The 144,179-nt window shown below is 42.6% G+C and overlaps 2 protein-coding genes and 1 pseudogene across 5 annotated transcripts in view; 1 reads left to right on the forward strand and 2 right to left on the reverse strand.

Annotated features, from left to right (window-relative positions):
- Positions 1 to 8,361: 8,361 nt before the first annotated feature.
- Positions 8,362 to 66,605, reverse strand: LOC122557131 (UAP56-interacting factor-like). Its single transcript, XM_043704474.2, has 9 exons — positions 66,445 to 66,605; positions 52,614 to 52,760; positions 51,193 to 51,359; positions 50,984 to 51,102; positions 46,207 to 46,297; positions 42,866 to 42,915; positions 40,249 to 40,311; positions 36,640 to 36,760; positions 8,362 to 10,045 (listed from the first exon to the last, which is right to left on the reverse strand). Exons 1-9 carry the CDS (start codon positions 66,515 to 66,517, stop codon positions 9,950 to 9,952), a joined length of 927 nt encoding a protein of 308 aa, XP_043560409.1. The 5' UTR covers positions 66,518 to 66,605; the 3' UTR covers positions 8,362 to 9,949.
- Positions 66,606 to 95,783: 29,178 nt separating this feature from the next.
- The window catches only part of lrch2 (leucine-rich repeats and calponin homology (CH) domain containing 2), a 163,324-nt gene continuing 114,928 nt past the window's right edge, over positions 95,784 to 144,179 (forward strand). For 3 of the 4 annotated variants that reach the window (XM_043704469.2, XM_043704471.2, XM_043704470.2), the window contains exon 1: positions 95,784 to 95,996. In XM_043704469.2, coding sequence (XP_043560404.2) covers positions 95,795 to 95,996 — 202 coding nt within the window. In that variant the 5' untranslated portion in view covers positions 95,784 to 95,794. Of the gene's footprint in view, positions 95,997 to 97,498; positions 97,975 to 144,179 lie in introns of those variants that run through there. The other variant, XM_087992162.1, reaches the window with a different exon arrangement.
- On the reverse strand, positions 141,538 to 141,597 carry LOC122557581 (U6atac minor spliceosomal RNA; annotated as a pseudogene).

The following is a 144,179-nucleotide window of genomic DNA, read 5'->3' on the forward strand; positions in this document are numbered from 1 at the left end:
CTGTTTGTGTCCCGAATGCTCTCGGTCAGATCCACCGACGTCAAGCCGGTGTTCTTCTCTGACCGCTACCTCCTGCTGGCCAACTGTCACCTACAGGACGAGCAGCGGGCTGGTAAGGGAACGTGGAAGCTGAACACAAAGCTGTTGACCCTGGGAAACATTGAGGAGTTCAAGAGGGACTACGCAGGTTGGAGAACCATGAAGCCCCTGTTTGAGTCCCCAGCGGACTGGTGGGAAACAGTAAAAGGGAACATCAAGAGGTTCTTCATCCTCAAAGGTGTTCAGGAGACAAGAGAGGTGGGTAAAACTGTCCCAGCTCCAGGAAAGTATGCAGAACCTGCTCCTGCTGCAGACGATGGGGGTCGATGTCACGGAGGAACTCAAGGAGGTGAAGGGCCAGCAAGCCTCAATCTTTGCCTCGGAGGCCTCCAAGATAATCTTCCGGTCCAGGGTCCGCTCGGTGGATCAGAACGAGACGTGCTCACGTTTCTTCTTCCAGAAGGTGCACAAAGAGAGCTCTGTGCTCAGCAGCCTGAAGGAAGAAGATGGCTCGCTAACGTCATCTCAGGCTGACGTCATGAGGATCAGTAAATCCTTCTATGCCAGTCTGTATGATGCGAAGCCGACCGACAGCGCAGCCTCCCAGTCGTTCCTGTCCTCTATCACGGAGGTCTTAGATGACTAACACGGGAGAGGCTGGACCAGCCACTATCTCTGGATGAGCTGACAAAGGCCCTCGAGTCCTTTGAAAAGAATAAAACTCCCGGAAGCGACGGCTTACCGGTCGAGGTCTATTCCGCTCTGTGGGACTTGATTGGCCAGGACCTGCTGGAGGTGTATGTCAGTATGCTTCGGGCAGGTACCATGAGTGAATCCATGAGGAAAGGCATCATTACCCTCGTCTACAAGCGAAAGGGGGAGAGGGAGGAATTCAAAACTTGGAGACCAATCTCACTGTTGAATGTGGATTACAAAATTCTGTCAAAGGTAATCGCCAACTGGGTCAGGTCTGCTCTGGGGTCGGTGATTCACCCTGACCAAACCTGTGCTGTACCGGGCAGGAAGATCGCTGAGAGTCTCGCACTCCTCAGGGATACGATCGCCTACGTGCAGGACAGAGGGTTGAACACCTGCCTGATCAGCCTGGTCCAGGAGAAAGCCTTTGACAGGATATCACACACGTATATGAGAGATGTTCTCTCCAAAATGGGCCTTGGGGAGGGAATCTGCAATTGGATCAGACTGCTCTACATCAACATTGTCAGTGCTGTCTCAATCAATGGGTGGGAATCAGATAGCTTCCCAGTCAGATCTGGAGTAAGGCAGGGCTGCCCTCTCTCTCCTGCCTTGTTTGTGAGCTGCATAGAGCCATTTGCCGAGTCCATCAGGAAGGATGTGAGCCTGAGAGGGGTGACTATTCCTGCCAGTGGGGGCCTGCAGGTTAAGGCCTCCCTGTATATGGATGACGTTGCCGTTTTCTGCTCGGATCTGCTGTCCGTGCGCAGACTCATGTGCATATGTGACCAGTTCGAACGGGCCTCAGGGGCCAAGGTAAACCGAGGCAAGAGCGAGGCCATGCTCTTCGGGAACTGGGCCGACCAGTCCTCGATCCCCTTCACCATCAGGACTGACCACCTGAAGGTGCTGGGTTCGGGGGGCTGGGGCGTGCGCCAAGTCTTGGGAGGAGCGTATCAGCAAAGTGAGGCAGAAACTGGGCAGATGGACGCTACGGTCGCTCTCCATCGCGGGAAAAAACCTGGTCATCAGGTGTGAGGCACTGTCATTGCTGTTATACGTGGCACAGGTCTGGCCTATTCCCAGAACCTGTGCCGCTGCAGTCACCCGGGCCATCTTTCAATTTATATGGAGGTCAAAGATGGACCGGGTCCGAAGGGACTCGCTGTACAAAGATCTGGGCAACGGGGGAAAAAATACACCCAATGCCACCCTCACCCTGTTGGCCACCTTTGTGTGTGGCTGCATCAAGCTGTGCGTGGATCCCCGGTACGCAAACACCAAGTGTCACTACATACTGAGGTTCTACCTGTCCCCGGTGTTGCGAAGGATGGGCCTGGCCTCGCTGCCGCGGAACGCTCCGAGTAGTTGGACCGTTCCGTATCACCTGTCCTTCGTGGAGAAGTTTATGAAGAAAAACACCTTTGACCACAAGTCCATCAGGAAGTCGTCAGCACGTAGTGTCCTTGAGACCCTTTGGGACCGCTCGATAGGGTGGATCCTATCGAGCGGTTCCCTGAGCAGACTATCAAAGTCATTTGGCAGAATACCTCATCACCAGAACTTTCCAACAAGCACCAAAACATGGCTTGGCTGGTGGTGAGAAGGACTCTGCCTGTGAGATCCTTTATGCATGCCCGGACTCTCAGCCGCACCGCACGCTGCCCTCGAAGCAGCTGCGGGGAAACGAGACTGTCACACACCTCCTTCTGGAATGTGCCTATACAGAAGAAGTCTGGAGAGGAATGCAGTGGTGTTTGTCGAGGTTCGTCCCGAGCAGCGCCGTGATGCGGGACTCCATGCTCTACGGTCTGTTTCCCGGGACGCACACCGAGACGAACATCAACTGTGCCTGGAGGATCATCAACTCGGTGAAGGACGCTCTCTGGGCGGTCCGAAACCTGTTGATCTTCCAGCTGTAGGAGTTGACCCTGACTGAGTGTTTCAGACTGGCACATTCTAAGGTCCAGGACTACGTGTTGAGGGACGCGCTGAAGCTTGGGGCAGCTGCCACCAAGGCGCAGTGTAACATCTGCCTCCCTAAGAAGAACAGGGGGCCCACACAGTCATTTGGGCTCTGCTGACGCCTCAGCTAAATATGTAATCGTATCGACCTGTATAGATGAATGATTACTCTGTTTCTGTCCAAGAAATGGAATGTTTACGGATGTATGGCATGACCAATTGTACAGATCATCAAAATATTTTATGAATAAAGTATATTTTTGAAATAAAAAAAAAGTTTGTTGGCACTCTGGGCACTGCCCCACTGATGTAGCGATGTTTGCATCCAATTCTGGCCACCAGACAAACTTCTTGTCAACATCTCCATTTTGGAAACTGCTGAATTACCCTGGTGGAGTTCAGCCAGTACCTGGTAGTGACCTTTGCCTGGGCCAATCACTCTCTCTCTCCATAACAATAATCCTCTACTGTGATCCAATCTCTCCACGTTCAAAAAAGTTTCAGTTTTGGTTGTGATGGCTTTTTGGTTTCTCCCATCACCAAAACTGTTGCAGTTTTGCTGGGACCAGGTCTTTCTGCATCCAAGTCTGATATTGTCAGCTGTGACTGGAAGTGTGTCCAGAAAATTTAAAACCGCTACAGACTCCTCCAATAGCGGTGCCAGTGGTGATGTATCTGACAATGTGAGGCCGCTCAATACATCTGCATTTATTACTTGGCCTTGTAGACAGTGTTCCAACTTATTATTATACACACTTAGTATTACAGCCCACCACTGAATTCAGCCTGACGTTATGAGCAACACTGCCTTGTCCTCTTCAAGTAGACCTAACAGGGGTTTGTGGCATGTTAGTATTAAACATTTACACCTGTAAAGATATTGGTGGAACTTCCTGACTCCAAGTATGAGTGCCAAACCTTCTTTCTCTATTTGCTCTGCATTAGCTAAATTCCTGGATGCAGTTACTATGAGGCATTCCTCCCCGTTTGGCCACTTATGAACCAATGCTACCTGATGCTGTAAGGGGAGGCATCATATGTCAACACCAGATCTCACTTGGGATCATAGTTTGCCAACACTTCTACCCAGTAGAAAAATCCAAAAGTTGCCATCTGAATTATAGCATTGAACAAAGCTGGCCACTGAAAATTTCATCAATCATTACAAGGGCAAGTCCAATTATAGCAATGTGACAAGTATTAATCACCTTCTCTAACATGGAAAATTAACTTTTCAAAGTGGTTCATCTCATTGTTTTGAGTGTTAGTTTTTGTTTGAAATTTCAAAAGTGTCTTTTCTGTTTTGTTTAACCTTTTCTTTCTCTTTCATAATCAAATCTTTCTTTCTGTTTATTCTTTTTGCTGTACCTGAGACTGAATTCATTTCCTTTCATTAAGCTTCCTTCACAATCCTTTCAATGTTTATACCTCATGTCTCAAGCTGATTCGGTTAAAGAGGTATACTTCCAGTTGTTTTATTTATTTGGGTTCCAGATGCTCTGTTTCACTCAGCTCGCACTTAGTATTCAAAGCATTTTGAGCTGAAGGTTGCAGTGGCAAGTCTTAACTAATAGCTGACATTCTTAGCTGCCTAGCTGTAGGAAAATCTGGCCCATTATTAGTTACTGGTAGAGCTGACTGGTGCAGCTCCTGTCAGTGATATTGAGTCAAGGTGGTTTTAAGGTCACTAGTTGTCATGTGATTCTGCTGCTACAATAAGTGTATTTCATCCAGGGCAAGTTGAGAATCACAATTACATTGCTCAATTGATCTTTGGTTTTGCTGTAGAGTCCATTTTGAAAAGGGATCGTGGGTACTATTGAATTGATTTTATGGTATGCTTCTGGGAGTTCACTGCACATAAAAGGTGCATGCAGAGAGTAAAGTAGCGTCCTTTACATCTATCTGAACAGTAGCTGAAACTTTGTTTTAAAATCTCATCCAAAGAACAGTGAATCCAAAAAAGCAATTCACCCTCACTACAGTAGCTCAGAAGTCACACAACACCTGGTTATAGTCCAACAGGTTTATTTGAAATCGCAAATTTTTGGAGTGCTGCTCCTTTGTCAGGTGAAGTGACTTCACTAGATGAAGGAGCAATGCCCTGAAAGCTTGTAATCTCAAGTTAACCTGTTGGACTATAACCTGGTGTTGTTTGACTTCTGATCTTGTCTACCCCTGTCCAACACTGGCATCTCCACATCATCACTGCAATAGTACAGAGGTAATCTGGATCACATGCTCAACCATCTGACTCCGAGGAAAGAGTACAATCAAGTGACCAGACAGACAACCAGACATGAATTAAACAAAATCCATAAAATGCTTGGTTAAAATGGAATGAAAAAGTAGAATTAATTTTACTGCTGATTTACTGTCACCGGGTTACCCTTTGAACATACTGCACTGACCTCTAGTGGTCATCATTGCGAGGTTAACTTTTGTGAGGGGTGAGATGTGAAAAATCAAATTCAACTTTGATATTGTATTCACATGAATCTGATTTTGGTCGTTCGTAACAATAGATGCAAAGCAGTGTTGCCATTATATGTTGCACTAAAGGGTCTAACTATATTTGTGATACTTATGAAATGGTGAAATAATCTTTGTTCTATAGCATTATAAGGTCACTCATTGCGCATGAAACCCTTCAAAGATCGAAGGAGTATTTCTATTTAACCTAATAACACAGCAACCTATGACTTGTTAAGTGGGCTGCTTATTTAAAGACATGTTAATGGTACTGGCTTTCTTGAAAACGTGCTCTCATCTGAATACTGGAGGAAAATCTTTTTTAAAACTAAATATAAAATTCTTAAGGAGTCAGATAAATCCCAAATTAAGATGAACCATGAATCTGTTCCATAATCGGTTAGGAGAAAGAAAAGGTAGATAAATCCAGAAAACCAGAAAGTTACAAAATTTGAAATTGAACATGAGAATAAGAAACCATCAAAGAAATATATGGGACATATTTTCAAGTTGAGATTTACTTGACGTGCAAAAGTGTCCTTTGCTCATGACACATTGAAAGACTCCAGGAAATTTTCAATTAATGTTTTTATGCCTTTTCTTATGACAGTGATTCTCAACTTTAAAGTATGCTAACTTGAATTCAAACATTAATTTTCTTCACATTTATCGTTCAAAGAAATTGGATTTGAAATGTTTTTAGATTGTTTTCTGATTGTCCACAGCTTTTGAAAAATCAGTGGGTTCTTTACTTCCTTCTATGACTGACTCATTGAAGCTGAAATGTCCCAGCCTTTGAGTGATGTGGGCAATGGTGAGGCTGTTTGGAAAAAATGGCAAGAGAACAAAATTAAGATTTTTGGCATTAAGGAAGAAGGGTTTGATTTTCCTCTTAAGGTTTCAAAGGCGGATTGACAAATTTACTTGAGTGGTGAGGGGATTAGTTGTATGCACCAACATTTCATAATCATCACATCTCACCTCAGGTTGCCATTCTCTCTGGTACCAGTGAGAAATTAAATGGCATTCCTGATGAAGGGCTTATGCTCCTGCTCCTCAGATGCTGCCTGACTGGCTGTGCTTTTCCAGCAGCACACTTTTTGACTCTGACCTCCAGCATCTGCAGTCTCCATTTTCTCCTAGAAACTAGATGGCACCAATTTCCAATTTGAAAGAGCAATAGCCAGGCAGCTTACAGCTCATTGATACCTTCCCTGAGTCTCCATCTAGAAATGCATTCCCCAACATCTCAGGGCATACAACATTGATTGTGACCACCTGCACCCTCCATCCACAGAGGCTGGCATTGGGAAAGCACCACCGGCCGCCTTGGATTAGTTTACAGCAGTTTATAGCACTTTGGAACTCATTGACACCTTACATTGCCAGGTTGTTAGTGTGCAGGACAGACATCCATCTTATGTGTTGGAACGTGGTGCATCTGAGGGCTCTTAGCTTGCTTTCTTAACTTTCACTCTCTTTGCACTTACATAGACACTCACAGCAACTGTGCCATTCCTTTTCTTTCATTGCAAACTGAAAGCCTGGAAGCGTGTCATGTTTACTAGCAATGGATCATCAAAAGGATGCACATAGAGTCATAGAGATGTACAGCACAGAAACAGACTCTTTTGCCCAAATCATCCATGCCGCCCAGATATTTTGCATTAATCTAGTCACATTTGCAAGTATTTTGCCTATATCCCTCTAAACTCTTTCTCTTCATGAGCCCATCTAGATGCCTTTTAAATGTTGTAATTGCGCCAGACTCCACCACTTTTTCTGCAAGTCATTCCATACACATATTACCCTCTACATGGAAAATTGCCCCTCAGATCCCTTTTAAATGTTTCCTCTTTTCCTTAAACCTATGCCCTCTAGTTTTTGGATTCCCTTACCCTGGGGAAAAGACCTTGTCTGTTTACACTATCCATGCACTTCATAATTTTATAAACCTCTATAAGGTCACCCCTTATCCTCCGGCACTCCAGAGGAAATAATCCCAGCCTATTCAGCCTCTCCCTTTGACTCAAACCTTCCAACCCTGGCAACATCTTTTCTCCACCCTTTTCAAGTTTCACAATATCTTTCCTGTAGCGGGGAGACCAGAACTGAACGTAGTGTTCTAAAAGTGGCCTAACCACAGTCACACATGACCTCCCAACTTATTGCTATATGACATTGTGCTACATCAATCTTATGCCTCCATCAGGTGGCAGCAGTTTACATAGAAAACATACGGAATTTGCTTCAACCAACGTCTTTTCCCTTACACTGCTCAAGGGGGACTATGGTCTGCAAGAAGGCAGGTCTATCCTCAGTCAGGAAAGGTGGTGAGTTGGCCTGGCTGAATAAGTAGGAAGCACGGAGAGGATTAGTATTTGGAGGGGGATGGGGGAATGGGATGGATGAGAGGGATTGAGGGAAAGTGATGCATACAATATCGAGAGTGGTAAATAGTGAGCCTCAGTGGATGTGAGGTAGCAGGGACAAGTTAGTGGCACTTACACTTGTGTCATGCAAAAACGCATGAACCTTCTAGCAGCACTGTTGCACATTCCTCTGAACAGTGGACACCGCACTAGCCCAACCTGAGACTTCAGACCAGTCCGGCAGTGTGTGAAGTGGCACAGAGCTGGCGTTTAACTATGGTGTCCACAAGTAAATGATATTTCTGTTGCTGCTGAGTACAGGATTGTTCAAGAGTAGTGCCGTAGAGGTGAGGTGTGTACCAATGAGGTGAGGATAGGAAAAGCTGCTGGGTCTCACAGACAGAAGAATGAAGATTGGGTAAGATGCGGCAAAAAGGATTACCACATCCCGCAATGAAAAGCTCTCCAAAAATCACAATATTACATTTTTGGCTGAGGCCAAGTTGCAATCAGCCCAGTGTTTTTTTGTTATTGACAATATTAGAAGTTTTGGCTGTGGAATGTTCGGGGAAATTTTATTTCAGCTTCTGGGTATTTTAGTTCTCTTGTGAAAGATGCCTGGAGGCTGCACTCCAAAAGAAATGAGGATTTATTTTCCGCTTCTAGTTTCTATTATGTAAATATTCTCCAATCACGGTTATTTCCTGGAACAATCACCTTGTCTTTTATCAAAGAAACAAAAACAACTACATTACCACAGATATTTAGACAACTGTTAGGTGGTGCCATGCATGAGAGAAAATATTTAGACTAGAAATGGCTTGTATCAATGAAAGTCTTTTTATTTTTGTTAACTTAAGTTTACATGATCATATCAGACAATAGTACTTTTTAAGTTTTAAAACTGTCTTTGTTTTCCTGTTCCTCTTTCTTCAGGAGGGTACAGCCTGCATATTGTTCAATTCTCTTCAAAACTGCAGTACACCACAAATACTTTATGCTTATTTGGCTCTACAAAGCAGACAGAAAAACTGTTGGATTAAAACACGTTTTTTTTTGTGCGAGTTGGTTCACTGGATGCACAGTGAAACCACCAGCATGGGTTCAACATCCTGCACCAGCTGAGGTTACCATGAAGAACTCTCCTTCTCAATCTCTCCCCTTGCCTGAGGTGTGATGACCCTTGGGTTAAACCATCTCTTTGTAATGAGAGAGTAGCCCTCTGCTCTGGTGAGACGAAGGCAACTTCACCTTACCTGAAACAAAACAGCCATTCCTATTTAACCTGACCAACAGTTACTTTAAAAATAAATCCATGAAAAGTGATTCTTTCATGTCCTGATACAGATCCAGGAAGTTTATTTTGCACAAATTGATGGCCATTTCATTTTAATACATCAATGACTGGCATCACAGAAGTTCCAGTCATACTTTTAATCTTTCGGAATAAAATCAGAAGCAGCAGTATTTACTCTTATGTTATAGTCTGAATATGCTAAACCTGTTCAGGCAATAAGCTGCATTTTAATCTGGTAGGACAAAATAATTGTGTCAGAACAGGTGTTAGCTCTAACTCCTACCTGATTAAATAATTTTAACATTAATAGAAAGCTTATCATGAACCTGAAGCAGCATCTAATGACACAAAATTTTGTGTGCCTGCAGGATTAAGTGAACATTGGACCTGCATCGGTAATAACAGCACCTATTGATTAAAGAAAATGTCAATTTTAATGCATTTTTCCCATTTCCCAATTGAAGCATTTATGACATGCCTGGGATCAGAGCCATTACTGCCTTTTTCATTAAATCAAAATTCTGTCAATTAAACCCCTTCACACTTCCACAAGCAGCTCTGATAACATGGCATGCTTTAAAATAACAGTCTTTGATACTCCACGGTCTGTGATGTAGCACTGACTGAAGCTCAGCCATTAATAAATGCTTGAAGTAACCTTCTCTTTATACTTGACCCCTTCCAATACAGCAAAACCTTATTTCTTTGACTGTCAAATGCACTGTTATAGTTGGACCTTCACTCCCTATTAACACAGAGTTCACCTCCTGGCTCTGAGAGCCATATTTACATAACAATTACAGGACTCCACACTCTGCCTTTCAATTCAATTTTAAAGCAAAAAATAACCTTTCTTATGCTGGTTTATTTCAATTGCTTAATTCAAACAGTTGGATAATTTGTGCAAAAACAACTGAGTTAAGAGGAGTAGCCTGCACATTAGCGAAAAAAAGTGAGAGCAATGTGCACTGACAACATTTGAGATGTTCTGTGTGCATTTAAACTACTTAAAGTGCAAAGTGTTTATTTTAAAGCATTCTTAATAATAAATATACTTTGTCCATTTTTAAACCTATTTTCACCAAAAGCAAAGCAGCTAAAGCAAACATTAGCCCAGAGTGACAGTTCTGCCTCCTCTTCTTGATACTGCAGAACGCCGACAAATCTTCATGGATGAGAAACGATCATTCAGGGTCATATTCGTCTGCAACAGAACAGATTGTTGGAAATAAATAAACTGCTGGGAGAAGTACAAACTACTCGAAGATACTTGGCATGGATTTGTAAAGCAAAGGTCAGATATGAATAATCCAGTTGAATTTTTGAGGGCTCTGGTGGTTAGGAAAATATCTACATTTATAGCTATGTAGGTTTTCAAAAGATCTTTGAGCAGTGTAACACTGATGAAAAAGCTGTGGACATTGAATGTCAAATGAAGCTAAATATGTGATCATTGTAGAGACAGAACACAAGGAGGGTGGGATATGTATGTTTTGGAATAAGAAATGGTCCTTTAATATTTTTTTTGTTGATTTAACATCTGTCAATTAAACACTGATATTAATTTTCCAGCCATTACTTCTGTGTAATAAAAGTTTAATATTTGGGACCTGATTAGAACAGGCATGTAATAATGCTGCCACACTTTTCTGCCATCTCAAGTCTCGTTCTATTGGTATAAATATTTTGTCCAGCTGTAGAGTGTATGAAACAAAGCAAAACTTTGTTTAAAAGACATTTAGATAAGTACATGAATAAGGAATGTTTGGAGGGATATGGGCCAAGTGCAGGCAGGTAGGACTAGGTAAGTTTGAGATTATGCTCAGCATGGACTGTTGGGACTGAAGGGTTTGTTTCCATGCTGCATGACTCTGACACCATAACTATGCATTTATGGCTTAGCTCCCTATTCATGAAGACAAATTCAATGATGCACCTGGAAAAAGATAGGCCAAATTTACAAAGTCATTGTGGTGAATTTAAATTGTCATTTTGCCAGAATATCTGCACATTCTGCGGGGATCTAATAGCTATGAAAGTTAATATGCAAGCGGAGGGGTGCTGATTTTTTTTTGAAAGGTGGATTTGCACCTCAAGAGGTACAAACACTGAAGACACCAGCACCCTGAGCCCTGGCATTTATAATGAAGGTTAGCAGAGATATACAAATAAGTAAATGTACAAAATAGGAATAGGAGGAGGCCATTCAGCCCTTCAAGTTCACTTTGCCACTCAATAAGACCATGGTTGATTCATTTGTATTCTACATTCCCATCTATCCCAGATAACCTTGATCCCCTTGCCTAACAAAAACATTTACCTACCTTTGCCTGAAATATATTTCAATGGTTCTGCCTCCACCACATTCTAAGGCTGAAAGTTGCACAATTTCCAAGAGAAAAAAAACTGTCCTAAAAGGGGAACCGTAATTTTACAAGTGTCCCCTAGTCTTAGATCCATTCACTACAGAGCAGAAAATGTGTTGCTGGAAAAGCGCAGCAGGTCAGGCAGCATCCAGGGAACAGGAGAATCGACGTTTCGGGCATAAGCCCTTCTTCAGGAATGAGGAAAGTTTGTCCAGCAGGCTAAGATAAAAGGTAGGGAGGAGGGACTTGGGGGAGGGGTGTCGGAAATGTGATAGGTGGAAAGAGGTCAAGGTGAGGGTGATAGGTCAGACTGGGGTGGGGGCGGAGAGGTCGGCAAGAAGATTGCAGGTTAGGAAGACGGTGCTGAATTCTATGGATTAGACTGAGACAAGGTGGGGGGAGGGGAAATGAGGAAACTGGTGAAATCCGAGTTCATCCCTTGAGTTTGAAGGGTTCCTAGGCGGAAGATGAGGCGCTCTTCCTCCAACCGTCGTTTTGTTGTGGTCTGGCGATGGAGGAGTCCAAAGACCTGCATATCCTTGGTGGAGTGGGAGGGGGAATTGAAATGTTGAGCCACAGGGTGGTTGGGGTGTCCCAGAGGTGTTCTTTGAAACGCTCCGCAAGTAGCCGGCCTGTCTCCCCAATATAGAGGAGGCCACATCGGGTGCAGAGGATGCAATAGATGATGTGTGTGGAGGTGCAGGTGAATCTGTGGCGGATATGGAAGTTTCCTTTGGGGTCTTGGAGGGAGGTGAGGGGGGGAGGTGTGGGTGCAAGTCTTGCACCTCCTGCGGTTGCAGGGGAAGGTGCTGGGAGTGGAGGTTGGGTTGGTGGGGGGTGTGGACCTGAGGAGGGAGTCACGGAGGGAGTGGTCTTTACGGAATGCTGATAGGGGAGGGGAGGGAAATATATCCTTGGTGGTGGGGTCCGTTTGGAGGTGGCGGAAATGACGGCGGATGATGCGCTGAACATGGAGATTGGTGGGGTGGTAGGTGAGGACCAGTGGGGTTCTGTCCTGGTGGCGGTTGGAGGGGCGGGGCTCAAGGGCGGAGGAGCGGGAAGTGGAAGAGATGCGGTGGAGGGCATCGTCGACCACGTTGGGGGGGAAATTGCGGTCCTTGAAGAAGGAGGCCATCTGGGTTGTGCGTTTTTGGAACTGGTCCTCCTGGGAGCAGATGCGGTGGAGTCGAAGGAATTGGGAGAATGGGATGGCGTTTTTACAGGGAGCAGGATGGGAGGAGGTGTAGTCCAGGTAGCTGTGGGAGTCGGTCGGTTTGTAGTAGATGTCCGTGTTGATTCGGTCGCCTGAGATAGAAATAGAAAGGTCGAGGAAGGGGGGGGGAGGAATCTGAGACTGTCCAGGTGAATTTGAGGTCGGGGTGGAAGGTGTTGGTGAAGTGGATGAACTGTTCAACCTCCTCGTGGGAGCATGAGGCGGCGCCGATACAGTCATCGATGTAGCGGAGGAAAAGGTGGGGGGTGGGGCCAGTGTAGTTGCGGAAGATGGATTGTTCCACATATCCTACGAAGAGGCAGGCATAGCTGGGGCCCATGCGGGTGCCCATGGCTACTCCTTTCGTTTGGAGGAAGTGGGAGGATTGGAAAGAGAAGTTGTTCAGGGTGAGGACCAGTTCAGTCAGTCGAAGGAGGGTGTCAGTGGAAGGGTACTGGTCAGTACGGCGGGAAAGGAAGAAGCGGAGGGCTTTGAGGCCTTCGTGATGGGGGATGGAGGTGTATAGGGACTGGATGTCCATGGTGAAAATAAGGCGCTGGGGACCGGGGAAGCGAAAATCATGGAGCAGGTGGAGGGCGTGGGTGGTGTCCCGAACGTAGGTGGGGAGTTGTTGGACTAAGGGGGACAGGACGGTGTCAAGGTATGCGGAGATGAGTTCGGTGGGGCAGGAGCAGGCGGAGACAATGGGTTGGCCGGGGCAGTCAGGTTTGTGGCAGTCAGGAGGTAGAAGCGGGCGGTGCGGGGTTGTGGGACTATGAGGTTGGAGGCGGTGGATGGGAGATCCCCCGAGGTGATGAGGTTATGGACGGTCTGGGAGATGATGGTTTGGTGGTGGGGGGTGGGGTCATGGTCAAGGGGGCAGTAGGAGGAGGTATCTGCGAGCTGGCGTTTGGCCTCAGCGGTGTAGAGGTCGGTGTGCCAAACTACTACCGCGCCTCCCTTGTCTGCTGGTTTGATAGTGAGGTTGGGGTTGGAACGGAGGGAGTGGAGGGCTGCACGTTCCGAGGGTGAGAGGTTGGAGTGGGTGAGAGGGGTGGGGGAGTTCAGGTGGCGGTTAATATCGCGGCGGCAGTTGGCTATGAAGAGGTCGAGGGCAGGTAGGATGCCAGCACGGGGTGTCCAGGTGGATGGGGTGTGTTGGAGGCGGGAGAAGGGGTCGTCAGAGGGTGGGCGAGAGTCTTGGTTAAAGAAGTAGGCACGGAGGCGAAGGCGGCGGAAGAATTGTTCAATGTCACGCCACGTGTTGAACTCATTAATCCGAGAGCGTAGGGGAATGAAGGTGAGGCCTCTGCTGAGGACTGATCTTTCATCCTCAGAGAGGGGTAGGTCTGGAGGGATAGTGAAAACACGGCAGGGCTGGGAGCTAGGACCTGGTGTGGGGCTGGAGCTGGGTGTGGGTGCGGGGTTAGGTCTAGGGGCGGGGACGGGGATCGGCGTGGGGGCGGGGTTAGGCATGCAGTCGGAGATCGGTGAAGGGGCGGGGTTAGGCGTGGTGACGGAACTCGCCGGGGGGGCGGGGTTAGGCGTGGGGGCGGAGACACGTGCGGCATTGTGGGCATGTAGGTTAGTGACGTCACTGGGGGCGGAAGTGGCTGCGGCGACCACAGAGACAGAGGTATTCCCCATAGCCGCGGAGGTCGCGAATCTGTCGGCGATTGTCTTCATGGCGATCGTGGAGGCGGTTGTCTGTGCCCCATCACGAAGGACTCAAAGCCCTCCGCTTCTTCCTTTCCCGCCGTACCGACCAGTACCCTTCCACTGACACACTCCTTCGACTGACTGAACTGGTCCTCACCCTGAACAACTTCTCTTTTCTATCCTCCCACTTCCTCCAAACAAAAGGAGTAGCCATGGGCACCCGCATGGGACCCAGCTATGCCTGCCTCTTCGTAGGATATGTGGAACAATCCATCTTCCGCAACTACACTGACCCCACCCCCCACCTTTTCCTCCGCTACATCGATGACTGTATCGGCGCTACCTCGTGCTCCCACGAGGAGGTTGAACAGTTCATCCACTTCACCAACACCTTCCACCCCGACCTCAAATTCACCTGGACAGTCTCAGATTCCTCCCTCCCCTTCCTCGACCTTTCTATTTCTATCTCAGGCGACCGAATCAACACGGACATCTACTACAAACCGACCGACTCCCACAGCTACCTGGACTACACCTCCTCCCATCCTGCCCCCTGTAAAACGCCATCCCATTCTCCCAATTCCTTCGACTCCGCCGCATCTGCTCCCAGGAGGACCAGTTCCAAAAACGCACAACCCAGATGGCCTCCTTCTTCAAGGACCGCAATTTCCCCCCCAACGATGCCCTCCACCGCATCTCTTCCACTTCCCGCTCCTCCGCCCTTGAGCCCCGCCCCTCCAACCGCCACCAGGACAGAACCCCACTGGTCCTCACCTACCACCCCACCAATCTCCATGTTCAGCGCATCATCCGCCGTCATTTCCGCCACCTCCAAACGGACCCCACCACCAAGGATATATTTCCCTCCCCTCCCTTATCAGCATTCCGTAAAGACCACTCCCTCCGTGACTCCCTCCTCAGGTCCACACCCCCCACCAACCCAACCTCCACTCCCAGCACCTTCCCCTGCAACCGCAGGAGGTGCAAGACTTGCGCCCACACCTCCCCCCTCACCTCCCTCCAAGGCCCCAAAGGAAACTTCCATATCCGCCACAGATTCACCTGCACCTCCACACACATCATCTATTGCATCCTCTGCACCCGATGTGGCCTCCTCTATATTGGGGAGACAGGCCGGCTACTTGCGGAGCGTTTCAAAGAACACCTCTGGGACACCCCAACCACCCTGTGGCTCAACATTTCAATTCCCCCTCCCACTCCACCAAGGATATGCAGGTCTTTGGACTCCTCCATCGCCAGACCACAACAAAACGACGGTTGGAGGAAGAGCGCCTCATCTTCCGCCTAGGAACCCTCCAACCTCAAGGGATGAACTCTGATTTCACCAGTTTCCTCATTTCCCCTCCCCCCACCTTGTCTCAGTCTAATCCATCGAATTCAGCACCGCCTTTCTAACCTGCAATCTTCTTGCCGACCTCTCCGCCCCCACCCCAGTCTGACCTATCACCCTCACCTTGACCTCTTTCCACCTATCACATTTCCGACACCCCTCCCCCAAGTCCCTCCTCCCTACCTTTTATCTTAGCCTGCTGGACAAACTTTCCTCATTCCTGAAGAAGGGCTTATGCCCGAAACGTCGATTCTCCTGTTCCCTGGATGCTGCCCGACCTGCTGCGCTTTTCCAGCAACACATTTTCAGCTCTGATCTCCAGCATCTGCAGACCCCACTTTCTCCTCATCCATTCACTACAGTAAATTTCCTTTCTGTGTCCACCTTGCGAAGGTCACTCGGGAGCTTACAAACACCAGTAAAGCATCCTTTGCTCCAATGTAAAGAAGCCCAGCCAGCCTGCTCAATCTTTCCTCAAAAGACATTCATAAGACATTCTGCTCATTCTAGGTATCAATTTAACAAATCTCTGAATTGTCTCCAATGCATTTATATCCTTCCTGAACTAAGAAAACCAAAACTGTACACAGAATTCAAGATAAAGTCTCACAATGTTTTGATTAGCTTAAGCATAACATCCCTACTCTTATGTCCCAATTCTTTCCCAAGTAAAGGCGAGGAACTCATTCGTCTTTCTGATTACATGCTGTTCCTGCAAACTAACCTTTTGGGACTCATTTATGTATTGTACAGGGGATTCCTAAGAATTACATCTCCATCCTGAAACAGGCAATCAGAAGCTAAATTTGCTGTTGGTCTTGTACAGATGGGAGCTTATGTTGTGCTGGCATCATTTTAAGTGTTCATTAGGTGCTCTCTAGATTCCAGCATTGGAGGGAATTAGTATGCATGATTCTGGAATAAGTGCCAAGAAATAACATTCGCTCAAGTGAGGGAACATAAAACGGTTTTCAAACAGAGGCAATTCTGTTTGAATTCCTGGTTGAATTGAATGGGTCTGATCCTAACTGTTGTTCTGTAGATACACTTGAGAGTCATTTTAGTTTCTAACAATTTAAAATAATTCATAGTTGGCCTGGTCTGATCAAACGTATTCTCAGTCACTTGTTCAAATCATTTAAAATATGCACGGATATCTATTTCAGAAACAAAGATAACGGATGGGAGGTCCCATAATTTCACACCAGGATTTGCAATCACATTGCACCAGAATGGTAGATTACTAAATATAAAATATTCGGGCTACAAAATTGGAAGGAGCACAAAAATGATCTTGATCATCACAATATGGTTACCCCATACTTTTTTGCTTCCAATGCAGATATCAAACACATTTTTACCTGTTAAATTAGATGACTGGATTCTACCGTCAGTATTAAGCACACTTTTGAGAAGCAGTTTACCGGAGCAGGAAACAATAAATTGTAAGGCTAGTGCGAGTTAAAGCTTGCCTGAAACTCTTAAAGGAAATTGCATTTTGATTAGAACATGCACTGGAAGCCATTGTATAGCAGATACTGACTTGGAAATCACAGTAGAATAACACAACATGATAGAGAGCGCACAATATGACAGAGAGCAGTCTCCAGTAATTTCCAACACTACACTGGAGGCCTTACTTCAGGAGTTTGGGTGTGCACTATCCACAGTGGGATAGCAGGTAGTGAGATCAAGCCAATTTAATAGCAGGAATCCAGCTCTCAGGACCTGGTAGCAGTGCCACACAAGGTTCAATGACTTTATTCAAATGGTTAAGCTCAGTGAATACATCTTTCAATGCTTTACCCACCCTCTGCACCAGCCTCACAAACTGCTCAATGCACCCAGGCCACACCAACCTCAGCTTCTATTAAACATTCATAGCCTCACCTCACTCTCCACATTCACCATTTTTGCAAGCCTCACGTCCATGTCTTCCAGATCATATGGCACTAACTGTTTAATCATGCCAGCCACTTCACTCAAACACATTCACTTTAACATTTCCCTCTATCATCTAGGTTAAGAAAGTACACAATACAGGCAACAGGACCTAAACGCAGAGGGAAGGACAAGACTGCAGTTTTTCCCTGTCAGTCAAAAATGGTGCCATTATTGGGTACAACCATATCGGAGACAGTATCTTCATAACTTGTCTGTCTTCTCGCATCCTATTTCCCTTCATGTTTCAACCTCTTCTTTACAAATGGTGTTTTTACAAAGGCCCCTCTTGCTTTCTAACCTGCACCCAAACACCCTCTCCTCACCATGACCCTACCCTTGTGACATCTACCTTTTATGGACCCATGAGCTGCAATGTCACCAGGCAGTGGTGAAAAAGCAAGAGACCTATGAACAGAAAGACAGTGAGGAAGTAGAAATACCACCACACATAGTTACCATGACTATTCTTAAAGGCAACATTGTGCATCTGATAGCTGGAGGTGTTGACATTTATTCAACTTAAGTATGACCATTGGGATTTCAGGTTAATAATCTGAAATCTTGAACCGATGAATATGCATGAATACCCAGCCTTAGTGCGGAATATTTGATAAAGTAATCCCCAAAGGTGTAGGTGCGTTTTCAAATGATAATAATTTTTAAATTGGGACATGGCAGAGGATTTGAAATACCATGGATGGAATGTCTCTATCCTCCATTGGATTAAACCAGAGACCAGCAACTCAATGATAACAGCAGTGTAAGTGGCACTTACACTTCATAAGTTATCACAGTTTCAACCCCCAGCTAGAATTAGTTCACTTTACAAGTCATCAATATCAGAGTATTTTTTTCACAGAATTAAAGAAACTTGAAAGGAGACCATTCAATCCAATTTACTTGTTTTTTTTAATCTTTGAAAGAGTAATTGTGCTTAGTTTAACATCTCTAACTTTCCCAATTCAATTACCTGTTTCAAGTTCCTTCTTTCAGATTTTTGGGCAGATCTTTATAAATGCATGCCAAATTTCTCGGTGAAAATATGCCTCCTTATCTCCCCTCTATATCGCTTGCCAATGATTTTAGATTGCTTCTTTTGGCTTTTCTCACGTTTCCTGGGATCTCTGCAAGCTCCTTAGACAACACCTTCTAAAACCCAAGCCCACTACCATCTACAAGAACAAGGCAGCAGATACATGGGAACACCACCACCAAGTTCCCCTCCAAACCACACACTATCCCAACTTGGGGATGTATTACCTTAGCTTCAGCATAGCTGTGTCAAAATCATGGGACACTCTCCCCAGTTGCATTATGGGTCTACCTACAGCAAACGGACTGCAGTGGTTCAAGAAGGCACCACCTTCCCAAGAGCAACTAGTGATGAACAATAAATACCATCCCAGCAATGCCTATGTCACAGATAAATGTATTTAAAGTGCGGATTGGTCCCTTTCATGTCAACTATATCATTTTTTGGAATTAGTGGGTGGTTTTGCTAACAAATACCCTTTCTGTCACTCGCCCTTCTTATTTATCTGGACCATGGACTGCACTGATACACACCAGCTTGTCTGTACCAGTGACTGTGTTCTTTGGTTGCCAACTGGTCCTGGAGTGTGACTCAACCCAGGCAGCATTCTAACTCTTGATGGTTTTGAGTCTAAGACCTGTTTATTTTATTTGCTGAAAATGTGTTGCTGGAAAAGCGCAGCAGGTCAGGCAGCATCCTGGCAGCAGGAGAATCGACGTTTTGGGCATGACCCCTTCTTCAGGAATGAGGAAAGTGTGCCAAGCAGGCTAAGATAAAAGGTAGGGAGGAGGGACTTGGGGGAGGGGCGTTGGAAATGCGATAGGTGGAAGGAGGTTAAGGTGAGGGTGATAAAGTGATGGTGATAGGCCGGAGTTGGGGTGGGGGCGGAGAGGTCAGGAAGAAGATTGCAGGTTAGGAAGGTGGTGCTAAGTTCGAGAGTTGGGACTGAGACAAGGTGGGGGGGAGGGGAAATGAGGAAACTGGAGAAATCCCAGTTCATCCCTTGTGGTTGGAGGGTTCCTAGGCGGAAGATGAGGCGCTCTTCCTCCAGCCGTCGTGTTGCTATGGTCTGGCGGCAGAGGAGTCCAAGGACCTGCAGGTCCTTGGTGGAGTGGGAGGGGGAGTTGAAGTGTTGAGCCAATGGGTGGTTGGGTTGGTTGGTTAGTCCGGGTGTCCCAGAGGTGTTCTCTGAAACATTCCACAAGTAGGCGGTCTGTCTCCCCAATATAAAGGAGGCCACACCGGGTGCAGCAGATACAGTAAATGATGTGTGTGGAGGCGCAGGTGAATTTGTGACAGATATGGAAGGATCCCTTGGGGCCTTGGAGGGAAGTAAGGGGGTGGGGGGAGATGTGAGTGCAAGTTTTGCATTTCTTGCGGTTGCAGGGGAAGGTGCTGGGAGTGGAGGTTGGGTTGTTGGGGGACGTGGACCTGACGAGGGACTCACGGAGGGAGTGGTCTTTTCGGAACACTGATAGGGGAGGGGAGGGAAATATATCCCTGGTGGTGGGGTCCGTTTGGAGGTGGCGGAAATGACAACGGATGATACGATGTATATGGAGGTTGGTGGGGTGGTAGGTGAGGAGCAGTGGGGTTCTGTCCTGGTGGCGATTGGAGGGGCGGGGCTCAAGGACGGTGGAGCGGGAAGTGTTGGAGATGCTGTGGAGAGCATAGTCGACCACGTCTGGGGGGAAATTGCAGTCTTTGAAGGAAGACCGTCGTCATTTCCGCCACCTCCAAACGGATCCCACCACCATGGATATATTTCCCTCCCATCCCCTATCAGCGTTCCGAAACGAAACAACCCAGATGGCCTCTTTCTTCAAAGACCGCGATTTCCCCCCAGACGTGGTCGACGATGCTCTCCACCACATCTCCTCCACTTCCCACTCCTCCGCCCTTGAGCCCTGCCCCTCCAATCGCCACTAGGACAGAACCCCACTGGTCCTCACCCACCACCCCACCAACCTCCATATACATCGTATCATCCCTCGTCATTTCCGCCACCTACAAACGGACCCCACCACCAGGGATATATTTCCCTCCCCTATCAGCATTCCGAAAAGACCACTCCCTCCATGACTCCCTCGTCAGGTCCACACCCCCCACCAACCCAACCTCTACTCCTGGCACCTTACCCTGCAACCGCAAGAAATGCAAAACTTGCGCCCACACCTCCCCCTTTACTTCCCTCCAAGGCCCCAAGGGATCCTTCCATATCCGCCACAAATTCACCTGCAATTCCACACACATCATTTACTGCATCTGCTGCACCCAATGTAGCCTCCTCTATATTGGGGAGACAGGCTGCCTACTTGTGGAATGTTTCAGAGAACACCTCTGGGACACTCGGACCAACCAACCAACCCAACCACCCCTTCAACACTTCAACTCCTCCTCCCACTCCACCAAGGACATGCAGGTCCTTGGACTCCTCCATCACCAGACCATAGCAACATGCCGGCTGGAGGAAGAGCACCTCATCTTCCGCCTAGGAACCCTCCAACCACAAGGGATGAACTCTGATTTCTCCAGTTTCCTCATTTCCCCTTCCCCCACCTTGTCTCAGTCCCAACCCTCGAACTCAGCACCACCTTCCTAACCTGCAATCTTCTTCCTGACTTCTCCGCCCCCACCCCACTCCGGCCTATCACCCTGACTTTATCACCCTCACCTTAACCTCCTTCCACCTATCGCATTTCCAATGCCCCCCCCCCCCCCCCCACCCAAGTCCCTCCTCCCTACCTTTTATCTTAGCCTGCTGGGCTCACTTTCCTCATTCCTGAAGAAGGGCTCATGCCAGAAACGTCGATTCTCCTGTTCCCTGGATGCTGCCTGACCAGCTGCGCTTTTCCAGCAACACATTTTCAGCTCTGATCTCCAGCACCTGCAGTCCTCACTTTCTCCTGTCTATTTTATTGACCTATTCACCAGAAGGAATTGTTTCTTTTATTCATTTTATCAAAGTCTCTTGTCCTCTGGAAAATCTTTATTAGGCCCCTTCTAAATCTCCTTGCCCAGGATTACAGTACCAACTTTATCAACTATACCTCATAACTGAAAACCATTATCTCTGGTGACATCCTGCTAAACATATTCTGTACACTTACCAAGGCCTTTATATCTTTCCTGAAGTACGGTGCCCAGAATTGTCCACAAGACTCCAGTTGAGGCTAACCAGTGAGCTATCAAGTTCCACTATGATTTTATTTATAAATTCAAGGATCTCATTTTTAATGAAATATTAACTTTACTAATTTGCCCTGATTTTAATGATTTGTGTACATTGGCACGAAGGCCTCTCTGCTCATCTACACTTAGAAAAGTCCTGTCATTTCATATGCATCTTTCAAAATTACATCTCTTCACACTTGCCCACATTAAGCCTCCTCAATCATGTCTATGCCCATTTCTCTACCCTGTACATCTTACAGGTTTCAATGTAAGTATCCTCTTTGCATTGAGTCACACATCACCTGCAAACTTTATTGCGCTGTTTCCGTGTCTAAGACTAGGTTGTTTATACAAATATTGGAAAAAATATTGACCCCGATTATGAAAGTTATATATCCACCACCATCTTTTGTTTCCTGTCACTGAGCCAATTCGACATTTGTGCCACCACTTTCTCCTTAAATTATATGAGCTATGGGCTTCCCTCTTTTTAACAAGCCCTGTGTAGCACTTCATTAAATGCCTTCCAAAGATTCATATTTTTATCAACTTCAATATCTTAATCAAACTTCTTTGTTATCTCAAAGTATTCAACCAATTAGCTTTTAATAAATCAATACTAGTTCTTTTTGATTAAAGCATGCCTTTTGTACTTATATCTCTCAATGGTTTCAAATAACTTATGCACCACTGACATTAGGCTGACTGATTTGATTCGTGGTGTATTAGTAACACTTCCATCCTGCAGCACTATATCTATAGTCAATGAGGACAGACCAATGCAATTGCTATGTCTACTGCTACTTCCTTCAGCAACTTTGGACTCATTTCATCTGCATCAGGCTACTTAACTTTTGGAAGCATTAATCTTTACAATACATCTCCTCTGCCTTTTACAATCCTATCCATAACCTTCCCCCCCTCCTCTACTGTCATCACTCAGCTTAGCTTTTCTCAGCCCACATTAATCACGTTATCCATATTCTACTCTACTTTTGTGAGATGGCTGAACTTGCCAAAATATTTGTTTATTTACCTCCTCTTTGTCTGAAGCTTTATAAAAGAAAACCTCCAGCTCATCCTGCTATATAATTCTGGAGCAACATTTGACCCAAAAGCGCACAGCATGGCAAATTTGTAATTTAAAATGCTTAAGAAGTACTCATCAGAGTTGGCATTAATTGTAAAGGGATTAATTAGGATTTCCTTGGATAAAAATAAATGGCTACATGACCTGGCGACATTTGATCTGGAAGTAACAACTGGAAGAAAATTAAAATGCTGACACTGTGTAGTCAATGATAGCAGCAAGGGAAAAATCAGAGAAGGCATAGTTACAAGGAACTGTGTAAAGCAGGTTAAAAGGGGGCAGACAGCATAAGGCGGGTATGGCAGGAATTGTAAAGTAGAATTGTAAAGCACTGCTATGCTTTAGTTATACCAAAGCCAATCAGTTCATTTAACAAGGTTTACTAAAGGAGTTCAGTGAAGAATCTGTGCAATCAAGGCTATTGTGAAGGTTCTGAAAGGGAGCGACATTTATGTGACAACAAAAGAATGGAGCTATTATTGCAGGTGACTCAAAGACCAAATCCACTGAGTGAGAAAACTGACAGATCTAATACTGGAAGCCTGAAATTGCACACAGTGTGACAATTGTGTGGGGGAAGTGGTGTGAATACATATCTTCACACAAGATAGAAGATGCAAGAAAGACTATTCAATGTGCAAAAAGTACATACATTAGACAATTTTCCTGTTAATTAATGTTTAATTTACAGTGATTATGATTCATTATAAAGTAAATTGTGCAAAAAGTGAAAAATTAATAGATAATTTCTTCATTGGGGTGATTTGATAGATTTGGTTAATTTGCTTTACAGTTTCTCCAACAGGATTCTAACAATTTGCATCAAATAGATTCAGTTGTCAGCTACTTGCTATATCCATTCTGTTTAGAATTGTAACACCATCCTGAGACAAAATGGTTGTACGCTCGCCTCCCTTTTTCTCTTCAATTGGACTTAATGCAGCCCATCATGGCAGCAATCATAATGGTTAGGCTCACTTAATGAGAGGAAAGCTTTCCCATCAGTCTCCCAGTAACTGCAAAACTGCCCATAATTAAGTTCGAGAATAAGTTGATTCTGACTACTGCCAGTGAGATATTAATTAGGCTCATTAATGAAACTAATTGACATCCACTTTCTGATTTCAACGTAATCTTTGACGGTGGCTCAGGGATTAGATGGGGACACACAGCCCTTGGAAGGGTAACACATCAAGATTCCAGCAGTTCTAAGGGAGGTCCCTCATAATCAATGATGGACCCAACATCAGGAAGGAGTTTGAATGCTGTTGATTGTTTTTTCTCTCCTGCAGTTTCATCCTGTATCCTTATAGCAGGGAGGCAACTCACCATTTGAAAATGATTTTTGCGGTTATAGACATGTCCGTTGTTTCACAATTTTGCTCGATGTGCTTTCATCTTAGTTATCACAGGAGGAGATGGGAAGTGGTGCAAGATCATTGAAGGAAATAGAAAAATGGCAGTGGAAGTATGATCATTGGTTTATTTTCACAGTGCACTTACCTAAAGTCCAAAGGTATATAGAATAGACTTACATCAACCAGAAGCAACTTTATACCATGAAAAGAATGTCAACAGAAGTAACAAATTTTATGATTCAGGGAAGTCTATTCCTCACAGGCTTTTAGGTAGCATTCCAGCTGCAGTAGACCATGACATTGCTTTTATTTCTATTAGATTGCAAATCGTATAGTATGGCAGGGACAGTTTCTGCTACTGCTGTTAATACTTTTGGTATTTCAGCTTTTCCTTTAGTCTTTCCTAATTCTAGGTAACCAACCTACAACAGATTGTGGTTAATCCTTCCACAGCTCCCATCACAGCTTTGTCTGTAAAGGTTGCAACACCTTAGCTTAGGGGATTCTTTACTTCCTCTAATTAAATCATAGATTGATAAAAAACCTATTATTTTCCACCACCCACCCCACAATCACCAGAGATAGGCAACTCACTATTGCTAAAAACATACAGTGGAAAGCCTGTGATGATGCACTTCACCATAGAAGATCTGCAGGGTTCAGGGCAGAAAGATAAACAAGCACAAAGCTGGCTCAACCAGAATGGAAATCTAAATCCTCATTTCTAGATTCCAATAAGTAGTCTTCGACCTGAATTCACTCCCTCCATTTCTAATATTTATTTTTTAAATCCCATTTGAAATCCAGAGAAAAATAGTAAAAATATCAGAAACCTTGGTCCAAATTCAATTTAGATGACAGCAATGCTTATTTAGTTTTTCATGAATATAATCAACATATATCAACATGCTGTCATTACACTTGTGAGCACTACTCTTCTTTGTACGGTTGAGAAGAGTGTTACAGTCATGCAATTCAGTGTAACACTACGTAGTCTACCTTCTTGCCTGGGGCAGATAGTGTTTTATATGCTTCATATACAGGATGTGCAGCATTCTTCAGTCACAGGGATACACACAGTTAAACCCCTTATGTGGGCCCAAACATGCTGAAGTTGAACTATCGTGATATATCGCAGAGCTGAACTGGTTGATGTGACACCAGACAGCACTTTTGATATCACCTTCCAAACTTATGACTTCTCTAACCTAGGAGGACAAGAGGAGTAGATGCATAAGACCACCACCATTTGCACATTTCCCTCCAAGCTTTGATCCGGACTTGGAAGTACATCAATATTCCTTCACCGTCACTGCATCAAAATCCTGGAACTCACTCCATATAACCACTGTGGATGTATCGACAGACATAAACGATAAAGCTTAAAGGCAGAAGCTGCTCACCACCTTCAAGGGATGGGCAGTAAATACTGGCTCAGCAAGTGAAGCCCACATCCCATGAATGGATAAATAAAGGCATTAAACACCAAATTCAGGTAACACTGATTGTGGCAATATCCTACGTTTATCACACTTGAGTAAAGAAAGATGAAATAACAATGTTGGCACTGTAGTAATGGTATTGAGAAAGCCATGTAAAAACCTGATTGCAGGTGACAAACTTTATGCGACCTATTCTGTTGGAAAGTACTCTGGAGTATTTTTGGATGCTTTTTGCTCTGTTGGTGAATGAGTATTGTTGCATCCACATTGTGATGGAAGAGGATTATGAAATCCATCCTAACCCTGAAGGTTATAACCAGAATGGGGATCACAGTGACAGTACCTTTGTGGATTATTTCATGTCCTTTGCCAAGTTGCAGTCAGAAGTCTTTATGCACCTTCACAGCGGGAGACAACAGTCTGCCAGACTAGTCAATGTACTCAGCATCTCATTGTGCATAATCAATCAGCATTCTGCTATATGTCACTCCACAGAGGTCACTACCTGGACCACCTGAAGCAATAATCATTTACTATCTTGCACTTACATGAGCTGGCAACTGCATCTATATCTGTGGAGTGACTGCAGCCCATTTGTGTCCAATGACTTACCATGTGCTGACCATCAGTTGCTACAAGCTTCCAGTGTAAGTGCAGCATGTGAGTTGGTGGCTGTGAAGGTCAGACCAAGTGAGTAGGCCTCTTTTTTTACTCTCTCCCTCAGGCTACCATTGTTGTGCAGGGGGCAATCTTGAATTTTGAAATGCGGAAATATTGACATTGGAAATTTTGTGAGTAAACTGGGAGGTAAAGTGGGAAGCAAAAGGCCCTGGACCAAACGATCAACAACTTGTTCAGATTAGCTGTGCTTCCAGTACAGTTTGTCACCTTGTGCTGCAAGAAAGAGGGCTGAATGTAAGTGGTGGCATTGGGTGATGGTGCCTGTCAGAACTGAGTAGCTGATGTGTTTAAAACCATTTCCAGCATTATGGGAGAATGTAACATTATGGAGTTGATGAGAGTGGAGATGTGACAACATAAAATTCCACCAGTAATATGGGAGGACTTCCTGCAAAGTTTACAAGAAGTCACACAGGACAGTTCTGGGGTCATGAAAGAGCTGTTCAATGATTACAGTCAGCTCAAGAAAAACACATATAGATGTTGGAATACTGCTGTTAGCAGTACCACTGGAAGGCAGCTGAATTACATAGATGCAGGTGATGCTGTCAGGAGTCAAGGGCAGTTGGGTGCCTCTGTGTTATTAGTTCTCAGGAAGAAGTTCTTAGAATTTATAGGCAGCTTAGTGTTGAACACAGGAGTCAGAACAAGTCCTGCGGAGATCAGAAACTAGCAAGATCACTGGGCTTGGGTCGGTAGAAGTCACAAGGGGCTCAAAAGAAGCCTGTGAACATTAATACTTCAGTACAACAGAGTTAGCAGCTTGAAGTAATGGTTGCTTGATGTAACTGTCCAAGATTGGAACCCAGGAGAAAGTGAGGACTGCAAATGCTGGAGATCAGAGTCGAGAGTGTGGTGGTGGAAAAGCACAGGTCAGGCAGCATCTGAGGAGCAGGAGAATCAACATTTCGGGCAAAAGCCCTTCATCAGGAATGTGGTGTGGGGAAGGGGACTGAGAGATAAATAGGAGGGTGGGGGTGGAGGTGGAGGTGATGTAGCTGGGAAGGTGATAGGTAGATGCAAGTTGGGGGTGATGTTGATTATTGGAGGGGAGGATGGAGCAGATAAATAGGAAGGAAGATGGACAGGTTCTATTTGACCTGACCTGTCCTACCCATCCATCTTCCTTCCCACCTATCCACTCCACTCTCCACCTGCATCTACATATCGCCTTCCCAACTACCTCACCCCCACATTTATCTCTAAGCCCCATCGACTCTCCTGCTCCTTGGATGCTGCCTGACTGGTTGTGCTTTTCCAGCACCACACTTTTCAACCAAGATTGGAGCTCAGACAGACTTACTGGGTGGAGCTAGCTGGAGTTATTGAGTATGAGTAATGGTGAGTAATTTCAGAGTCCAGGCAAGCATAAACCCAGGAAAGAAGGGTGATTTCCAGAATGGGAACAATCACTGAGGCAGTCCATGACAAAATAGTTCTTGTCATGGCAAGAGACTTTCAAGACAAGTTGAACAAAAGTAGAGAACTGTGATGCCTTGTGAATTTTTTAAAGAGACTTCAAGTGTTTGGGGACATTGCTCAGAAATTTGAAAGATCTGTCGCTTGCATTTGTTATTTGATGTGTGCTGTGGGGTGTTTGAGCACACAGTCTGTTATTGATTTTAACCACACGTTCACACTATCAGAATATAAGTTGCACACTGTAAATTGTAACTGTATAAGCATTATAGAGGTAAACTTTACTGTTGTTTGTTCAAAGTTGCGTAATCGTGTAGCTTCAATGTTTTCATATGTCCCCTGGATCTCTCACTTCAACTACTTCAAATAAAAAGGGTCTTTCCCAAGATCACAATATAAAATCGGCAGTCTGGTTCATGATCATAAGGCTGGGTACATGTGAAAAGTGGGTGAGAGACTAGAAGTATTGGTGGTTGTGTAAGGGTGACGTGGAGCATCTGGAAGTTAGGGTGAGTCCTACATGACAGTGCCTTATGCATTAAGCAGCATAAATGACTGATGTTACAATGAGTAGGAAATGTCACATGAAAGTACATTCATTGACTGTAACCATGCACTTGAGGTCATTTGATGTCTTGCGGTTTTGCTGCCAAGTTATTGAGGTCAGATTCCATGAGTTGACTTTCCTAGTCATCAGCATTTTAAAAAATTTACTCATGGGATGTGGGGCATCACTGGTTCAGCCAGCACTTATTGTTCATCCTTGTTGCCCTTGAGAAGGTGGTGGTGAGTTGCCTTCTTGAATTTGTGCAGTCCACGTGCTACACGTAGACCCACAATGCTGTTCGAGAGTTCCAGGACTTGGATCCAATGACACTGAAGGATGGGTGATGTATTTCTAAGTCAGGATGGTGAGTGGCTTCGAGGGAATTTGCAGGTTGTGGTGCTCCCATCTAGCACGACCCTTGAGGGTTTTCTTTGTCTTTGTGGGACCAATAGCTCACCTACAGTATTTGTGTAAGGAGGACAATAAATTCTGATGGTGTAGACAATTTTGCCAAGAGGGTAGAGGTATTCAGTGCAAGTCAGCTAATAACTTATGGATTGTAAAGACTAGAGAGAAAGGTATTCTCTATCTGGGGACCCCCGTAAAGTTGTAGAATCAGATCATAGCAGTCACTTCAGAGAGCAAGAGATGTAAACACTCTGAAGTTATTGGGAAAAGAAAGGAAAAGGCATATAGATTAGGGTAGATTCCCTACAGTGTGGAAATAGGCCCTTCGGCCCAACAAGTCCACACTGACCCTCTGAAGAGTAACCCACCCAGACCCATTTCCCTCTGACTAATGCACCTAATACATTGGGCAACTTAGCATGGCAAATTCACCTGACCGGCACGTCTTTGGACACACACAACTCAGAATCTTCAGGTATAGTGGAAAGAATAAAATAGATTTTAAAATGATAGTCCTTCAGAAAGAGTTAAACAAAAAGAAAAAATTAGATGAAGCATCTCCTTTTGATTCCGAGGGAGTGAGGAACACAAATCAAATGGAATAAGATATTCACCTCACGAGTAGGTAACTGGACAATGTATGTGTACACCAATGCATGTACAGTTCTCAATTTTTTCAGAAAAATGAAGCTAAATTTGAGAGAAAACTTCCATAAAATCTTTCTAAGATAGCTGCATCTGCAAATGGCCAACAGTATTGGAAAGTCCCAAAGAAACAATTATAATCGGAATGGAGCATGTGAGCAGGTGATGGTGAAAACCTGTGCAACAGTTGGTACATTTGGAGCCTACAGCATCATGGACAAAGCTAGCCCCATGGTTTATGAAACTGAATTGGCCAAAAGTGTATGGTAGTTCCAAGATCATCAGACTTAATGTTCCAAAACAAGTTACCTACCCACAAGAAACCATTGTGTATCACATCATGCCAAAAATGTGGGATTATGTATCAGATTGTGAGAAAACACGACACATTCCACAATAGGAGGGGGAGGATGATGATGGGAACAAGCACAAATTTAGCCAGACCACAACAGATGAAGAGGTGAATGATGAATTAAGAAAGGGAGGATATGAAGGAGTCAAAACAACGACAATGGGAATGGCCATGACATAGAAGGTTTGAGCCATTCCCATGGGGCAAGTGCTTGAGTAAGCCCTTGGCCTGGAATTGGGCTGGTGGATTGAAAGCAGTTCTAGACATCTTCAGAGGATGGAATTAAACCAAGGGAGGAAAGAGATTTAATCAATGGTACAGCCATAGTATTTCATACAAGTACTGCAGGGGTGACCAATTTGGATTTTGCTTCTCTGCAGGATCAGATGCATTAAGATTCCCCTGAGGGGAAATGGAAGATTTTTTTGACAGGAGAAAATATCAGGAAGTATTTCAAGCTAATAGAGAACCAAACAATGACAGTCCACCTGAAGAGGGATTAATTGGAAAATCATGCCAGGGGTATCCGTAAATCCAGTGAGAGGATACAAATGCCTTGAATGAGGCTGCCTTGAATGATGCATGTAGAATGCATGACCCCTGGGTAATAGATCAAGCCTTTGGAAATATGAGATGAATTTTTGAAGCCTTTGTGGGTTCCTAATGACCACTTGGAAACATAGTAGTGATGTTTTTGTATTTAGTCTGTGTTTTAGCTCAGGGGTTTGGTATAGATACATCCTGTATAGATAGATTGTGAAAGGCAAAATTTTAAACTGGTGCTTTGTTTTCAAGTGATACCACATGGGATGACATTACCTCCAATATACAGGGTTGAAAATACTGAAGTTTTGGAAGAAACACTATGTGCAATATCATGGTATCCTACAGTATGAAGTGAAATTGCATGATCATGTAATGGGAATCCATCTACATGGTTGCAATCCTCAAAGGGGTGGTTTATCCTGACAGAATGGAGAGACATCAGTTAACTTGTTGTTTAACATGGAGACTTAAATGGAGATTGTGAAGGCAATCTACGTACTTGTCAGGCAGTTTTCATAGAGGAAGGAGAGTATTGTACTACTACAAGCAAGAAACTGGTCTCCTTCCTATCGGAAAGATGTTGTGAAACTTGAAAGGGCTCAGAAAAGATTTACAAGGATGTTGCCAGGGTTGGAGAATTTGAGCTAAGGGAGAAGCTGAACAGGCTGGGACTGTTTTCCCTGGAGCGTCGGAGGCTGAGGGGTGACCTTATAGAGATTTACAAAATTATGAGGGGCATGGATCAGGTAAATAGGCAAAAAGTCTTTTCCCTGGGGTCGGGGAGTCCAGAACTAGAGGGCATAGGTTTAGGGTGAGAGGGGAAGATATAAAAGAGACCTAAGGGGCAACTATTTCACGCAGAGGGTGGTACATGTATGGAATGAACCGCCAGAGGAAGTGGTGGAGGCTGGTACAATTGCAACATTTTAAAGGCAGTTGGATGGGTGTATGAATAGGAAGGGTTTGGAGAGATATGAGCCAGGTGCTGGCAGGTGGGACTAGATTGGGTTGGGACATCTGGTCGGCATGGACAGGTTGGACTGAAGGGTTTGTTTCCGTGCTGTACATCTCAATGACTGTAAGTATGGGACAAATTTCATTTGCCTAATAACCTCTCCCACTTTTTGCTTTACTCCTGAGAAACTAGCGTGCACTGGAGAAACAGAACTGGTAAACATTTCCAGTCCCACCAACTCTGAAATAAAGCCCCAGGGCATGAATAAGACAGACTTGCTGGAATATAAAGAAAGATTTGGTTATGTTACGACCAGTACATCTCATTCAGCTGTGGGAACAGATTGATTAATCCTTGAAAGTGTATTGTCAGGTGGAGTAGCTAAATGATGGAATCCTACAGGAAATCCAGATCATTAAACAAAGACCTTGATAGGACATGTTATGAGACTGGAGAAGTAATATCAAAGTCCTCCTTTACTTAGAGACATTCTCATGAATCAGTTAGATTAGATTAGATTCCCTACAGTGTGGAAACAGGCCCTTTGGCCCAACAAGTCCACACCAGCCCTCCAAAGAGTAACCCATCCAGACTCATTCCCCTCTGACCAATGCACCCAACACCATGAGCAACGCAGCATGGCCAATCCATCTGACCTGCACATCCTTGGACTGTGGGAGGAAACCAGAGCACCCGGAGAAAACCCACACAGACTCAGGGAGAATGTGCAAACTCCACATAGGCAGTCGCCCGAGGCTGGAATCAAACCCGGGTCCCTGGCGCTGTGAGGCTGCAGTGCTAACCACTGAGCCACTGTGCCACCCCAATTGTTATACAGTTGATCATATATCTATTGTATAAGTCATGTTACCACTATGGGCATAGAAAACTGAAACACTGGGCTAAAAACAGAGCAAAAAAGCTAATGGAGTGTAGTAATGTTCTAAGAAATAAAAAATATGCACTTAAATGGATAGATATTAAGCCAATGCATTATTTACTCATTTATTAATTCTTTTGAATCATTAAAATTGCCCTTTCCACTCATATTACTGTATGCAAACTGGTTGTGACAGGCTCCTGTGTGCTGAGTTTCTCTCATGGTGATAGCATGGTACAAAGGAGAAATTTTTACCCTGAGGATGTGGGCCTTGCTGACCAGGCAGTACTTATTGGCATTGGCTATCCATAAGTGCGATGGTGGTGGTGACGACGACGACGATGACCTGCCTTCTCAAACTGCTACAGTGCTTGGGGTGGATGGACAATTCTGCTGCTGATGGCCCACAGGATCTCATTAGAACATAGAACATAGAAAAGTGCAGCACAGAACAGGCCCTTTGGCCCACGCTGTTGTGCTAAGGATTATTCCTAATCTAAAATAAAATAACAACCTACAAGCCTCTCAATTCACTGCTGTTCACATGCATGTGCAGCAGTTGCTTAAATGTCCCTAATGATTCTGCTTCCATCACCACCACTGACAATGCATTCCATGCATTCACAACTCTGTGTAAAGAACCTACCTCTGATGTCTCCTCTATACCTTCCTCCTAATATCTTAAAACTATGACCCCTCATGCCAGTCATTTCTGCCCTGGGGAAAAGTCTCTGGCTATTAACTCTATCCATGCTTCTCATTACCCTGTATACCTCGATCAGGTCACCTATCTTACTCCTTCTCTCCAGACAGAAAAGTCCAAGCTTAGACAACCTTTCTTTACAAGACAAGCCCTCCAGTCCAGGCAGTATCCTGGTAAACCTTCTTTGTACCCTCTCCAAAGCCTCTATCTTTCCTATATTAGGGCAACCAGAACTGAACAGAATATTTCAAGTGTGGTCTCACCAGGGTCTTGCAGAGCTGCAGCAAAACCTCGCAGCTCTTAAACTCGATCCCCCTGTTAATGAAAGCCAAAACACCACATGCTTTCTCAACAACCCTACCCACCTGGGTGGCAACTTTGAGGGATGTACTTGCACACCCAGATCCCTTTGTTCCTCCACACTGCCGAGAATCCTGTCTTCAACCTTCCAAAATGCATCACTTCGCATTTATCCAGGTTGAACTCCATCTGCCATTTCTCACAACAGCTCTGCATCCTGTCTATGTTGCGCTGCAGCCTGCAATAGCCCTCGATACTAATCAACGGCATCTCAAACCTTTGTGTCATCTGCAAATTTACTAACCCACCCCTCAACCTCCTCATTCAAGTCATTTATAAAACCTACAAAGAGCAGAGGCCCAAGAGCAGAGCCTGAGTTGAAACTTTATTGCTGGAACAGCACAGCAGGTCAGGCAGCATCCAGGGAACAGGAGATTCGACGTTTCGGGCACAGGCCCTTCTTCAGGAATGAGCAGAGAGGGCCTGTGCCCGAAACGTCGAATCTCCTGTTCCCTGGATGCTGCCTGACCTGCTGTGCTGTTCCAGCAATAAAGTTTCAACTTTGATCTCCAGCATCTGCAGACCTCACTTTCTCCTCCAAGAGCAGAGCCTGACAGGACACCACTCACCACTGACCACTGACCTTCAGGCAGAATACTTTACATGTACAATCACTCTCTGCCTTCTGTCAACCAACCAAATCTAAATTCAAATAGCCAAATTTCCCTAAATCCCATACTTCCTGACTTTATGAATGAGCCTGCCATGGGGAACCTTATCGTGCCTTGCTGAAGTCCATATACGCCACATCCATTGCTTAACCTGTCTCATCACACCTCCTCAAAGAACTCAATAAGATGTGTGAGGCATGACCTGCCCCCTCACAAAGCTGTGCTGACTGCCTTTAATCACATTATGCTTTTCCAAATAGTCATAAATCCTATCCATCAGAATTTTTTCCAAAACCTTGCTGACCACAGACGTAATACTGACTGGTCTGTCATTGCCAGGGGTTTCCCTATTTCCCTTCTTGAAAAGAGGGACAACATTTGCCTCCCTCTAATCCTCCAGTATGATTCCCATGGAGAGTGAGGAAGCAAAGATTTTCACCAGTGGTTTAGCAACCCCCTTTCTCACTTCCTGGAGCAACCTATGATAAATCTGGTCTGGCCCTGGGGACATCAATTTTAATGTTTGTCAAAATTTCCAGCACATCAACCTCATCAATCTTGATCTGTTCAAGCCTGTTTCCCAGCTCCTCAAAGTTCTCATTCACAACAAGCTTCCTTTCCTTAGTGAAAACTGAAGCAGAAAACTCATTTAGGGCTTCCCCTATCTGCTCAGACTCCACGCACAAGTTCCCTACACTATCCCTGACCGGCCCTACCTTCTCTCTGATCATTCTGTTAATCCTCATGTTTGGGTTCTCCCTAATCCTTCCTGCCAAGCCTTTCTCGTGCCCCCTCCTGGCTCTCCTCATTCCATTTCAGAGCTCCTTTCCAGTAAGCCTGTAATCCTCTAATCCTTTAAAATTTCACCATCTGCCATGGTGGGATTCAAACCTATGACCCCAGAATATTAGCCTGGAGATCTACATTACTGATCCAGTAACATTTTCACGACATCATGTCTCCTGATGAATTGCATTTTGGAAATGAAAGTGTGAAGCAGGATGGGAAGTTTGGTTCAAGTCAGAATTGCTGACATCTGCACATGGATTTTAAGCTGTGTTGGAGTGGAGAAAAAGGGGCCTCATCATTAAAACCATTAAAATGTCTTCTCTGCTCCAGTACCGGAGATTTTCTGAAGTATCTCAACACCCTGTCAATTGCTATTGGTTTCCAAACGTTGTGTTGGAATGGGGTCAGAGAGATTACTTCCAGAGAGCGTTGCAAGAAATTCAGACAGCACAGTGATGTAACTTAAAACCAATTACATGGGCCAAATGGGCATTACCTTACGTGGCACATGGCCATTGCAAGAAAGGCCTCAAGAAACATAACCTGTTGCTGAAGTGGGTAGAGTAGTTTGGTCAGCTGCTCAAAAGACACATTTGAAGAGTATAACCACCTGAGACAGACTCGAGCTAGCCCTACTTCAGCAACCAGTATTAGTGTAAGTAAGTATGTATAATTGTTTAGTAAATTTAATCAAGGTGTACCCAATTTAGTGTAACAGAATCCTAGCTGTTTCATATCTGGGCAGAATCTTTTGGACAGAAAGAAAGAAAGTCTTCCAATGTGATCCCAGGCCATGTTGTTGTCTCTTAACTGCTCTCTGACATAGCGCAGAACGGCACTCAGGTATATCAAACAGCACTCAGGAAAAGTTGAATGGGGTTAAAGTTACACAGAACCACCTAACATCTACCCAGGCATTGTAACAAACAAAGGCATACCCAACTAGCTTCCCCCTCAACCAAGTCAAACAACAACCTGACATAGCTCTACTCTCCAAATCATACCTTATAGACAGATGTCACAAGACACCAAGTTATAGTCCAACAGGTTTAATTGAAATCACGTAAGCTTTCAGAGCGCAGCCCCTTTGTCGGGTGCAGCAGCGCTCCGAAAGCTTGTGTTTTCAAATAAACCTGTTGGACTATAACCTGGTATTGTGTGATTTCTGACTTTGTCTAACACTGGCATCTCCACACCATAGATACCTTATAGCCAACACACCAGATTCTTCAATTACTATATCTGGCTTTTCCTATTGACAGAACAGACCAGAGGGACTGGTAGAATGATTTACAGACAGGAACAAAGAAAGAGTTCTCCTTTTGTCCTCAAAATGACCCTCTAAAATCTCATGGTATCAAGCCAAAAGTGAGCAATGAAACCTTCTGCTAAACCATAGCAGATAAAGCAGCATTCTTTCATACTAAACATCACTTGGAAGAAGAATAGATTCTAAGGGCACAGAGTTTGTTCTTTAGTGGAAATTTTCAATGTTCATCACCAAGAATGGTACCACTACTGACCATACCGATTAAAGACTGGAGGACCTGTCAGGTTGGGTAAGTAACATTTATGTAAAGTGCCAGGTAATGACTACCTCCAACAATCTAACCATCTCCCCAACAATTAATGGTATTACCACCATGAATCCCCTATCATCATTATCAACATCCTAAATGTTACAACTGACCAGAACCTTAACTGAACAAATGATATAAGTCCTGAACTATGAAAGCAACCACCCCAACACACACAAACGAAGTTGCATCAAGACACTATTCAAAAGGGCCACAACACACTGCAGCACACCAGAACTCCAATAACATTCAAGAAGCTTAACACCATCCAGGAAAAGCAGTCAACATGATCAGCATGCCAGTTACCAACAGAATCATTCAGTCTCTCCATTGCTGACACAGTTGCTGCCATAAGCTGGAACATCTACAGAATAAATTACAGTAATTTTCCAAAGCTCCCTCAACAATACCTTTCAGACACATGGAAACCTCACCACCTGCTAGTTATCCACTAAGTCACCAGAAAACCTGAGTTGGAGCAGTATTGGTGTTCCTTCGTTGTCAATACATCAAAATCCTAAAATTCCCTTCCTAACAACACTGTATGTTGACCTTCACTACTGCAGTGATTGAAAAAGGTGGTTTATCTTCACCTTAAGGGAAAATAAGAATGGGCAATAATTGCTGGCTTTGTCAGCAATGCTTACATCCCATGAATGATGTTCAAAAAAAAGGATTCATTTACAATGGAGTACCTGGTTGGCTATACTCTTAAAATTGAACCCAAGATAAACTCCTTTTGGTTGATTCCTCACTACTTTTGTTGTCATCCTTCTTCTTCCATTCAAAGTTGGGTGTTGGATTCTTCGTTTCTGACTGTGAATGTAACATGTACTTTTAATTAAATCTCTGCATTGTTTCAGACAATTGTACAGAGAAATTCATTTCTTAAAATGATAAAATCATGACATTATAATCTAAATAATTTAGAAATGCTGACATCAGACATCAAATTTGTCATTATTTGTCTTGCTTTGCAACAATTCTGAAAGGTTTAGTATTTTTAACTATTACTTTCGTAACGAAAGATGAGCAAATATTACTGAAGCAGCACACAATTTTTGCATGTTGAGTGCAACAGATATGATTAAAGATACATTGGTGGAGACTTGCTTTTCTAACAGACACAGGTTTATACATTCATATCTGTAAAACAAACTCAAAGTTTGGGTGAAGATTTGTAGCTCGGGTGCTCGTTGTTGTGGTTCTGTTCGCCGAGCTGGAAATTTTTGTTGCAAACGTTTCGTCCCCTGTCTAGGTGACATCCTCAGTGCTTGGGAGCCTCCTGTGAAGCACTTCTGTGGGGTTTCCTCCAGCATTTATAGTGGCCTGTCCCTGCCGCTTCCGGTTGTCAGTTTCAGCTGTCTGCTGTAGTGGCCAGTATATTGGGTCCAGGTCGATATGTTTGTTGGAGTTTGTGGATGAGTGCCATGCTTCTAGGAATTCCCTGGCTGTTCTTTGTTTGGCTTTCCCTATAATGGTAGTGTTGTCCCAGTCGAATTCATGTTGCTTGTCGTCTGCGTGTGTGGCTACTAAGGATAGCTGGTCGTGGAGTTTCGTGGCTAGTTGATGTTCATGGATGGGATTTTGTACACTACATTAGTTTTGCTCATGCTGGGTATCGGGTCCTTCATTCTGGTGAGTTGTTGTGTGAGGGTGGCTGTTGGTTTGTGTGCTGTTATAAGTCCTAGTGGTCGCAGTAGTCTGGTTGTCAGTTCTGAAATGCTCCTGATGTATGGTAATGTGGCTAGTCCTTTGGGTTGCGGCATGTCCTCGTTCCGTTGTCTTTCTCTTTGTGTGTTGGGGTGGTTGCTTTCATAGTTTAGGACTTGGTGTTCTCTGTACCATCACCGAATGGAGAATTCACCACAAAGGTATACAGGAAAGCCACACACACAGACCAAGTCCTGAACTATGAAAGCAACCACCTCAACACACACAAACGAAGTTGCATCAAGACACTATTCAAAAGGGCCACAACACACTGCAGCACACCAGAACTGCAAAAAGAGGAAGAGGAACACCTGTACAAGGTATGCACCAAAAACGGATACCCGCGCAATTTCATCAACAGATGCCTAAGAGAAAGACAACGGAACGAGGACATGCCGCAACCCAAAGACAGGGGACGAAACGATTTCAACAAAAATTTCCAGCTCGGCGAACAGAACCACAACAGTAAAACAAACTGCTTATACTTGGCCACTGACAATGCTGGCACAGCAAAACTTATTGTCCTTCTCCAATTGCCACAAGCGCATGGAGAGTAAACAAGTATAAACACAGATAAAAAGACCAGCTATCAGGTACAGTACCAAAATGTATTGGAATCAATAAGGAAGATTGTAGTGAGGAAATGGATTATGGACATTTGAACGTTGATTCAGCTTCTCAATCTGACAGTTTTGCTTTACAGCAATTGTCTTGGTTTTGATATAATTCCTGAGTGTTAACATTGTAATATCCCATTCTGCAATTTGAAATTGAAATGGAGGAATAAGGAGGTCAAAAAAGTACGCTAGCCGCATTCATAACCTAGGACAATGATTCTCATTCCCAATCTCACCTCTTTCCTCACTTATTTGCATGTCACCCCCCGAACACCAGATTAAAATAAAGAGTTGCAATTAAAGAGGTCTTTGACATAGTGAAAGATGCTTCACTGGAATGTTACAAAACAAAAATGTGGCAGGGGGCGATGTGAAGAAATATTGGAGTGCCTGACCAACCGCGTGTACAAGGAGGCAGACTTTAAGAGCACCTTAATGAAGGAAATACAGCGTGTATGGCTGGGGAATTTACAGAGTAATTCCAGATTTAACAGCTTTGGATACTAAAGCTATCTATGGTGTAATGAATGGTGGATTGTAATCAGGGATGCACAAGAGACTAGAATTTGAAGTGTAGAAATCTCTTCTGATTTATAGGGTTGGGATGGCTACAGAGATGCAGAGGGACTCATCCAAGGGAGTCTTTTTTGAAAACGATGATGAGAACTTCAGAATGGAGGTGATGCTGGACCAGAAATTAATGCAGGAAAATGAATATAATAGAAATGGGTGAACAGGTCTTTTGTCGGGTAGCTCAGTTGGCTAGATGACTGGTTTGTAATGCAGGGTGATACTAACAGTAGGAGTTCAATTTCTGCACCAGCTGAGGTTACCATGATAGACTCTCCTTCTCAACTTCTCCCCTTACTTGTGGCATGGTGACCCTCAGGTACCAGGAGTCGTCTCTCTCTAATGACAGTGAGAGCCTTATGGCTTAGTAAGACTAAGGCAACTTTACCTTATCTTTTACCTGTTGGCCTTCACAATAATTCAATAATTTTAACAGGTATTTTCTGATGCTAATCATTAATGATAAAATGTTTAGTATTCTTCACAAATTCTAGGTATTCTAAAGAAGTACTGAACCATCTAGAAACCATATCGAATACAAGATCAATTTCAACCTGGAAAGCAATAATGGGTGTTGTAAGGGTACAGAGCTGAGTCAACGTTCAATGCTCAGAGCTCCTGGCTGACACTGAACAGAGTAGCTTTGACCCCCAAGGATTTGGCTACCACCAGGAAGGTACTTGTAGCGATACGCTCGGTTGTAAGCAGTACAGGTGCACGCCTTGCTATCGTCAGATGTAAATTTGCATGCAGCTGTGTTTGATGGGAAGAACTGACTAAAAAAGGAGATCGTAACCCACAGCAGATGTTGGAATATAAAAAGGAAGTCATCAAAACGCTCATGATAACAAAAATGTATCATATGCAGAAAACTTCATTGTGAAATTGAAACAACAAATGCTAGAAATATTCAACTGCTCAGATAGTACCTTTGGAAAGGGAAACAGCAGTAGGTTTCCGGTTCAATGACCCTTCATTAGTGCTCTAACAAATGTTGATGAAGTGTCATTCACTTCATTCATTAACTGTTCTTTTCTCACTATAAATGCTGCAGGACTTGCTAAGTAACTCCTGCACTCTGTTTTTGTTTCAGATTGACAGCATCCATCGTGTTTTGCTGCTGTACTGTGAATGTCTGCTTGGTCTTTTCTGCAGGATGGCATAAAGCTATTGGAGATCCAAATATATACATCAAGTTGTATTTACACGTTCCCCAAGTCCTCCTGCCACACGTACATTCTGTAATGTGTTCTCGGTGACACTTTCCTGATAATACCCCATTGAGATACACAACATATGCTACAATTTAACACGAACATTGGAAATATATATATGTCAGCATTAAGAATACTTTTAGGTTTAAGTGTTTTCCTAAAAGAAGGATCTTTGGTCATGTTGACTTACACCGCTTGCTGGTTGGGTACAGATACTGTTAAGATGGAGTTGGAACTGGATTGCTGTCGCCACCTAGAAATCAAAGTAAGGTATGCAGTAATCAATCTGAAATCAGCCCAGTCGAACACTACATAAAAGTACATTTTAAATCAATAAAGCAATGTAATAATGATATTTTCATACAACTTAGATTTGCACAAAGCACATGATTTGCTTAACTGATGCTACTGAAAGAATTTTCCAGCATCTTGGAACCATCTTACTTTACAAACACCCTTGCCAAATAATCCCATTTTCCATAGGATAACTCAATGCATGCTGAGAGCTTTGGTTCAACAATAGTTTTCTTGCATCTGCATCAGAAAGTTGTCAATTCAAGTGCCGATTCACAAACTTGAGGCTATCATCCAGGCTGATATTTCAGTGTGGCAGCATTCAATGTTCTCTCGTTCTCGTTCTTGTTCTCTCTCTCTCTCACACACACATGCGAGATGTAAAATCAAAAACTCCATCAGCCTAATGGAATGTTAGCCATATCCCTCAAGAAATGTTAAATACAGTTGTATGGAAGCTTAAATCAGACCCCATCTGAAGTACTGGATTCAATTTTGGATAATGCACACCAGCAAAGCCACAGGATGGGATTTGGTGCACTGTGCACCAAGCGTTGGGACACACAACTCAAGGACTGACCTTGACCAACCAGCATAACTGTTTGCCAGATCAAGCACCAATAATGTTTGAGTGCTATCCAGTGAGATTAATTGTCCAATCAAGAGCATCACCACTGAAATTTCACCCTCATCTGAGCTTGTCAGCAAGTCAAGATGCCAACAGCTTCCGGGAGCAGGAGACTATGACTGGTAGATCAGGCTGTGCAGTCACAAATGACTGTCTGGCAAGCAGGTAAATCCTTTTCAGGGAAAGTCAGGCAATGGGGGCAATTTGACTGCATTGCTTTTTAAAAAACGGTTAATGTTTTGTTTTGCAACCTTAGAAAAGTCAACGTTGAAGATTCCAAGGGATTGTAGGCAAACCCGCTTATGAAAATAGTGTCAAGTTTCCAACGTACATTCAATTGCACTCTCGGAAGGTGACTGACACTTTATTAATTTTGCACAAAGTGCTGGCACAAGACTTGGCTCAGATTCTTACTATTCTGCAATGGAAACCTGCTGTTACATTATTTTTTCTAAGGGAATATATGCTTTAAAAGCCAGGTGAATGTCATTGCCCTCACACCAAACTTGTTAAATGTATGAAAAAAAAGAGTGAATGGAACAGGACTCGCGATGCTGTAAAAGTGTCTGTATGCACAGTGTTGCACTGAGGCTGTTTCCAGGATTGGTTGACTGCAGTCCGCTGACTGAACGTTACAGATAGCTATCCAAGACAAGTAATAGCATTCATATTTTGAGGAAACAGTTATAAAAAGAAATATATTTTGGTTTGGCACATAAACAGCAGTGTGTTAAAATATTTAGTCAACATTCCAAACTCTCATAGTAAAGCTTGACCAACCTCCCAACAACATTGCATGTTTGAAATAGATCCTGTGTATATATTTTTTACAATATACACAATTGAAGTTCAAGTTTAATTGCACCTGGTTATGCACAGGATAAAAAGATTCGCACTATTATACAATTGATAATCTTCTTTTGGCTCCATTGCTTCCAGCAAAGAGTTTCAACCACTATATGACCACTTATGATGCCCTAGAAGCCAAAGATGCCACCACCCCCGTGCCCCCCTCCTCCCCAAAAATTGTGAAATTTTAATTCCATAGTATATGTGAGATGTCAATGGATTTACTACCTGGAAGTCAGTCAGTCTGGTTAAGATGCCTAGCTTTCAGTTTGTCAGATAGCAGTCCCCAGGAGACTGCAGAACCAAGGAACCCATGCCTGGGGAGGGGTAGGGTTAGAAGCTTGAGGGACAAGGATTCAGAGGCCTGGGGAGGAGGCCATTATGCCCATGGATCTGGGAATCAGAAGCAGATCATAGGCCAGTTGGGGAAGAAATGGGGGAGGTCAGGTGGGAGTCACAGTCTTCAGTGGGGGGCAGAGGCCTGAGATAGGGAGTATTCAGAACCTTGGGGATGGGAGGATCTGCCAATACCATCATGGGGAAGATGGGATGAGATTGGAAGCGTCATAGTTATTAACTGAAAGTGTAGTGATGACTTGATGCCATTCTAAATTTAATTGCTGTCCACAAATACATGCTAGGATCAGCTTTGCAAATACACAAAAAGTTACCACAGGGTTGCTCCCACATTAAAGGGAGACTGGTGGTGGCCGAATCGGCGGGCCACCATGCCTTAGGTGAGCGGAGAGGTTGAGAATCATAATCCTTCATGGTAACCTCAGCCTGTGCAGGAACTGAAACCATACTGTTGGCTTCCATCCGCTTTGCAAATCAGCCATCCAACCAACTGAGCTAACCCTCTCCAATTTAGAGAGATGACTGGTGCTGGTTTAACCTGAGGATCACTAAGTCCCTAGTGAGGGGAGAGACTAAGAAGGACAATCGTTCATGGTGACTACTGCCGGCGCAGGAATTGAATCTATGCATAGACCCTGGAACTTTAAGTGCAACATGTTTCTAGTAGGCAATTACTTACATTCTAGTTCTTTGTTTCTTCTGCCCATCTCCTACACCCAGTGGTGGGAACTAAAAATGAAACAAATAAATAAACAAAATGAATTAAACTCCTTAACTCAGGCCATCCTATTCACTTTGAATTCTACAAAGGTTATTGCTGTCACTACACAGAAACAATCCAAGATATATTTCCATTAAGATAATTTTCCTATGATAAATTGTCTGAGATGATCTAAGTAATATTTCTAAAACTATTAAATACTTATTGCTTCAATACAGTAAACAATTATAATCTCATTATAAACATTTAAGTTGGAGTATTACACTCAATTCTGGACATCACACTAGGAAAGTTGTTGAGGCCTTGGATAAAGTGCATAAATAGAAATAAGGGGTTGTAGTTACATGAAAAGGCTGGAGTAGATGAAATTGTTTTCCATACAGCAGAAAGGATTAAGAAGAGCTTTCTTTGGAGGTCTTCAAAATCTTGATCGGTTTTGGCAAAGTAAATAACGAGAAACTGTTGCCAGTGGCAGAAGTATCAGAATTTAAAGCACAGAGATACAGGGTATATGGCTGAAGAATGAGGGCCTACATGAAGAAATGTGTTTATACAATGAATTTTTATAATCTGGGATCTGTCTGAACAGATGGTGGAAGCAAATTCAATGACGACATTTGAAAGTGAGACAGAATTTCTTGAAGTGGAAAACACACAGAACTATAGGAAAGGATACACTTTGGTAGTAAGAATGAGGAGAGACAATAGATGTTAAATGGTAAAATTTAAAAGGAGGCATATGAAGAGGGTCCTGAGGATGCTTCTGCATATATTTTTGAAAGTGGCAAGACAGATTAACAAACCAAATTATTAAAGCTTATGGTATCCCGGACATTATAAATAGAGGCATTGGAAACACAAATCAGGTAATTTGGCTTAATCTACACAAAGCACTAATTGGATCCGAATTGGTGTGTCTAATTCTGCGCATTACACTTTAGGAAGGAATTGAGAGGTATGGAGAGGAGGGTTCAGAATAGATTTTACCAGAATGGTTCAGGCTGAAGGATTAAATTTCTATGGTTAGACTAGTTGTTCCTCTTGGTGCAAAAAAAAACAATGATGAGATTTGATGGTGGTGTTAAAATCATGTAAGGTTATGATGGACTAAATAAGGAGAGGAAGGTTTGGTTGGTGAGCTCAAATGTTTAGAGTTTGTTGGAGTATAATGTCAATGGTGTGGATTCTATTCTTGTCCCAACTGAGGTAGTTGTTGGATCCATTCTCTCTCATATGGCCAGTGGTTATACCATAGCAGGAGTCTAAATTATCAACCTACAGATAGTGAGCACAGTACATGAAACAAAGAGAGAGAAACAAAAAGAAACTGTTTACAGTGGCCAATAACCTAATGGTTAGAAAGAGAGGTTGGATAGCCTGGGACTTCTTTCCATGAAGCATAGGAGATTGAGGGGTGACCTTACAGCAAATTTAAATGATCCAAGTTTCACCCACATTTTAAATCTTCCACATTTGGCTGTAATTTTCATTACAACTAGATGTTGCATTAGCAACAAAATAAGATCTGCTTTGTTTTCGTTATTTCCACTTATTCCATGGTCAAAAGTCATCTAGTATTATCACACAAAGGACCATACTTGGTGATCAATTTTAGTTTATTTCTCTAAGCATTAATGGAGCAGTCCAGCCAGTAACCATACTGCCCTGCTAACCACAGAAATCCAGCTAGTTACATTTTAAAACAAGAAACCCAACAGATCCGCACTGATTCAGACAATATCCTTAATTTAAAATTCAGCGCGGTGTTGTTGGGCCATGACTGCCACTTTAGATGGGAACTGACCAGAACATGTGCTGAGCATTTTGACAATAAATGGAGGCAAAGATATCTGATGAAGACTTGACTGAAATTACTCTTGTGGGATCCTTTCACAATTGCAATTCTCCTCCTCCCACTGCACCCATCAACCCCCAGCTTCAACTAGCCAATGGTTCAATTATCCATTCACTAGCTCAGCTTAATCTGCTAAATTGTAGTGGAATGTTTTTGTCCCCTGTAGCCCACTTGCCTGATATCTGTAAGGACAGTACCTTAAAGCTGTAGCTGTCTTTCACTGTGGGTATGGACAATTGCTGAGAAAGCTCTGCCACTGGCCACTTAGATTCAGAGTTATTACAATGATACATTGCAGAAGGAGGCCATTCAGCCCACTGTGTCTGCACTGGGTTTCTGAGCATTTCAGCTTAATGCCAATCACCTGCCTTTTCCCTGAAATTCTGCACACTGTTTCTATTTAAATAATCATCTAATGGCCCCTCAAATGTCTCAATGGACTCCATCTCCACCATGTTTCCAGTCAGTGGATTCGATACCCGAACTACTCACGGAGACAGTTTTATCCCCCTCACATCACTCTTGCCCTCTCATTCATTGTTGCTTTACAGGCAGGAACAGTTTCTCTTTATCTATTCTTTCCAGCCCATTCATGATTTTGAAAACATCAAACGTCCTCTCACCCTTCTCTCCAAGGAGAACAATCACAAATCCTTTAATCTGTTTGAAGTTTCTTATTACTGGAGCCATCCACGTAAATCACTCTGCGCTCTCTCCAATGTATTCACATCTTTCCTATAGTGTGGCAGCCACACCTATACACAATTCTCAAGTGGAGATCTACCAAGTGTTTTGTAGAGGTTCAGCACCACCTCCCTGCTCTTTCAATCTATGCTATTAATAAAGCGGAGAACACTGTATGCTTTATTCACTGTTCTTGCTTCCTGTCCTGCCACCTTCAATGATCTGGGCACATCCAGGTCCCTGTGTTCCTACACCTCAGAAGACTTTGGGATTTTCGTTTACATTAGTTGCATTCTCAAAGGAAGTGTGAAGAACAGCTGCTTCAAAATGTTAATGTAATTTCAGCAGTCTGACAATCCAAGTGGCAAGTGCTGGTGAAGGGAATAAGACCTATAGTTGCAGCATTGAAATTCTTAATTTCTAACTCATGGCCTTGAAGAATGCCTTGGTGATGGAGGAACCAGGGATTAATGACTTTATCCTGTAGAGTCCACATGGCATACAGTGTGCGCTTTCCACTTTCCTAACTTTGACAAACTTCGTGAAATCGAGCAGTGGGCTGAACGTGGAGCTGATCAATATACTGCTACTCAGCTTTGGGAAATGGCATTCAAAATAAAAGAGCTATTCTGAAATATAATAAAGGGGTGTAGTCTATTGTCCTTTTAGGTTATCTCTACTTTGCAGTAGGGTGTTCTTTGGAATCAATTGCATTCCTAAAATTCTTCTTCAAAAATGTCAATCATAGTGTGAAACATACCCCTCTGTTAATTTTGATTATAGCTTGTCTTTGTTGCTTCTGGGTTTGTTGTTTCCTCTGCTGGCTTGGCCCTCTATTCTGGAACATATTCCTACAATGACAAAAGATCAAAATTGCAGGCTATTTTTAAAAGACAAAAGTGCTAAACAGCATTTCAAAAATTACATCATTAATAGTGCACCTCAAAACTGACACCGGATCAATATAACCCCTGAAATTGAAACAGAGGAATATGGAGGCAAAAATAAATCCACTAGCTACAATCGTTCCAATTTCCCCCTTAATTTACACACCAGAGCTGGATAGCATCAGATTTAAATAAAAAGTCTTGAAATTATAAAAGGAATCTTTAACATAGTGAAGCATCAAAATAAGCTTCATTGGAATTTTCCAAACAAAATGTGGCAGGCAGCTAGATGTAGTAGTATTGGACTTTCTGACCAGTAAGTTGGCAGACATTAAGGAGCATCTTAAAAAGGGCTGGAGGTCGTGAGGGTGGGAGATTTAGAGAGGAATTGCAGAGCTTGCACATCAAAACTATGATGGAATGATGGTAGATTAAAAATCAGGGGCGTTCAAGAGGACAAAATTTGAAGAATTGCACCGATTTCTAAGACTTTATAGGATTGGCGTGGCTGCAGAGATAGGGAAGGACTGATCCAATGGTGTTATTTGAAAATTAAGAAGTGAACTTTAGAATCAAGGTGATGTTGGACTAGAGTCATTGTGTGAAAGTGGCTATAGATGCAATGGATGAACAGGCCTTTGATAAGGTGCCGTACAGGAGGCTGCTGAGTAAAATAAGGGCCCAAGGTGTTAGAGGCCAGGTACTAGCATGGGTAGAAGATTGGCTGTCTGGCAGAAAGCAGAGAGTGGGGATAAAAGTGTCCTTCTCAGGATGGAAGATGGTGACAAGTGGTGCTCCACAAGTGTCGGTGTTAAGACAACTTTTCACTTTATACATTAAATAATCTAGATGGAGAAACGGAGGGCACTGTGGCTACATTTGCAGATAATACAAAGATACATGAAGCAACAGGTGGTATTGAGGAGGCACAGAGGGTGCAGAAGGATTTGGACAGGTTAGGAAGTGGGCAAAAAAGTGACTGATGAAATACAATGTGTGAAAGTGTGAAGTCATGCACTTTGGTAAGAAGAATAGAGACATGGACTATTTTCTAAATGGGGAGAGAATTCAGAAATCTAAAGTGCCAAGGGACTTGGGAATCCTATTCCAGATTTCTCTTAAGGTAAATTTGCAGGTTGAATCAGTAAGTAGTTGTCATTCATCTCGAGAAGACAAGAATATAAAAGCAGGGATGTATTTCTGAGGCTTTATAATGCTCTGGTCAGACTACATTTAAAGTGTTGAGAGCAATTTTGGGCCTCCTACCTCAGGAAAGATGTATTAGCCCTACAGCTGGTTTGGAGGAGGTTCACAAGAATGATCCCAGGAATGAAAAGCTTAGCATATGATGAACTTTTGAGAACTCTGGGAGTATTCTCGACAGAGTTGAGAAGAATGATGGGGGAGCGGATTGAAACATTCAGAATGCTGAACGGCCTGGACAGAGTGGACATTGGGATGATGCTTTCATTGGCAGGAAAGAGCAGGACTTGTGGGCACAGCCTTGGAGTAAAGGGAAGACTGTTTAGAATGGAGATAAGTAGAACCTTCTTTAGCCAGAGAGTAGTGAATCTGTGGAATTTATTGCCACAGTAGGCAGTGCATGTCAGGTCAATGAATACAGAAGGACCTCGATTATCCGAAGGACATGGGTGTGGAGTATTTCGTTCAGTTAATCGAAGGCTGGATAACATAGTTAGCCACGCCTCGGGACCTTGCAATCTTTTTTGCATTACCTGAAATTCAGTTAATCAAATGCCAGACAAATCAGGGTAATAGATAAGTTCTTGATTGCCAAGGGAATGAAAGGTTATGGGAAGAAAGTGGGAAAATGAGACTGAAAAACCTATCAGCCATGATTGAATTGCAGAGCAGACTTGATGGGCTGAATGACCTAATTTATGTTTCTATGCCACGTGGTCTAACAGGTCTTGATCCAAGTTAGGCAAAGCTCAATAAATTGTTGAATGAATTCTTGTTTATGTAAAATGGAGCTTAAGAGGTTGGCCACAAAGAACATTGGAATAGTCAAGTCTACAGTTAACAAAAGAACGCATGCAAGTTTTTGCAGTAGATGAGCTGAGGCATGAGGGGTGTTGGGAGATGTTTTATGCTTGGAATAAAGTATTCCATATGATGGCATGCTTGGAAGCTCAACTTGATGTCAAATACAACACCAAGGATATAAAACATTCAGTTTAGCCTCAAAGGGCTGAAAAAGAAAGCAATAGACTCAGTGGCTGGCAATACCAGACAAGTAGTCTAACAATTGAGAGAGGGTGGAGATAAATTTTAAAAATCAAATTACAATAATTATCTTGTCAATAATTATCTAGTTGTTTAAGGTAAAGTCCGGATGATGACTTAACCAGATCTTAGTGGAAAGAGCAGATTGATCCTGGAGGAGCAACAAGGGAAAGGTTCATCAGTTCAGGTTGTCTGGCAACATAAAAATGATGTTTGCAGGCACAACATATTATTGAATCTATGGGAAACGGAGTTTAATTGAATATTGTGGATAATTTGTTTATATTTGTGAATAAATATAATATCCTTGCAGTTTATGTGCTCATGTACTCAAGGACAAACTTTCAAAAACAATGTAGAAGGTCATGATGAATTCCTGTCCCATTCACTAATGCACTTTGCCACCATGTTAATTGAAAAGGTGTCTCTCTTTCTCCTCTGTTAGAGTAGAAATCTTTGTTACAGTAGAGACCACTGGCTGAGTATAGAGCATTCCATTGTTAAAAAAACTGGCAGTGTTCAAAATATTGCCAATTGCTCTTCATACCCACAGTTATTTTCTTTGTTCCTCTCACTTCCCTGTACATTGGAACCATTGTCCTGCCCTCTTAACATCTACATCAATTCAAGAATAATTAGGTCCTATATCAGGGACGCAAAAGGGATTGCTGAATTTGTTCTATTTATTAATGCAGTTTGTGCACTAGGGGCAAGGCTAATATTTAATGTCCATAATTGGCCTTGAACAATGATAGGGAGTTATCTTCTTAAACCACTGCAGTGACACGTGGCAAGGAAGTTCCAGGATTTTGACTGAGTCAGTGAATTCAGGATTGCTGTGTGACTTGCAAGGGAACTAATTCCTGTGCACCTGCTCCAATTCTTCCTCTGGATGGTAGAAATCAGATGATTGACAAGACCTTGCAGAGTGCTACTTTGCAGAAGTAGCAGAAGGAGTGAACGTTAAAAGTGTTAGATGGGGTGTCAATCAAGTGGACTGCTTTGTCTTGGATGCGGTTGAGATTCTTGAATGTTACTGGAGTTGCATTCATCAGGAAAGTAGAGGATCTTCCATTCTACTCCTGACTTGTGTCTTACGATCAAGCTTTGGAAAGGCAGAAGCTATGATATCAGTGACAGAACTCCTACCCTCTGACCTGTTCTTGTAGTCATAGTTGGTCCAGTTCAGTTTTTGGTTCATGGTAGCTCCCAGGCTGACATTATTACTGTCATTGAATGTCATGGGGCGATGGCTAAAGTCTCTTTTGCTGGAGACTAGCATTTGTATGGTACGAGTTTTATTTGTCATTTATTCAATCCTGAAACTTATCCAGTTCTTGCTGGATGCAGTCACCAATTACCTCATAACCTAAAGAGTTGTGAATGCAATTGAACACTGTCTATTCATCAACAAACAGTGACATTTACGATTCTGAAGTTGGTTATGCCAAAAACACTATTGTGACAAATTACTGCAATGACAAGGCGCTGCGATAATCAGCCTCAATAAACCATACCCATCCTCCTTTGTGCCAGGTGTAAGTTCAGTCAGTGGAGAGCTTTTGCCTAATTCCCAAGAAATTTAATTTTACTTTGGCTCCTTCATATCACAGTAAGTCAAATGTTGCCTTGCTCTCAAGGTAGTCATCATCACCTTTGGAATTCAGCTTTTTTGTCTGTGTGTGGACCAAGGCTATAGTGAGGTTTAGATGGGACCTCATTACGTTTCTTTAGTCTCCCATATGTCAAGTAGCAGAAAGTGAGGACTGCAGATGCCGGAGATCAGGGCCAGAAATTAGGTGCTGGAAAAGCACAGCAAGTCAGGCAGCATCAAAGGTGCAGGAGAATCGGTGTTTCGGGCATAAGCCCTTCATGCCTGCACCACACTCTCGACTCCCATATATCAAGTTCTTAGATTGGGACCTACTGCCTTTTAAATTCATCCTCGGGTGACCGTCTGCATGGAGTTTGCACATTCTTTCCGTGTCTGTGTGGGTTTCCTCTGGGTGCTCTGGTTTCCTCCCACAATCCAAAGATGTCAATGTTAAATTACCCATAGTGTTCAGGGATGTGTAGATTAGGTGCAATAGTCAGGGTTAAATATAGGATAAAAAGGGTAAGGGAATGGGTCTGGGTGGATTACTTTCCGGAGGGTCAGTGTGGACTTGTTGGGCCTAAAGGCCTGTTTCCACTCTGTAGAGATTCTATGTTCAAATGTGAAAATCATAGCTATAGGCCATAGCTGAGGATCAAAGCAACAGATGGGATGAGGGTTGGTAGTGATATGTGGGAGAAACTGGATGTTGGTATTTTGTGGCGAGAGATCATTGTTGGCTTGGTTGGTGTAAAGATTGGAAGGAGCAATATAGATTATGTATCAATTAAGTCAGTTTTGCTGATTACCTTCTTTTTGGAATTTGAGGCCTCTGTCTTCTTAGCCTGAATCTTTTCTGGGCCTGCTGTGCTCTTCTCCGCATGATCCATTGAACTCCTTTCTTAGTGGGTGCAGTTTGTTGTGAATCCTAGAAAGGACATTAGTTTTGAAAATAATTTGAAATACATTGAAATTATCAAGTAAAACTAGGGAAGTTTAACAGATTGGTTTGCATTACCAGGTGAAAACTGGCTTTGCGATTCAAAGGGCTCACTCCTTTGGTTGCGACAACAGGTCTTCTTCCACCTGACCTTGCTGTGATATTTTTACCCTGTGTCAGCCAACGTCGATTAACTCTGCTGTACCCTTGCAGTTCAGAAATATTTCTCCTTAGTCTATTGAATCCTATTGAAATTGATACAAACAAATTAATTTAAATAATGTACTTTGACATGTTGACAATCTTATTAAATTCTGGAATCCAATTGGTGGTGAATCAGTGACCGGAGTTTGAAAAGGTCACATTTATGAAGCAGAGGTTCCCGATCTGTAGCCATATTAGACAGGAGCATATATTACAGAATGAGCATGAATGCCCATCTTACTTGTACCACACCTGGTTTCTTGACAATCCCTGGACTACTGTATACATTCTGATACTATGCAAACATTTAGCAAATACAACATAGCTATTAGTGGTTTTCATTGCTAACAACATTTATGATATTCATGTTTAATTATTTGGAACAGACTGTCAAATTAAAAGTACTTTTCAAAAATAATCACGATGAGCATCTCTACTCCTGAACTTGTCCTTAATTTTCTTTTTTTTACGTCTTGCTTGAAATTTTGTTATAAAATAAAAAGTTATTTACTTTTTTTTGTTTTACGCTTTACCTTTCAATCTATGTTGTTTTAAAATTTCCAACCTTTGCATTACACCTCTGTACTATCAAATGCAGAATTTCATCTCTGCATTAAATTTACTAAACAGGCTGGAGCATTCATGTTGAATATTTTTTTTTATTGTTGAGAACTTAAGCAAAAATAAGACAGGTTCAACTTTATCGCAGGAGCAAATTACTCCAGATGCTGGAATTTGTACTGAAAACAAAAAGTGCTGGCGATCACAGCGGGTAAGGCAGCATCCATGGAGAGAGAGAGAGAGAGAGAGAGAGAGAGAGAGAGAGAGAGAGAGAGAGAGAGAGAGAGCAAACTAATGTTTAAAGTCTAGATGACTGGAGAAGAGTCATTGAAACTCGAAACGTTAGCTTGCTTTCTCTCCATAGATGCTGCCTGACCTGCAGTGATCTCTAATTTTATCTTATCTTTTCAATTATTCTCAGGATCGCTTTATTCATTGTACTTCGATCAATGGATGATAGGGGATAAACGTGTAGGGTGTAAGTTAGATCATAAGTAAGTCCTTCATAAACGGTATTGCAACATTGTTTCAGCTAATGCAGAAGGATAATCCCTCTCTCCTGCTTTATTGAAAATAAATTGGTCACTAACTTACAGAAGAAATCAGTTGCTCGCAATGGGTTAGCAATAAATCTGACAACGAAAATGCAAGGTTTGATATATTGTTCACTGGGCTTGCAGTGGTCAGCATACATAGTCATTTAATTGCGTGGTTATACTCAAAGTTGAGGTCACCTTGTACATTTTGCTGCACTTCTCTTCCAAAATAATATCGTAGCTTACGAAAACCAGAATTCTGTTGCCTTTTCTGCAGTTCTCTCGTCATCATGGATGTATTTGTAGTAGAGTCGGTTTCCCTTTTATTCAGTTCAATAATGTCATCTTTAAAACATAAAAGCATATTAAAAATCGTCGCAAAATTACTACAGTTTTGCTGCATTTCCTTACCTTGGTACGCTAAAGGTGAAATGGGTGCCAAGGTTAGAAAATGGGTCACTTTAGGCTCTTTATGCCACATTACATCAAACACATTTTACAGAAACGTCTGGATGTATCAGATATTATGCAAGGGAAGACTGGAATAATGTGCCTCAGCTTTAACTTCAGAACATTGTTCCACAATTCTACGGTCATAAATTCTTAATTGAAGTAATGAGAATTTTTCATTGCCCAACTAAGAACACCTCCTCTTACTCCGCCTTGGGACCCTCCAACCATACGGCATCAACATTGACTTAATCAGTTTACTCATTCCCCTCCCCCCACCTCATTCCAGATCCAAACTTCAAACTCGGCACCACCCTCTTGAACTTTTATCCCATCTGTCCATCTTCCTTCCTACCTATCCATTCCACCCTGTCACAGCCACTTTTCTCCACCCCCACATTCCTGAAGGGTTTATGCCTGAAACACTGACTCCCCTGCTCCTCAGATGCTGCCTGACCAGTTGTGCTTTTCCAGCGCCACAATTTTTGACTCTGATCTCCAGCATCTGCCGGCCTCATTTTCTTATCTATCATTACTGCCTCATTGAGAGAGATTGAAGAAAAATCCTAGCTAAATTAGGGACAATTTGATCTTGAAGATTGTCAACACAATAGGAAATGAATTAGGAGTACTTTTACATATTGCTTTGTGTGTGTTGTACAACTATTGGAAAGAGTGAAACATTTAAAAGAGTTTTGCAGTGGCTGAAAAGAGCACACTATTGAAATTATAATATTGCAACCCAAAGATGAATACATTTGCTTATTCAATCAGATGCTACTTCCATCTCCACTGTGTGCATTTAAGAATGAAAAAAAGGTGCAAAATGCAGTATTCAAGAATCTATTCAAAATGATTCCTGGACCCAATGCTAGGATTCTTGCCTCAATCCCATTTTTGCTAGGATAGAATAAGGATGCAGGCATTCATCCAGCTCACAGCATTTCTGCCCTTGCTTGCTCCATCACGTTACAATTTTATTGTAATTTTGGTCCCTTCAGTAAGTAGATGGGGCTCACAGAAGAGGCGTGAATTACTGGAGACTTCAAGTGGAGAGCCAAAGAAAAGTTTTAAATTATTTCATTTACACCTTTGGAATAGAGAAAACAAACACATTTGCCCTTTCAGTTTCAATTATTTGACACTATTCTGTAAGTTAGATGCGTGTTTGCTAAAGTGATTGATTATATGGTTCTATCTATTAATGTTGGTTGTCATTACATTGATCAATATTGTGATACACATTAGTATCTGTTGGGATGGATTAGAGTGTTTTCTCCTAGAAAAACTGCTCTTATGCATTCTAAATACAAGTGTTGTTTGGATTTCTAGTAAAAATCACCTAAAGTAATAAATATCCAAGTCCTTCTAAAATGGAAAAAAAAAAATTTTCAGCAACTTTCATGTAAAGAAAAATTTTTTGCCAGTTCCCATATTGCTTTAATTTACAGGATGTGATAAGTAAAAAGGCTACTCTTTTAACCCTCTTTCAATAGACGTTATTGTTCATCTCTCACTGATTTCGTTGTTACAGTTTAGCTCATTATGAAAGCTTGACAGTTTCAAATAAATGTGGAAACATTTGGCAAGGTGCTGTGATTACATTTTGATTGCCAGAGATCAGTGTTTTTAGAGGTTATTAAAGGATTAGATGCCTTTGACATGGTTATGGGTAATAGATGCTTATTTTTAAAACAGGGTGAAAAGCAGGTTATTTTTAAATTTATGATTTTGAATGAGAATATTTCATAATATGAATTATGGTTAAGGATGAGCTCAAATAGATCATGAGACTTTTTTTTAAAATCATCTCCATTTCAAAGATATAGCTCCTGAGTTCTGCATTGAGAGGACATGGGTATAATGTGAAATATAAGAGAGTATAGAGGGCAATGTAGGGCAAGTGAGGTTAAGGAGAGTCTGACATTTATCATTAAAACTAAGATGATTTCCCCACCTGCACTGTCAGCTTGGGTCTTCCTCTGGAAATGATAGGAATGTCTCCATCCACCCATCAACCCAGAAAAAGAATATAATGGGCAGGCACCTTTTTCATTCAGCTTATGTTTCAAGTCAAATGACATTTTATTAGAACATTGCTTTTTACTACACTTGCATTGTGCTTTCTCCCTCCACATTAGAACATAAAACTATTTGTCGTTGCATGAGATTGAGATCAATGTGTATAAGGTATAAATATTCTATTGGTTGGAGTCACACCTAGGAGAAAGAAAGAGGATTGTGTTCACTCGAGACCAATGATCAGGGAAGATGGTAGCAATAGTGTTAATGTGATGAGAATGGTAGCTCAGAGGCCCAGGGTAATGCTTTGGGAATGGTTGGTGGAATTGAAGTCCAATTGATAAAACCTGGGATGGAAAGTTAGTAATGCTGGCCATGAAACTATCGATTGTGGTAAAAACCCATCTCCGTTCCTAAAGAAAAGGAAATCAACTGTCCTTACATGTTCAGGCTTACACATGACTCCAGAGTAAAATCAATGTTGTTGGTTCTTAACTACTCTCTGAAGTGACCCAGCAAGCCATTCAGTTCAAGAGCAATTATGGTTAATTACAAGTAAATTCCTCAATCTCACATAAGTGCGAGAAAAATGACAAATTCCAACAAGAGTGTCTAAACACCTCCCATTAACATGGCTGAATTCTCACCTTCAGCATCCTAGAAGTCACCAATGTGTTCCATCAGAAACTCAACTGGATCAGATACTATGAATGCTACAGGAGATCAGAAACTACTTTTTTTATATATAGCAAAGTAGTTACTTCCTGACTGCATTCCAGAGAAGAGTCATATGGATGTACAGCATGGAAAAAGACCATTCAATCCAACTTGTCCATGCCAACTAAATATCCGAATCCAATCTAGTCCCACCTGACAGCACCCGGCCGATATCCCTCTAAACCTATTCATATACCCATCCAAACGTCTTAAATGTTGCAATTTGTGGGGTGAATTTGTATTTGCAGAGTTACATTGTACTTTGCTCAAAAACTGCATGCATTGTGTAGAACTCTGAGCTCAAAAACTGCATGAATTTATGTAAAACTCTTATCTCACTTTTTAAGATTAGAATCAATCTAAACATCATGGCATAGACAGAGAACATGGGGGGCCAACACCTTCAACATATTGCCTAGCTATCACCATTGTTAACAGCTAACCCGAGAATGCAACTTTAAAAAAAAGGTTTTGTGATTTACACATGAAAGAAGTGAAACTATCACTGTATTCTAACAGATGAAAGGCTTAACAGACAATCAATTTTTCAATGTATAATTTCAGTTACATCACACTGCAAATTTTTGCTATAAATTCTGTGTTACGATCGAGCCCACCACTATCACCTGATGAAGGAGTGTTGCTCCAAAAGCTAGTGCTTCCAATTAAACCTGTTGGACTATAACCTGGTGTTGTGTGATTTTTAACTGTGATTATCATGAGTGATTGAAATCTATGTATTGATTGGATGAATCAGTTTAGCAAAGGCTGCCTGAAGGTAGGAAAATATGAAGTTATGCACTTTGGCAGGACAAAGAGGGGCTGAACATTATTTAAAATTGGGAAAGACTGCAGAAGGCTATGGAACAGAGGGATTTGTGAGTCTGTGCGTATGGATCACAAAAAGCTAACATTCAAGTTCAAGACATAATAGGGAAGGCAAATAGAATATTGACCTTTATTTCAAAGTGGGTAAAGTTGAGATATTTTGCTAAAACTATACAAAGCACTAGTCAGAACTCAGTTGGAATATTGTCAACAGTTTTGGACTGCTTATCTAAGGAAATACATCCGAGCATTGGAGGAAGTCAGAGAAGATTGACAAGGCTGATACTGGATATGAAGGAACTGTCTTATGAGAAAAGGTTAAGTAGATTGGATCTGTACTCCTTGGAATTTAGAAGAATGAGAGTGAGCTTACTGAAATGTACAAGATTCTTCAGGGACTTGACAGGGTAGGTGCAGAAAGGTTGTTTGCCCCGAAGGAGAGTCTAGGACCAAAAGTCATAATCTTGGGGAAAAAGGGATCGCATATTTAAGACAGAGATGAGGAGGAAATTATTCTCTCAGAGGGTAGTAAATCCATGGAATTCTTTACCAAGGAGCATTATTGAGGCTGCATTGATAAGTACATTCAAGGTTGAGATCTTCAAATTTCAGGAATAGAATCCAGGATTTATAGGGAAGGGGCAGGAAAGTAAATCTGAAGGTTTTCAGATCAGCCATGATCTCACTGTATACCAGAGTAAGTTCAATGGCATGATCTACTTCTGCTCCAACATCTTATGAGCTCATAGATATTATCCCCAAAACATTCTTCAAGTGGCACATTCTAGTACAAATTGAGAATGGGTTTTTTCCTAGATCAAGTAGTGTGTAAAGGAGCAGGATTAATGAATTACCCAAGACTAATGGAACCTCTACACAGCAATGATCCTAACGTGATTGAATTTAACATTCAATATGAAGATGAGAAGACTTTATGCAAGGTCAATGTTTTGAGCTGAAATAAAAGGAATTAAAAATGCACTAGGTAAAACCTGGCTGAAGTGAACTGAGGAAATAGACTAACAGAAAGATCAATGGAAAATGTAGTGACAAACATTTAATGAGTTATTTTATTATGATCAGCAAAGAAACAATCACATGAGAAAAATAAATTGTCCAGGAGGAGGCTACATCATCCATAGTTAATTGAGGAAGTTCATTAGTATCAAATTGAAGAAAAAAGTGAGGGAGCAACTTTTTAAAAAGTTTAATCACCAGAGAAAGGGTACTGAAATAATGAATAGAACTAAAGGCTGAAAAGTTATCAGGACCTGTTGGACTTCATTTCAGGCTTCCAACATTGTGATTGCAGAGATAGCCATTGCACTGTTTGTAATTTTCCATACTCCTGTGATCTGAAAAGGTCCCATCAATTTAAAAAATAGCAAATATAGCTAGTCTATTAAACAAAAAAGACAGACAGCAAACAGTTAGCTTAACATCTGTTAAAGGCCAAAAGTTAGAATCTATTACCAAGTTGGTTATAAAAGGGTCCTTAGTAAATCCAAAAGGCATTTGATAAGGCACTACATCAAACATTGCTATGCAATTTAAGAGGTCATGGTGTAGAGAGTAACATATAATCAAGGACAGAAGGATTGGGTGGCAGGAGTCATTTTTGAGTTGACAAGTGTAAACAGTGGATTGCCAAAGAATCAGTGCCGGGGAACCATCTATTCTAGAAATGACTGACGGAGGGACCAAATATATGCTTAGTAAATTTGCTGATAGTACAAAGTTAGATACAAAAACAAAAAAGATCTACAAAGAAATTTGGATAGATTTAGTGACTGTGTAAAAAAAAAAAATTGACAGATGGAGTATAATTTAAGAAATGTGAACTCTTCAGCTTTGGCAGGGAGAATAGAAATGTACATTATTGTTTAAATGGAAAAAGAAAGAAAACCTCTATGGAACAAAATGATTTGGTATCCTGGAACAGAAATCACAAAATATTAGTAGGAGGTCAAGCAGACAACGAGGAAACTAAATGAAATGTTGCCATTTATTGCAAGAACAACAGAATATTAAAAAACAGGGAATGTCTTGCTGGAATTGTGTTGGGCACTGGCAAAACTACATCTGGTGTACTGTGCACAATTTTGGTCTTGTTACTCGAGAATGAGTATAGCACCGTTAGAAGCAGTTCAGAGAAGGTTCACTCAACTGAGTCCTGGGTTATCTTTTGAGGATCAGTTTGGCCTGTATTCATTGTGGTTTATAAGAATGATAGGTGAAACATATAAAACCCTGAAGGGATTGATAAGATGGATGCTGAGATGGTGTTTCCCCTTATAGAAGGAACTAGAAAGGGGGTGGGGAGCAGTTTTAAAAATAAGGGGTCTTCCATTTAAGACGGAGATGAGGAGAATGTTGAAGAGAAAGCATGGAATGAAGATAGCATGGATACAGAAAGCTCCTCTCTACCTCTTGAAAATGCAACCTGAGCAAATCAGTGCCATTGGGGTGAAAAAGAAAGGAACTTGGGCAAACCACAGTGACTGAGAAATCAAGGGGATGTGGAAGCTTTGCCACTGAAGGAATTAGGACTTCGGCTGAGGGTTACACTCCCCTTCAACTCTCAAACAGTAATCTCCAAATACTTGGACTTTCCTGTCAGCATTAGATACTTCTCTGCCTACCTCCTTTTTGGCTCTTTATCTATATTTTGTGTATGTTTGTTACTGATTTTTTTTTGTTTGATAAAACCCTTCCACTCAAGAAAATCTGGGAATTGGTCTGTTATTTTTAATCTGGTTTATGAAAATAACTGATGTGTGATAGCTATGTGCTAAAAAAAGGAAAAGAAAAATGATATTTGGTATGACTGACCAAGAGGAGGTTTCATAAAAATGGGAATCGTGACCCCTCCTCCCCTAGTTATGATCAATTTTGGGGCTAATTCAGTGATGAATTCACTGACTAATGACAAATTTGGAGTACAAACAAATTCTTCCTTCAATAGATGTTATTAAAAAGCCTTACAGAAAATGTTGAACAATTGAAACATGGAGCTTAATCAAGGAACAGCGACAGCGTATCCTTGACAAGTATGTACCAGTCAGGCAGGGAGGAGGTGATCAAGCAAGGGAGCCTTGGTTTACTAAAGAAGTTGAATCTCTTGTCAAGTGGAAGGTGGCGGCTTATGTTAGGAGGAGATGTGAAGGCTCAGGTAGGGCGCTTGAGAGTTACAAATTAGCCAGGAAACACCTAAAGAGAGAACTAAGAAGAGCCATCAGGGAACATAAGAAGTAATTGGCAGAGAGGATCAAAGAAAACCCTAAAGCTTTCTATTGGTATATCAGGAATAAAAGATTGGCTAGAGAAAGGCCAATCAAGGATAGTAGTGGGAAGTTGTGTGCAGAGTCTGAGGAGATAAGGGAAGTCACCGGTATTCATACTGAAGAAGACAATATTGTCGAGGAGAATATTGAGATACAAGCTATTAAACTACAGGATGAAGGGTCACCAGGAGGTAGTGTTAGCAATTCTGGAAAGTGTGAAAATAGATAAGTCCCCTGGACCGGATGGGAATTATCCTAGGATTCCCTGGGAGGCCGGGGGGGGGTGGGGGGTGGGGTGGGAGTGGGGTGTGGTGGGGGGGGGGGGTGATGATTGCAGAGTCTTTGATTTTGATCTTCCCATTGCCAGTGTCTACAAGGAAGTGCACCAGAAGACTGGAGGATAGCAAATGTTGTCCCCTTCTTCAAGAAGGGGAGTAGAGACAACCCTGGTAATTATAGACCACAGAGCCTTACTTCTGTTCTGGGTAAAGTGTTGGAAAAGGTTATAAGAGATAGGATTTATAATCTAGAGAGGAATAAGTTGATTAGGGATAGTCAACACAATTTTGTGAAGGGTGGCTCGTGCCTCGCAAACCTATTAAGTTCTTTGAGATGGTGGACAAATAGATGGATGAGGGTAAAGCAGTTAATGTGCTGTCTATAGATTTCATTAATGCATTTGATAAGGTTCCCCACAATAGGCTATTGCACAAAATACAGCAACATGGGATTGAGGGTGATTTTGTGGTTTGGATCAGAAATTGGCTAGCTGAAAGAAGACAGATGGTGGTGGTTGATGGGAAATGTCATCCTGGAGTTCAGTTACTAGTGGTGTACCGCAATGATCTGTTTTGGAGACACTGCTGTTTGTCATTTTAATAAATGACCTGAATGAGTGTGTGGAAGAATATGTTAGTGAATTTGAGGATGACACTAAGGTCGGTGGAGTTGTGGATAGTGCTGAAGGATGTTGCAGGTTATAGAGAGATATAGATAAGATGTACAGCAGGGCTGAGAGTGGCAAATGGAATTTAATGTGGAAAAGTGAGGTGATTCCCTTTGGAAGGAGCAGCAGGAATACAAACGACTGGGCTAATGATAAGATTCTTGGTAGTGCAGATGAGCAGAGAGACCTCAGTGTCTGAAAAGTAGACACCTGAAGGTGCCACCCAGTTTGATAGGGCTGTTAAGAAGGCATACGTTGTGTTAGCTTTTATTGGTAGAGAGATTGAGTTTTGGAGCCACGAGGTCATGCTGCAGCTGTACAAAACTCTAGTGCAGCCGCACTTGGAGTATTGCATACAGTTCTGGCTACCGCATTATAGGAAGGATGTGGAAGCTTTGGAAAGGGTTCATAGGAGATTTGCTAGGATGTTTCCTGGTGTGGAGAGAAGGTCTTATGAGGAAAGGCTGAGGGACTTGAGGCTGTTTTCGTTAGAGAGAAGGAAGTTGAGAGGTGACTTAACTGAGACACGTAAGATAATCAGAGGGTTAGTTAGGGTGGACAGTGAGACCTTTTCCTCAGATGGTGATGGCTAGCATGAGGGGACATAGCTTTAAACTGAAGGGTGATAGATATAGGACAGATAGAACATAGAGAAGTACAGCACAGAACAGGCCCTTTGGCCCACGATGTTGTGCTGAGGTTTATTCCTAATGAAAAATATAGTAACTTAACCTACGCACCCCTCAATTCACTGCTATCCATGCGCGTGTCCAGCAGTCACTTAAATGTCCCCAATGACTCTGCTTCCACCATCACAGCTGGCAATGCATTCACAACTCTCTGCGTAAAGAACCTACCTCTGAGGTCTTCTTTATACCTTCCTCCTAATATCTTCAAACTATGACTCCTTGTACCAGTCAATCATGCCCTGGGGAAAAGTCTCTGGCTATTGACTCTATCTATTCCGCTCATTATTTTATACACCTCGATCAGGTATCCTTTCTTCCTCCTTCTTTCCAGAGAGAAAAGTCCAAGCCTATTCAACCTTTCTTCATAAGGCAAACCCTCAGAGGTAGTTTTATTAGTCAGAGTGGTAGGGGCATGGAATGCACTGCCTGCAACAGTAGTAAACTCACCACCTTTAAAGGGCATTTAAGTGGTCATTGGATAGGCATATGGATGAAAATGGATTAGTGTAGGTTAGAAGGACTTCAGATTGATTCCACAGGTCAGCATAACATTTGAGGGCTGAAGCGCCTGTACTGTGCTGTTTATTCTATTTAAGAGATCCAAGTTCAATTTAGGTTTTCTTAGAGGAGCACAAAATAGTTTACAGAAAACTGAAAGCCTTTCTCTTGCACTTAGTCAATGTGATAACTAAGCATCTAGAGGTGGAATTTCACCTGAAAACCAGAAATTGCAAAACAGGCAGCAAAATGCCTAGAGCTAGAAATGGAGGATAATGAAATAGATAACATAATATTGGAAGAAGATTCAAGTCAGAATTTCTGAAAAAAAAAATTGGTAAGATGATCTGGAAAAAGAAAGGAGAGACAGGAGCAAGACAGAGGAAAGGGTTAGAATTTTAGCAGTTAACATGAAAAGGAAAAGGGATTTAAATTGAAATACCTCAACCAGAGGTGGGAGACAGAGCAGCTTTGGGAAGGGAATCATACTTCACTTAAACTTAATGGCTGAAGGATTCAAAGTTGCCATTTCATCCCCAAGTTTGACAAAACAAAAGAGGTGGACACCTTGATCTCTTTTGAAAGAGCAGCACATCAGGTAAAATAGCTAGTCCATTGTTGGACAGTGCTGTTAGGAGAAAGTGAGGACTGCAAATGCTGGAGATCAAAGTCAAAGTCAGAAGCATAGCTGGTCAGACAGCATCCAAGAAGTAGGAGAGTCGACGTTTTGAGCAGAAGTTGTTCGTTTGGAATGGTGCTGTTGCATTGTTTTGGAACTTTGGAAAACAAAAATCAAAATAACACAGAGTGAGAGTGAGAATATCTGCACAGTGACTGCCTTTGATGTTTGAATTCGTGTATCGTTGGACATCAGAGTGCATCTGGGAGAATTATCAAACAGTGAAATTCACAACTGATCTTGGAGGAACTGTTGGGTGAAGTTCACAGCACAGAATCAGATAAGTTAATTGTTGTTGTAAGTGTGGCCTACAGAGAATCTGCAGTAGTGAGTAGAGTAGATTCTTTCTTGATTTATTGTTTTTGGAGATATGTCTCTTGATTAAACTTAACAAGATGGGCCAATGGGCTGAGAAGTGGCAGGTGGAGTTTAATTCAGATAAATGCGAGGTGCTGCATTTTTGCAAAGCAAATCTTAGCAGGACTTATACACTTAATGGTAAGGTCCTAGGGAGTGTTGCTGAACAAAGAGACCTTGGAGTGCAAGTTCATAGCTCCTTGAAAGTGGAGTCGCAGGTAGATAGGATAGTGAAGGCGTCATTTGGTATGCTTTCATTATTGGTCAGAGTATTGAGTACAGGAGTTGGGTGGTCATGTTGCGGCTGTACAGGACATTGGTTAGGCCACTGTTGGAATATTGTGTGCAATTCTGGTCTCCTTCCTATCGGAAAGAGGTTGTGAAACTTTAAAGGGTCCAGAAAAGATTTACAAGGATGTTGCCAGGGTTGGACGATTTGAGCCATAGGGAGAGGCTGAACAGGCTGGGGCGGTTTGTGGGCGGCACGGTGGCACAGTGGTTAGCACTGCTGCCTCACAGTGCAAGAGACCCGGGTTCAATTCCCACCTCAGGCGACTGACTGTGTGGAGTTTGCATGTTCTCCCCGTGTCTGCGTGGGTTTGCTCCGCTTTCCTCCCACAGTCCAAAGATGTGCAGGTCAGGTGAATTGGCCATGCTAAATTGCCCGTAGTGTTAGGTAAGGGGTAAATGTAGGGGTATGGGTGGGTTGCGCTTCGACAGGGCGGTGTGGACTTGTTGGGCCGAAGGGCCTGTTTCCACACTAAGTAATCTAATCTAATCTAATCTAATTTTCCCTGGAGCGTCGGAGGCTAAGGGGTGACCTTATAGAGGTTTACAAAATTACGAGGGGCATGGACAGGTTAAATAGACTCCCCCTGGGGTGGGGGAGTCCAGAACTGGAGGGCATCGGTTTAGGGTGAGAGGGGAAAGATAAAAGAGACCTAAGGGGCAACTTTTTCACGCAGAGGGTGGTACATGTATGGAATGGGCTGCCAGAGCATATGGTGGAGGCTGGTACAATTGCAACATTTAAGAGGCATTTGGATGGGTATATGAATAGGAAGGGTTTGGAGGGATATGAGCCGGGTGCTGGCAGGTGAGACTAGATTGGGTTGGGATATCTGGTCGGCATGAATGGGTTGGACTGAAGGGTCTATTTCCATGCTGTACATCTCTGACTCTGGACAATGCTGTTACAGAGCAAGCTGTCTGGGAAAGCACAAGGTTACTCTCTCTTACCTGAGAAAAGTGCCACTGACTAGGAGGCAGTAAGTCATTTTATTTTACGCAGGTACCACAAGCATATATACCATAAATTTCCATAATGTCAACAAAGGCAGACATACCTGGAATACAAATGGCATCAACAGCTTGCATTTGGTCATTGAAAATGGAAGCCAACTACAAAAAGCTACAAAAGTAATTCCCCTTAACTTCAAAAACTCTGGACTCTTTTCAATACAGTCTCATCATGAGAAACAGAAGTTATAAAGGCCCAGTCAAGAAACAATTCTGGCTGATGACTGAGTTAACACACGCATCTATAAACTCAGGAGCTGAGGTCAGAAAGCTATCACAGACTAGAGAGGAACAACGATAAGCTAAATACCCTGGAGTTAGTCTGTAGAGAAGAAAGATGCCAGACAGAGAATTGGATACCAAATAGACGTTTTCTACCTGGAAGCAAACTCAATCTACTGATCAACAGTTCATGGGAAAGAGTATAGATGTGCCATTTGTCAGAGTTTACTTCGAAAGTCTACTTTTAATGGGTCAGGCTACAGTAGAAATTGCCTCAAGTTGACCAATGCCAGGGACAGACACTTTGTTGGGGAATGATTTGTTTACTACCAAAATTTACTCCTCAGACAGAAAAGCACACAGAGGCTGGAGAAAGCCAGCAACAGAAGGCAGAAAAGCCAGGCACTAAGAGGTTTGAAAGGACTATGGGGGCAGCAAACCCAAATAGTCTGAGAAAGCCAATAAGGGTCACTCAATTTAAATAGGGCCAAAGTAAATCCAGACATATCCAAAAGGGTTAGGGCAGATCCATAAAAAAGTTAAAAAGTCTGGGGTTGTGGCATGATGGAAGATCAGAGAAGATGAAAAAGGTTAGAACTAGTGATCTGACTGAAAGATATCTTCATGGTAAAATACAAAGAGAGCCAGTGAATTTCTTCATCTAGGGCAACATGAAGGTGAGGTCTCAGTTCGTGGAAGAACTTCAGGTTAGGATAGCTGAAGCTGAATATCATGGCTGAACCACTGATACAGACACCCAGCTTACTCATGCATTGTTTCATAGAAATCTATGAAGTTGTATTTTCTTACTACCAAACAAGGTGGTGGGTTTATTCATAGAGAGCTTTGCTCACCCCTCCTCACACTGGTTCTGTGCTCTGAACCACAGTGAGTCCAAGTTTAATTCACTCTCCAATTAGCTGCCTATTTACTCTAAACTTGCATCTCCATAGCAACAACTGATCACAAGAATTTGGAGCAGGAATAGGCCATTCAACCTGTCAGGTGTGCCAAGCTATTCAAACACCATGGCTGATCCGAGTGTAGCTTCAACTCACTCTACCTACCCCTCTGACTCCCTTGTTAGTCAAGTATCCCTTTACCTCTGCCTTGATAATGTTCAATGATCTTGCATTCACACATCTCTGAGAATTCCAAACTATCATGGGTATTTTTCCTAAGTCTATTGACTTCATACCCAGAATAAAAACCCACATCTGAGCAAGGATGCCAAGCTTCTAGTCCTCAGCTACTTCAGGAGGTGTGCTATAACATCTCTCTGAACAGCTTGATTAAACAAGCTTTCAACATTATTCTCCTATCACTTTGGCCTTAAACGGGCTATCCAAAACACTGATCTTTCCCTCAAGCCACATAGCTAACCACAGAAGATGAAAAAAAAAATCCAGTCATCAAACAATTATATAGGACTCAATTCGATCATTGACTGGCAATTTTTCTTCTTAAATGAAGAGGCAGGTGCTGACAGCTATTTCTCAAGCCAGTTGTGATTTTTCAACGAAACGTCTTCGTTTAATATGCAAAACAAAACACTCAAAACCGCCTTTTTTGCCAGATGATATTGATTTCAATTTGAACCTTACGCTTGTTTCTTTAAGAGTTTAATAACGTCGACAATTTTTAAAAAATAAACTATACAAAATGGGAGGAAAGTAAGACAAACTAAAAAAAAACTCAATTGTTCCCACTTAATAATTAGTCACATTTATCTCGGCAATGCCAGCCTTCCAGCGCAGTATATCTGATCTTTACATAACCCTACAAGTATTTAATATCATCTTTCCATATTTAGTACTGACTCCAACGAATTGGATCTAGATGATCCTACAGTGTTGCTGTCACTTTAACTCCCTTCCTCCCGGATCTCAGTAAAAGTACAACATTATCACTTAAGTGAATTGCAAAGCAAACAATAATTCAGTTTATCCTCGTAAGAGCCAACTACTCCCGCGAGTACTTTCATATCAGCCAATTTGGAAGAAAGTTCACACGAGATTTTCTAAGGACGGGTACTTGCCTAAAGACATATCAATTTTTTCTGAGCTTTTTTCCACTTCCGTGGGAGCAGGTTCAGCCACGTTCTCGGTCATTTCTTTGTCTGTCTGTCTGTCAAATGGCTATTTGTGAATAATCCAAAAATTTGGCGAAGTGGAGAGCACACTTCACAAAGTTTGTCACTTGTCCAGCTTCAGATGGGAACAGCGCATGTGCGGAATGCTGTCCTTGTGCTGATAACGTGACCCAAAGTGTTTCTGTCAAGGGGCTGCAGCAAAGCTATCCCTTCGCTTTTGTGAATTTAAACACGGGCGAGTTATGTAGAAAAGTATTCTGGAGCAAAATTTTAACATGATAAATCATTACCTTCCTGACGAATTGCCATCGTATTTGATTTAAAACTTGAAAGCGTCTGGAACCAATTAATGGGTGACCTTTAACAGACCATTTTCAACCACCATGCAAATAATTGGATTTTTTAGTCGAGAGGTTAATGTTTCTGGTTAATTGGGAATAAAATGGATATCAATGCTGCTTGTAGTTCTTAATATGTGAAAAGCTAGGTGCTTTTAACATGCTCATTATTTTTACTAGCCATGTACAGGGTATCCCACACTTAAATAAAATATTGCATAAAACACTTCGAGCAGTTAATGTGAATTGTCCAAGTCCCACGTCAGAAGTGTGACAACAGTAATGACGAGAAAGATGGAAAAATTGGGTGAGAATAAAAAAAATCAGACTCCTGTGTCAATAATTCTTTCTTTTTGATTTTCCCAAAGTCTTAAATGGCAATTTCAACATATTTCCATTGAGCAACAGCTGCCTTATTTCAATGCATTTGCAACTCACTAACAAGTCACTCACACTGAAACAAATTTGAAAAACCTTGTGTCTGGTTTAAAGTCAACTCTACAATAATTACACAAAATAGATAGTACTGAAAGCAGAGTGGATGAAGTAAGTTACTACTGTGTCTTGAGGGTAAAATTATTGGAGTTTGAGGCCCTGTCAGGAGTAATTGTATAAATACCACTCACCCAGCTTCATTTTGAAGTTTATCAGCATTATCCAAGAATTATGGTAGGAGAAAGTGAGGACTGCAGATGCTGGTGATCAGAATAAAAAAAAATGTGGTGCTGGAAAAGCACAGCCAGTCAGGCAGCATCTGAGGAGCAGGAGAGTCCACATTTTGAGCCTAAGCTCTTCATCAGGAATGGGGGTGGGGCCTAAGGGGGCTGAGAGATAGATGGGTGGAGGGGTGGGGATGTGGGGGAAGGTAACTGGGAATGCAATAGGTAGATGAAGGTGGGTGGTGATGATGATAGGTTGGAGCAGAGGATGGAGCAGATAGGTGTGAAGGAGGATGGACAGGTAGGACCATTCAAAAGGGTGTGCCAAGCTTGAGGGTTTGACCTAGGATACAGTGGGGGGAGGGGAGATGAGGAAACTGGTGAAATTGACATGGATCCCATGTGGTTGGAGGATCCCAAGGCAGAAGATGAAGCATTGCTCCTCCAGGCGTCAGGTGGCTAGGATTTTGCAGTGGAGGAGGCCCAGGACTTGCATGTCCTTGGCGGAGTGGGAGGGGGAGTTGAAGTGGTTGGCCATGGTGCAGTGGGGTTGTTTAGTGCATGTATCCCAGAGATATTCTCTGAAACATCCACAAATTGGCATCCTGTCTCTCCATTGTACAGGAGACCACATCAAGAGCAACAAATATAGTAGATGACGTGTGTGGAGGTGCAGGAAAATCACTGTTGGATGTGGAAGGATCCTTTGGGATCTTGGATGGAGGTGAGGGGGGAGGTGTGGGCGCTCATTTTACATCTCTTGTGGTGGAAAGAGAAGGTGCTGGGAGTGGAGGGTGGGTTGGGAGGGGGCGTGAACCTACCAAGAGAATCACGGAGTGAATGGTCTCTGCGGAATGCAGATATGGATGGGGAGATAAATATATCCCTGGTGGTGGAGTCTGACTGTAGGTGGCTGAAATGGCAGAGGATGATGCCACCACTAAAGATATTCCTGCACCTCTACACACATGATCTACTGTATCCATTGCTCTTAATGTGAACCCCTTTACATTGGGGAGTCAGGACACCAACATGGCGAACATTTCAGAGAACATCTCTGGGGGGCATGCAACAAACAACCCCCCACCCTGTGACCAATCATTTCAATTCCCCCTCCCACTCTACCATGAACAAGCCAGTCCTGGGCATCCTCCACCGCCAACTTCTAGCAACCGATGCCTAGAGGAAGTACGCCTCATCTTCAGCCTTGGGACCTTCCAACCACATGGGATCAAAGTGGATTTCACCAGTTTCTTCATCTCCTCTTCCCCCACTGTATACCAGATCCAAGCCTCCAACTTGGCACCGCCTTCCTGAGCTGTCCATCTTCCTTCCCACCTATCTGCTCCACCCTCCACTCCGACCTATCACCATCACTCCCCACCTTCATTTACCTATCACATTCTTCTGCCCAGCCCCGCAGCCCCCCCCCCCCCCCCCCCATCAATCTTTCAGCCCCCTTGGGCATTATTACATTCTTGATGAAGGGATTATGCTTGAAATGCCGACTTTCTTCCTCCTCCTGACCAGCTGTGCTTTTCCAGCACCATACTTTTTCACCAAGAATTATGGTCTCAAGCAATCATTAGCATTAATTTGTGGTGCATGAATTGCCTCCTTGTCATGTTAGTTATACAATTTAATAAAACAAGGCACTTAAAAGTGCACTTGAAATTTCCATTTTACACACATGTTCCATAGCTAACATTGGAAGACAATACTTTGCAGCTGCCACAATTCACCCACTGAACTGTAAGTATGTAAGGACACAATCTGTGGTGTGGAAAGTTGCCTTTTATTTGTGGGGAGGGGTGTCATACTGGCTTTGTGTTAGAATTCTACTCCCCATTAAGCTTAAAAACATGGATGTGCAATATTAGAATTGGATACAGTGATGTTCCTTAGAGCAGCTTATCAAAGCATGACAATGACCTTTTTGGGAAGTCTCCATGCTACACAATATGATGGTATAACATGAGGTTTCATTGTGATGGATGTTGGACTGAAAGGTCCCTTCTGTAATATTGTGACATTCCTCCAGATTATCTGCTCATGGATCTCATGTAGGGTTTGCCATGCCTGAATTCCTTCAAGACAATGTGGAAGGAGATAACGATTACTACTTTGTCAGTGAGCCCAGGAAGACCAGCAATGTCTTAGAGAAGAGACAGGGAGGAGTCACAGGTGAAGAACAGTCAAGGAGGTGGACACGTTTGTTGAGACGAGACATACAGTCCTCACTGTAATTTTCTTTAACAATTGAAAAGACAGTGCAGGTGCTCATTATGGATGTGCTGGCCCACCATCTTCAAACTATTATCTACTGTGGATATTCCTCAGGAAGAATTGTACTTAGAAGGACTGGGTGACCATTCCATCCCACTGACTGTCAATGTCACCGCTGACCTGAATTTTTATATCAGGGGCTCATTTCAAGGAGCAACCAAAAACCCATGTGCTGTCTATGACTCCTTGACCTACCACTGAGTCTGGGATGTGACCTGATGCTATTTTCTCCAGATCACAGCTCTACATATCCTTCCCCCATGACAAGGAGAGGCAATAGCTCAGGCAGTGAGTTTTGCTGGCTTCCCCCAGGTACAGTGCACTGTCAACTGCTACCGATCACTAATACATGGATGAAATAAACCAAAGAACAGTGGATGCTGGAAATCTGAAACAAAAATAGAAATTTCTGGCAAGGTTCTAATGAAGAGCCACCAGACTTGAAATGCTAACTCTGCTTTCTTCCCACAGGTGCTGCCAGACCTGCTCAGTTTCACCAGCAATTGCTGTTTTTGTACCAATCTGAAGAGTTTGTTAGCAGAAACATCTTCCATCCCATGTTCAAATTCTATGTGACCTTGGATAGCAGATTCTGACTCTGTATCAGACATCCTGTAAGCTGCCATGACTCTTACAAACTTGAGAACTCATTGTTTCCGTCTCCACTCAGTGTCCCATGGCTGACATGATGGCTGCTTACAGCCTCCAGACATGGCTGATTCCCCCTTTACATTACTCTCAGATTGATTCAGGATGTAGGGGTCAGTTAGCTTGGACGGGTAGATGGCTAGTTTTCAATGTGTGCTCAATTCCCACCTTGGCTGAGACAATCAAGAAGCAACCCCTTCTCAACCTCTCCCGTCACCTGAGGAACGCTGACCCATGGGTAAAACTACCATCAGTTGTCTCTCATTATTGTCACACTCTGTGCCCTTTGTTACTGGACCCAACAAAGTTGGAATGTTGTGGTTGCAGAGAAAATGGGGAATCAACTCCTTTGATTTTTGAGGACGAGAATCAGGACATTGGCCAGGAGAGGTATCCAAGAAGCCATGATAGAGCTATGCATGGTTAAGTACTGTCAGAACCTCATTAAAACTTGCTTCCAGATGAATGGACCTGAATTTGGACTTCCTTTCATTCGGTTATTTTTTTGTTAGTTACATGTCAATGTACATGTAGTGCATGTAGACCTGGTAGTATTTGCACTCCTTGAAGTTTTCTCCTGCTGAATAAATGTTGTGTGTGTTGGGGAGATTTCACTGGGGTGTTTAATGTAGGGCTAGGGAGGGTGACACTAGTTCTGCAACAGACACTTCTAGTTCCAGCCCTGAAATGGTTAACAACAGCCAAGCGAGCTGCTGCTGGCGACTGCATGACTACCTGGCTGGAGCTTGTAAGGGATATGCATAATGTTAATTAAATCTTGGAGCCTGTAAATACCAGCCAGTATCAATTGCCCCATCGAAACTTGGGATTAATAAAGAAACCGATTGGAATCTGTAACTGTTAGACAAGTATGAATTGCTCTATCGGAACCTGTAACTGTTAAGTGTGAATGGCTCTATTTAAGTCTAAAGTTGATAAGTGTAATTGTCAATTTAGTTAAACTGAAACTATTGAAAATGGCTAGCCGGTCAGACGCATAGTAATTCCTTGAAACAATGAACTATTGAATACGGGATCGGAACCGCTCCCGGGGATGGCTGAGCCATTGTCAAGCACAGCAGGAGCTGGACAGGCACTTCGATGCGGCCAATAGGAGGACGGATCCCCAGCGCGCGCAGATGAATGGACCAATGGGGAAGGCGAACTGACCGGGGACTCCAGGCAGCGCGAAGTATAATTGTGTCAAGTTTGAACGAGAAGGGAGAACGCCTTCTCCAACGAATGCATGCTTGTAGATTCGTTGTACCAGTTAAGATTCTGTGAATAAACGGCTGTCTGCGTCTAACCATAGTTGCCAGTGTGAGTCTCTCCTTCCGAAAGAACACGCAAAGACGGGACCCCGCGGGTCCGTCTTAACGTTTGGTGAGCCCGACGCGGAAAGGAAAAGAGACAATGGCAAGTTGGCAACGTTGGCGGATCAGGGAGCAGACAACCTTCGGCCAAAGTTTTCTAAAGGTGAGGAAGCGCCTGTTAAATCTAAGGCTTCCAGTAGTTAGATTTTCTCTCAGTTAGTTTCTTGTCTGCTCTCCGACCCTCACCAACCCAAAAAACCTGATCAATTTGACAGCAGCATCGCAGAGTCCTGACTGGTAAGCTTTTACTAACCTTTTAACTTACCTCGAGTGTTTATTTCACTAACGCCTAACTGTTTTTGCCTGAGTCCCTTGCGCAGCTTTCGGAGCCGGAGCGCATATCTGTTTTTGCCTGAGTCCCTTGCGCAGCTTTCGGAGCCGGAGCGCATATCTGTTTTTGCCTGAGTCCCTTGCGCAGCTTTCGGAGCCGGAGCGCATATCTGTTTTTGCCTGAGTCCCTTGCGCAGCTTTCGGAGCCGGAGCGCATATCTGTTTTGCCCGATTTTGCAGATTGTTCTGCCTGACAAAATGGCAGTGGACAGGTCCCTCCTTTTGGACAATGTCGACCACTGGAATGCGACACAACTGCTGCGTGATATAGACCTCGTCCTCTGGACGGTACACCCACAGGACACTGGCCAACTGGACGGGGCAGTCCATCTGCAGCTGAAACCTTCCGTTAAACGCTGCATCTGGGTGACACAATATCCTCTCACCTTAGAACAGAGGGAAGGGATTCGTTCAACAATCAGGGGACTGCTAGAAGTGGGGGTCCTCAGGAAAATGAAGAGGGGACACTGGAATACGCCAATCCTTCCCGTCTCCGAGGGGATGAGCAAGGGGTGGCGCATGGTCCATGACCTCCGAAGGATAAATGAAGCCACGGAGACTTTAAACCTGAAGGTCCCTGACCCCTACGTTGCACTGCAGGCGCTCACGCCTGCCAGCCGCTTTTTCTCTGTCATAGACCTGGCTAACGCTTTCTTCTCCCTTCCACTGCACCCAGAGTGTCAGGAGTGGTTTGCCTTCATCTTCGAGGGAGAGCGGTACACATACAATCGCCTCCCATAGGGATACAAAGACTCCCCAGGCCTGTTTAGTGCGGCTTTGACCCCTATACTTAAACAGATATCGCTTCCCACCAGCACCACAATCATACAGTATGTCGATGATTTGTTGATTGCCAGTGAAACTGACACCCAAAATTTGGAGGCGGTCCGCACCTTGCTGGACACCCTTGTGGCAGCCGGTTTTAAAGTAAAACGGGAAAAGTGCCAGATAGCCTGAAAATCAGTATCCTTTATGGGATGGATAGTAGGAAAAGGGGGCACCACACTTTCAAGAGCGCACAGGGAAGCGATCCTCTCCTATGGCACCCCTATAACAGTACAGGACATGATGGCCTTCCTGGGGTTATGTGGGTATTCTCGCACCTACGTCCCTGACTTTGTGACTATGACATCCCCACTCAGGGAAATTATCCCGGAGGTTGGGGCAAAGAGGCTCAAGAGTCAGTTGCGATGGAACGCGGAGAGAGAGAAATCATTCAAGGAGGTGAAGCAAGCTTTCGGAGCCGGAGCGCATATCTGTTTTGCCCGATTTTGCAGATTGTTCTGCCTGACGATTACCTGACGTTACCTACCTGAGCGCTGACCATATTCGACTTCCTGGATCCATGTTACTGAGCACTTAAAACTGACGAATTTTTTGTTTGCATATTCGTTGTGACCACCGAACATACCCGGGGTGACAGAGGTCGGAACTCTTCTCCTAAAGAGGGTTTAACCGTACAGACGTCTGCCTTAGACCGGTTGTTAAGAGCAGAGATCTGCCACGCGACAGTCAGGCTTTGAAAGACGTACTGTTCTTGAAGCGGTTCCCTTCAGGGGAGATCCGACATGGGGGACCTGAATTTTGGACCACCTAAGTTGACTCACCTCAGGACAGCAAGTCCCGGAGTGCCCTGGTGGCACTGCAGGGACGGTGGGGACATGCCTATTCACAGTCAGTTACTGCTGGATAGCGTAGCCCTGCATAAGGAAAAGTTGGACCTGGTGATTGCCCAAGCACCAGAACAAAAGGGAATTATCCTGACAAGATTGAGGGAAACATTTAAAAATCCCACATTAATGATCAAGATTCTGGACGGTCTCTACAGGTCACCACATTATTCGGCTCTCCAAACAATTGCGCTAGGCAAGCTCCCCGCTGGGTGGGCACCCCCGAGCACTGATAGCTCCCGGGAATGGAAAACAAAAATGGTTGTGATCTTTACCCCGCAGTGTCGATACAGACCGGTTTGTTCCCCTAATGGCCCAACTGTTTCGGACGGTCTTACCTGGGAGCTAGACTATTTAGCCGCGACTGTTACTTTACCCACTGATGCATACATTAACGAGTCCACCCCAGTCCCGAAAACCCCTGACTCGCGGCCACCAACAGGGGAGATATTGGGGGAGATCAGGACCCAGTTAAGGGAGAATAATACTGCTATGGAAGCTAAAAGAAAGGTCCGTAACCTAGAGAATAGTCTCAAGCTGTGGCGGGTTAAGAACTGGTTCCCTAAGGATGACCAACCCTTCTTTACGACAAACGAATTTGATGCCTTCCAAGCTAAAATCCTAACCTACCTGCGGGAGAGGAAAGGGGATACCAAGAAAGGGTTTTTTTAATTTAGCCAAATCTTCCACTAAAAGGGAGAATGAAGACGTTTACTTGCGGGAGCTTCTGAAACGCTTCCAAAGCCACTTACCGATTTCACCAATTCACACACCAGTATTGGATGAGCAGGGTCCTGTCCCGGAATGTGAGCCTGAGTGGTCTCTGAGCCAAACTCCAATTTACCCCCCTACCCCCTACACTTCCCCTGTGGCCGTGCCGACCCAAGGTGCCAACCACGAGGGAAGTCCGCCACCCCCTTACACCAGCCCACAGTCAGGATCACCCGCTCCCGGTGCATCGCCCACGGCCCCGCTTGCAGACACCAGGGCACCACTGTGTCCGCTCCAACCGCGTTGCGAGGGGCCAACCATACAGGCGCCTATTGTCAAAGTTCTAGGGGGAAATATCGCATATGAGGACCCGGTCCGAGACCGTGTAACAGAGCGACTGGAGAGTGTGCTCAATAATCGATGTGCTAGAAGAAGGGATTTACGAAAAAATGGCAGTGGACAGGTCCCTCCTTTTGGACAATGTCGACCACTGGAAAGCGACACAACTGCTGCGTGATATAGACCTCGTCCTCTGGACGGTACACCCACAGGACACTGGCCAACTGGACGGGGCAGTCCATCTGCAGCTGAAACCTTCCGTTAAACGCTGCATCTGGGTGACACAATATCCTCTCACCTTAGAACAGAGGGAAGGGATTCGCCCAACAATCAGGGGACTGCTAGAAGTGGGGGTCCTCAGGAAAATGAAGAGGGGACACTGGAATACGCCAATCCTTCCCGTCTCCGAGGGGATGGGCAAGGGGTGGCGCATGGTCCATGACCTCCGAAGGATAAATGAAGCCACGGAGACTTTAAACCTGAAGGTCCCTGACCCCTACGTTGCACTGCAGGCGCTCACGCCTGCCAGCCGCTTTTTCTCTGTCATAGACCTGGCTAACGCTTTCTTCTCCCTTCCACTGCACCCAGAGTGTCAGGAGTGGTTTGCCTTCACCTTCGAGGGAGAGCGGTACACATACAATCGCCTCCAACAGGGATACAAAGACTCCCCAGGCCTGTTTAGTGCGGCTTTGACCCCTATACTTAAACAGATATCGCTTCCCACCAGCACCACAATCATACAGTATGTCGATGATTTGTTGATTGCCAGTGAAACTGACACCCAAAATTTGGAGGCGGTCCGCACCTTGCTGGACACCCTTGTGGCAGCCGGTTTTAAAGTAAAACGGGAAAAGTGCCAGATAGCCCGAAAATCAGTATCCTTTATGGGACGGATAGTAGGAAAAGGGGGCACCACACTTTCAAGAGCGCACAAGGAAGCGATCCTCTCCTATGGCACCCCTATAACAGTACAGGACATGATGGCCTTCCTGGGGTTATGTGGGTATTCTCGCACCTACGTCCCTGACTTTGTGACTATGACATCCCCACTCAGGGAAATGATCACGGAGGTTGGGGCAAAGAGGCTCAAGAGTCAGTTGCGATGGAACGCGTAGAGAGAGAAATCATTCAAGGAGGTGAAGCAAGCTTTGGGAGCAGCGGCCTTGCTAGCGCACCCAGACTATAAGAAAGGTTTCCACCTGGACGTGGCAGAGACTGAGGGGATAGTAAACGCCGTCCTGTACCAAAAGGACCGAGGCTGCAGGAGAGTGCTGGGGTATTACAGCTGCCGTTTAGAGCCCATTGAGAAAGGGCAGCCAGGCTGTGCCAGATTTGTGGCAGCAGTAACGAAAGCGGTCAACAACACTGACCATCTAGTACTCTGCCATCCCTTGACTATTCACACAGATCACAGCATAGGAGCCTTTCTAGCCTCCAACTCATTCAGCTTTTCAGCTGGGCAGCAGGTTAGAATTGAGAATGCCCTTCTATCACCGCACATTACGTTTGCATCTGATAGGGGGAGTACTAGGAATATGATGGTGGGAGTGAATGGGGGATCCTTGAAGCCCCACGACTGTGTGGCCAGAGTGGCTGAGGAGAGGAGGATACGTAATGGGTTGTACACAGAACCCCTGGCCGAGGCAGACTGGGACCTGTACACCGATGGCAGCAGCCGTCGGGAAGCAGGCGGCGTACGAGCCTCGTATGCCGTGGTCAGAGATTCAGGGGGGGTATACGACACCATCGAGTCTGGGGAAATCCCACAGCCTGCATCTGCACAGCTAGCAGAGATTACAGCCCTGACAAGGGCATTAGAACTGAGTGAGGGACACCGAGTTAACATCTTCACTGACTCCAATTATGCATGGACCGCAGTCCACGTAGAGGGCACAGCATGGGTTAGACGTGGTTTTAAAACCAGCACGGGGAGGCCGGTAAAACACGACCAGAGTTTGCGACGGTTGCTCCAGGCAGTGCATCGTCCAAGGGAAGTGGCAGTAGTGAAAGTGCAAGGACACTTTGCCTTACGTACCAGGGAAGCGCTGGGAAATGATGCAGCTGACAGGGCAGCCAAGCTCGCAGTGCAGATGGTCACCCTGAGGTCAGGGACAGACACCCAACAGAGTCCGGGGCCGGGGGAGGGTAGCAGTGATTCCCCTGGGGAGGCGGCTAGGGTTGATGCCATTAGGCATCTGTGTGAGCTGCAGGGACGGGCGAGCAGTGTTGAGGTCAGGGAATGGGAGAATAAAGGCGCAGTCCGACAGTATGTGGAGGTCGAAGGGTCTCAACAGCCCCTTTGGCGATCCCCGGGAGGAGAGGTAGTGGCCCCGAGGGCTCTCCTGCCAACACTTTTCTCTGAAATACATGGGCCAACACACGTGGGAGTTGCCCAAGTTGTAAGAACCGTCCAGAACCACTGGTGGGCACCCCGGCTGCGGGAACATATAGAGAACCTGAGGGCTGAGTGCAGGGTGTGTAATGAGTACAACACCAGGAGAGTTCTCCCACACCCGATGTTAAAGTTCCCAACCCCGACAGGGCCGTGGCAGGAGATCTGCATGGACTTTATGGACATGGGGGTCAAATGGAGGACCCCAGATAAATACAGATACATGCTAGTCGTAGTGGACAGATTCTCCCGGTGGGTAGAGGCAACTCCTACAAAGACGAAGGATGGGGAAGTTGTTGTGAAGTGGCTCACAAAGGAACTGATTCCCCGCTATGGCGTCCCCCGAAAAATCTGCACAGACAATGGGACACATTTTAAAAATGAACATCTTGCCCGGGTGGAGGCTACTCTAGGGATACTTCACCGCTACGGCAGTGTCTACCACCCTGAGAGTCAGGGGTTAATAGAGAGGGCCAATCGCACGCTTAAAGACAAGATTGCCAAGGTCATGGCAGGGACTGCATTGACGTGGGTGCAGGCACTCCCCCTAGTCTTGCTGTCAATGAGGCAGGAAAGGAGTGGCGATACCTTCCTGACACCCCATGAAATCCTGACAGGTCGCTCCATGCCTGGCCCCCGAACATCACCCCTGTGGGAAACAGATTGGGATACAATGAATCAGGACATGACACAGTATATGCAAGTACTGGGGGAAATGGTCCGGCTAATTTCCAACCAGGTTACGGCTGCACGGCCGGGCACCCCCGACAGGTCCCCACCCCTTCGAGAGGGGGACAAGGTCTACCTCCGGCAGATGGGCCGTACGATCTGGGACGAGGGGCGGTGGCATGGCCCCTACCCAGTGACAGGGGTCGCTGCCAACGCCTTGAGGGTGAACCGGGAGGGGGACAATAACTGGGACCATTTCTCTCATTGCTCCAGGTCAGGAAAGCCTAACACTACTCTGACTCTGGTTGCGGAGGTCGCGCCCGACAAGGAGCTGGAAAATGAGGGAAAGTAACAGACTCCTGAACTGGCCGGGTTTCTGCCTAGTGCTGGCGGGCTGCGGGGGAACTCCTGCTGATTCGAGTACTTAAATCCTAGAAAGCTTACTCAGCTGACAGCCGGATTGCCTCTGCGTGGGGGTAATTGCTTGTGTTCAGATACAGATGCTGCAGTTTGCGTGCATGTCCGTTCCCGGTAGACGGGGGACTATCATTAATGTACGGCAATTCACACTGCTCACGGTGACAGGTCTATTTCAGGTTCGTCTATTTCCGTAGGGTACGGGGTTCCAATAGGTGTGTGCTTATGCTTCTTTTTTCCCCTACTACTACCCAATACTATCCCTTCTCCCTCAGTGTAACATCTGCTGTTCAGAAAAATAAACCCCTTCCATGTTAGTTTTGCCCACCTACATTGGCAGCACTTTGACTTATACTGTACGCTGCAGTCAGGGGCCGAGAAGTACTGTATGCCCCGGGATTCAACTGCTGATCACACCAGTGACTACTACACTGCAATCGGAGGTTCTACGTGGGTTTTGATCGGATTGCCACTGCCCGGCTCTGTCCTCAGCGGCAACTAGATGGAGGTTGCTGTCCGTTACTGACTGGAGGTTATCCAGTGGCAGAAGAGTCTCCTCGGGCACGGGTCAGCCTGGCACAGGTGCAATTGCGCTGTGCACTCGGAGGAGATTGCCTCCGACCACATGGCCTGCAGTACATACATCAGACGCCTGGACGGGCCTGCAGGCCTATGAACCATTCTGGCCGGCGGGAAGGCCGGGGCACAGTACACTGTTCCAATGGTTTTCCGATCGCTGGCGTGTACCTGACTGCAGGCAGTATGCCCTTACATTTTCTCGTTTGTTTTAAAAAAAACACAAGACAAAACACACACCACCGTAGCGAATGGGCATTTACACTTGGGACTTTTTTTGGACAGCAGACGTGGCACCCGATGTAGTTTACTTTCCCCCCTTCCGGACCTCTTACGTTCATTAATGTTTACATGGGTTGGTATGGCCTCAGTAGAGGCCAAGGGAGGGAATGTTGGGGAGATTTCACTGGAGTGTTTAATGTAGGGCTAGGGAGGGTGACACTAGTTCTGCAACAGACACTTCTAGTTCCAGCCCTGAAATGGTTAACAACAGCCAAGCGAGCTGCTGCTGGTGACTGCATGAGTACCTGGCTGGAGCTTGTAAGGGATATGCATAATGTTAATTAAATCTTGGAGCCTGTAAATACCAGCCAGTATCAATTGCCCCATCGAAACTCGGGATTAATAAAGAAACCGATTGGAATCTGTAACTGTTAGACAAGTGTGAATTGCTCTATCGGAACCTGTAACTGTTAAGTGTGAATGGCTCTATTTAAGTCTAAAGTTGATAAGTGTAATTGTCAATTTAGTTAAACTGAAACTATTGAAAATGGCTAGCCTGTCAGACGCATAGTAATTCCTTGAAACAATGAACTATTGAATACGGGATCGGAACCGCTCCCAGGGATGGCTGAGCCATTGTCAAGCACAGCAGGAGCTGGACAGGCACTTCGATGCGGCCAATAGGAGGACGGATCCCCAGCGGGCGCAGATGAATGGACCAATGGGGAAGGCGAACTGACCTGGGACTCCAGGCAGCGCGAAGTATAATTGTGTCAAGTTTGAACGAGAAGGGAGAACGCCTTCTCCAACGAATGCATGCTTGTAGATTCGTTGTACTAGTTAAGATTCTGTGAATGAACGGCTGTCTGGGTCTAACCATAGTTGCCAGTGTGAGTCTCTCCTTCCGAAAGAACATGCAAAGACGGAACCCCGCAGGTCCCTCTTAACATATGTAATCTTTGTTTAATCCATCTTAAAGTATTTATACTTTACAGGTCCTCCTCACAGTTCAGGAGGAAATGGCAGTCACTGCACAGACATGATACTGAGGTGAGGTGGCTTTTAAAGGTTCTATCACACAATATGATATCCGGATATTTTGCAGTGCAGTCCTTTGTGGTAGGTAGCAGGTTGGAAGCAATCCTGAGGCACTTCCTTTTCACCTTTCTATCATGGTTTGGTCTTCAACGTTTCAGAATTTGCAGGGACTGCTAAGTTGCTCTGAAATGCATGAGGACCAGGTAGGGCAACAGAGGAAGTAACCCGCTCAGCTTTGTTCGCCAGACCACTGAGAAAAAAAGGCAGAGTAGAGATGTAAACTTTCAATTCTACATCTCCCAACCTTGAATGGCAATACACTTCCTCAAAAGCCTTCAAGATGTAATGGAGCATCGCTGGAAGGGATGTGTGGAATCAACGCTAATTCTGCCCTTCCACTCATAGGGTGCATGTCAGTGTGGACAATTAGTGCACAGCAGGTCCCAACACAATCTCTTCTCATTGATTGTTCAGGGCTTTGGTGAAACCACACCTGCAGTATTGTATGCAGTCTCGGTCTCCTTATCTGGAGAGGATGTTCTGGCTATGGAGGGAGTGCAATGAAGGTTTACCAGTCTGATTCCTGAGATGGCAGGATTGACTATGAAGAGAGTCTGGGTTGGTTAGGGCTAAATTCACTGGAGTTTAGATAAGTGAGGGCATTCTAGTAGACATCTATAAAATTCCCTTCCACAATTCCAAGTGCATTCCTGGTGTGAGCAGCAGGGTTAGAGGGATCCTGCTCCATAGTTGTCCCTGATGGCATAGAAGACTTGGCTGGTCATCCCAAGCAGCCTTTGGACCAAGAGGGCCCAAGCCTGCTCAGAGTGACCTTGTCAGATGTAAGCTCACCCTCCTCAGCTTGGACTTCTGCAGGCATCAGGCCCATCTCCGCTGTACTGAATGCAAAATTTTGCAGGTCCTTGTGTGGCTCCTCCTCCGTATGGCTGCCTGTTGGCACCACCCTGTTTCCCTGAAAGCAGGGACACATACAGTGAGATCAACTCCCTTGTACCCCTCTGGCTTTTCCATTGACGTTGAGAAACAATTGCTGGAGCAATGGAGTACAGGCCCTTGCATGTATCCAGCAGATACTGAATGTGTCAGACTTGGGTTTTGATGGCAGTTGACAATTTGTCGATGGGTACTTCCAGATATAGTCATGCTAGGGTCAATACAACACTGATAGCATTGGTGAACTCATCCATACTTCAATTTAGTTTACTGACAACCTCTGACAAGACTGCCTACTGTTCCTGGCCTCTCTGTGCATTTTAGCATAGTTATTAATGGCTGGGACAATTGGACAGTCCTCTGCCTAGGGCTGAACAGGCATCTGCCACCAGCAATCCTCAGAGTCTGAGACATGGGGCACTTCTTCATGACCAGCTGCAGAGACATGGAAGTGATGTACTCACCAGATTGTCTAATCGAGAAAGAGAATACAAGGTGGAAGTCTCAAAGCTTATGGAGGGTGCAGGTCAACATACTGCTAGTAAGACTCTCAGGGTTGAGTGGTCTTTCTCAAAGATGAAAGTTGAGCAGAGGGTTGGTGGTGTTGGCCTATTTCTCACAGTGGTTTGCTGAGTCCCACTGAAGAAGGTGGGGAATTAGCTGTGGAAAAGGCCTTAAAGCACATTAAAAATAAAAATGAGTTAACATTGGCATTATTGGGAGAGTGGAATGGTATGGCACAATGAAAGATATCTGGCTGTATCCTCATGGAGTCCTCCATTTCATCACATGAACAGTTGTCATCTTCATTCAGCACCCTCTCCTCATATGGGTGATCAACATAATACCTGCCACAGTGGCAAACTGAGCAGAGATCAGTTAAAGGCTGGGTCATTACTTTTCCATTTCCTAATGTTGGAATAGGAAAGTTCTGTTGTGTCATTTATTTTGCTTGTAAATCGCTTCAGCTATCTACATTTTCCCCCTTTGGGCTTCCAAACAGTTTATTTTGGCTCATTTCTTGCATTCTGATTTTTATGATTCCATTATATTATGGCTTTATCCAAGACTTGTGGTCCTAATTTCAGTTACAGGTAGATTGTGAGTTTTAAATTGAGTCTGTCTCCACACTCTGACCACTTGTCCATAAGTAGATATATTCTAATTTTCTCCTGATTTAATGATTTAAACAGTGATAGTGAATTTCCCGATGACAGATGGAAGGCTGACTGATCTGCAGTTCCCAACATTTTACCCCCTCCCTCCCTTTTTAAATAGTGGGGTAACATTTGCTATCTTGCAATTAGCACAAACCACTTCAAAATCTATAGACTTTCATCTGTGAGAGAGATACTAGTTGAAGGGAAAAACCACTTGATGACTGCCCAAGAAGTTGCCAAAAAGGATACAGTGGTAGCTATACCAATCTGAATGTGAGCAAGGAGTCTTAATGTGGAAATAGTGGTAACCTCTTATTGAAGTTTGAAGGTTTGTAAGGATATTGCAGGAATGAAAGTAATAGTGTCAATTTGAATCCTTTTTGACATCTGAAAAATTTCCAAACTTTTAGAATTAGAATTGGATTTTATTGTCAGGTTACAGAAGTACAATGAAAGGAAGACAATGTTGCCATGCCCGGCACCCTCTAAGGCACAAAGGTACAAAATCTTAGGTACAAACTAAAAAATAAGGAAACGTCTTTGAAAGTTCAGCATTAAATTCCTTCTGAGAACGAAATAGAAAAATAAAGAAATAAAATTAAAAGTTCAACATTGCAGTCCTTATCTCATGTTATGTGATTTATGATTATTTAACCAACATTTTATTATTTGTGTTAAAAATACAGAGGCATCCTGTTATAAATATGTTCAGTTAGGTGATAGAAACAAGGTAGGATCTGACAAGCCCTGACCACAACAGTCGAGAGTGTAGTGCTGGAAAAGCACAGCAGGTCAGGCAGCATCCAGGGAGCAGGAGAATTGACGTTTTGGACAAAAACACTTCATCAGAAGCCCTTCCGCATGAAGGGCTTTTGCCGGAAAAATCAATTTTCCTGCTCCTCTGATGCTGCCTTACCTGCTGTGCTTTTCCAGCACGAAACTCTTGACTCTAATACCCAGCATCTGCAGTCCTCACTTTCATCCAGGACCACAATAACACTATCTGGAAAAATGGAAGAGCCATCATGCGGCAGACATTTTAATTAAAGAATGTGTTCCTACCACCTTAAATGGACATTTTATAAGAAACAAAATTGCTGACGTTTACCTAGAGTGCTTCAAAAAGGTTGGTCAATGATAATTGCCTGGGTTTGTGAATATGATCAAGAGTGTGGTGCTGGAAAAGCACAGCAGGTCAGGTGTTAGAAACGAAAATCGCTTCTCAATAATCGCTCTAGACAAATTCAGGAAAACAAAGTTTTATTAACAAGTCAAGTCTGCAGAGTCGGGCACCCTTAAAGAAAAGGCGCGCTGAGGCTTACAAAGTCTCCATTATATATAGGACAAGTCCCTCCTCTCCTTGGCTCCAACAAGCCATGAGGTTCACATTCTTAAAAACATCATTATTTTTATCACAAAGTCTGCAACAAAAGGCTCCAGAGTCTCCAAAGTTTGTTGTTTTTCTCACCCTGTAGTCTTATCAGTCAAAGGCTTTAATCTGAAACAGATGTCTCAAGTCGTTCTCCCATCCTGGAGTCTTATCAGCCAAGGACTCATACTTCTCTGCTGTGTGAATGGCTTCATTAATCAAGAGCCTGCTTGTTTTTACTATCGCTCACAAATTGTCAGCATTCTGCACAATTTAAACTACTCTACTTTTGAGTATATAAAATGGTTGTTAGAAAAGAAACAAAGGTTTTGTCTTTTATTATAGATCAGTCTCACAAATTGTCAGCATTCTGCACAATTTAAACTACTCTACTTTTGAGTATATAAAATGGTTGTTAGAAAAGAAACAAAGGTTTTGTCTTTTATTATAGATCAGTCTGTGGTCCAGGCACATCTTAAAGTTTAAACCGAAATTACCTCTCACAATTCCACCCTTTTCTTTCTTTAAGATGTGCCTGACCAAGATAAGCCCCCCCCCTTCCCTCAAGGGCCCGGGAAATCCTTGGTCTTTCGCAGCAACATCACTTTAAGTTCCCGTGTCCCGTGTCCCGTGCCAATACAGGGAGTTAGGCAGGGTAATACGAGAAGAAGAATCATGCCGCCCCCAACCACCAGCAACGCCGTGCGCCACCAGCTACCACCTAGGAGACCATCCCACCATCCGATGCCACTAAGAGGACGCCAAGATTGTACTGGCACATGGGCCAATCTCCGAATTTCATCGGAAATTTTCAAAACCGCTTTACCATTATCGTCAATTTCTAGACAGCAGTTTGTCAGGTTAAATTTCCCGCACACACCCCCCTCCGAGGCCAACAGATAATCCAAGGCAAGTCGGTTTTGATATATAGCAGCCCTCATCTGATCCTGCTGCTGAGCCAACAGCTCTAGGGCCAGGGCAGTCCGGTTAGTAATGACCTCTACGACTGCTTGGAGCCTGATAATTCGATTTAGCATATAGATAGGAGTGCGATACCCCCATGATCCGTCCTGTGCCCAAGTAGCCGGCCCATAGAATTCAATAATCCGGGCCGGTGGCCACTCATCCCCCCAATCACCGACTTGGATATCCCTTGGCGACCTACGCAGGGAGTCAAAGAGTTTAACTCCCAAATCATCGCCTTCCTCCCGGGGTAATAGGAAGAACGCAGGTCGTATTAGACCCAGGAAGCATACCCCAGCCCATCCCATGGGCAGTTTGGAGTATGCCTGATTACCGCATATCCAAAATAGGCCATCTGGAGCAGGCCCTCCCTGCCTCACAACGTCATCCCACAACTCCTTTACCCCAGGGACGCCCTCATAAGGACCAGGACCACTGCAATTCCAGTATTCGGATTGTTGACCCCGTGGCAGAGTATGGACAGGATTATTCCAGCATTGATTCCCCTGACAACCACCGCTCCACACTCTTTTCATGCCATCGGAAGGGTCAGCACTTAGCTCGTAAGAGGAGGAATCAGAACGTAACCGAATGCAATTTTGATGATCTCGGTTTGCAATGTACCAAGCAATATTCTCAGGCCACCATACTCGCGTGGTTGCATCCAATATATTCTGACAGGGGCTAATCCCTACCTTCACGGTCCCCTTGCCTTCAATACAGAACTGGCCCTCAGGGCTGTTTGTCAGTCTCCACCCCTGGCTTTTTCTGTCGTTGTCATGAGTCCAAGTGGTTTGCAGCAATTCCCCTATGTCTAAGCTTTGACCAGTCCACGGCCATTGTTCCGACATATGCGGCCCCCCACAGACCCAGCAATTGCTAACATTTAAAACAGTGGCTATTCTAGAGGTGAGATCAATAAACAGGTTTTGTGTAACATCAGGGAGTTCAATCTGTCCTTCTACCTCTTCGTATACAGATGGCACTTTAGGGAGCACGACCGTTCCCTGACGGTCTTGCTCTTTCCCCAACCCCCGATTAGGGATCTGTATCTTGGTCTCCTTGACTCTGTCAACCTGCTCCCTGAGCAACACGGAGGATAGGTCCCACCTCCCAGTTTTGCTAATACACACCCAGCGGTCATTTATAGGGCATCCATGGATTTTGCCACCGTATCCTTTATTATATACCTGATAATAGGGTCTCCCATCCTCCCAACATTCATGGCGTGCACTCACATCGTAACACCTATCGTCCACATAGGAATGGGACACAAATGATCCCGAATAGATTCGAATCCCAAGTCTTACTGTAGTTCGACATTTGTCACATCTCCCCTCAGCCTCCCCCACATACAGGAGTAAACTGATCAATATCCCCACCAATACAGTCCAAGTAGAGTTCATTATTGCTGTCTTTTCAGTTTTACCGACAACGGCTTGTCCCCTTGCTCGCATGTCCAGGTGCTTTCTTCTTCAGGCGGAACGGGCCCCTTTATCCTTGATGCGTGGACCCACCCTTTTTCTTTCGTTCGAACAGCTGCCTCAGTTGTTAACAGAACCAGGAACGGTCCTTCCCACCGCGGCTGGAGCTTTTCGGCCTTCCAGGTCTTAACAAGTATCCAATCTCCGGGCTCCACCTTATGCAGGAGGAAGTCGAGCGGCGGAGTCTGAGCCAGGAGACCTTTCCTTCGGAGTTCTGCAAAAGAATGGGATAAGGCCAGTAAATAGGTTCGGATAAATACATCCCCCCCTTGTAGAGTGGGACATCCATCAACCTTACTCCAATACGGTAATCCGAAGAGCATTTCATAGGGGGAAACCCCGACATCTCGGCGAGGTGCCGTACGTATCCTCATTAGGGCAATGGGCAGGCACTTTGGCCAGGGTAACTTAGTTTCTAACATCAGCTTAGTCAATTGGGTCTTGAGCGTGCCATTCATTCTCTCAACTCGACCCGAACTCTGAGGATGCCAGGGTGTGTGGAATTTCCATTGGATACCCAGGGCATTACAGATCAAATGGTGTAGCTTAGAAATAAAATGCGTCCCGCAATCGGAGTCAATAGATTCCATTATGCCATATCTCGGGATTATGTTCTCTAACAACAGTCGGGCCACGGTTGGTGCATCGTCTTTGGCAGTTGGGAAAGCCTCTACCCAGTGAGTGAAATGGTCTACTATTACTAGCAGATATTTCCATCTCTGTACTGGGGGTAATTCTGTAAAGTCGACTTGGATCCTCTGAAATGGCCTAATCGCTAGGGGCTGACCACCAGCTGGCATAGAACGCATGGCTTTCTGATTAATACGCCGGCAAGTGGGGCATCCGACTACCTCTTGTTGGGCTAATGTGTATATCCCCCTGCATACATAGTCTCTCAGGATTGTGTCACACATGGCTTGCACCGCCCAGTGGGTCTGATGGTGTAATCGGTGCAGAATACCCCGGGTGATTTGTTTGTTCAGTACTTGTCTCCCATCAGGAACCGTCCACTTCCCGTTAGTATCTAGCCAGGCACCCAATTGATCCATTTTATCAATCTCCCCCTGGGTGAAGACGGGTTGTTTAGCGAGCCCTTCCCTCAACGGTATTAACGTTAACAATTGGACAGATTTTTCGACCGCTGCCCGCTTGGCTTCCTCGTCTGCCAACCGGTTTCCCACCGCTTCCGGTGTCGACCCCTTCTGGTGACCGGGTACATGGACTACTGCAAGTTCCGTAGGTAACGCCAGGGCTTCCAACGTTAGGCTGATCATTTGTTCGTGAGCTAATTCTTTTCCCCGGGAAGTTATCAATCCTCGCTCTTTCCAGATTTTCCCGAAAGTATGAACGACTCCGTATGCATACTTTGAGTCAGTATATATGGTCCCCACTTTCCCTTCCAACAGCTTCAGGGCCCTCTGGAGGGCGTACAACTCACAGGATTGGGCTGACCACTTCTCGGGCAGTCGTCCAGACTCAATCGTCCGTTTCGTTGCACCATCTATAACAGCATAGCCACTGTATCGTACTCCACTGATGCACCGGGAGGACCCGTCGATATACAGTTCCTGTCCCTCACCCAGCGGGGCTTCTTGCAGGTCCTCTCGGCTTTTGGTCTGCAAGTCCACAAATTCCACACAATCATGCTCCTGTTCCCCGTCTGCAGGACGTCCGTACAGAAACTGGGCTGGGTTGCAACTGAGATCTTTTGAAAAATTGAGATCGTTCCCGGTCATCAAAATCGTCTCATACTTTAGGATGCGAGAGTCTGTTAACCAGCGGTGAGCCTTCTGAGCCAGTATGGCACTAACCGAATGTGGGGAGTATACTGTGATCCTTCCTCCAAAGGTAAGTTTTCGGGCCTCTTCTACTAACATTGCCGTAGCTGCCACTGCCTGTATACAGGTCGGCCATCCACATGACACAGGGTCTAACATTTTTGACAAAAATGCAACCGGCTGACGTTTCCCTGCCCGCAGCTGAGTGAGCACACCCTGGGCAATTCCGCCGGCGCTAATAACATATAACTGGAACGGTTCCTTCAGGGTGGGTAAAGCCAATACCGGAGCTCGAATCAGTTTATTTTTAATAATATTAAATCGCTGCTCCTCCTCATCTGACCAGTCCACCTTTTGTCCTTCTTGTCCCAGTTTGTCGTACAAACATTTTACTAAAGTGGTGTAACTTTCAATCCATATCCGGCAATACCCTACTAGTCCCAGGAATTGTCTGACTTCCTTCTTCGTCCTGGGTATTGGCATACCCGTAATTCCTGATATTCGTTCTGGCGTGATACGGCGGTGCCCCTTACTGACTTGATGGCCCAGATATCTTACTTCTCGCTCCACAAACTGGAGTTTTGTCCTGGAGACGCGTAGACCCTGTTTCCCCAGGAAGTTCAACAGGGCAACGGTGTCTGCTCGTACCTCCTCTTCTCTTGGTCCTGAGAGTAAGAGATCATCGACATATTGGAGCAATTGATTCTCCGCGTTACACTGAAATCCTTCTAAGATCTGCTCCAGTATTTGTCCAAACAAATTGGGTGACTCCGTGAATCCCTGAGGCAAGACCGTCCATCTTAACTGTCGCTTTCGTCCTGTGAAGGGATTCTCCCATTCAAAGGCAAAAAGGTTCCGACTTTCTTCGTCAAGGGGGCAACTCCAGAAAGCATCCTTCAGATCTATTACGCTGAACCATTCATGTTCGGGGGGAATTTTACTCATTAACGTGTAGGGATTAGGTACCACCGGGTATCTAGCCTGGACTACTTCATTCAACCCCCGCAGGTCTTGCACCAGCCTATATGTCCCGTCCGGCTTCCTCACAGGGAGTATTGGAGTATTGAAAGGGGACATGCATTCCTCCAGTAGTCCATCTGTGATTAATCTTTCTATCACAGGTTGTAACCCCTCCCGTCCTTCCATGGCAATCGGGTATTGTTTCCTTCTTACCGGGCCTCTTCCTGGTAACATGGTGATTTGGAGAGGTTTGATGTTTAGACCCCCTCTGTTCCCCTCTCGGTACCAAACTTCCGGGTCTATTTGTTGATCATCTTCTTCGGTGAGGGCGAACAACCTTACCACCATTTCCCCGTTACTTGGTACCGTTCCGATCCCTAGTTTGACCTGCAAGTCTCTTCCTAACAAATTAAACCCCGCCGATGGCAGTAGAAGGAGGTCTCGTTTAGTAGTTCTGTTTTCATATCCAATTTCCACGTCCTCCACCACTGGGACTTGTAATTTCTGTCCTCCAATTCCAGATACCCCCATAACTTTTCCTCCTGCTCGGGTGCCGGGGGGTATTTGGATTATACTTGATCTTTCGGCTCCCGAGTCCACCATAAATGTGATCTCCGATCCTTGGGGCCCTACTTTCAAGTTTACCAGGGGTTCCTGTCGATAGTCCTTTTGCCCCAAGGGTAGGAACCCCCGACCTCCCTAATCTTCCTCCATCAGGGCGTACGACCTCACCTCCCGCTTGTAGCGGGAGCACTCCCATTTAAAATGTCCCTCTTCATTACAATAGTAACATCTGAGTGTCCTCTTCGTTTCCCTGTCGCGGTCTCGCGTTCCTCCACTCTTCCTTTGTTCCGGCCATGGTTCTCTTTTCCTCTGCTCTTGCCACGGCTCTCCCCTTTCCTGTTTCTGCCACGGCTCTCCCTTTTCCTTTCTTCCAGCTGTCATTTGTTGCACCGTTTGCATCATTATCTTTGTCGCCTTCCTTTGCTTCTCATCGTCCCTTCTCACAAACACCTTTTGCGCCTCTCGTAGTAATTCACTTAAAGATTTACTATCCCAATCATCCATTTTCTCTAACTTCTTTCGTATGTCCGGCCAGGCCTTTGATACAAACTCTACCCGTATGAGTTGTTGCCCCACGTCCGTCTCAGGGTCCACCCCAGCAAACTGCTGCAAATTCTTCCTAATCCTGTCTAGGAAGTCCGTAGGGGTTTCCTCCGGGTTTTGATGATTACCAAAGGCCTTGGTAAAATTGTGCCCCTTCGGGGCTGCGTGTCTTATTCCTTTTATCCAATATTCCCGCATGTCTCTCATGTTGCGCCGTCCTCCCTCCGTGTTCTTATCCCACTCGGGGTCGGTGAGGGGAAACCTCTGCTCCCCTCCTTCTCCCCCCTCTCTCTCCCAGACCAAGAGCGCAGCTTGTCGTATCATCTGACGCTCCTGGCTAGAGAACAATGTTTTCATGATGGAACACATCTCTTCCCACGTGTAAGTATTCGGACCCAGGAACTGATCCAATTGTTCAGCAAGTCCCATGGGGTCCTCTAGTAGACCCTTCATCTCCCTCCTGAAATTCCGTACTTCAGTACTCGTCAAGGGAACGTTCACATATCCCGTCCTTCCTTCCTCGCCCTCCATGGGCACTTCCCGGAGTGGATTCATTCTTACAATCGAGACAGGGTTTTGTCTGTGACCCTTTTCAGCTTGAGATCTGGTCTGTACCCCTGAGGTAGTTTGTGATTCCTCCCCATGTTCTTCCCCTTCCCCTGAATCGTCGTCACCCGAAGGAACATTCTGTGGGGCAGACGGGGTCACGTAGGGCGGCGGTAAGTGATCTAAAGGGTCCCATTCTTTCTGCCCTTTCGAGTCTTTATTAGTTACCTGCATTTGGCAAGATATCGTAACCGGCAGCCAACAAAGGGCATAATCACTTTCTTCCAGATTAACATCAGGTTTTGAATTGACATATAAAATGAGGGCTTGCCGGACCCAGTCTTCGTCAGTACCGAATCTAGGCCACCACACTGAGTCGCCCTGAATAGGTTTCTGGGACCACTTTTGACAGTATTTTACCATCTTCCTTTTAGATTTTCCCTTTCTTCCACCCTGATCCCAATTATTTAGCATTTTCCCTAACGGACTATCGTCAGGTACCCCGGGGTATGTGTCATTGTCCCTGTTTAAGCCTACCTTTCCCTTAATCACCTTAGATCCCTTATTTCCCATTTCCGAGGACTTCGTATTTTTCCCGTGATAATCTATCACAATGTAGCCAATTCCCGGACCTTCAGTCCCGTGATCGCCCAGGTTCCTTTGCAGGCACCCCCGGTCTTTGGATTCCTGTGTCCTACGTCTCTGTGACACAAATCACAGGCACCCCGTAGGTACACGTTCCTCCTCAAACACGGTCTCTGCAAAATCCCTCACAGGTGAGCCCCGGTCTCCAGATTCCTGAGTCCCACGTCTCTGTAGAAAAAAAATCCACAGGCACCCCGTAGGTACCCAGTCCTCCGGAAACACGGTCCCCGCAAGTTTTTTCTTACCTGGGTTCGGTGCACCGAAATTACTCGATCGTTAACCGTCCCCACTGCCTCGGGTACACCCCTCCTTTGTTTTCCTGAGCCTCCCGGATATCACTCGCTCAAGCCGCGCGGGGCGACAAGCAAGGAATCAGGGACTGCTGAACTCAGCAGGGTGCACCTTCTCCGATATCCTTCCTCAACTCCCCTTGCGGCCGGAGTGTTGATCCCGGATGACGAGCCCCCAAGTTGTTAGAAACGAAAATCGCTTCTCAATAATCGCTCTAGACAAATTCAGGAAAACAAAGTTTTATTAACAAGTCAAGTCTGCAGAGTCGGGCACCCTTAAAGAAAAGGCGCGCTGAGGCTTACAAAGTCTCCATTATATATAGGACAAGTCCCTCCTCTCCTTGGCTCCAACAAGCCATGAGGTTCACATTCTTAAAAACATCATTATTTTTATCACAAAGTCTGCAACAAAAGGCTCCAGAGTCTCCAAAGTTTGTTGTTTTTCTCACCCTGTAGTCTTATCAGTCAAAGGCTTTAATCTGAAACAGATGTCTCAAGTCGTTCTCCCATCCTGGAGTCTTATCAGCCAAGGACTCATCCTTCTCTGCTGTGTGAATGGCTTCATTAATCAAGAGCCTGCTTGTTTTTACTATCGCTCACAAATTGTCAGCATTCTGCACAATTTAAACTACTCTACTTTTGAGTATATAAAATGGTTGTTAGAAAAGAAACAAAGGTTTTGTCTTTTATTATAGATCAGTCTCACAAATTGTCAGCATTCTGCACAATTTAAACTACTCTACTTTTGAGTATATAAAATGGTTGTTAGAAAAGAAACAAAGGTTTTGTCTTTTATTATAGATCAGTCTGTGGTCCAGGCACATCTTAAAGTTTAAACCGAAATTACCTCTCACATCAGGCAACATCGGAGGAGGAGGAAAATCGATGTTTTGGACAAAAACACTTCATCAGAAGCCCTTCCTAATGAAGGGCTTTTGCCTGAAAAATCGATTTTCCTGCTCCTCTGATGCTGCCTGACCTGCTGTGCTTTTCCAGCACCAAACTCTTGCCTCTAATATCCAGCATCAAAATTCCTCACTTTTGCCTGGGTTTGTGAATATGTTGAGACTAACAATACCCAATTATTTTCGAGTAAATTGGACAGAAACTGCAAAAAATATAGAATACAGAAATTGTAAGTTGTAGCTCCAAGTTTTCTTGACCTCCAATAAAAATATCTCCATATTAGTGTTGGCTTTGAATTCAATGTAATTTGCAATATTGCCCATTAGTTATCTACTAAATATGACAGAGTTTGGGCAGAATTTGAGAGATATAATTGAAGTTCCTTCAGAAATCAATTTGTATAGGGGTCTGGGTCTCAGTGTTGCTCAGTGAAGATTCATTAATCTGAAGATTGGTTGAGAGTCTCTATGTTGCTTGCTCTGCTTGATGAAAGTAAGCCCCAACTTAAAAGGTCCCTTAAACTCTGGTCAGTTCTGAGCATAATGAATGACAACCACCATATACCATAGATCACAAATTCCAGGCCAACATTGTTTAATGTTATACAAGCATTGAACTCTGGAATTCTCTCTCAAAAATTTCTCTGCTTCTCTATTTTTTCTCTTCTACTTTAAATTTATTCTTAAAATCTACTTTTCTGACTGAGGTATTGGTCAAATCTTCCACATCCTTCTGAGATGTTGAATTATACCTTCCCAGATGTGAAATGTGATCTAATAATGCTCCTGTGTTGCACTTTTGGATATGTTTGTAGTTTAAAAGTGCTAAATAAATTCAAATGTTGTAGTTGCATTAAATTTTGCAGAATAATATAACCAGGAAGTCCTTGAGTTTTAAAGCAGAACAAAGTGTAGTTTCATCCACTTAAGTTGTAGTAACTGCAAAACACTGTGAAAGTCCTTTTGTGGGAGAGTTTAAGCTTCTACTTCTCTGCGGTAGAGGGAACTGAAACTTATCATTTCAAAATGTGCTGATTTTAAAGGAATCAGTAATGGATATACTTAATTTTGTAAAATTATTTCGGTCTTAGCATATTCTAACCATTTACTTTTGGATTTTCCATGGACTACCTTTGTATTTTGAAACAAAACTAATGGTTTGAGGTGTAGCAACTAATTGACTAAATACTGATTTCATGTAAAAGTCAACTCCATGATCTTTGGCTTAAAAAAAACTGCATTTTGTTTATACCACATGTAAGAGTTGGCCCTTGTCTTTTTAGGGATCAAAGACTGAAATCTTCAGAACCAAAATCTAATCCTGGCGATGTTAATAATTGATTTCATTATAAGGCTTGGTCCAAAACTGATACATTTGTTGCACTTGTTACTGGTAGAAAATGTGAGTAACATCCTCAGAGACCAAAGACATACATTCTATTTGCAAAACTATTTGCTTAGTCTATTTCTACCTATTTTTGTACCATGTTCCCAATGTCTGTTTGTTGACAGGTATAAGATTTCAAATGTTTGATTAATGGAACTGCAACTTGAAATGGAAGTATTTAATTGCATGATTTTTATGTGTTCAACCCATCCCCCACCCTACAGAAAATCTTGTCCAGTCAAGCTTATCATGAGTAATTTTCAGCTGTATGTTGATGGCCATATATACATCATGTTTAGCTTTCAACAATTTTCATTGTGCATGCACTGTCAATTAGATTGTTATTTTTGTAAGACACAAATTACTGTTTAATGTCTAAATGGATTTTGTTGGTAATTACATAGCCCCTGAATGTAGTCATCAATATGAAATATAAAAATGTGGTAACTATTCAAAGTAATTATTGCTTGACTTACAGCAGAAAATATATTAATATGAACAAAATAGACTGCAATTGGTAGTATAAATTTTATAAATGTTTGTTCAATTATATAAATGGACTTGGTTGGTTAGAATAGATGGAGAGCAAAATGCTGACCCATTTCACAAAAATGACTAAGAGTGGCAAGCCACAGATATACAGTAATTTAGAACAGAAGCAAACATAATGTGACAAGAAATCCTTAACTTGGGGGTAGTTAGGGTTGGAAAGCACCACTTGGAAGTGTGGTGGAGGAAGGGTCAATTGAGGCATTCAAGAGGCCTTAGATGCTTGCTTAAATAGAATCAATATTCAGGATTATGGGGAGAGTGCAGATACAATGGGCTGAAGAGCCTCCTTCGGCACCGTAACAATTGTGATTAAAATATTATCCAAGTATCATGAAGTTGCATGTCTTTTGTCTCAAACTAATTTACTTTTGTTCTCAAGTTCTATAGCCCATATTTTTCATCTTCCAATTGATTTCAGTATTCAAATGAAAAAGAATGAGGTAAAAAAACTGGCCATTTAAGTCCATTTTATCAAATTATAGCGCAGTTTATGTGAGCAATCAAGTACCCTAGTCATGTGTCTTCAAGACGAATAAAGGTAACAATTGAAAAGTGGTAGATTTAACCAGTATTGCAAAAAAAAACAACCAAGCTTGAGGAAACAGTCGTAACTCATCAATAATTGATTCACAACATTTACTCAGCATAACTTGAAGTCATAGAGTCATACAACAGACCCTTCGGTCCAACCCACCCATGCTGAAGATAGATATAAACTAAACTAGTCCCACCTGCCAGCTCTTGGCCCATATCCCTCCAAACCTTACCTATTCATGTACTTATCCAAATGTCTTTTCAATGTTGTAATTTTACCCACTTCCCTTGACTTTCTGGAATTCAACATATTTTCTTGATTTGCTGTTTTTTTTTATTCATACAATGGACATGGGCACCACTGGCTGAGCCAGTATTTAGTTGTCCCTAGTTGCCCTTGTGAAGATGGTAATGAGCTACCTTCTTGCACTGCTGCAGTCTACATGCTGTAAGTTGAACCCCAATGCACTTAGGAAAAGAATTCCAGGAAGAATGAAGAAAATGCAATATATTTGAAGTTGTTGTGCCATAAACAATAACCATGATGTGGAGATGTTGGTGCTGGATTGGGATGGACAAAATTAGAAATCATACAACAAATCACACAACACCAGGTTATAGTCCAACAGGTTGATTTGGAAGTACTAGCTTTTGGTGTGCTGCTCCATCATCAGGTGGCTGGTGGGGAAGGACACAGACTTTATACAAAAACATCAAAGTGTCATACAACTGCTGCAATGTATTGAACCCAAACCTAGTCTTTAATCACTCATGAACTAGGTGGACAGACACCCACACAAACAACTGGACCCCAGTCCAATCTTGGAGAATGGCGTACCCACAGGCCCCGCCCCAAATGTCCCAGGGTCCCGCCCTCTGACGGCGTTCGGGTCCCGCCCCCACCAGGGCGGAGCACTGCGCATGCGCGCTGGCGGCTTGTCGAGGGGCGGAGGGGGGGGGGGGGGTGCCGCCCCCGGACGCAGTCGGGGGAGAAATGGCGTCGTCGTCGGGTTTGGGTGGGCATCAACACTCCCAGTCCTGGCAGTTGAGGACCGCCGCGCCATTGACGCAGCTCAACCGCAGCCTGGACAGGGTGCTGGAGGAGGCTGTGCACTCCGGGATCCTCAACCTCAGCGGCCGCAAGCTGAAGGAGTTCCCGGCGGTGAGCTACGATTTGACAGATACAGTGCAGGCAGGTGGGTCGACGTCTCTTATCGCCCCCCGCCCCCCGGGACCCTCAGTCACCGCTGCGAGTCGATCAACGAGGGAGGTTACAGCGGGTTAGGTGGGCACCGGAGTTCCCTCCGGCTGGAAAGGGCGTCCGTCTTTCTTAGTGCAACACACACACACACACACAATCGCCGCAGCGCCGCCCGCCTCGCCTCGCCTCCCGGAGCAGTGACCGTTAAAATATGAAAAGATAACGGTGCAGCGAAGCGCCCGCTGTGGGGACGCCTCCTCCTATTGGTGGGGAACAATAGCGGAGTCCGAGCAGCACCACCCACCCCGCGCGCGCCGCAAAAAAAAAACACAGGCTGCTGAGCCTCTTCAGCTGAGTGGGAGGGGGTCTGTTTGTTTTTTTAAAATCATGTTTTTGACATTTGCCCGTCAATATACCGACAACAGTCGATCAGGAATCACAACTGACACGAACGAGCCCTTTGTGGTGGCTCTTATCCTGCCCCAGCCAAAGTCTGTAACATTACCTTCACCGATTAGGATTTGAAAGCCCCAGGTTGTTTGGTTTCCACAGGATCCATCTTGCTTCCTGCAGCACAGTAGTTTTCAAGTTCTTTCATATTGTGGTTTATTGGGGTAGAACTTTTATTTGTATAGATATCCACATATGTGTAAGCATTTTTACCCCAAATTCCAGGAAATGTGCTTAATTGGCAAATTGGGTACCACTGAATGAACTAATCTTCACTTTTGCCCTTTGCAAATCGAGGTCTGCGTTCTCTGGAACTGGTGTTCTGTTTACCGGTGTCAGTAACATTAATTGTACCATGTTCTAAACACTTATTTTTAGAGTCATAGAGATGTACAGCATGGAAATAGACCCTTTGGTCCGACCCATCCCTGCTGACCAGATATCCCAACCCAATCTAGTCCCACCTGCCAGCACCTGGCTCATATCTCTCCAAACCCTTCCTATTCATATACCCATCCAAATCCCTCTTAAATGTTGCAATTGTACCAGCCTCAACCACTTCCTCTGGCAGCTCATTCCATACACATACCACCCTCTGCGTGACAACGTTGCCCCGTAGGTCTCTTTTATATCTTTCCTGTCTCCCCCTAAACCTATGCCCTCTAGTTCTGGACTCCCCGACCCCAGGGAAAAGACTTTGTCTATTTATCCTATTCATTCCCCTCATAATTTTGTAAACCTCTATAAGGTCACCACTCAGTCTCTGATGCTCCGGGGAAAACAGCCCTAGCCTGTTCAGCCTCTCCCTGTAGCTCAGATCCTCCACCTCTGGCAACATTCTTGTAAATCTTTTCTGAACCCTTTCAAGTTTCACAACATCTTTCCGATAGGAAGGAGACCAGAATTGCACGCAATATTCCAACAGCGGCCTAACCAATATCCTGTACAGCCACAACATGACCTCCCAACTCCTGTACTCAATACTTGAGAAGCTGAAAATTGTAGTTCTATAAATCATTGTCTCCACGGTGACCTGTATATAGGTCTAAGGATTTTGAGGGCAGTTACAAGTTGAGTTTTGATCTGAGCTATTGTCTCCTGTGTGCAAAATACTGTTCAATGCTTGTTCATTTGCAAATTATTTCTTGTGGAATTGTTTTGAGAAGTTTTATTGTGCTGTGGTATTCACTGAAATGGTTGTCTGATTGAAGCAAATTTCAGTGTTTGCATGACAAATAGGAACTGTGTTTTTACTTATGCTTTTTGTTTACTCTTTGTAATAATTTTCGTTGCAGTTATCTGCCATTCTCCAATTGTCTTCTCAAACATCCTTACTTGTATTACTGCACCACTGGTGGATATCAAGGGCTAAGTTCCAACCCAAACTTCTCTGCCTGGTTCCCTCACCATCTTCCTTCAAACATGCTCTTTGAGACCTCCTTTGACCAAACTATTGGTTGGCAGTTCTTGTATCTCCATGTATGGCTTGATGTCAACCTTTAATTTCAGAAAATTGTTGTGAGGTATGAATGGGAAATTTCACTATGTTAAAGATGCTGTACACAAATACAATATCTTGATTCAACCACCTTAGTTTAGGAGAAAGTGAGAACTGTAGATGCTGGAGATCAAAGTCAAGGGTGTGGTGCTGGAAAAACACAGCAGGTCAGCAGCATCCGAGGAGTAGGAGAATCGAGGTTTTGGGCAAAAGCCCTTCATCAGGAATGAGGCTTGTGAGACAAGAGGATGGAGTGATAAATGAGAAGGTGGTGGGGCTGCGGAGAAGACAGCTGAGTGTTCAATACGTGGATGAACGTGGTGGTGATAGTGATAGATCAGAGAGGAGGGTGGGAAGGAAGATGGACAGGTAGGACAGGTCATGAGGGCGGTGTTGAGTTGGAAGGTTGGATCTGGGATAAGGTGGGGAAAGGGGCCATGAGGAAACTGGTGAAATTGTATTGATCCTGTGTGGTTGGAGGGTCCCAAGGTGGAAGATGAGGTGTTCTTCCTCCAGGTGTTTTGGTGGTTAGGGTTTGGTAATGGAGGAGGCCCAGAACCTGCATGTCCTTGGCAGAGTGGGAGGGAGAGTTGGTGTTCAGTGCACCGATCAACCCCACTGCCCTGTGGCCGAACACTTCAACTCCCCACCTTAGTTTAATATGCATTGACCAAATTGATACACATTACAATGAAAGTGTATGGTATCCCCTCCCACTTTGTGTAAGTGAGGTAATTTGCTGATGTAACCGGAATGCGTCCTGATCATTTAAAATGAATGCATTTGAATAATTGCCCATTTGTTCATGAGCCTGTAAATACAGTAATGTGAATTGTAAAAGAAATAATTAAAGCTGGGTGTCTATTTGAGCTTAATTTTAAAGACAAAGTAGGATAATGGCTGCCGCGTTTTCTTTTGGAGACTGATTTTGTATTGGATGACTATGTATAAAAAGTCCTTATCTATCAATCTTACAAGATACACAATGGTTTTAAATTATAAGTATGTTATCTTTCAAAAATGTAAAATTTCTAAGCACTAAGTTGTGTTGAAGAATAAATAGGAATCCTGCACTACCTAAGTGTTTTGAGCTGAAAGTCAAAAATGGCAGATGCTGATTAACTTCCAGCAGTTTTTGAGATTTCCACACTTGCACATTTTTCAACATTTCTAACAAGGCTTTCCTTGTTTATATTATATCTTATAGAATCATAGAATAATACTATGAAGGTGGTTATTCAACTTATTAGTTCTGTTCAAACTCCTTTTGTAGAATAATCTAGTTATCCTAATTTCTTCATTTGTTTTCTATTTATCCAGTTCCTTCTTGAACAGTGATGGTCTAGTGGATATGGATTCAATAATATCTGATCATGCACTACTTTCTAAATCTTAACCACTTCTTACATTTATCTTAAAAGCTTTTCTTCATGTCATTTTGACAGTCATCTTAAATCTCTGCCCTTTTGAGTAACTTTGTTCAGTTATTGGAAACAGTTTTTCTCTATTTACTTTATCAAAGTTCTTTAGAACATCTCTGTCAAATCTGTTTGACCTTCTGTACTCCAAGATGATGAATGCTAGGTTCCCTAGATCATCCACATAATTGTAATCTCTCATTCTTGAAAATGTTTTTTCATTTTTTTTTCTTTTTGTCTCCTCAAAAGCTTATGAAAATGTGATGCACCAAATTGAGTGCAATCCTTCACCTGTGGCTTTATATGGCTTTAACATAACTTCCTAACTTTTGTAACCTTTGTCTCCACTTATAAAATCCATAATGCCAAATACTTAATTAAACCTACATATTTTCAGAAATATTTGTAACAGCTCTAGGAGTCTTCTTTCTAGTACTTTATCAAAGAATTATTTCTCCTTGTTCATCTAACATTTGTGTAGTGAACCTATTTCTCTGTTCATTCCACCAGCCTCTTGAAGTCTATGATATCTTCTTCACTGCTATTATTGCATTTCAATTTTTGCAGCAAAACTGATGGGAATCAATTAGCTACAGCAGACACAGACAAAGTTTATATAGTTAATTTTAATTCAAACATGTATGTATGAGCTACTGTTCCCAAGCTGAGAATATCTGGGATCCAATACTTCAGGAATGTTTGGTGAGACTAGAGCTTTGGTAATAATAATATTTGCAATCCTGAGAGTCAAAATGTAGCAGAAATTGTCTCGTTTGACACTATAGTTCAGCACAAATCTGAAGCTACTTTAATGAAGTACAGTCTTCTGCTCAGGCCATATGAAAACATCCTTGCTGTCGAGCTGTTGAATAGGGCGTGGCCTCAAGGCCACTGATGTTGACAACTAAGGGTGTAGTTTAGGAAATTATGGATTCTTGAAAAGATCGGAACGAGAAATATGAAAAATAAGAAAAGCAAACATGACCTGCAGGACAATGAGACATTAGACATGAACTACTAAAAGGCAACTTTAACTGATGTCAAGAAACAGTTCATGCAAGTAATTCATTGAAGCATGTTAATACCTGAAATAGCCTTCTAGGTAAGGTAATGTAGATAAAATCATCTGAGTGGATTCAATAGGTTTTCCAAATTGTGATTGTGCTATCATAATTTTCAGTTGAATGAGGCACTAAATGGAATGAATAATCTTGCTCGTTTATATTTAATTAGGAGTGGGGTAGGCCATTCAGCCTCTCAAGCATGCTGTGCCATTCAAAGTGATCACGGCTGGTTGGATTGTAACCTCAAATCCACATTCCCGTCTACCCTGACAATGTTTCTGGTGCTGTTATCCACTTATGCTCCATAATTGCTTTTGAGTTACAGATCCAGGTATTGACTGTTCTCCTGTGTCTTGTCTGAGGCTATTCTGAAGCTGTATTTATTTGTTGGTTGAATTTTACCTCTGGGAACCATCAAGATTGAAACCAGTTTAGGTTTAAATGTAAGATTTTATACTTGCATTTGTACACCAGCATTAAACTGTTTTAGATGTAGAATGGAAACTTTGATTCTGTTTTCTACTCTTCTAACAAAGGGTAATACAGAAAGCACTGTTGAAGCTGAATTTAACTCAGTGCAGACCTGAATCAAACATGGTACTGCTGGTCTTTGAAATTTCAGAATGCACAATTTTGAACTGTTCCACATTTGGCTGGGAGGGTAGGTTCTAACTCTTTTACCTCCATGTCTTCATATTCCTTCCTTAACACGGATGATTCAGCCTGTTGTTACATCCCAAATGGTATGCAGGTAGAAATCAGTCGCTATGAACTGGTAGATATTTAAATTTGATACCTTGCAGTTGTTATGGCCTAGTGTTTGTTGCAAACAGGAAATTTCTGCATGTAGTATATACTCATCATTTTTGGGCTACAAGCAAAACAAAACAAGTTGTATTTAAGTCCAGGCTCTAGATGCATGAAATCTACTTTTATGTGCAGTACCATTCTTCAGGTTTCTTGATTTGTCAGCAGTGTAAGCTTTAAACTGTGGTGCATTAAGTTCTCAAGCTGTGCCTCTTCCTGTTGGCCTGGTTGTAGAGAAAGCTACCAATTGGTACAGTGACTTACTGACCTGCAGTTAATCTTGCTTATGTTCAATTTGGTAGCACTTAATTCAAATACGAATAACCTTGTAAAGAGCTCTGGGTGGTGTGCTTAAAAGTTCAGGTTTGGTTATTTGACAGCTTCCTTCAAAGTTAGTTGGTGGGAAGAGACCAAGAACATTTGACACACGCATCTTAATCAAATGTGTCAGCAAGTTTGTGAAATGCAGTATTAATGTAATTTATTGTGGTTGTGGACGTTCATGAATATGAAATGTATTTAATCGTTACAAGATTTATAGAACATTGAATTCTTTCTGCATTGCCATCTATGATTTTTTAAAATTAGGGCTTTATTTCCTTTCTACCGAGAAAGTTGAGCGTCTTCCCTCCACCAAAATTACCGTGACTTTGCATTTTGTTTTGTTTTAAGCGCTTGTAACATCCACCAGTAAAAACACTATCAAGTTTTATATTTACAAGCAAAGCCCATTATGGGCAATGCAAACCATCAAAGGTGGGAGGAAGATCAGGAAGGGACTAAATCAAAATGGAGTTGGAAGAGGAATTGAAACACCGTATCCACTGCATTACCGATCTTTCTTTCTCTAAAGGCATCAAGAGCATTGATAGATAGCATATGCTTCTCTCCAAGGGTAAGGCATGAATATTGATGTGGAAGAGGGGCAGACAGAGTTATTAGGGTCTTATTTACTTTTGGAGATTTTGATCAGGTGCATGCAGTTGAAGGTCGCAAATTAATATGTAATGTGGAATGCAAACTGAGAGGCAGAGAATGCCCAGGTAGTTCTGCTATTATGAGATCGTCGCATTGTTGTGTGACCTCGCACTATAGAAAATCGTGCAATAAAAATAATGGCATATGGAGGAAATAAGGCAGACCACTAAAAATATTACTTAAAATTGAAGTATATATAATAGTTAGCCTAACGTAAAGAATAGCACAGTTTAAATGTTAGATTCATATTTAATAATGAAAAACGTTGCTATTATACCCTAGTTCATGGGTTGAAGGAGAGAGGTTGTTTTTAGAGGTAGAACTAGCACTTTGATATTTTCAGCAATGGTGCGAGGATGGCTTGGCACATTATCTAAAATGAGGAGAATTTTGCAATCCTAATTTTTTTTCACTTGTAATAATTTCTAAAAATATCTTTGATAATATCAACAATAAAGTCATAAAAAAATTGCCCTGTCTTCCAACCTCTTCTGCTTGACCTAGAGTAGACTTAAGATAACCTTTCAAGGCTGGTGGGTTGGCAGCGTGTCCACTATCACATGCTAGTATCCACGAGCATGGCTCCTAACAGCATAGTCATACGATCGTTTGCAACCTTAAAGCCTGGAGTGTATGCTTATTCTTAGAAGTGTTAGGTTCTTGATGGCATTCACTTCCAATATAAGCCTGTCTCATCCAAATTAAAAATTTGATCTAAGTTGTAGCCTCCTTCCTCAATCAATTTTTTTTCACTATAGGAGGAAATGTCATCGCACGTGCCTCATCTGCACTGGCAGTTTTACCACTTAACTTTACCTTATGGAATGCATGGTGGTTCTTAAAACCAGTAAATCAGCCACTGTTAGCACTAAAGGCAATCCCATTTGCAGGTTTTTAGCTTTTTATTCTTTAGGTCTTCATAAATTGATGAGGCTTTTTCTTTTATGGTGAGAATACTAATCCCAGATCGTCTTTTTCATTTGATCTTCTATCCACACACTTAGAAGCTGTTCCATCTCAAGTTCCTTTGGTCATGATCTTGTTAGATTTGCTGGCACTCAGGCTTGCTTTAATTTTTTTTGCATTGTCTCTAATAACATAAAGTCCTCCTTTATTGATGCTGGAAAAGCGCAGCAGGTCAGGCAGCATCAAAGGAGAAGGAGAATCGACGTTTCGGGCATAAGCCCTTCAGGAATGAGGAGGGTGTGCCAAGCAGGCTAAGATAAAAGGTAGGGAGGAGGGACTTGGGGAGGGGCGTTGGGAATGCAATAGGTGGAAGAAGGTTAAGGTGAGGGTGATAGGCCGGAGAGGAGGTGGGGGTGGAGAGGTCGGGAAGAAGATTGCAGGTCAAGAAGGCAGTGCTGAGTCCGAGGGTTGGGACTGAGAAAAGGTGGGGGAAGGGGAAATTGGCACACCCTCCTCATTCCTGAAGGGCTTATGCCCGAAACGTCGATTCTCCTTCTCCTTTGATGCTGTCTGACCTGCTGCGCTTTTCCAGCAACACATTTTTCAGCTCTGATCCCCAGCATCTGCAGTCCTCACTTTCTCCTATTTTATTCCTGCTGCGCAAGCAATATCATGGTCTTTCATTACTTTCAAACGTTTTATGACATCTAGATTCTCCAAATGTTAAAGCCTTTCTTTTACATTCACCACCTGCAATTTCTTTACCAGGATGCTGCTTGTTAACATTCCTGTTACTTTATCCTTCCATATTTATGAATAACAAAACAAAATTTGCAAAAAAAGAAAAAATTGAGTTCTGTACCTCCTGAAGCACTTCACATCAAAGCATGTGAGTTAACTGAACATGTGATACCAACATGGAGACTTTGTTGGCATAAACATTATATTCCTCCACCCACTGTGACACAGTGGGAATGGAATCGCATTGTTGCCAACATGTATCTAAAAGTTTGTGGTTTGGAAAAACGTTCACCTTATTCTTCAATTGTATTATAGCCAGTTCACAATGACGAAACACGCATAACAGCAGAGCTATTTGTGTTATGAAACGCAACTGGATATGCATTTGACCAGGAAATTTATAAAACCTGTGTATATGAAGTACAAGAAAATAAATTGACATGGATAACTCCAATGAAAGATGTCACACATGATTAATGAGATAAATTGACATGAAGTTGTAACACAGAGATGATTGTAATTATTGTAGGGCAGTTCCATCCACCATCTTTAGCTTCTTCATCTGTGACCTTTCATTTCTAAAAAGGGTAGAAATGAGCATATTCAATTCTGTTCACAACTGTTTAGATAGTGGAGTTGTCTATATCCATGCTCAACAAGCCCCGGGCAACATTCAGGCTTAGATTGACAAGTGGCAAGAACGTGTGTTACTCAGCCAGGCAATGACAAAGTCTAATAACCTCCAAGTGACATTCAACAATAGTACCTTTGCTGAATTCTGGGGGAGCATCAGTGCCCTGAAACATAATTGGAATAGGGTCTATCAAGCACTGAGACTGCAATAGCTGTTCAGATTTTAGGAATTCTGCATCAAGTAAACCCCCCCCCCCCCCCGGCCCCCAATTCTTCAAACCATGTCTACTGACTACAAGGCACAAAGTAGAAGTGTTATAGCATAATCACGACTGTAAAGACCTGAATGTAATAATTCCAAGTTTGCTGACAGTACCAAGGTGAGGTAAACTGAGGAGAATAGGAAAAGATTGAAATAGGATTGCAGATAGGTTAATTTAGTAGACAAGAAAATTGAAAATGAAATGTAATATGGAGAGATGTGAAGTTACCTATTTTGATTGGAAAAATAGGAAAGCAGAATTTATTTGAAGATGCTGGTGAATGTTAGGCTTTGAGAAACCTCTATATCCTCGGGTCATAAAGCTGGCATGTGGATATGGAAAGCAAATAGTATGTTAATCTTTTATTGCAAGGGGTTAGACTGAGAGTTAAGTCTTGTTGCAATTGCATAGGGCCTTGGTGGGACTATACCTCGAGCACGGTGCAGTTTTGGTCTCCTAACTTAAAAAAGGATATCGGTACTTCAGGGCATGAGACTTATTGCTGGAATAAGGGATTGTCTTTTTCAGGAGAAATTGCCTGTACCCTAGAGTTTTTAAGGTGGTCCCATTGTAAAAACTAACCCTTTTTTAAGGGTTTATTGAGTAAACACTGGGAGGATATTTCCCCTGGCTAGGGAGTTTATAACTAGTTTTCTCAGTATCAAAATAAGGGTTTTGGCACATAGGATTGAGATGAGAACTTTTCTCATTCCACAGATTATGAACCTTAGGAATTTTCAATTCAATAAGGTTATAGATGTTCAATCATTGAGCATATTCAAGTTAGAGTCCAAAAACCTTTCTGTAGTAAGGGAATGTGGGGTATGGATATAATGTGGTAATGTGTAACTGAGTTACATCAGCCACAAATAGCAGAACAAGCTTAAAGAACTGATGGCATACTCTAGGTTCTTGAAAACTGACAGAAATGTACAAGTTATACATTTAAATGAACAATCTTAATTTAATTTCCACTGAATTAAATGGAAATAATAATTGATAATTGAACAGATTATTCAAAGTCAAATTGCCTCTGTAGAGTTCAGTTATTATCTAGCAGAAGGCTCACTAGAATGTGAAGTGAATATGGTGAAGGATAAAGATTGTTATTGACTGCATTCATGTGAAATATATGCTGTTCAGTTGATAAACATAGTGTTATGTCAGCATTATTGTTTATTCAAGATTCCTCATGGGAGACTGGTTAGCAAGAGATCTATGAGATCTAACGGGGAACTAACCATTTGGATACAGAACAGGCTCAAAGGTAGAAGAGGGTAGTGGTAGAAGGTTGTTTATCAGACTAGAGGCCTGCAACCAGTGGCATGCCACAAGGATTGGTGCTGGGTCCACTGCTTTTCGTCATTTATAAAAATGATTTGGATGTGAACATAGGAGGTATAGTTTGTAAGCAGACTGGAGGTATAGTGGACAGCAAAGAAGGTTACCTCAGCTTACAATGGAATCTTGATCAGATGGGCCAGTGGGCTGAGAAGTGGCAGCTGGAGTTTAATTCAGATTTTAAAAAATGAGGTGCTGCATTTTGGAAAAGCAAATCAGAGCAGGACCCTACACTTAATGGTAAGCTCCTGGGGCATGTTGCTGAACAAAGAGACCTTGGAGTACAGGTTTATAGTTCCTTGACAGTAGAGTCACAGATAGGTAAGATATTGAAGAAGGCATTTGGAGAGATCCAAGATGGCGGCGATGCGGCAAGTCTGAGTCTATAGTGCTCCTCCCAAGACCTAGGCAAAGTGGGCTACCTTCCCCCACCACACTCATCAAATCAACTAAAAATAGTTTTTATTTAATGTAATTAGTGGTTTAGCACTAAATTTATACAGTTCAGTCTCCTGTAAAAATGACTAGGGGGAAAGGAGCCCGCATTCTCAGCAGTAAGGAGCCCCTCCTCCAACTACAACAGAGGTGTCCGCAGCCGGGGGACTTGCCTGGGGTGGCGAGCCTCGCGGAAATAATCTCCAAACTTGACGTGAAGATCGATGCATTGATAGAACAGTCCCGAAGACGGTGGAATTCACTCTCGGCCGCGCTACAAAAGCATGGCAGAGACATCGAACAAATTGAATGCTGAATCGGAGGGGCGGAGCTAAAGGCCGCGACCTCCGAGGTCGTCGAAAAAATATTTGTTTGTTGGGCCTTCCCGAACGGGAAGAAGGCCAACTTACAAGGCTCCTTGAACAGTGGCTTCCACAGTTATTGAATCTGGAGGCTGGCTCAGGCCAGGTAAGGGTAGAATGGGCCTACCAGGTTGCAATACGCGAGCCCGGCTCGAACCAGTGCCCCTGCCTGGTCCTATTCCGGCTGCAGAGCTATAAGGTGAGGCAGATGCTCTTGGAAGCCTCCAGGAATCTTGGGAAAGATCCACAAGCCATGACTCATAAAGGATCCAAGATTATGTTATTTCAGGACTTTTACCCAGCCTTGGTTCGAAAGAAGAGGAAGGCGTTTGATGAAGCAAAGAAGTGTTTAAGGGATTTAAACATTCAATACTCCTTGTGCTACCCAGCTATACTACGCTTTAGCCATGAAGGATTCGTGTTCAACTTCGGATCACCGGAGAAGGCCAAGGAACTTTTGGACTCTCTTAGACAAATTATAAGAGTTAATTGATGTTTTTTTGCCCTACCCCCACCCCGGTTTACTCCCCCATTTTTTTCCTTTCATTATCTTACTGTTTAATATTATCTCTGGGGGGTGGGGAGAAGGGCTTATTTATTCATCCTTTACTTAGCGATTTCCTTCCCCCTTTTTTTTAATATATATTATAAGCCAGGGGGTCTAGTTAATATAGATGGGGGGAAGGTGGCTACCTTATTTTATCTTTGTCCTTGGGAGCGGGGTTGTTTTCCTCTGTTATTTTGTATTAATATATTTAATTATTATTTGCTGAGACTGTAATTTTATAGTCATATATGTTCATATATGGTATTAACATTACCAAATATATCCAGGTGGGGGTGTGGGGGATAGGGTACTCACTGTTAGTTCTAGTTCAGTAGTATACTTGAATTTTCTTTATCCTACCGTGGGGTGCCTGGGTCAAGGATGGAGCACTGGTTGGGAGAGGTTATAATGGGTTTTTTGGAAAGGAAGTGATGTCCCCTGGGAATAAGGGGGGAGATCTCCATTTAAATACATTTTATACTTTTTTTTTACTATTTAGAAATGGTTTTTTCCTTATATTGATCTGAATGTACTAAAGAGCTTTTATTTTTGTGAATTTTATATGCTCTATGCTCGGGATGTTTTGGATAAATACGGGTTTTGTTGTGATCTGATATTAACACATTCCGAGCATGTATATCACTGCTCAATTTATGTGTTATCCGTTTGATTTTATTTTTTCTCTTGAATAATGTAAGAATTTTAATGATACACTCTGGTTAGTTGTAAGTTAGATGAGTAGTTAGTTGAGTTTTGTCTTTTTTTCTCTTGGTATTTCTGTTTTCTTGTTTGATAGATTTTGGTTATCATTTATTTAAGATTTAATTGTATATCAGTGTTTATACTTGGGTCTTTTTTTTTAGTTTTCTTTTGTAACCTTGTGGAAAAAAAAATGAAGGCGGCATTTGGAATGTTTTATTTGTCAGAGCATTGAGTCCAGGTGTTGGGAGGTCATGTTGCAGCTGTACAGGACATTGGTTAGACCACTGTTGGAATACTGCGTGCAATTCTGGTCTCCTTCCTATCGGAAAGATGTTGCAGAACTTGAAAGGGTTCCAAAAAGATTTGCAGGGATGTTGCTAGGATTGGAGGATATGAGCTATAAGGAAAGGTTGAATAGGCTGTGGCTGTTCTCCCTGGAGCGTCAGAGGTTGAGGGGTGACCTTAGAGGTTTACAAAATCATGAGGGGCATGTATAGGATAAATAGACAAAGTCTTTAGCCTGGGTTGGGGAAGTCCAGAACTAGAGGGTGAGAGGGGAAAGATATAAAAGATACCTAAGGGGCAACTGTTTCACACAGAGGGTGGTACGTGTATGGAATGAGCTGCCAGAAGAGGTGGTGGAGGCTGGTACAATTACAGCATCTAAAAGGCATCTGGAACGGTGTATGAATAGGAACGGTTTAGTTAGATATAGGCCAAGTGCTGGCAAGTGGGATTGGATTAGTTTAGGATATCTGGTCTGCGTGGATGTTGGACGCAAGGGTCTGTGTCCGTGCTGTACATCTGACTGTTTTTGACCTCCATAACTTCCCCTGTCCAAAATGGATTAAGGTGAAAGAATTCATAAATACAATGCTAGGCAGTTGACGAGTTACAGGAATATTAATTTATTATGGCAGGACTATTATTGTATATCATTTTTCAGTGCTTAAAAATAGACAAATTGAGGATTAAATTGAGGTGTGTGAAGCTCAAATGTTTCTCTTCTTGCCTTCTCTCCTCCACTATCTGGTTAGGCTCTAAATGCAGGTTCTTTATGATCCCAGCTGACATTGTTCTGGACAGTCAAATTCCAGGCAGGAGTCTAACTTGATGCATTGTATTTTGGTTTGTTTTGGTTTTAAGTGTTTTCTCACTGCAGAATATGCATGCAATCCTGCAGACTTTTTGCTTTAAAATAGAAATTTATTTACAAACAAAATTTAGGATACAATAGAATAAAACAGCCATTTATTTAAATGCACAGAAAAAGTAGAATCCCAAAATACTCCTTCATAAATTGAAAAGAAACAACAGCTTTTGCGTAGTACCCAAAACACATCCAAAACAGTGTTACTCTATCTAACAATTAGATAGACTTAAGTAGGGGAGACAGGATGCCAACTTGCAGAACGTTTCAGAGAACATCTCCAGGACATGTGCACCCAACTACCCCACCGTCCTGTGGCCAACCACGTCAACCCCCACTCAGCCTGGGCCGCCTCCACCACCAAATCCAAGCCACCTGATGTGTGGAGTAAGAGTGCCTCATCTTCCGCCTTGGCACCCTCCAACCACATGGGATCAATATTGATTTTTGCCAGTTTCCTAATCTCCCCTCCCCTTACCTTTATCCTAGCTCTAACTTGGCACTGTCCATCTTCCTTCCCACTTATCCACTCTACCCTCTGCTCCAACCCTACCACCTTCATTTACCTATCGCCTTGCCAGCTACCTTCCACCACCCCAGCCCTGACTCCTATTTATCTTTCAGCCCATTTCCCCCCCCCCCCCCCCACTCTCCATTCCAGATGAAGGGGCTTATGCCTGAATCGTCAGCTCTTTTGCTCTTCGGATGATGTCTGACTTGCTGTGCTTTTCCAGCACCACACTTTTTTTTTGACTCTGCTCTCCAGCATCTGCAGTCCTTACTTTCTCCTAGGCTTTACTAATTCATGACTTCAACTTTTAGATGAGACTATAAATAACTAATTCCTGGAGCTATCATACTCCTGAGCTTCAATTCTGTCAGCTTTAAGTAACCTTGTCAGGTTTTATACCAACACTTCTGGCATGGTATTAACACTAATTTTTCACTCTAAAGTACGAGAGTTCACTGTATGTCCTTTATTCTCAGGCGCAGTGATTTATACAGTCATCCCCATATCAAGGACTTCACTGGACTACTCCACTCAAAAGTAAAGATTTGAGAGTTTCCTTCTTTTAACATATGTGTGTTTCCCTTCAGCTTAAAAGAAAGCCATGTTATATAAATCTCTGTCAAACCTTGAGGCCCTATTATTAATCATGAAAGTTTGCAAAACAATTTAAAATAAACAAAAGAGCATCAGCAGTGCAGAAAACCCCTGCATCCTAAAACCTGGCCTGAAAAATTGTTTTAAGAGAAATTACCATGGCTATAGAAATATTTCAGAGTTAATTATTAACATCAGACACACTGAAACCCGCTGGCTGCTAACTCAAAACCTATAAATCCAAACACAGAATAAATTATTTTAAAAATGTATATTCATGTATAGGTTACATTTGTATCAGTGTCAGCGTAGATTGAAAGTCTTTTTGCTGTTTACTGTTGCCTTTCATGTAAATGTATTGTTATTCGAAAGATAACAATCAACTGCCTATGGGAGAATTGTTGATTGATGTTATAATTTGGTTAATCTTGTGTAATTACTAAATATGAATGCAAGTGAAGCATTCATATGTCCCATATCATGTTCATATCCGTATTAACATTAACTGGTTAAATTTCAATTTGCTGGTACTAATAGATTAAAGCCCTCCAAGCGAGGATTTATCCCTCAACAACAGAAGATCCTAAGAAGTACAGTTCTTGACAAACTTCCAGATACCGAATTTTTCAAATGGTGAAGTACAGGTGGATGTGGAAGCCATGTGTAATTTACAGACTGCAATTTGGAAACTCCTCTTCCAAATAAACATTTGCGACTAAAATAATTAATAAGGATGTATAGTTTACTTATGGTGCATGAAGAATCTTTTAATATTGATTTTGATTTTTGTTAAAATTTGGTGAGGGGAGCTGTCTGCTCATCCTGTTTTGATAATGCTTTGATCATATTTACTGATCTCGGGGGGGCCATTATTCAAGTTTAGCAAGTTTCGTTGAGTATACATGCTTCACGATATTTCATCTGCGTTTTACACCGTTTTAAATGGCCAGATGTGATACTGGGAAGGAGTTTGGAGATATCTTCTGTGTTTTGTGTACTTGATATCACTTGTAATTCAGATAATTTAAATATAGTTTATACAAAGAAGCATAGGTTGTATATGTTGTGTATAATGTTGTATAACTGGCATATTATTTGCCAGATTATATTTAATAGTTAACTACATAGATTTTGTACTCTTAACTTTCAACTCTCCTAATATTGAATTCTAAAATATTTGAGTACGTGGTTCAAACCTTTTGATTTTTATGAATCCAATAGACATGTAAATTGAATTGTATTTGAATTTATTTTTGTCTTTAAATTGACTCTACATGTTGTGTGAAGAATGACATTGTTACGAAGACCTCCTGATACACTTTACAGTAATTGTTTCAGTGTGCAAAGAGCAATATGATAAAGGAATTTGCATTCACATGGTGCTTTTCATGACCTTGAGGGTACCAAAACACCGTACAGCTAGTGAAGTACTGTAGGTGGCAGCTCAGCTGGGAACAATACATGTTGTGGAAGAGATTTGAGCAGGAAAGAGGTTTGAAAATATGCTGATTAAAGACTCACTTATGTGAATGTTAGTGTAGTGGAGGTGAGACGTCCATGATGTGAACTTAAATTTGAAATGTGGTATTTGGTAAACACAAATCTAAATTTCTGTCAGGCTACTGAAAGAAAATCTGTTTGAAGGATTTTTGCCAATACTCAGTGTATTTGATTTTTATGAACCTGTTAGATGATAAATCTTTCTTTCTGGGTTTATAGTGGAGTAGATTAAGGATTTTTTTAGTAGATTAAGTAATTTAATGTCATTTTGTGAATGATTTTTTTTAACTGCTGATTTCTCCATTGGTAAATTGTAATTGCTTTCAGCTGCTTTGTTTTTATTTGAATTCTGAATTAGTGAATGTGAAATTTGAGGAGAATAAAGAAGGTGTGTATCCTACAGCAGCATTGTGTTTAATGGTCATAAATACTCCACTTGTGCGTCTTTAGCAAAGTAATTTCCGTCCTTGCAGGTTTTTAAAAAATTGCATTCGTAGATTTGGGGTATTCTTGGTGTTCTATTATAAGATGCCTACCAAACTTTATCAGGGTTTAATAAAATACAGACTGCATGAAGGTTGCCTTATAACTGCACTGTTAAACTTTTTTGACTGCTGTTGTCATACCTTGTTGAAAGATGTCATGTTCATCTTGAATTTTCATGTAATTTAGTCGGTGATGGCAACTTCATTAGCCACTAGCCACACATGCTAAGTTACAAATCCAGATGTGTTGGATTTAATTTGATTATTAAATATGTAGTATACATAATTGGGTATGCAATTTTAAAACTCATTAACTTAATGTTTCGTTCATTTGGTATGCAAAACAGTGGAGAAGAATTTTTCGTTACTGTTTTGGATACTTCACTTCCTCCTTCCACTAATCTGTCGCTAAGTAAGTACACAGTACAAGCATCTGCAGATAAAATTAGAGCATGTGGCTAAAATAGTGTTGCTGAAGTCATAGTTGTGGTTCGTCCTCAAATTGTATTCAGAAGTGGCAATCTACCTTGATGCTGCAGCATTGTACTGAGGAAGTGCATAGTCAAGTTTAGCTGTTTTGAATGATTTAAGGTGAGCTCCTGCTTGATTGACCTGCTGGCAAAGACAGTATTAAGAGAAGGAATTCCATGTTGTTCTGGCCTTCATGATTCGCTGCCAGAAATAGATTAACGACAATCTCCTCACAATTTGCTTCCTGATTTAAGCAGACATTTCTATTGGCATTTTAACTTTGATTTCCTGCATGATGAACCTTGACTTCTGTACATTACACAATGACAGAAATAAACTTTTCTTTAATCAAATAGGAGAGAGAAGAGTGAATTAACAAACCTTCCAAATGCTTAGCCAAATCTTGATTGCTGTAGAGATTAAGTATTAGGCATGTGTCTTAAGTGAGTTCAATTGGAAAAAAAGTCTTTTTATTTACCCTCTCCCTTCCATTTTCCCCCAAAGAAAAACATGTGGTCACTGGAGGTTAGTGGTGTGATTTTCAGACAGCCAGAAACTGCAAAAAGGGCGGCATGGTGGCTCAGTGGTTAGCATTACTGCCTCACAGCGCCAGGGACCTGGCTTCAATTCCAGCCTCTGGCGAACGTTTGTGTAGAGTTTGCACATGCTGGGTGGGTTTGCTGTGGGTGCACTGGTTTCCTCCCACAGTCCAAAGGTGTGCAGATTAGGTGAATTGGCAATACTAAATTGTCCATAGTATTCAGGGGAGTGGAAGTTATGTGCATTAGTCAGGGGGAATTGTAGAGTATTGGGAAGGGTCTGGGTGGCTTACTCTTTGGAGGGTCAGTGTGGACTTACTGGGCCGAAGGACCTGTTTCCACGCTGAAGGGCTTCTTCTTTTTAAAAAAAATTGTCTCCCTATCTTATTGGTGTGCGTGACAGCAGTGCTAGCATTTGCTACTTTGAAACAGGTTGGTGCTTTGTCACTGTTAGAGGGCCAGATGATTAAAATTTAGACAACTAGATGAAAAGTGGCCGAAAGACCAGAATGATGGCTATCTGTCATACTGTGTAGTGCTGTAGCTGTATGACCAGGATGGCCTGAGATTCCGGTGATGTGGTTAGCAGAGGTTAAACTAAGCAGGGTTGTATGAGTAATTGGATTATTATTGTGGTCAGTGGGTTCATCAAGATAGGGTGAAATTTTGGGGTGCTAACGAATCTATTCCCTCCAGAAAGAAATTAGGGAGGGGATTCCCTACCCTTGGCATATCTATGGCTTGTTCTTCCATTTTCCCCAGTCGATTCCACAATCACTGGCCCCATCTGAATCTGTTGCCCAAATGCACAAATCATTCCTTTTGATGAATGTGAAATTTGAGGAGAATGAAAAAAAGAGGGTGTATATTGCAGCAACATCGTGTTGAATGATAAGAAATATTCCATTTGTGTATCTCTGGATTAGTAAAGTCACTTTTGTCTTTGCGGGTTTCTAAAAAAAGTTCATTTGAGACTTGAATTTTTTCAGTCTCGCACTGACATTTAAAATGGTTCAAAGTGTGGGTTCTGTTTTCTTTGCCTATCTGGTGCAAGACTGAGCACAACCTAAAGGTTACGCTTCTGTGGGATTTTATATTTCTCAGTCAGTGTATCCACATCTTTTTGGGCTGCATCCCAATCACTGCATCTCCTGGAATGCTTTATTGCACTGCGTCCGAAGCTGTCCTAAGTGTACAGTATTCACTTGATTCCTCTTCTCCTCTGACTACTATCTCCAGGTCCTGCTTTACTTCCTGTGGCTTATTTAGTTTCACCTTCTCCCATTCCCTGCCTCTCAGCTGCTTCATACAGCTGGCCATGGCAATAACATCACTTTTCAAAGCACACTTCCTGTCAGTTTCTACGCCGCCTCTCAGCATTTTGATCTCTGGTCTCAGACCTGATATTTGCTCAGTGCAATGGTTGACTTACCTGGGCCACTAATATTGAGGTATTTATTCTCTTTCACGCTGTTTCTCATATGCCCTCGCAGAAGCAATTTGGATTCTTTGAAGGACTTCATTGTAAGTTCATAGTTTTACTACTTGTCCTTCCTTTCTAAAGCAGCGCTATACCTCAGCTTTGATTTAGATGTATCTGAACGGACTGTGTTCGGGCTTGGAATCTTCCACCCTATCTCAGCTCATCTAGTGCTGAATTCCTTGTTCTGCCTTTATTACCTCCTAGATATGACGTTACCAGTGTGTTCACTCCTGTTCCATAGTCTGCCCTCTTGAAAGTTGACATCATCCAAAACTCTGTTCTGAGTTATATCACAGAAAACAAATTCCATTTTCTATTGCTCCATATTCACAACCTGCTTTGGCTCCTGTTCAGCCACTGGCTTGACTTTATATTCTTATCCTTTTGTTTTCAAATTCCTCTATTGTCTGATTCCTGTCTGTCACTGCAATCTTCTCCAGAACAAGAAAAATGCACAAATCATTTCTTGATTTGTATTTGGTCACTGCAAAGGATAAATTTTGATCCAGATTGATACTTTTATCAAGTTTGTCTCTAGTGGAAATGATGGTGCACGTTTGAAATATTTTTCCCAGTGCTGACGAATCAGTGTTCTCCTGATTCTCCCCATGAGTCCATGCAAAGGCCATCCTGTTTGAATATATTATTAATAACCTTACTGTTTAAGAGGAAATAGTGCTGACAGTTCAAAATATTCATCAGAGCGGGTCCTGTTAGTGCAGTTTGACGTCTGTTTGTCATCAGATCAAATAATGGTGGAGTGCACCCAGCATTGTGAAAAAGATCTGCATGTACTCATGTTGAATTCTTCATCCAGATCTTATTTTATGAAGAGCAGACAACATTCTTAAAATAAAATTGAAGCTCGGGTTAATTTTTGTTAACTGTACAGTGTGGTGTTAATAGGATGCTGTCTGAATATAGTGGGGGTTTTTGTTATGTCACTGTGTGATTTTACTGCCTTAGTACTACATTTGCAGCATGAATGCAAAGTGGTTTTGCTTCTCACTGCGGTTAGTGGAAATGCAATTTGATCCTTACACTCAAACCTTACCCAACAGCAGTATGAGGGAGGTGTCTTGCAAACCACCTTGTGTAGCATTCTCCCAAGTTCAACATTGATGCAAAATGGTTTTGCCTTTATACTAATGGCAATGTTACAGTTAATTACCGGCAGCTAATATCAACTCCACCCTATGAATTTTTAAAAAAGGGCTTCTAAGCATGAATATTAAGTAGACCATTTTATTGGATAAACTTTCCTCAAAGTTTTTTTGGGCCCCCCTCAATTTCACAAAGTGCTAGTAGAAATACTCTAGTTCATGTATGGCCTAAAGGAAGATATTTGACCCTTTGTGCCTCTTCTGAGCATACTGAATATGTCGAACTCTTTACTGTAGGGGTCTGTCAATACTGTGTTGTTTAGATCTAGTCAAAGCTGAGATATTTTAAGGGGATCTGCGGTTATAGGGAAAAGACAGGAAAATGGAGTTGAGGGTATCAGATCATCCATGATCTCATGTAATGATTGAGCAGACTGTATGGCCTGAATAACCTACTTCTGGTATGTCTTATGTTTTTTGTGGTCCTTAGCCACCTTGATAAGCCAGCTGTCCCTCAGTGAGATTTTAAAAAAATATATTTTTATTGGAAAAATAGATTTTTAATACTACAAGTACAAAATAATACAATTCAAAACAATACAAAAAAAAGCGCAAGTTTAAAACAAAACCCAATCCACCCTCGTGTACAAATATATAAACTTACACAGAAAAGTTTGGAATAAAAAAAACTCAATCTGGCTATTTAACTAAATAAATAATAACCAACAACAAACTAATAAATAGCAGTAACTCAGCCCAGCCAAACACAGTTCCTCCTCTCTGGATTATGGACTATAAACACAATCATTATGGCTATATAAAAGCCGTTATTGTATGGCAGATAAATCTGTGTTCAGGTATTCCAAAATGGGCCGCAGTGTCTTATAAAAATTCTCGTTTTTGTGGTGTATCATACTTGTGAGGAAATCCAAGGGAATACGCTTCATAACAATCTTCAGTCAACCCGACAGGCTTGGGGGGTTTTCGAATATCCAACCTAGCAAGATATTCTTTCTTGCACAGGAAAGTGAAGATATTGAAAAGATTTTTTCTTATGCACGTCTGCAGGGAATACAGTGGGCAGGCCCAGAAAGAAAGCGATAGGGTCCTTCTCCACCCTTACACCCAAACATTTCTTCATTGCACCCACCACAGCACTCCAATGTGGTTGAATCCTATCGCAAGACCAGAGACAATGGCTAAGAGTGCTCATACAGACCTTGCACTTGGGACATGCTGAAGATACCCTTGGTTTAACTTTTGACAAACGGTCCAGAGCCAAGTGGATCCTGTGGAGAATCTTCAACTGTAAAGCATGGGTCCTATTGCAAATTGATATCTTCCTTGCATTTTTCCAAATATCCTCCCATGCCTCTAAGGAAACTTCAACACCCAGCTCTCTCTCCCACACCCAGCAGAGCCGATCAAACTCATCAAACGCACCCCTCAATTGATTATATAAAGTACTGATAGAAAGTGTACTCTTAGCACTGAACATCCTCCTCTCTGTTGTGTTTGTAGGGATCAGTCAAAAGTGTAGTTTTTTTTAAATAAAATCCCAACTTGGAAAAAAATGAAATGGAGATAACTCGTACTTCTGTACTAACTGATCGAAGGACATCATTACATCTCCCACAAATAAATCGTCCATGCAAGACCCACCACTAGCTGCCCAACGATTAAATTCTGATTCTATCATCCCTGGTTGAAAACCTGGCATACCCACTAAAGGTGTAAATGAAGGTGTTTTGCCAATATTGCCTTTCCTCTGCCTGAATTGCCCTCCATGCTTTAACAGTATTGATGACTATTGGGTTTTGGCAGTATTCCCTAACTGTCCTCATTTTGTCCAAAAACAGCAAACTGGTAAGGAGGCACCTTGTCTGGGAGACTTCGATAATCAGCCGTATTGGTCTTTCAATCATTCACGCAGGACAAAATCGAGCTGAGTTGGTAATTTTTAATGTCCGGACGGTCCACTCCTCCTAATCTGTAAGGCAGTTGCAGTTTAGCCAATATAATGAGGGCCGCTTACGATGCCAAACAAAGGAGCTGAACCAGCTGTTCAGTCTCCCGAATATTTGCTTATTGAAAATCAGGGGGAGCATCTGTATAGGATATAGCAAGCGGGAGAATATTCATCTTAAGAGCTATTCGACCCAACCACGAGACCAGAAGTGCCTCCCACCTTTGAAGGTCTTGTTTAATTTTACCAAATAATTGGATAAAATTGACTTTGAACAGCCAATCCAGAACTGGAGTAATGAATATGCCCAAATACACACAACCCCCCTGTGATCATCTACATGGGAATCTATAGTTGCCCTCAAGACCTAGCTCCTTCGTATGACCACCCATTGGCATAGCCTCTGATTTTGCAAAATTAATCCTGTACCCCAAAAAAGAGCCAGATACTCAAATGCATTCTATCAGGTGAGGCACTGAAACTGCTGGATTTGTCAAAAATATTAGGACTTTGTCTTCATACCAACAAAATCTTGCGTAATTTTGATCCCACTTCTGGTGTTGATATATTGGGGTCCCCATGAATGGCCTCCCTCAATGATTCAATCACCAACGTAAAAAGCAGTGGTGAAAGGGGATAGCCCTGCCAGCTGCCCCTAAAAATATTAAAATTGCTTGATCGTACCCCATTGGTGATGACCGCCATGAGAGGGTCACTGTAGAGAACCTTTACCCATCTTATAAAGACTTCGCCCAGACCAAACCGTTCCAGAGTATAGAAAAGGTACAGCCACTCAATTCTGTCAAATGCCTTCTCTGCATCTAGAGAAATCACCAATCCCTGTATTGACTGTTGTTGACATGCTTGAATTACATTAAGCAGCTTCCTAACATTATTGGAGGATATGCGACCATTTATGAAGGCTGTCTGATCCTCCTTTAATAATAGAAGGTAACACAGTCTCCAGCCTTAGCACGAGAGTCTTAGAGAGGATTTTAAAGTCTACATTTAAGAGTGAGATCGGCCTCTATGAAACACAGTATTCCGGGTCCTTCCCCTTCCCCGGTTCGTCCCACTTGTGCTGCGATGCAGAGCTCTGCAGTGCAATCTTGTTAGATCGCCACCATCTTCGACCCCTTAGTGAGATTTTAATGCAGTTTTTTTATATTGAATTTTTTTGAATTGTTTCTTCAATCATTTTCCACGAGTTGCATTTTTAGCTGTCGTGTAACAACCCAGCCACCTTTAGCCACCATTCTCATATTTATGAATTTGGATTTATTTAAGGTTTTCTTTCTGTGATCATTATTTTTTAACTTATTGTGGAAGTAAATTGCATTATAATCACTCTTTCTAAGTGGATATTTTCCTGCAACATTACTAATTAACCCGACATCTTTAAGTCATTAGTCCTTGCAATTATCTTCCCAGAGAGCAGTGGAGGCAAGGCCATTACCTATTTTATACGGCTGAATTTGATCCAGAATCTAAGGTTTATTGTGAAGACAAATTGCAATAGATGACCCAATCAAATCAGCTATGATCTTTATAAAATATTGAGTCAAATGGCCTGCTCCTCCTAATCTCTTCTATGTTTGTTTAGAGCAGTGTATACGTATATCCATATTACGGAATGCTAGATCTATATGGCTTTACCCTTGGTTGGTTGCAGAACAAATTCTGTAGGAAAAGTACAATAGCATTCACATTCTTGGATCATCTTTACCAATTTGTTTGGCTGAATCTGTATAAAGATTGGAATCTCCCGTGACGAGTGTTGCAGGCTTTACTAAATTCTTTATCAAGTTGGATAGCCTAAACCTTTAAAATAGTCTCCATGATGTTTTCTGACATCGGCTGTTCGCAGTCTCCTCCCATATTGACTCTATTTCCTGAGTCAAGAATGTAGGAATCAATGGCATGTGTAGAACCAGGAGTGTTCTGTTCAGTTTGAACAGTATGACCCCAAGGTTTGAAAATATAACCTCAAAAATAATCTGGGTCTTATTGAGGTAATAGAATAATGTAGTGCTTTGAGTAAAGACAATTGGATTGGCACAGAGAAGTTTAATGGTAGTTATTCATCAGCGGAAGGTTCGTTCAAAGATATTGGTCAGTTTGAAAGTATAAAATGAAAGGCTATTTATTTGAATACGCAAAGCATTCAGACCAGATGAACTGGGTACACAAATTTGATGGAATTGTTGCCATACCAAAACATTTTGGAATAAATATGTCAGGTTATTTACTGTTTTGAAATGCCAATGGAAAAGGAATTCAGTTGACAAAGGATGATCTAATGAGAGCAGCAAGAATCTTGGCTGAGGAGGTCAGGAAGTAGCATCTGTATGGATAGACTTGGGGAAAATAAAGGTCAGAAAATGCCGGTGGTTATATGTATAGGGCCTATAATAACAGTTGTATTGTTGGACAGTGTATTAAGCATTTTTTTTAGATTACTTCAGTGTGGAAACAGGCCCTTTGGCCCAACAGGTCCACACCAACCCGCCGAAGCGCAACCAATCCAGACCCATTCCCCTACATTTACCCCTTCACCTAACACTACGGGCAATTTAGCATGGCCAATTCACTTGACCTGCACATTTTTGGACTGTGGTAGGAAACCCACGCAGACACGGGGAGCACGTGCAACCTCCACACAGTCAGTCGCCTGAGGCGGGAATTGAACCTGGGTCTCTAGCGCTGTGAGGCAGCAGTGCTAACCACTGTGCCACCGTGCTGCCCACTAATGAATAATTGAAACCTGTTGCAATGGCAGTACTCATGAGAGGACTTTATCTTCATAAAAATGAACAAATAAGCTTGTAGAAACTCATGATTTCCTCTAACAATATGTAATAGAACCAACTGGGTACAAAGCTATTTTGGATCTAATGTCATGAGGCAAGTTTAATTAGTAATTTGGAAGTAAAATATTCTTTGAGAGGAGGTAAAGATCATCAGAAAGGTCATTGAATTGAAACATTAACCTTCTTTCCCTGTTTCAGCATATGATGCTTGACATGCTGAGTATTTTCAGCATATTTTGTGTTTATGTGAAAATTCTGAAGGGACTTGAAAGGATAAACTCAGAAGAGTTATCTTCTGCTGGCTGATAAATCTAGAATGTGGGCAGAACCAAATAATTAGGCTTGAGATGAAAAAAAATCTGCAGTGAGCATTGTAAATCTTCAAAATTCGCTACCATAGTTGTACATACTACATTGTTGAGGCTAGGTTAGATAGATTTTTAACCTGTCAAGGAATTAGCGGATATGTCAAGTAGGCACTGAAGTGGATGTGAAGCTGAAGATTATATCAATTATCAGTTGACTTAGCTCTATATGATGTGCTGCTCCTACTTTGGTTCTTGCCTCATGCTTTTCTCCATTTGAATTTATTTGCAGTTACTTGGCCATTTGAAAGGCTATCAGTCTTGCATTTTATCTTGCTCTCTCAATACTACTTGCATGCCCAATTTGATATCTGCAAGTTGTTGTAGACTGAAATATTCCATGTGTGTAGTGCCTCTACTATAAACCTGCAACATTTGGATGGTTATTGCTAAGTTACCAAGTATGTTTATTGAATGGTTCTTCTGGTATAAGAATTATACAAGTACGTGAAAATTAAGCCTGTATTGATAATCTCTCAAATCAATATTTCAAATGAAAGCTTGATTGCCATCTTTATTTTAGCAAAATCAGTTTAAATGCCTCTGTTAATCAGTTTCTTCAAGGAGGCCACAATGATCGGTGTTGGGTCTGCTGCTTTTTGTGATTTATACAAATGATTTGGCTGTGAACGTAGGAGGTATAGTTAAGTTTGCAGATGACATCAAAGTTGGAGGTGTAGTGGACAGCGAAGAAGGTTACCTCAGACCAACAGGATCTTGATCAGATGGGCCAATGGACTGAGGAGTGGCAAATGGAGTTTAATTTAGATAAATGCGAGGTGCTGCATTTGGAAAAGCAAATTAGAGCAGTTCCTTAAAAGTGGAGTCTCCGATAGGATAGTGCAGAACACATTTGGTATGTTTTCCTTCAGTCAGAGTATTGAATATAGGAGTTGGGAGATCATGTTGCAGCTGTACAGGATATTGGTTAAGCCACTTTTGGAATATTGTGTGTAATCCTGGGCTCCCTCCTATGCGAGCGATGATGTGAAATGTGAAAGGGTTCAGAAAAGATTTACAAGGATGTTGCTAGGGTTGGAGGATTTGAGCTATAGGGAGAGGCTAAATAGGCTGGTGCTCTTTTCCCTGGAACGTTGGAGATTTGTAAAATCATGAGGGGCATGGATAGATTAAATAGATAAGGTCTTTTTCCTAGGTTGGGGGAGTCCAGAGCGAGAGGGTATAGGTTTAGGATGAGAAGGGAAAGATTTAGAAAGGGCAGCTTTTTCACGCAGAGGGTGTTGCGGGTACGTGGACAGAAAGGGTTTAGAAGGATATGTATCAAGTGCTGGCAAATAGGACCAGATGTAAAACTGTCATTGAAGTGCTGCAGGGCATTCTGAAGTGGGAGGGCCAACAGCTTGAAGTCATGGTCTATGTCAGTACTACGTGCCACTACAGAGATGGTCTGTTTGCCTGTGTAGCCTGGAGTGGGACTCTGTCTTCCACGTGGAGTGGGCCCCTAGTGACGGCACATTATGGGCTGGTCTAGGCTGTAGTGGGACACACTCTCAGCAGTATGATCTAGGCCAGAGCGGGACACTCTCTATGACAGGGTGTGGGCTGATCTAGACCGGAGTGGGGCACACTCCCAGTGGCTTGGGACTCTGGAGGCGGGATGTTGTAACAACAGAAAAGGAAACATTGGACTCCCTAAGGTATATTTTAAATTTTATTCTGTGAATGGTGCTTATGTATGAGCAATGGTACACCGTTTTCACTGTATTTTATATTGAATGCACGTGACAAAAGGATATTTACAAGCAAGTGCATGGCATAGTGGGCAGTGTGTCTCTGGGCTGAAAATGTGTTGCTGGAAAAGCGCAGCAGGTCAGGCAGCATCCAAGGAGCAGGAGATTCGACATTTTGGGCTCATGCCCGAAACGTCGATTCTTCTCCTGCTCCTTGAATGCTGCCTGACCTACTGCGCTTTTCCAGCAACACATTTTCAGCTCTGATCACCGGCATCTGAAGTCCTCACTTTCTTCTAGTGTGTCTCTGGGTCCAAATATCCCTTAAGGAGCTTTCTGGACTTTCCTCCTTGCGTCCACTTTCTGCAGCTGCTCATGTCATACTGACCGAGGTGGAATGAGGCCCATATTGTAGGTTGCATTGGTCGCTCAATAGTCCAAAGGCTGGGCAGGATGCCTTACCTGCCCGCTGTGATATGGGAGCCATAATATTGGCAGGGCCACTGTATACTAGGAGAAAGTGAGGACTGTAGATGTTGGAGATCAAAGTTGAGTGTGGGGTGCTGGAAAAGCACAGCAGGTCAGGCAGCATTTGAGGAGCAGGAGAATTGATATTTCAGGCATAAGTTTTCTTGTCAGTACTACAACATGTTTTGGGGAATATTCGAGGCTTGGAAATTAAATGCGGGAACTCAGAGGTGGGAATTTCTGGATTACTCCATGCGTTGTGCTTGTAAGATCAGGAATGGAATTATAGACTGAATTAGTGAGTGGCTAGAGGGATGGTATCTGAGAGAGGGATTTAGGTTCTTCAGGCATTGGGATAGGTTGAATCCCAGCAGGACGAAAATCAATATCCCCAAGGGTGCATTTCCTCACACTGTGATGGGAAATAGTGAAGGAAACAAAGAAAATGAAAAATAGAAACAAAAGTGGAAGGTAGACAACAAAGGCTAGTAGTAAATAGGGCTGTCCCACAAAGAAGAAAGCCCAAAGATATTCTATCTGAATGCTCAGAGCATGTGCAGTAAGGTAGATGAATGAACAGTACGTAGTATGGTATGATTTGTGGAGACATGGCTATGAAGTGACAAAGGCTGGAACTTAACATCCAAGGGTATTTGATCTTTAGGAAGGACAAGAAAAATGGAGTAAGAGATAGGATGGCAGCATCCAGGGAACAGGAGAATCGCCGTTTCGGGCATAAGCTCCTATGGGGAGGGCTCCTGAAGAAGGGCTTATGCCCGAAACGTCGATTCTCCTGTTCCCTGGATGCTGCCTGACCTGCTGCGCTTTTCCAGCAACACATTTTCAGCTCTGATCTCCAGCATCTGCACTCACTTTCTCCTCCTAAGAGATAGGATGGCCTTGTTAATGAATAAAAATCTGCAGTGGTGAGAGGATATTGGCACTGCAAATCTGGATATGGAATCAGTTTGAGTGGAGCTAAGAAGCAACAGGGGGGTTGAAAACATTAATAGGAATTATCTGCAGGCCTCTAAATAGATGTAGTGAGATAGGGGATGACATTGAACAGAAAATTTGAGGTGCATGCAAAGGTGCTGCAACGTCATGGGTGACTTAACAAGAATAATGTCACAGATGTATTCCTGGATTCTGTACAATTTGATTTTTTTTTCAAAACAAGTACGTTGAGAACCAACTTGAGCATGAGGCTATTTTCTATTTGATTTTGCACGCTAAGAAGGGATTAATGTTGTTTGAGAGGTCCTTTATCAAAGTATGACCATGATGCAACTCTTCATTGGCATGTCCAAACTAGAGCCTAATTCGAAGCAAAAGAAAATACGGAGGTGAGAGTTGAGATTAGAAAACTTCATGGATAAGAATGACAGCTGATAGGCAATGGGTAACTTTTCCGGAAAGAATGTAGTAGTTGTATATTCCTTTCAGCCATAATATCACAATTGGAGAGGTGGTCCAACTTTGGTTAACAAAAGAACTTAATGATTGTATTGGATTCAAAGAGGAGTCTCATTTTTTTACTTGAAAAAGTCACAAACCTTGGGATGTAAGCAGTTTAGAATTCAGCAAAAGATGACCGAGTGATTGATTGTGACAGCAAAAATGAAGTATGACAGTAAAAGTTCAAAGAACGTAAAAGCAGACTGAGGTTCTGTAAGTAAGTAAAAAGAAAAGGATTAGTCAAGACAAATGTAGGCCCTTACAATCTGAAACATTAGAATTGATAACCAGGAAATGGCAGAGCAACTGAACAGCCACTTTTATTTCAGTCTTCCCAGAAATGTGCAGATAAGAGCCTTTTGAGAAGGAGGAATTGAAGGACATTAGTATTAGTTTAAAAAAAATGTTCAGGAGAGATTAATAGGACTGAATTACTGCAAATCTCAAAGGTCTGACAATATAGATGCATACCAGGGCACTAACGAAATTGCATGGAAGTAATTGATGCATTAGTTGTCATCTTCCAAAATTCCATAGATTCTGGAACATTGTATGAAGTCTTGATGGAGCTGTATAGCACCTTGGTGAGACCAAACCAAGCATATTGTGTGTGTTTCTGATCCTTACCTAAGAAAATATATATTTACCATTGGAGTTCAGTGAAGATTCATCATGCTGACTCCTGGGATGACAAGTTTATGGTACAAATAAAGATTGAGTTGACTTGGCATGTATACACTGGAGATCACATTGAAACGTATGCCATGCAGGGACGATGGTTTCTCCTGAGTGGAGGGTTCAGAACAAGGGGTCACCATTTTAGGATACATGGCAGGTTGTTTTGGGCTAGGATGAGAAATTCCTTTATTTAGAGGGTGGTGAAACTTTGAAGTTCACGGCCAAGGAAAGCTGTACAGGGCAAGTTACTTTCTTATATTTAAGAAAGCAAATGATTTCTAGAAGCTAAAGATGTTGATGAGTAAAGGGGAAAAGTGAGATTATTAGAGTTCAGATGGTGGATCACCCATTACCTTGTTGAATGGCGAAGTGGGATCAAAGGGTTTAATTGTCTACACTTCGATTTTTTTCCCTGTTTCTATTTGTCACCTCTTGTACAATATTTTTAAAGGTCCCGTATATGAAATTAGGCTGCATGCATATCAGAACTGTTTAGAAACTAGGGTATTGTTTGAAATGTAAAAATGAGCACGCATAAATTCAAAGTCAAATTGCATATCGTAAGGATGTAGCCATAGCTAATATTCCTTACTATATAGTGCCCTCTGCTGGAAGTGCATTTATGCAAACACTGAGCCTGGAAGAGGTACTGTAATTGCTTGCCAACTCAAGGTTGAATAGACTTCAATACTTCAAAGGGTCAAGGTTGATAAATGAAAAACTGTCACATGGGACAAATCCTACAAATTGTTTACAGATTGTTTCCTTACCATTTGGAGAAGATGGTTGAGAAAACATTGTTTGGGAATGGTGGGGGAGAATATAAGCTGGAACATATTTACTCCAACCAAACATTTTTGTATTAATTAGTCAACCGTGTTAGACCTCAAGCTGTGGGAGCTTTTTGTTTTTACTTCAACTAACTTTACGTAACATACTTGGTTGTTCTGCACCCCTGAGAGCACTACGGACATCAAGACCCTGTTTATAGCAGAAATAGAAATGCAATGTTGTACATTCTCCTTCAAGTGATTTTTTTGTGGATTTTTAATTTGTAATTGCATTTTATGTTCAAGTTTTTATGTAATTATAAAGTAGCAGGATTCTATCCTGTTACTTTAATTGATGAGTTGGCCTCTAACTGGACCACATCTGAACTGTTGAATGTTGTTTTCTTTTGCATTTGATACATTGATGTTTATAAAGTCAAATACAAAAAGTTTTCAACATAAACAGTACTTGTATATGAATTCATTAATTTATAAATGTTCTAATTCTTGTGGATTTGGTGGCAGTATCCTGCTTCTGTTCAGCTATCATATTTTTGAGTGCTTGTTTGTTTGCAATATTGCATGTTCACAATTTTTTTGTTTGCATGTGAATAATGAAATATGAATAAAGAATATATCTTCATGATTGTAGTTACTACAGTACAAAGCATGGGAAAACAAATGGCAGCAGTGTGCATTGATCAAGTATTCTGGATAATTTAGAGGTCCGCATAATGTAACAATGAATGTAAAAACACACACTCAGTAATAGAAACGTAATACAGGATTTTATACACATACTTCATACTTTAGTTACAACAGAAATCACTTAAATACTAATGCAACTTTGCCGGTAAGGTTTGATAAAGGCAGAGAGGCTTCTCACTTTCACTCAACTGTCTACTCCGGCATCAGGGTAGATCGCAATATTTGAGGAGAAGTTGACTCGAAATTGAATCAACTATTGATATTTCATGTAGCCATTCCATTGAACAACAAATATTTGCATTGAGGTAAATTTTAAAAAGTAATAATTGAACAAAATAGTATAGTAAACTTTTGCAGTATTTGAAGCATACAGTTTTTGCCAGTTTATCGAGGGTGCTGGTTAAAATAGATTTTGCTTTAGTATGCATGTATTATTTATTTAACTCTTTTGCTATTTCCCGCCTTCCTTCTCTAAGGGGCCGGAATTCACTTTGGCTTCTCTCTACCTTTTTTCCTATATTTAACTCTTGCTGTCTGCATTGATCCTGCTTGCAAGTTTACTCTGAAAGTTGATCTTCTGCCTTTTTTCTGATCGTCATTGGTTGATTTTCAAAGCTCGCCATTACGTATATTTTTGCATTCAATTTAATGCTATCCTTTGATTCCCTGTTTAACTTCCCTGACTTATCCTATTTCTAGAATCCTTTTTTCTTATTGAGAAATATCTAAGAATACATTTTCCCCTCTCTCAAGTGTCTCCCCCCTACCTAATTATTTTCAAGCCCTTTCCACAGACCTAATTATTTAATTCATCAGGATGCTGACCCCAGTTGTTTGTTTTTGTACTTGGTTTACCTAACAATAACGAAGGTCTCAAACAGTTGGGAAGCATTTAAGGATTAAATCATAGTAATAAGACGTCTAGCCATTGTTTCCTATTGATCAATATTTCCTTTATAATAAAGAAATGAAAATTCCCTAGGATGAAGAGCAATCTTTTTATTCACTGAGCTATTAGCTTTGTCATATGGCTGACTTTGAGCATCTGCTCAGTGATGCAAATCAAATGAGAGAATTAGCCTGAAGGCAGATACAAGGGTACTTCATTGCATGACCAGTCTTCAAGTCTGAAGGAATTTATTTACTTTAATCCTGTGGTTATTATCACATTATGGTAGTTGCATAACCTGTTAAAATAGATATAATTAATCTGTGTTGAGACACATTGCATGATTATTGACTAAACCATTCTGTAAAACTTAATATTTGTTTTTAATGTGTACAGCTAAAATAGATTTCATCTTTTGGTATTTAGAAACGAAACAGATATCAAGGTTCATTTTTACTTGAACCATTATGGTTAAGAATTATAAACTATCATCCTTTGAAATGTCAAAAACTTAAATAAAAATTTTACCTGAAATAAGTAAGGAAGTCTGAGGAATTGACACACCCTTTCACACCTAAAACTCTTCACTGTCGTACTTCAAACATTTTGCTACTTTTCCACAAAACTAATACCCACAAGTCATGGAAAGATTGGCAAATTTATGCTGTGGATTGAACATGATTGTAGTCTTAAATTTTTGAAGGGCAAGTATAATCTGTTTCCACCCATGCCATTGGCAGTGCCTTCCAAATTGCAACTCATTATTAGATTAGTTTAGATTACTGTGTGGAAACAGTCCCTTCGGCCCCACAAGTCCACACCAACCCTCCGAAGAGCAACCCACACCCCCCTACATTTTACCCTGACTAATGCGCCTAACACTATGGGCAATTTAGCATGGCCAATTCACCTGACCTGCACATCTTTGGACCGTGGGAGGAAACCTACGCAGACACGGGGAATGTGCAAACTCCACACACACAGTTGCCCAAAGCAGGAATTGAACCTGGGTACCCGGTGCTGTGAGGCAGCAGTGCTAACCACTGAGCCACTCAGCCAACACAATAGTTCTGTTCCCGTGCGATCCCGTGTTATAAGAAAATCGGGTAATAGCAGCACCATTTAAGCTGATGGGGTTGGAATCAGGTTATAGCCAATACTGGTAAGGCAGGTTCACGCTCTACAAATAACTGTCTTTAATTGCATTTTAGCAAATTTGCATTGAAGAAACATGCGGTATAGCAGAACCGATTGTTAATTGAGAACGTACCCTTATCTTACCAAACCGAGAGAAGCAGGTTTGACATGGAGAATTCTCGATAGGGAAACCTGTTCAGGCTCCTGTTGCATTCGTAAAATAAATTTTCATTTTGCTTATGATTTTTTCATTAATTATCTTGAATCAGTCCCACCTGCTTGTTGATCTTGTTTCCAATCACAGCTTCTTTTATTATCAAAATTCCTTAATTTTGAACATCACCTTAAATCTCCCATTGTTCTTTTGAGCTCCTTGAGCAACAAATCCTAAAAGCTAAACATGGTGCTATGAACTAGAGATCATTATCCAGCTGAGATGTGGCCAGTGATTTTTGAAGGTTTTTTTAATAAATATTTTTATTAGAAACCTTTTTTAAAATCTTTTATAAAACAGCAAATACAAAAAAGTAATATCAAAATACAAACAGAGGCAGTACAACAATACCATTTCATGATACTATTAATAATGAATTACCCACTATTCTACCAGAACAGACTTACCTACTTAAACTAAACTACAAATTAAATTAAACTGAATTCAAATTAACTTAAATTATATATCACTACTTTATTCTATTTCACTCACTCATTACAACTTCACTGAGGCTCCCATCCCTGGGAGCACCAGTCATTGTACCTGATTTCTTTATCCGCAGCCTCCCCTTCCCAGGGCCCCACGAACACCCAGACTGCTTCCCATTCCTAATTAATATTGCTGATAAATCTGCATCAATATAATTTAAAAAGGGCCGCCATGTCTTGTAAAACTGCTCTGTTTTGTGGTGTACCATATTTGTGAGGTAGTCTTGGGGGAGATGCTCCATCACTAGTCTGTGCCACCCATAAGACCTGGGGGGGTTTTCCAACATCCAATTCATTAAAATATTCTTCCTTGTATAGTGGGTAAAAATGTTACACGATCTCTTCCGGTGTTCCCCCAGAGAGGGCGAATTTGGCAACCCCAGAAGAAGAAATACCGGGTGCACTTTAACTTTGATCTCAAGGATGTCCTTCAGCTCGTTAGTATAGCACTCCTGTATCTCTGGATCTTACAACATGACCAGTAGCAGTGTGTGAGAGTGCCTATGCTAATGTTACATTTGGGACACCCTGGTGACGCTCCTATCTTGAGCTTACCTAGCCTCTCTGGCGCCATTTGAGCCCTCTGTAAAACCTTCAACTGCCTGGCCTGCGCTCTGTTACATACTGACATTTTCCTTACATTTTCCCATATCTCATTGGAGTTATGGGAAGATATATCCTCTTCTAGCTCTCGATTCCACATCCGACAAAGTCCCTCCACCTGCCCTAAGGTGCATCCTTTCTATAAATGATACAAAGTACTAACTGAAAGTATGCTTGTACACTGGAGCACACATTTCTTTTTTTTTGTTGTTTTTAATACTCTGGTTCAAGTTATGAAGCCAAACTTCCAGCATGTTTTTTTTGAAACCAGCGTCATTGACCTTTTTTCTATCTCCAAAGACTTATTATGTACAATTTATGGGATATTTAAGTTCTTAGACTTGTTTAAAATATTTGACCTGTGTTCAAAATGGTTGCTTTCTCAAAGATGGTTCAATACCATGATATGAGATTAGCTGAAGAATCAAATTGTAATAAGATAAAAACAAAATACTAGGCTTGAGGCACCCTCTACTTGGGCCCAAAGCAATAACCCATGGAACGAAAGTTATAACTCTTGCCACAGTGCATATTCCAACAAGAGAAGTTGCTTTTAAAATAAAATCAAAACCGTGTGTTGCAGAAATGTATCTGACCTGGTGGCATCAGTAGAAAGAGAAACAAAATTAATGTTTTAAATCTGTTGTGACTCTTCTTCTGTATTAAATTTCAGCTGTAAGTATGTCTTTTTTTTTATTTTTGCAGTGGTGAACTTTTTCGAAAGGGATCAGGTTTGCACATTTGAAAGTTCCCAACTGTTTATTACATTGCTGTACGTATTTAGGGCAGCAGATGTACGGTGACACCACAAACTGCCAGAGGAAGTGGTAGATGCAGGTGCAGTTAGAACTTTTAAAAGAATCTTGGACAGGTACACGAATAGAAAAGATTTAGAGGAATATGGACCAAATGGGATAAGTTTAATTTGGGTGACCTGGGGTTGGCATGGATGAGTTGGACCGTACAGTCTGTTTCCATGCTTAATGATTCTGGTGAACACAAATTAACAGTAAATCTGCTTATAATAGTAATCCATCACTTCTGTCTCTGCTGACTTAGACTTGTTTCTGCTCTCCCAACAACTTGATAAAGTCTGTTATTTGTATATATAAGATTAAGCTCAGCTTAGACATCCATGGCACCACAGAAAGCATTTCCTTCTAAAAGCAAACATTAAGGCAAATGGTTAAATTGTTAAAACTATTCACAGAAATTTAACTTGTGTTCCCGTTTGTATTGAAGAAGTGACCTAGTTGAATTATTTAAAGTGATGAAATGATTTGACAGTTACTTTCTGTTTATCCTATTTCCGACAGTGGGCAGAGTCCAGAATCAGATGGCATAACTTCAAAATGAGGGTTAGACAATTCAGAAGTGACCTCAAGAAACACTTGTTTATACAACAGGGAGAATGTCCCTGATGGTGAGCATCCCAAGGTGATGACTGACCATGGCCACGCCTCTGGACTGTGCTCGCTGTGTCCCCCACCTTCCCTTTGACTGGACTGCGGACTAGGCTGCACCTAGATTTTCACATGGCTATTTGGTTGAAAAAACATGTAGCATGTTTGCCAAACTCAGTTGCTTTTTATTGCTTGGTAACTTGGTGCATTCGGGGGCAGGTCTGCGCTTCATAAGCAGCCTGCTAGTGTATCAGAGTGTTGCCATAATGGTCACGAGAGGTTGGCAAGTGTCAGATGCCATTGTTCTTGGATGAGGGTTGATGCCCTGGAACCGTCCCTTGAGATGCTCTTTGGTACTGAGCAACATGGAAGATACCAGCAATGAGCTGAAGTCACCAGGGACCAGCTCTGGTTTCCATGTTGAGATTTCACAATACTTAGTTTGTTCAGCAAATTTGGTAAGATAGAAAGTTAAATATTAAGGATTGTTAACAAGGCATTTAACAAGCTTGAACCTTATACATTAGTAACTCTCTATCGCCTTTTGAGAAGCTTGGCTCACCATTTGGCAAAAACATAAATGTTGGAACAAGTTGCTCTCTACCTCAAGATGGAACTTGCCCAGTTTCTTTCATTTTTGTCACAAATCCCATCTTTACCCACATCACTTGGTCTCCTTTAAGATTCTGCCCCACATTTCAAAAGTACTTAATTGGCGGTCAAGTGCTTTAAGGTATCCGGAGATCATGAAGGGTTTGTTAAATAAATTAAAGTTTTTATTATCTTTTCAACACACCTTTCCAAACAGGGTTGCTATTAATTGAAATGGCGGTGAGTTTTTTTTATATATTCTCACCGATAGGTGGTGAATGCTTTAATGTGCTATCAGCAATGTTTGTCACACCATTCTGGAGCTGGGGAGCAGAACAGAAATGGGAGCAGTTCTCTTGTTATAAGGACACGTATGTCAAGGACTTTGATATGGTAATGGATTTGTCAGTTAAGATTTGTAGGTAATTGGTAGTAGAGAACTTGATAATTTCTGGAAAAAAAGCACCATTTATCAAAGCTTTTCATCTTGCACTGGTCAGGACAAGCAAAAAATACTGATGTAAAAGGAGCATAATTTTACACTGTATGAGGTGGCAAGTGTACTTTGGTTAATGGAGGCACTACCATAGAGAATGTGCCATTTAGGTCTGTGACAATGCTGCTGCTTTAGCAAGGTCCTTTTTTTTTAGAGCGGTCATAAAGATACAGGTTCTGGAGTGTCTAGCTTTGATGGGTTTTAGGGCCAGTTTTGATTATAACTAGCAGATACTGCCTCAAGCAAAAGGCTTTTAAGTTTTAAAAAAAACGCTTATATAATGAAAGAGAAGTGGCCAGTTCTCCCAGCTCAGCTTTACTTTGGTTTGGTTTTAGTAAGCAGTCAGTTTTGAAGCTGCTGGACCCAAAGAAGCAGGTCCATGCTAATCCACCCTCTCTCTAACATCTCTCCTGTAAGACCCTGTGTTTGATTTTACTTTATTTACCAAAGGGTATTTATGGGGATTGTTGTAGGAATTTGGAGCAGCATCATCAAATTGGGATAATTTGTTGGGTTTTCGGATAGGTTAAGTTATTCTGAATTCTGTTCTCTTTTGTTTGTGTTTCTTTTTATTTAAAATTAAGTCATTGGGCCAGCTGAATTACTTCTGAAATATCCACTCTACACCTGAAAACAACTAGCAAAGTTAAGGTCTGTGCTGCTTTTTTGAAATATTTTGAGGGGGTCTGGCCTGGTCCATAACTGGTGATGACTGACAGCTGCCAATCTATTTTGTCCAAAACAAAGCTTGATTTCATCTGCTTTGTTTCTGTTTCAAATTATTGTATATACAGTACATTTTTTTTCTGCCTGCAAACACATAGTGTGTTAATATATGAATGCATTAATATACATTTAAATGTGGTACACAGCAGGCCTGACTGAATCTTAAAATAATTGTCAGATTAAGACTTAGCAAATATTACCGAATTGTGAAGAAGTATCTCATGTGAAAGACTGTTTTGAGTTTTGTAGGCAAGGACTGATTGGGTTAGTTGTTGCAAACATCTGACATACAGTCAACTGAGCTTTTGGAATATATGATCTATGTACCTAGCATTACAACAGCATTGAAATTCTTAACCATATTATTTATTTTGTCTGATAAGCAGAATATTTGGCTTGATGGTAGCATCCTATTGGTGACAAACCCCGCTCATTGCTACTGCATAGTAACAGTTTGAAATAGCCAGCTTCATCTGCTACTCAGATGTTTTCAGGTATCTAACCCTACTGGAGTAATCTGTAGTAGGCTGGGCACTTTTCAGGAATGCATGACAATCTTAAGCCAGTTCATGAATTTGCATCATATAAATCCTTGTAGGATGGCTTTAATGCACTCTGTATCCACATCAACTTTGCAGGGTCAAAAGAAGGCTCAGCTCCTCTTTGAGGTTGATGATAAGATGGTTCTTATATCGCACAGAACTGCAGAAATCCATGTTTATATTGACCAATGATGGTATGCTTGTGGCAAACTGGGGTAGAAAGCCCCCTGGTGGATTTTCTCAACAGGCACATCAAGAAAAGAGAGCCCATTTGATTGCTCTATTTCAGAGGTGCATTTGGGACCCATTAAGAAATAAATTTATTTCATGCAGCTGCAGATTTAAATGATACATTTGCGATATTTCATTTAGGAAATTTGTAAGGGGATATGTTTATGCATGTATGATTTTGTTAAAATTGAACTCACCTATGAGCTTTGCTAAGTTCAGTTCAGTGAATACTGATTCACTCAGTGATATACCTAGATCACAATTATATCCTGCTTTAGTGTAGATGCCTGTGGTTTACTTGAGTAGTACATTAGTGAGCAGGTTAGAAATGTCACGTGAGAATATAAACATGGCATTGTTGTTGATATGCAAGCCCAATGTGGTCCTTTGGAAATCTGAAAGAATTCATTACTGCATAAGTGGAAAACCTGCTCAGAGCTGACTGCAGTAAATCACCTGACTACTTGATTAGGTTACGTTGTGTGGAATTGGCCATAAATCAGACGGGGATGTCAGTTTTTTTTATGTTGGACAGCCCTTACATGTGTGGGTATCATGACCAATCCAGTTTGGCAATGTAATTAACCAAACCACTCAACAAGCAATATATACCTTTCACCATGTACTGTTTTGCAATGAGAATGTCATAGACATTGGTAGTTTCCATATTTCTTTCCTCCTTAGTAAAGGTACAAGTGGAGGTATTCTTTCTGTCTGCAAAAGAACAGAGCCCTACGTATGACTGAAAGGAAGGCATAAGGCCTGTGTGCTTTCCTTTATTGAGAAAGTTGCAATGGATAGAACACTCTGGTTAATCAGTTAACTAAGATTGACAGTTTCTGCTGCATTTTTTGCCAAACATTGTCCAACCAATCAATATTCTCTCTTCTCACGTTATGAACTGTTGCCTTTTTAAATTTGTTTTCATTGTGTTGTAGTCCTGATGGCTACAAGACAATAAAGTTCAACTTTGTATCTCCTTTATTGATAACATACATGTTTTGTACTACCAAGCAATTGTGTGTTCATTATTTTTCCTTTAATATACATACTGTCATTTTCACTGTGGCATTAACAGATTACAGATCCTCAGGAGAAACTTCTTTAACCAGAGAATGATCAAAGTGCATAACGCACTACTGAGTGGTTGAAGTGAAGAGCAAAGATATATTTAAGAGGAGGTTAGATAAGCACCAGAGGGAGAAGGGATATTGATAGGATTGGATAGATTTGGGGTGGCTTGCTGAGCTGAATGGTCTATTTCTGTGCAATAAATGCTTCCTGTAAATTATAAATTTCTGTGATTGGGGAAAAGGCCTCTTGTGGTTAAATGTGTAAAAAGCATGCTGAATCTGTTGGGCTTTTTCTAGATGCAGCAAAGTTGCCTGTTCCTGATCTTTATTAATTCATTTTAACTGGCCATGTATTATTTTCTCAAAAAACGGTCATAGAATTGGCAACATAATTGGCCTTTCTCTGAAAGGTCTCTTTTTTTATGGTCAGGAAGTATGAAAATAATTTGACAACTGCAAATTATTAGCTTGTAGGTATACGTTTAGTTGAGTTGGGGCTGCAGTGGTCAGTAAGTTATGTTACTCTAAATTAAATATTTTTAATACTAACCATTTAGTTTCATACAACACCATTTTAAAAAAAAAATGATTATTTGGCAATTTAAAAAAAATTGTAATAAATGTGTTAAAAAGAAAATATAGGTCACCTTGTAAATCAGGGGTAAAATATTTGTCATACCAAATTAGGTCTCTGTGTTAAGCAACTCTCCATATGGTAAAGTGGACTAAAGTAAAGAGATGCACTGTTTATCTGGCGGCAGGGATTTGTTGCAAAAGCTGTGCCTTCTTTCTGTCATTGTAGCCTTCAAATGAGATGCCCCACATGCTGGTCTGAAATATTATAGCGTCCGCTTTCAGTATTTGATCAGGAAAAAAAGCTTTTCCATTCATTAACTCTGTTTGCCAACTGGGGCATATTCCCTCAAAATGCTAATCATAGTAGAAAATTTGATATGTGTATTAAGCAGTGGTATCTTTTGAACTTTTTGTGCATGGTGTGCACAATTCAGTTTGGCAATGTAATTAACCATACCACCCAGCAAGCAATACATGTTGGAAATTTGGAAGTACTGGATTTCTGATGCTGTTTTAAAATTCTTGCAGTCTGCCCTTGTGTGAATGCATTTTGTTCAGAAGTCAAATTTCTTTAAACATTAATTAAAGTTTTCTGACTCAGTATTGTGTTTATGAATTGTGATTACTCTGCAGCCGTACTGTCCACAAAAAAATTGCTTGTTCAAAACTGCTTAGTTTTACATTAACAGATGTGACCCCTCTTTCCTAACATTAAATTATTAAAAGTACCACCCTGAGAATTTCATAAACTCTGTTCCTGCTAAAACTTCCCAAAATAGTCTTCCAGGCCCAGATATGCACTGAATGTGACCCAAATCCTGTGCCATGGATGTGGTTTTTGCATTGGTCATGGAAAGGTACATTGCAGATACTAGTTAGACAACCGATGCAGATGAGATTCTTGCTGTACCTTGCACTGCATTTATTCTTTGAGCAGTTTGATTTTGAGATAACAAACAGACTTGGAAACCTTGATTTGCATAAATCATAAGGCACTTCAATGATCCACATGGATATTTACTAGCTTGCAGTGTACTGTGTACCAAGTATAAGCCTGCTCTGTGCTGGAGGTATTGTATGGCATTAGAGTCAGAGATGTACAGCATGGAAACAGACCCTTCGGTCCAATCTGTCCATGCCGACCAGATATCCTAACCCAATCTAGTCCCACCTGCCAGCATCCGGCCTATATCCCTCCAAACCCTTCCTATTCATATACCCATCCAAATGCCTCTTAAATGTTGCAATTGTACCAGTCTCCACCACATCCTCTGGCAGCTCATTCCATACACGTACCACTCTCTGCGTGAAAAAAGTTGCCCCTTAGGTCTCTTTTATATCTTTCCCGTCTCCCCCTAAACCTATGCCCTCTCTAGTTCTGGACTCCCCGATCCCAGGGTAAAGACTTTGTCTATTTATCGTATCCATGCCCCTCATAATTTTGTAAACCTCTATAAGGTCACCCCTCAGCCTCCGATATTCCAGGAGAAAAAGCCCCAGCCTGTTGAGCCTCTCCCTATAGCTCAAATCCTCCAACCCTGGCAACGTCCTTGTACAAAGTTAAAAATCACACAACACCAGGTTATAGTCCAACAGGTTTAATTGGAAGCACACTAGCTTTCAGAGCGACGCTCCTACAATCACCTGATGAAGGAGCGTCGCTCCGAAAGCTAGTGTGCTTCCAATTAAACCTGTTGGACTATAACCTGGTGTTGTGTGATTTTTAACTTTTTACACCCCAGTCCAACATCGGCATCTCCGAATCATAACGTCCTTGTAAATCTTTTCTGAACCCTTTCAAGTTTCACAACATCTTTCCGATAGGAAGGAGACCAGAATTGCACGCAATATTCCAACAATAACCTCATCAATGTCCTGTACAGTCACAACATGACCTCCCAACTCCTGTACTCAATACTCTGACCAATAATGGAAAGCATACCAAATGCCACCTTCACTATCCTATCTACCTGTGACTCTACTTTCAAGGGGCTATGAACCTGCATTCCAAGGTCTCTTTGTTCAGCAACACTCCCTAGCCACACACCATCACTTCAGTGTGACTGGATTCCAGATCCTGGAACTCCATCCCTAACAGAATTGTGGGTGTTCCTACACCAAATAAACTGCAGTGATTCAAGACAATATCTCACAACCAATTTCTCATAAACAGTGGCAGTGATCACTTTTTTTTAAATTCATTTATGGATGTCACTAGTTTGGCCAGCATTTATTGCCAATCCCTGTTTATACAGTCATAGTCAATTAAACTAGTCCCACCTACCTGCATCTGGCCTATTCTCCTCCAAACCTTGCCTATTCATGTACTTATCCAAATGTCATTTAAGCACTGCCACTGTTCTTGAGAAATTGGTTGTGTCTTGAATCCCTGTGTCTTGAATCACTGCAGTTTATTTGGTGTAGGAACACCCACAATTCTGTTAGGGATGGAGTTCCAGGATCTGGAATCCAGTCACACTGAAGAAATGGCAATTATAGTTCCAAGTGATGGTGTGTGACTTGGAGGAGGGGACATACATGTGCTGTCCTGTCATTCTAGATGGTCATGGTCATGAGTTTGGAAAGTTAAAAATCTCACAATGTCAGATTAAAGTCCAACAGGTTTATTTGGAAGCACTAGCTTTTGGAGCGCTATTCCTTCATCAGGTGATTGTGGAGTATAAGATCATAGGACACAGAATTTATAACAAAAGTTTAGTGTGATGTAGCTGAAATTATATATTGAAAAAGATCTGGTTTGATTGTTAAGTCTCTCATCTTTTAAAATGAACACGTTGGTTTCAGTTCTTTCACGGGTAAGTTGCAGAACATTTAGATTAGATTACTTAGTGTAGAAACAGACCCTTCAGCCCAACAAGTCCACATTGACCCTCCGAAGAACAACGCACCCAGACCCATTCCCATACGATTACCCCTTCACCTAACACTATGGGCAATTTAGCATGGCCAATTCACCTAACCTGCACATTTTTGGACTGTGGGAGGAAACAGGAGCACCCGGAGGAAACCCACGCAGACACTGGGAGAACATGCAAACTCCACACAGACAGTTGCTTGAGTTGGGAATTGAACCCACTTAAAAGTTACACTCTCAAGTGAACTTGGGGCAGCACAGTGACTCAGTGGTTAGCACTGCTGCCTCTCAGCGCCAGAGACCCAGGTTCAATTCCCGCCTCAGGCAACTATCTGTGTGGAGTTTGCACATTCTCCCCATGTCTGCATGGGTTTCCTCTGGGTGCTCCAGTTTCCTCTCATAGTCCAAAGATGTGCTGGTTAGGTGAATTGGGCAATTTAGAATGGCCATAGTGTTAGGTGAACGTAGGGGAATGGGTCTGGGTGGGTTGCTCTTCGGAGGGTCGGAGTGGACTGGTTGGGCCGAAGGCCCTCTTTCCACTCGGTCGGGAATCTAATCTAATCTTAACAATTGACGTCATGTCACGTCAGATAACGCATTTAATGTGTGAGCTGCCCTGTGAGATTGAGCCACAATGGTCAGACTGATTCTAATCTAAATAATTGATTTGAAGAATCTTACATGGATTCATGCAGTGTTTGAGCAAAGTAAAATGTAATTCTGCAAGTACAAATTCACCCCATAAACGTGTGTGTGTGTGTATGTGTATGTGTATATGTATTTATGTATGTATGTAAAGGGGTATAAGTCTGTGAGAGTTTGTTTCTATATCTGTTTCAAAAAGGAGAAAGTGATCCTCTGCCAAACAAAAGTATGCATCCCTAACCTATCTGCAATTTGCAATTTTCATTTTGTGATTGTGTTCAAATGTGCTGAGGCCTGCCAGTTATGTCATTCAGTTTTTCTTTAAGCTGTTTTCTAATCAAGATATTGTTATGATACGCCTCCGTGTAGCAGGTGAGACATGAACCCCCCCCTCATCTAGGGGTAGGGACACTACCAGTATGCCACAAGATTATGCCTTTGCTTTGTTAGATGCCACTAACTACTTGCTTTAAACATTTGTGTATTGTAAGGTCACTAGGATTCATTCTTGGAGACCAGGGCCTCCAAGCCCTCCGTTTCTTCCTCTCCCGACATCCCCAACAGTACCCTTTCACCGACACACACATTCGTTCGGCTGAACTGGTCCTCACCCTTAACAATTTCTCCTTCGAATCCTCCCATTTCCTCCAGTCCAAAGGGGTAGCCATGAGCACCCATATGGGCTCCAGCTATGCCTGTCTCATTGGTGGCTACGCAGAACAGTCCATCTTCCGTAGTTACATCGGCACCACTCTCCACCTCTTCCTCCGCTACATTGATGATTGCTTTGGTGCCACCTCGTGCTCCTGCGAGGAGGTTGAGCAATTCAACACATTCACCAACACATTCCACCCTGACCTTAAGTTCACCTGGACCATCTCTGACACCTCCCTCCCCTTCCTGGACCTCTCCATCTCCATTAATGACGACCGACTTGACACTGACATTTTTTACAAATGCACCAACTCCCACAGCTACCTGGTTTACACCTCTTCCCACCATATCTCCTGCAAAAATGCCACCCCGTATTCCCAATTCCTCCGCCATATCTGCTCCCAGGAGGACCGTTCCACCACAGAACACACCAGATGACCTCTTTCTTTAGAGACCGCAATTTCCTTTCCAACGTGGTTAAAGATGCCCTCCAACGCATCTCATCCACATCCTGCACCTCCACCCTCAAACTCCACCCCTCCAACCGTAACATGGACAGAACCCCCCCCGGTGCTCACCTTCCATCCTACCAACCTTCGCATAAACCACATCATCCAATGACATTTCTGCCACCTCCAATCGGACTCCACCACTAGGGATGTATTTTCCTCCCCACTCCTTTCTGCCTTCCACAAAGACCGTTCCCTCCGTGACTACCTGGTCAGGTCCACGCCCCCCAACAACTCACCCACCCTTCCTGGCACCCTCCCCTGCCACTGCAGGAATTGCAAAACCTGCACCCACACCACCTTCCTCACCTCCATCCAAGGCCCCAAAGGAGCCTTCCACATCGATCAAAGTTTTACCTGCACATTCACCAATATCATTTATTGTATCCGTTGCTCCCGATGCGGTCTCCTCAACATTGGGGAGACTCGATACCTCTTAGCAGAGCGCTTTAGGGAATATCTCTGGGACACCCGCACCAATCGGCCCCACAGCCCTATAGCCCAACATTTCAACTCCCCCTCCCACTGTGCCTAGGACATGCAGGTCCTGGGCCGCCTCCACCGCCGCTCCTTCACCACTGGGCCCCTGGAGGAAGAACGCCTCATCTTCCTCCTCGGAACACTTCAACTCCAGGGCATCAATGTGGACTTCACCAGTTTCCTCACTTCCCCTTCCCCCACCTTACCCCAATTCCAACCTTCCAGCGAGCACTGTCCCCATGACCTGTTCTACCTGCCTATCTTCCTTTCCACCTATCCACTCCACCCTCCTCTGTGACCTCTCATCACCTCCATCTCCACCCCCATCCACCCTTTGTACTCTATGCTACTTTCTCCCCCTCCCCACCCCCACCCCCTCTTATTTATCTCTCCACTTCTGCAGGCACCCTGCCTCTATTCCTGATGAAGGGCTTTTGCCCGAAACGTCGATTTTCCTGCTCCTCGGATGCTGCCTGACCTGCTGTGCTTTTCCAGCACCACTCTAATCTAGACTCTTCTTTCTATCCTTATCGAGTGGAGTGCTAACCTTCTCCCCTTTCTTGCAATGTGTAGTTTTATACCAATATCTCAAAACGTAGTTGCCCATAAACCGAAGCTGCAAATGAAATTGTAAAGGTGCATTCTTTTTTTCTGTCTCCTCTTGCTCTCGAAGCAATCTTAATCGCTAGAATTAGTTTCCAATTAATTCTGACTCTTTCATCTCCTTTGCTGTTGATTTGCCTGTCTGATACAGTCATGCATTACTCAACATTATTCAATTGAGATGATTGAGCTACTGGATTAGGCCAGTGCCATCAACTTTGTTTCCTTATCACTGAGTCTATTTCACTTTTAAAAATGGGACTGGTCTTTGGAAAACTGAAAGCTGTAAAATTCATCATTGAACTTTAGTCAAATTATTATTGAGACATCTTAATTTCACGCTCAGATGTGAGCATCACTAACAAAGCCTGTGTTTTTATCTTATTCTTTGTTTCTCTGTAAAATAGGTTTGCTTTGTTAGGTCATTTCAGAGTTGGACTTAAACTTGTGGGGTTAGCATATGTTGGCCAAACCTACAATGTTTCCAGCTTTCTTTTAATTGTTAGGATTCTTATAATCAGTCTCTGGATTATTTGTTCAGTAACAAGCTTTTTTGATTGTACCTTATTTCCATCTCTAAAGAATTACTTACCTCTTCCCATTCTTCAACTACTCCACTGCCAAAACACTTTACCTTGAATTTAATATCATGAGAGTTATCAGACATGATGATTGGAATATCCAGAAATGATTGGCATGTTATCAGTCTGGAAATGAAAATATTGATTTGGCCGTCTACAGAAGGGTATGGACAGGTGTGAATGGAAACTTGGCAGATAGATGATGTGGGGAAATGTGTGGTTTTCATTTTGGCAGAAAGAACAGAAGACCTAAATATTATTTATAAAGGGAAAGACAATAGAATGCTATGGCACAGCGATTTGTGCATAAATCTCTCAAACAGCCAATTGAAGTTTTGGCAAGTTTGAGCTTTGGAATTTTGGAAAATGCAATTTACTCGGAAACACTGTTTTTCTTTTATCATCAGTGTCCAAATTCAGCAGATGATTGGGAAGGCAAATAGACTGTTCACCTTAATTTGAAAGAGATTGAAATATAAAAATAGGGGTGCTCTTGCTCAAAGTCAAGCCACACTTTGGGTACTGTGAACAGTTTTGATCCCCTTATCTATGAAAAGATTTACAATGTCAGTTACTGTAAGGGCTTCCTGAAGAAGGGCTTATGCCCGAAACGTCGATTCTCCTGTTCCTTGGATGCTGCCTGACCTGCTGCGCTTTTCCACCAACACATTTTCAGCATTGTTCATTATTTCCAGGTTCTGCTGGCAACATTCTAGGATATGCCCCTTCCTACTGGCAAGATTGGCTGCTCTTGTATGTCATGTCGATGCAACTTGGATACATGAAGCCTTAGCCTTGATTCTGATCCAAATCCATTAAGTTCCACAGCTTTCAAATGAAAAGAAAGCCACCTGTTTATAACCAACTGCCTGCGTATATCCTACTCCACTTGTAATTAAATAATAATTTTGAGCGTCACTTGAAGTATTGAGAAAAGCCCTGCTGCTGCTAAGAAAATGCTTCAGTAGCTGTCTTAATAGTCATAACCATTCCAGAGGAATCTGGTTATCAGAGACACATTCTCATGCTAGTGACCATGTTGCAACGATTGTTAACTCCTTCATCAATGATTGTCTGTTTTATAGCAGTGCGTGGAAGCCTACAGAAGGGCCTGGACTGATTAATGACAAGTAACGTGATACTTAAGTGCCAGCTGTAACATCAACAGGAAAGCCAAGCCATGCCCAGCAGCCTCCTTATAACTTTTATTGGCACTGTCATTACATGCGATCTGACTCATTTAAGTTTCTGAAGTTAAAGTAGAGCAACCATATCTATACTTGACTTTAGTAACTGGTAGCTGGCTTGCCTCCATAACAACTTGCAAATAGCGATAGATTGTGGGTGTGCTGTACATTTTAAGAAAGTTAAAAGCTAGCAGAACTACCTGACAGCACCAAGTGTTCTCAATAAGATACAATCGAGCACGTGGTCCAGCGGTTAGGGTAGTTGGTTGTCTGGAGACAAAAACACATTTGAATGAGGCCAGTCAGTTTAAGTTATACGCCCAAAAACATCAAATTCCATTCAAATTTAAATTTTAGTATATTGACAATATTAAAAGCCAATGTCACAATCCGATGCTTTGGGGGTATAAGACTAGGGAAAGTTGAATAGTTGGGAAGAGAACTGTCACCAGACCAATAGATATCGACTGAAGGTCAGAAATATCTGAGAGGTAGCTGTCCAGAGAAGGGGTTTTCACAGTGAAAGACATCGACACTGACCTGGAGAGCAAATCTGCAAAGAGAAGACGCAACAGCTGGCTGGTTTTGAAATTTTGAATTTTTCAGTAAATCGTAATCGGGGGTTTTATCGGACTAGTATTATAGAAGGGATTGTAAAAGATAGGTTAGAAGAAGGAGTTGTAAATAGTTTAGTTAATTATTCTGTGTTATACTTTAATAAATAAAGTTGTTAATTTTTACTTTGAATAGTTCTTGGCCTCTCAGATTTTCACAGATTAT

The sequence above is a fragment of the Chiloscyllium plagiosum genome, unplaced genomic scaffold (assembly GCF_037043375.1).
Source record: "Chiloscyllium plagiosum isolate Xiang-an unplaced genomic scaffold, Cpla_swu_hap1 HiC_scaffold_11, whole genome shotgun sequence".
Classification (NCBI taxonomy): Eukaryota; Metazoa; Chordata; class Chondrichthyes; order Orectolobiformes; family Hemiscylliidae; genus Chiloscyllium; species Chiloscyllium plagiosum.

What these genes read in the sequence shown, in the direction of transcription:
- LOC122557131 (XM_043704474.2), bottom strand. Translation starts at nt 66,517, where the DNA reads ATGACCGAGAACGTGGCTGAACCTGCTCCCACGGAAGTGGAAAAAAGC. An exon ending in GCAAAGCCAGTTTTCACCTG is followed by an intron (nt 51,103 to 51,192) that starts GTAATGCAAACC and finishes TGTCCTTTCTAG; the next exon opens with GATTCACAACAAACTGCACC. An exon ending in CCTCAAATTCCAAAAAGAAG is followed by an intron (nt 46,298 to 50,983) that starts GTAATCAGCAAA and finishes TTGTCATTGTAG; the next exon opens with GAATATGTTCCAGAATAGAG.